The 107,831-nt window shown below is 34.7% G+C and overlaps 3 protein-coding genes across 4 annotated transcripts in view; all 3 read left to right on the top strand.

The window, feature by feature from the left end:
- The first annotated feature begins 22,106 nt into the window (after positions 1-22,106).
- Positions 22,107-77,009, top strand: LOC145611403 (small ribosomal subunit protein eS1-like). The gene is made up of 8 exons (XM_081666731.1): positions 22,107-22,113; positions 74,828-74,859; positions 74,950-74,997; positions 75,103-75,208; positions 75,923-76,060; positions 76,181-76,366; positions 76,456-76,656; positions 76,766-77,009. Exons 2-8 carry the CDS (start codon positions 74,849-74,851, stop codon positions 76,862-76,864), a joined length of 789 nt encoding a protein of 262 aa, XP_081522857.1. The 5' UTR covers positions 22,107-22,113; positions 74,828-74,848; the 3' UTR covers positions 76,865-77,009.
- Positions 54,238-66,468, top strand: LOC145611134 (uncharacterized). Of its 2 annotated transcripts, none has more exons than XM_081666376.1 (7): positions 54,238-54,330; positions 54,591-54,816; positions 57,640-57,879; positions 63,101-63,212; positions 63,334-63,508; positions 64,414-64,654; positions 65,946-66,468. In XM_081666376.1, the coding sequence occupies exons 2-7, from the start codon at positions 54,633-54,635 to the stop codon at positions 66,233-66,235; spliced, it is 1,242 nt and encodes a 413-aa protein (XP_081522502.1). In that variant the 5' UTR covers positions 54,238-54,330; positions 54,591-54,632; the 3' UTR covers positions 66,236-66,468. The 2 variants fall into 2 exon arrangements, with proteins under 2 accessions (XP_081522502.1, XP_081522503.1); XM_081666377.1 differs by lacking the exon at positions 54,238-54,330 and adding an exon at positions 54,337-54,484.
- Positions 77,010-93,137: 16,128 nt separating the features above from the next.
- Positions 93,138-107,831, top strand: part of LOC145610567 (uncharacterized) — a 21,462-nt gene continuing 6,768 nt past the window's right edge. The window contains exons 1-9 of the mRNA XM_081665881.1: positions 93,138-93,302; positions 93,855-94,109; positions 99,816-99,940; positions 103,478-103,522; positions 103,613-103,694; positions 103,795-103,863; positions 104,840-105,010; positions 105,185-105,250; positions 106,328-106,396. Coding sequence (XP_081522007.1) covers positions 93,138-93,302; positions 93,855-94,109; positions 99,816-99,940; positions 103,478-103,522; positions 103,613-103,694; positions 103,795-103,863; positions 104,840-105,010; positions 105,185-105,250; positions 106,328-106,396 — 1,047 coding nt within the window. The remainder of the gene's footprint in view (positions 93,303-93,854; positions 94,110-99,815; positions 99,941-103,477; positions 103,523-103,612; positions 103,695-103,794; positions 103,864-104,839; positions 105,011-105,184; positions 105,251-106,327; positions 106,397-107,831) is intronic.

The raw sequence follows: 107,831 nt of genomic DNA, 5'->3' as shown, positions 1-107,831 counted from the left end.
TGTGGGGAGTGAGGTGGCCGGTTATGGGAGAGGGAGTGGGGAGCAAGTTTGGTCCCCCCCTTCTCCAAATGGTCCTCACCTAACCACTCACATGAGCTTGCCACTTGTTGATTTATTACTAGCTTGATTATTGATTTTATTTTAGCTTTAAAATAAAATGAAAAAATCATACTATCCCACATTGATGGGAGAGTAAATGATACTCCCATCATTTCCTATAAATACCCAAGTATGGGCATTGGGAAAGATGCTTGAGTAAGAGTTGCAAAAGGCATCACAATTAGTGAAAACCTTTGAACTCAATATTATTACTCGGGTTTTTGTTGGTCGGGTCTTGCTAACTCCAAGACATTGGACCTAGTCGGTTTTGTTGGTGCGGGTGGACTTCGTTGGAGGTCTCCGTGCGAGCGGGACTTGAAGCTTTCAAGTAAGAGCTCATTTGGAGCGAAGCACGCATCAAAGGTAATTAGCTTATCTTAATCTTGTGATTAATTTAATTATGTTTATGGTTTTATTTATTGCGAGTGCGGTCTTGGTTTTGGGTTTGTTTCCGCGGTGAGTCGGACTCACCAAACCCCAACAGCGGTATCGGAGCCTCGCTCGTTTATTTTAAAATCATAATATTTTCAAGGTGTCATTATGGCTTATTTTTTCTGGTTTTAAGTTGCTAATTATATTAGTAACTCGTTTTTCAAATTTTACTTCGTATTAGAGCTATCTTCAGCCCCGAACCCAGATTTCGACCCAAAAATAGTGAATTTTGGGTGGAAAAGGTGTTCTGGAAATGGTTTTACCCTTTAGGGCTCGGTTTTTAGCCAGAAAACGACCAGAAATGCATTTTTCGAGGGATTTTTCGTTTTGACAAAAAATTTTAAGTCTTTCTAACCTTGAAAATTGATTGCATATTTATGGTGGTTATGTAAATGGTTCTTTCCTTATTTTATATGCAATTTTAGACCACTTTAAGCATGATTACTTGGTAGTAATTGGTGCTTGAAAGTTTGGTTTTATTTTTCACATAATTGCAAATTAATTGCATTGAGTGTGAAATAGTTGTTCTTTGATGCTTCCAAGTATTAAAGATTCAATCTTTACTTATGATAAGTGATTGAAACTTTGAGTTACTAAATTCCATGAATTTTGGTTAAACTTTGTTGATTTAATAATTTTTTAGTTAATTGGAATCATAAAGTTTAAAACTTGTGATAGAAATTGGTTTATCTTCATATTGGAAGATATAATTTTTCATGAAGTCACAAGTATTAAAGTTGGAGTCTTTATTGAACTTATGTTCATTTTTCCAACTCCCTTTTATTTTGTCAAAATCTCAAGATTAATTTAAAGTGATTAAATTAATAGTGAGAAATGCCCTAATTTATTTTGTTACACCAAGTTAAACCAATTTTATTAAAGAATGATTCTTGGTAATAAATTTGGTTAATTGCTTTGGATGAATTATTTAAGTTGGACTTGTTATTTTTCATTTTTCCTCAAAATTGATTCTAAAATTAATTTAGAATTGATTTATAATGTCACACACAAAATTCGATAATTTTCGAAGCATTAGCACGCAACACGAGGCCTAAGAGCCCCGAGCTAGCTCTCGGCCAGCTGGGCTGCTCACGCAACCCATATGTGGCTGCCGAGGCTGCTGGGTGTTTCGTTCTTAGGTGCGTGGTGCTGTGCGTCTGTGTGTGCGAGGAAGGGCGTGGGCTGCTGCTCGCTGCCAGCCACATAGCGCACCAGCCAGCAGCAAGCAGCAGCATGGCGCAGCAGCAGCATAGTGTTGTGCGCGCTGTGCGTGCTGCTACGCTTGGCTTGGCTGGGCGTGGCGTGTGCGAGCACAAGCAGCCCATGGGCATGCTTGGTGTTGCGGGGGTGCGAATGGGTATGTTACGAGCTTGTTGTACGGTACGTACGATCCCATAATTGGCACAATAACCCCGGGTTATTAAGGCGATGCTATTTTAAAGTTAATTTTAGCATTGCTTAATATGTAAATAAGGGTAATTTTGGGTTCCAAGTTTTAGTGCTAGGCACTTAGACATTATGGAATACGTAATTTTGCTTAGATTGTCATTTTAATTATTTTAATTATTTTGTTTATTTAATTAAAATTTTGGAGGCTAGGCCTCGGGTTTTTTGAGCGACATTTGCAAAATTAATTTTGACAAATATTTGGGTTCACCGACTTAATTAATTGGATTAGTTAAGATTGGATGCGGAATTTAGTGGGAGCGTCTCTTAGTTATTACCATAACCGGTTAAAACAACTTTGACTAGTTTAATTAGGCGTGTTAATTGGATTAACCACCTAGATTAATTACTAGTTCTCGCGCGGTTTTATGCATTGTTACTTGTTTGATCGTTGTAAAATGCATGGGCCATTCACAGATAGTGAATGGATGAATGGAATGTAAAATTCTCTCACAGGTTTTATGAAATGGCAACTAGTGGGGCCCGATTAGGATAGAAAATACGGACTGTGATCCGTGATGTATTTTTGTAAATCTAAATACGGTCTGCGAACTGTTGAGTATTTTTTTGTACCTTAATATTTAGATTAGTCCTAATCGTAGATACTAGCAATTATATTATTTGGTCAAGTCTTGAAGACGGGGTTCTTAGAAGACGAAGCCATGAAGTTGCAAAAGAAGACCTTTTGAAGACTTGAAGATCTCAAGGGGTCATGCTAGTTGCCAAGTGCATCTCTATTTATGTTTTCGATATATATTTATGTTTATATATTTGAATTATATGTTAGATGCATGGTTAGGATTTCGAATGTTGAGATGATTAATTAAGTTCACTTAAATCAACCAACATAGAAACCCTAGGTCCCTTAAAATTGAGTAAAACTTGCCATTCCAAAACACACTTACCAACCGAACTAGGGTAGTGGTGGGCTACGCCAAAGCGAGGCATCACTACTTCTCCAAGGAACGTAAGGCATACTGGGTATGCAAGTGGTTTTGGTTATACTCAACGATATGAGTGATGGAGTCCTAACATGTCGTGGCAAAGTGAATAAATTGTTTAGAGAGCATTGGATGCGACGATTTATTCAACCAAGAGTGGCTTGGAGCCATTAGCAAAGCGTTGCTTACCTTAGGAGATTGAGTGTTAAGACAAGCCAAAGCATGCTTAACCACTCTTTGTTTCTTTGGATCTTGGAATCGACTTATTCTCACCAAAATTGGGGACAATCTTTAATGTGTGAATAAGACGTTTTAAATAAGTTTGATTAAAATGCTTGATTTCAATCTTATTTAAGTATAATGAATGGTTTTTCATTTCAAATTCTTTCAATTGTAGAATCATGTCTTCAAATAACTCAAACAACCAATTCTCGTTACGCTCAATTCTCGACAAGGAGAAACTGAGTGGGCCAAATTTTCTTGATTGGCAAAGGAATTTGCGAATTGTTCTCATGCAAGAGCAAAAGGAATATGTCCTTGATGAGGAAATGCCCGAGACTCCCAATGAGGAGGTGACTCAAGCTGCCCTAAATCGATGGCAAAGTGCCAATCGAGATGTCAAATGTATCATGTTGGCCACAATGTCTCCTGAGCTTCAAAAGACTTTCTTTGAAAAGGAGACGACTTTTGAGATCATTTCTGAATTGCAGAATATGTTCCAAGAGCAGGCCCGAACTGAAAGGTTTGAAACCCACAGGCAGATCCTTGAGAGCAAGCTCAAGAAAGGAGAGCCAGTCAGCCCACATGTACTCAAAATGATTGGATTGTTTGAAAACATGGGAAGGCTTGATGCGGGGTATTCAACCGAGATGGCAATTGACATCATTCTCCACTCGCTGCACAAAGGCTATGATCAGTTCAAGATGAACTATAATATGCACAGCATGGAGAAAACCCTCACCGAGCTTCATGGTATGTTGAAGCAAGCTGAGCAAACGCTCAAGGATGAGGGAAAGCATGATATGCTCATGATTTAAAAGGGCAAGCCGTTCAAATTTTCGGGCAAGAAGAAGAAAGGCTTTAAGGGGAAAGGTAAGAAGAAAACTTTTCCGCCTAAGTCTAAAGCTACCAAGGATAAGAGGGTAGCGTCTTCTAAATCTGATTCCGAATGTTTCTACTGTAAGAAGAAGGGACATTGGAAGAGAGATTGCCTCAAGTTCAAGGAAGATAAGAAGAACGGAACCGTTGCTTCTGAATCAGGTATATTCGTTATAGACTTTAACTTCACTAGCTTAACATCATGGGTATTAGATACCGGATGTGGCTCACACCTTTGTTCCAATTCTCCCTGAAAAAAGGAACGCTAGAAGGCTAGAGAAGGGAGAGATTGAACTCCGGGTCGGCAATGGAGCCAGAATTGGTGCCGTATCCGTAGGAACTCTCAGTTTGTCTTTGCCCACCGGGCTAGTTTTGGAACTCGATAATGTTTATTATGTTCCTAACATTACCAAAAACATTATTTCAATTTCGGCGTTGGACGCCAAAGGTTTTGAATTTCGAGTAAAGAACAAAGAATGTTCATTTTATCTCGATAATGTTTTATATGGTATTGCACATTCTGAAAATGGTCTTTATGTGCTTTCATTAGACAAACAAGTTTATAATGTGAATAATGATACCAAAAGAGCTAGGACCATGGAGTCAAATCAGACTTACTTGTGGCATTGTCGTCTTGGCCACATTAACATCAAACGCATCAAGAAACTTCTACAAGAAGGTGTTCTTGACTCTTTCGATTTAGAATCGTTTGAGAATTGCGAAGGATGTCTATTAGGCAAGATGATTAAACAGCCATTCTCCAAGTTGGGAGAAAGGGCAAGTGACTTATTGGGTCTTATACATACCGATGTATGTGGACCAATGAGCTCAACCACAAGAAATGGACATCGATACTTCATCACTTTCACAGACGACTATAGTAGATATGGCTATGTCTACCTCATGTCGCACAAATCTGAATCATTTGAAAAGTTCAAAGAATTTCAGAGTGAAGTTGAAAATCAGCTTGGCAAGAAAATCAAAGCCCTTCGATCGGATCGAGGTGGTGAATACTTGAGCCAAGAATTCGATGATCATCTGAAAGAAAAGGGTATACTTTCAGAATTGACACCTCCAGGAACTCCACAATGGAACGGAGTATCCGAAAGGAGAAATCGGACCTTGTTAGACATGGTACGATCAACAATGGGTCTTAGTGATCTTCCTATCTCTTTCTGGGGACACGCACTTCTAACTGCGGCACTAACACTGAACCGTGCTCCATCAAAAGCTGTAGAAAAGACTCCATATGAATTATGGACGAAGAAACCTCCTAGGTTATCTTTTCTAAAGATATGGGGATGCGAAGCATATGTCAAGAAATTGATCTTTGACAAACTTCATCCCAAATCTGACAAGGTTTACTTTGTGGGCTACCCAAAAGAAACCAAAGGGTATTACTTCTACAACAAATCGGAGAACAAAGTGTTTGTTGCTCGCGATGGTGTCTTTTTGGAGAAGGAGCACCTTTCCAAAATGACAAGTGGGAGGAAAATCGAACTCGACGAAGTTCGTGAGGATGAGCAACAAAATCATAATGACAGTCAAAATGCTCAAACAGCATCTGTTGACGCAGGTCAAAATGATCAAAATGTGCAAAGTTGAACCGACAATGCAAATGCTCAATCCATTACCCTACGTAGGTCTCTGAGGCCGAGATCTCAACCTGATAGATATCTTGGTTTAGTATTAACCGAGAATCAGGACATCCTGATTATGGATGGAGATGAACCAGCAACCTACAAGCAAGCGATGGCAAGCACCGACTCTGCTAAATGGCAAGAGGCCATGAGATCTGAAATGGATTCCATGTTTGAAAATCAAGTCTGGGACTTGGTTGACTTACCCGAAGGTTATACACCGATCGGATGTAAGTGGATTTTCAAGTTGAAAACCGACAAAGATGGAAATGTATTCATTTACAAAGCTAGATTGGTGGCAAAAGGTTACAGACAAGTTCATGGTATTGATTACGATGAAACCTTTTCACCAGTTGCAATGCTTAAATCCGTTCGGATCCTCCTAGCGATTGCTGCATATTACGACTATGAAATATGGCAGATGGACGTCAAAACCGCCTTCCTTAATGGTTATTTGGAAGAAACTGTGTATATGACACAGCCTGAAGGTTTTGTCGACCAAAACAATGCTGGGAAAGTTTGTAAGCTTAAGAAGTCCATTTATGGATTAAAGCAAGCAAGCAGAAGTTGGAATCTGCGTTTCGATGAAGCCATCAGTAAGTTTGGTTTTATCAAGAATCCAGATGAATCTTGTGTTTACAAGAAGGTCAGTGGGAGTGACATCGCCTTCCTAGTCTTATATGTCGATGACATATTGCTCATTGGAAACAGCATTCCGTTGTTAGAGTCTGTAAAGGCCTGGCTTGGAAAGTGCTTCTCAATGAAAGACTTGGGAGAGGCTCAGTACATACTAGGCATCAAGATCTATAGGGATAGATCGAAAAGGATGATTGGATTGAGTCAAAGTACTTATATTGATAAGGTACTTGCTCGATTTGGCATGGAGGAGGCCAAAAGAGGTCACCTGCCAATGTCACATGGCATAACCCTAAGCAAGAAGCAGTGTCCAAAGACACCTGATGAGCGGGTAAGAATGAATCAGATTCCATATGCTTCGCTTATTGGATCTATCATGTATGCCATGATATGTACTAGGCCAGATGTGTCGTATGCCTTGAGTGCTACGAGCCGTTACCAATCAGACCCAGGAGAGGCGCATTGGACTGCGGCCAAAAATATCCTAAAGTACCTGAAAAGGAACAAGGATAAATTCCTGGTGTATGGTGGTACAAAGGATTTAGTTGTGGAAGGTTATACCGACGCAAGCTTCCAGACAGACAGAGACGATTTCAAATCGCAATCTGGATATGTGTTCTGTCTAAATGGAGGGGCGTTTAGTTGGAAGAGCGCAAAGCAGAGTACAACTGCAGATTCTACAACTGAAGCCGAATACTTGGCAGCTGCTGAGGCAGCTAAGGAGGCTGTTTGGATTCGTAAGTTCGTTGGCGAACTTGATGTTGTACCCTCTATAAAGGGTCCAATAGCCCTCTATTGTGACAACAATGGAGCTATTGCTCAGGCCAGAGAGCCTAGGGAACATCAGAAGGTCAAACATGTCAAGCGGCGATTTCACATGATTCGAGAATGGAAATCAGAGGGTGAAATCAGAATTTGCAAAGTTGGAACGGATGACAATGTAGCCGATCCACTTACTAAACCTTTGCCTCAAGTGAAGCACAACAAGCACGTTGAGGCAATGGGAATCAAGCATGTAGGAGACTGGCTTTGATTTCCTTGTTTAGTGTTTTAGTTAATTTTGAGAAAAGTTAATGTAAGACACTAAGGAAAACCATTCATGTTTTGGAGTAATATAAAATTTCATGCAACATTTTATTACTCCGTTATGCTATTTAATTGTGGTTTAGGATTAAATAATGAGTCCATTCGATTATGAGAATATTCAAAATAGGGTATCAAGACCAGTCTTGGTAAGGAAACACCTATTAAGTGGACATTGAATATTATAATCGAAAATTATCCCTAATCAAGGTCATTTAAACGATGGACGATTAATGACCAATTGAGATTAGTGTGTAGTCTGATTTATAGCACCGTTTCATGTGCTACGAGGACATGATTGTCGTAAATCATTTGCACAGGTATTGGTTTAGAACCATACAGGATCGACCTATGAGAATACTTTAAGAAATTAAAAATTTGTCATAAGTATACTTCTCATTATGGCTATCGGAACCTATTTCCTCGACCATGAGTACTGTGAGTTCTCTTGTTTGAGTACTAGTTCGCTTTGATGTTGTCAAACGTCTGCCGTAATAGGGGATTATAACGGCAACACTCGGGCGGCTAGGTCCTCTCAGTAAGAGGAGCTACATTACAAGACTGGGAATGTCCCCCTAGTAAAATAGGGAAGATGTCTTTGTTGTATACAAGGCCTCTCATAGAGCGGGACTGTAAAATGCATGGCCGTGCTCGGATGGATTTTAGAAATCATCTGTTTATTGACAGTCGGACTCGGAATCGGGAAACACTTCTGGACGTAATAAGGATGACAAAAATAAATCTTACCTTATAGTTCATGAAGAGACATTAAGCGACATAGGAAAAGGCTGTACACAAAATGAGCACTTGTCCGGAAGGACAAGTGGGAGATTGAAAGGAATGGTGTCCTTCGAACAACTGTACTATTCCGTTAGCGGGTTCAGAATTATTAGAAAGCTAATATATTCAGTAAGGTCAAGTGATCGGAATGCCTGGGTGGAGGCCACTTCCGATCAGTAATATTAATGGATAATTAATGTTACAGCTTAATCTTGACTGAACCCTTCGGGTCACACCCAAGCATTCAACAAACCGAAACGACGAATTAATTCGGAAGGAAATAATGAGTCGACCGAGTAATATTTATTTAGACGTCGGAAATTCGAGCTTAGAGCGTCGAAACCGAGCGTCGGAAGTCGAGTCGAAAAATAGTGAAAGACGAGACGAGAAATAGTAATAAATCAACAAAAGACCAAAATACCCCTAGCATCGGAATGCCCAAGCAAACCGAGTGCTAAGGGCGTATAGCCTAGCATGGTGGCTAGCATGCGCACCAAGCCGAGCCTAGGCTGGCTGGTGCGTGCTAGCGCACTCATGCTAGCATCGCAAGGCTAGGGGCTGCCTAGTGCGTGCTAGCATGCTAGGCGCAGCCTTGTGCGCGCAATGGCTAGCAAGCCATGCCGCAACAAGCTGCTGGAGCTAGCACGCTAGGCGCGCCAGCTCGCAACAGCTAGCAGCAGCATGGCTAGGCCATTGCTTGCTGCCTAGCAGCGCTGGCCAAGGCACAAGGCCAGCAGCAGCAGCCCGCACAAGCATGTTGGGCGTGCTGGCCAGCAGCGGCTGGCAGCCCGCATGCGAGTGCTGGGCTTGCTGGGCGTGGCTGCCACGGACAGCAGCACATGGCAGCCCACCTTGGCTGCCTTGGTGCCCAAGGGTAGGTGCCATGTGGCTTGTGGTCCTTGAGTGTGTGGGGAGTGAGGTGGCCGGTTATGGGAGAGGGAGTGGGGAGCAAGTTTGGTCCCCCCCTTCTCCAAATGGTCCTCACCTAACCACTCACATGAGCTTGCCACTTGTTGATTTATTACTAGCTTGATTATTGATTTTATTTTAGCTTTAAAATAAAATGGAAAAATCATACTATCCCACATTGATGGGAGAGTAAATGATACTCCCATCATTTCCTATAAATACCCAAGTATGGGCATTGGGAAAGATGCTTGAGTAAGAGTTGGAAAAGGCATCACAATTAGTGAAAACCTTTGAACTCAATATTATTACTCGGGTTTTTGTTGGTCGGGTCTTGCTAACTCCAAGACATTGGACCTAGTCGGTTTTGTTGGTGCGGGTGGACTTCGTTGGAGGTCTCCGTGCGAGCGGGACTTGAAGCTTTCAAGTAAGAGCTCATTTGGAGCGAAGCACGCATCAAAGGTAATTAGCTTATCTTAATCTTGTGATTAATTTAACTATGTTTATGGTTTTATTTATTGCGAGTGCGGTCTTGGTTTTGGGTTTGTTTCCGCGGTGAGTCGGACTCACCAAACCCCAATAGTTATGCCACGTATCAACTTTTAATTGGTTTTTCTAATAATTAAAATAACAATTAAAAAAAAATATCCCCCTCCCGCTCCTCTTCCCTCTTCCCCACCTGGAACTAGCCCCATTCCCCTATTCTCGTCCCCGTTCCCATTCGTCGAAGCCATCCCCACCATCGTTCCTGCTGAAAAGTCACATCCGATCCCCGCCCCTTCCTTAAATTATCTTTCTCTTACTTCCATTGACACCGACATCGAGGTTTTTATAAAACTTGGCCTGCAAATTCTATGGTGGGGGTGGGGTTTAGGTGGATTTTGGTGGGGGTGGGTTTTAGATGGGGATGGAGGTTTGATTCAGAGGTGGGGCTATGACTAACTCCCCAAGAACTCGCTTCCATATCATGCACCTGCCACACCCTGTCCCAACTCTCCAAACGCATAACCATCGTCCGATCCTCCGATGCTTACGGATCATTCGAACCTCTTCTCATTCCTTTTATCAACAATGTCGATTCTCGCCGTACACTTTCTTCCTCTACACCCCCACCTACCTTACCTCTTCCCCCCAATTTTGCTCATCAAATTTGGGGCTAATTCTAATACCCAATTCAATTTTGATTCTTTCTTGGGATTAAAGCTGGGCGATATATTGACAGCTTTCTTTTAGCTTTTAATTTATTTCATTAGTTTTAGTTTGTTCTTATACGAAGCATTCTATTTTGATAGTTTAATATTTGCGAGTCTAACTTATTAACTTTATTTTACTGTTCTTATTTAAGCTTTCAGTATTTTCGTTTTCGTATTAGTTTTATAATTATTGTTTTCATCATGTTTAATTGCTTTGATTAGTTTAGGTTTAATTATGCACGACTAGTTTAATTCTAGAGTTGTGGGGAAATGAATAATATGAAGGGATGATTTATTGTTGTTGATTGTTAATGTTTTGAGTTAATTTCCTATTGATTGTTATAATGTTATGCAATTAGATTTGCGCAGGTTTAATTGTATGAGTTGCGCAATATTGATTCGAGATTTGAGATATAAGAATTGATGTTTAGGCTTAGTTTCAATAGGCAGGTTAATTTATCAATGGTTAAGTCAAGATTCGAGAGATGCGATTTAATACCGATAGATTAATTATGTGATTATAATACGTAGCGAAGGCCCTTTATTCTGGTTAATTTACGCATTGATAATTGATTGTTGTCTTTTATCCCAGAATATTATTTGTTGGTGAACCTATGTCCTAGGCTTTTATTTATTGTTTTCTCCCTACTTTGATTCTCCTTAGTTTAATTCTTTTCATAACAATTTGGTTGCTTAATAATTTAGATTATAATAATTTATAAGAAATAAAATAACATTGTTTCCCTGTGGATTCGACCCTACTTCCCAGTCTATTTTAGTTAGTGGTTTTAGGAATTACTTTTGATTGGGTGATCCGACTTTAGCCTATCACCGGAATAAGGACTTTTTTTTGGGTGGTGGTTATGGTGTGTGTGGTGGTGGGCATAATATAGAAGGTGGTGGTTATGGTGTGCGTGGTGGTTGTGTTGTTTTTGAAAAAAAAAAAATTTATCTAGCTAAACAAGTTTTAGGTAAACGAGACTGTTTTGGGAAGATGCATGAAAGTTAAAGGTGACATTATTTCTAGATTATTTAAATGTGGGATTATTTTGAACAAAAGCGACAAAGATGGGATTTCGTTTCAATTTTCCGGGTAATAAAATTTAAACTTGAAAAAACATAAGGTAATTAGAGATGCTGTTGTGGTACCTGGTTTTTTAGTGGACAAAGATTAGTCTATAAAGGTTCCACTTAGGTGTCTGATAAGACTTATAAACAAAAATTAGAGTCGCCACCTTATTTTTATCCGAATAAGGACGGATTTTAAAACAGTCAATTTTAAGAAATAAAATTAAATAAATAAATAAAATCAACTGCTAACTCCATAAAAAAAGGGCACAGGGTTCGGGGTTTAGGTTAAGAGAATCAAACGTCTGGAACTCGTCTTCTCTTCTGTTCTAAGGAACGAGCTCTTACTATTGCGTTGTTAGAAAAAATCGAGTTTTAAGACATATCAACCACAAAAGAAAAAATAAATAAATAATTAATACAAGGTAGGTTTGAGCACCAAAGTTGCACTACGTACCGATCATAGTGAGATTTTGAATTCACTCACGGATCAAAACCTTTGTAGTTCAGACAGATGCTATGTTTTAAATAACCAATTCCATTGGGTTTTTAATATAGGTAGTTGACATAAACGTCATTTTTGTAAGTGGGATTTTAGTGATCTTTGACGGATTCACTCATAAAAGTAAAATGAACCACCTTGGTTGAGGAAAATCACCCCGATTAGTGATCACCAAAAATGTCTTTTGAATAAGACAATTCAACAAATGCGTCCCTATTGACGATTTTGTAGTGGGTCAAGGTATTTTTTGGAGCGAAGTTGTAAGGGTTCACTATATAATCTCACTTTGGGTTTAAATTCACTCAAGGGTGATTTTTGTAAGGTTTTAAGGGTTATGTGTTTAGGCTTTATGGAGTTGGCCAAGTAAAACACGACACCTGTCAAGGCCTTACTTCCAAATAAAAGGGAACAATAAACTATTTAATCATATCTGATTGTCAATTGATCCATCGGGTAATTATAATGGGATATAAGTTTATTTTTGTGGAAATGGATAATTGTTACAATCTTATATGACTAAATAATTAATCTTAATCTCATGTTTGGAAATGAGCCATAACCTCATATTAACTATTATTACTTATTAAAAACAAACAATCAAAGTTATGATTCATTCTTGTTCACAAAAGGGTTTGAAATAAGAAGGTTCACAAAATTATAAAAGAAAAATAAAATTTGTTAAAATTTTTATTTCTAAAGTCTTAAAAGAAAATTAAAATCCTTAAGACATCATTTATTTCAAAAGTCATCTTATAATAAATTAAAGATTTTAAAACAACAACATTTAGAATTAAAGACTCTTATTTCTGAAGTCATCTTTAAAATAAGATTAAAGTTTATTAAAATAACACTTAGAATTTAGGCTTGTTAAAACTCTTATTTCTAGAATCATTTTGAAAATAAGATTAAAGACATTTTCATTAAAACTTCATAAGTTAAGAAGTATATATATAATATAGTGTAATATAGGTTTTATGCCACCATTAATGAAAATTTTAAAAAGCAATTAAGAGAAAAACGTGCATATTTCATCTTTTTGATAGTTTAAACTAAATAAAAAAATCATTAAAAATCATAGAAAAATCAAAAAAATTATTGTGAGATATGGTTGGAAAGCTCTTGAAAAGTTCTATCACTTGAGCTAAAGAACTGGAACTGATTCTGGTCGTAAAGGTTCTTTCATAGGCCATCTTTGGGTCGTGGTAAGTAACTCACTACTCTTGAACAACCTTTACATAAACTCTTAATTCATTAGGTCTTTAAACTCATTTTCAGAAATAAATCATTCTTAAAAAATATGCTTTAGGAAGACACATGAATGTATTAACCTTCCATATTTAAAAATGCATTAGAAAGAGATGCAATGCAAGATGCAATTACCCCCTCTTTATAACCTATCACCTCACCAATAGGCTTGGCTTTCTAATGTGGAGTAATGAAAGATTTAGGGCTAATTTAGCACCTAATATCATCATTACCCCTATTGGTAGAATCACATGGAAATAAACATATTGGTTAGCATAATAATACTAATTAAGGAAATTAAGAAAAGATTGAAGATAATGCCTTGAGCTAGATGTAGCAATTTTTGGATAACCTCTTTGGTTTAACAAGGATAAAAAGATGATCACTCCTTAGTTAAAATGAAATTAAAGAGTCTCCGTTAATTTTTTGGAGTTTTGATATATTAAAGAAACTAAAGCAAAATGAAGCTAATGAACTCTTTGTTTTTGATTATTTTTTATTAGAGAAAATAAACTTGAAAAATAAAGCTAAACATAAGAGATAAATTTTTTTTTTTTTTGGTTTTAAGATAGAATAGGAATACTTAAGCAATTAAACTAATATTTTTAACAAAGATAATAACAACAATACTTGAACTTAAAATATTTTTGTGTTTTTTTTAATAGGAATTAAAGATAGTAACAATACTAAAATAGCAACTTAATTATAAGATGCTTTTTAATAAGCTAATAACTTAATAATAAAGCTAATTTAGAGAGATTTTTGACTAAAACAAAGATTAGAGGAGAATTTTTAGAGAGAAAAGTTGTAAGAATTTTTGGTGTACTGTCTTTAAAACTTGAGAATTAGGGGGGTATTTATAGGAAAATAAAGGGGTTAATTTGTAAATAAAAAAAAAGTAAATAAGTTAAAATTCAAGGATTACTTTGGTAAATATCAAGATTTTGGTAATAATGAGAATCTTGATATTAAATTATCTTGTTTTACACGTAACAAACTTGCTAATCTGTTTTGCAACGCTTAAACTGATAAAATAAAGAAAACCGTAATAAAATCAACTCTAATATTCACATAATAAAAAGGTTCTAAAATGCCATGGTATATATATAAAAAAAATATGTATGACCAAGTCGTGTCATAACTCAAAAAAAAAAAAAAATAGTAATACTCACATGGTATACAATCAAAGAGTGCCTAAATTTAACTAGTCACTATTATACTCACCAAGGTGTTAAAACAACACTTATATAATAATAAAAAAAAAGTTAGCTCTGAGATGTCAGCTCTAAAAGATACACAAAGACATTAGGTTACAATACTAAAAGGGTTGGACAAAATATCTCAGAGTTAGTAAAAAAAAAGTAAAAGAGAAATAACCCCTACCCTTATTAGATAGTACACATAAATTTACCCAAGAACATCTGAACATACGACAAAACCTTATACATACGACCATTTTAAATAATAACCCTTACTTAAAAAAGTGGATCATATAAAACCATAAGATTGACATGGTCAACGTGAAAATACATCATACAATATTAAGTCACACAACATAAATTTAAGGTGGTCAAGAGTAAAATATATTCCCTTAACCGAATGACCTTTAAAAAAAAAGTGAACTCTTATCTTACTTTACTCTACTAAAACACAAATTTATATTTATCATAGTCGTAAAAAACAAAGACAAAAGATACAAAACTAGATCAAAACAACAGGAAAACAAATGAAACAGAAGCCAAATATATGTCGGTAAAGTAAATTTTCTTAACAGAAATTACTATTTGGAATAGTGCCAAATAGTGTTTGCATAGTGTCAAATAGTGTTTCGAATAGTAAAATACAATACATGACGCGTATGAAATCCTGCTGTCCCAATTAGCGTCGGATAAATCTTGATACAATTGATCCAAATTGAAATTTATTGGATACCACATTAACCGCGGGGGATAAAAAAAAGGTAACGTTAATTCACTATTGACAATTGCTTATCAAAATTGAAGAAGGAATACACAAATTAGATTGAAATATACAACATAAATAATAATAATAAGAAAAATAAATAAATAAATAAATAAAATAATAAGAAGGATGTCAGACGTTCCATGCAATAATGCATGAACTTCCAACAACAACAACACACAAAAAACAAAAAAAAAGAAAAAGAAAAGAAAGTAAAGGCTACCATGCAATGAAATGTAAATGCCAAAGAAAGTGTCAGAACAACATCTTTTAATCAGTTAAGATGGACGTAATGAAATGAAAACATGATCCGATATTATCGCTGAAAAAAAACTATTCATCTGAAGCTCAACGTAACAAACATACACAATTATACATACCTATCCCTCGTTTACTCTCGTCCATACAACACCTAGATAAATATGGACAGGTTAGATCCGAACTTGTATTTATCGGATCAATTATTAACTGCGGAATAAAAAGATAACAAAGATATTAGAACAAGCGTACATAAAAAGAAGGTCCCTTTAGCACTACAACATATAGTACCCATTTAGGTGTGGGAATGTTTGTCATTTCCCTATATTGGTTGGACATGAGTCTTTAGAGTAATGGACTTTATAGCTTAGGTAAATTGGTCATATAATAGGGTAGTGCACAAATCACAAAAAAAAAAAATTACTAGATTTACTAAAAAAAAAAAGTACTCTAACAGTCTAAGTGAACATATTAATATACTTACTATACTCTAAAGGGTTAAACGATACTTGTTTATAAGGAAAATGACATATTCCCCTAGCGAGACAAAAAATATTGTACTTTATACTATACGATTATTATACATATATGTACAAAAATACGGTCTAAAATACTTACTTTTTACTATAAAAAGAAATTACCCTTATCCAAAATCTCCACTCACCACTTAATTCTTATCTTCTTCCATCTTCCTCCTTACTCGAAAAAATCAAACAAAAACCACCATTAAACTCAACCACCATGTTTCAAGAAAACCAAGAAGATCAGCCTATCTTTACATTTGAGGAATACATGAGGATGATAACGGTGTATTTCATGTACATTGTGAGGCTGGTTGTCCTCCTAATGGCCATATTAATTTACTTGTTAATCCACAAGTAAAAACCCGAAAATTACTTCGGTGGAGCAGGGTAATAATGCATGTAGTGTGAGCTGTACTTCAATTTTTTGTAATTTAGTAATTTAAAAATACAAATTGTAACATGTATTTTGGAAATTATTAATAAAAAATCATTATTATTACTCGTTTCCTTCGTTTTATTAATAAAACAAACATCATTAAGTTTATAAAAATAATTAGCAAAATAATAATTATTATTTGCAAAAAACAATAATTATAGTAATAGAAAAATAATTAATAGTGATAATTAAAAAGGTAGGATCAAAATTTGGTGTCTACAGATTGCCCCACATTGATTGAGTTTAAATAAAACGATAATCAATGTTTGAGAAAAGACACAAAAATTTGATGTACGTACGTTTCTAAAAAAAAAAAAAAGAGGAAAATCCTAATTGACTTTCATTTAAACATTAGCTTGAGTGCAGTTGAAAAACTGGCTGAAAAATAAAGTGAAATTCTCACTCAATTGCAACACAAATGTTGGCTTGGGTGCAGTTGAAAAACTGGCTGAAAAATAGAGTGAAATCCTCACTCAGTTGCAACACAAATGTTGGCTTGGGTGCAATAGAAAAACTGGCTGAAAAATAGAGTGAAATCCTCACTGAGTTGCAACACAAATGTTGGCTTGGGTGCAGTAGAAAAACTGGCTTAACCTTGCAGAAGATCAAAACTCCAATTTGTACGAGCTTGAAGAAAAATAACAATCATTCTTGAAAAACAATTTATGGATTTCGGATGCAAAAATAGCAGATGGTTTGTACTGAGTTTTCGGAAAAGTAAACTCCTTCGGCCTTTTCTTCCTGGCTCCATTACTAACACTAACCCTATAAAAGGAGGTGGTACTCATTCTTTTCTACACCAAATCAAACTTCCTTCTTCTTCTTTCAAGCTTCTTGGGTCTTATTTCTTCTCTCCTCAAATTTCTAAGAAAAAATGAATGCCATATTTCAAGAATTAAATGAAATCAGTGGAGCCAGAAAGCTCCAGCTAAAAAGGGTGGTAGAAAATATTTCTCCACCTCGCCTTTCCCCTTACACAAGTGTCTTCACCAGAAGCATCACCCCTCTCCTAGTTATTCAACCTCAATATGATATGATTCATGCTGCTGTTGAATTTTGGGATGAAGAACGCCATGTCTTTCGTTTTGGAGAGACAGAAATGACTCCTCTTCTAGAAGAAATGGAGGGTTTGCTAGGTCTTTATAAAAAAGGTCGTGTGATTACACCTGCTGACCCTAGGGCAACCAATGCGGCCATGAGGGATTTGCTAGGCATACCATTAAATATGGAAAGCAATTATCGCCTGCTTGACAGTTTAATGTTAGAGAATTTCCTTGAAACCTTTTCTTTATCTCATTGGGAATCTGTCAACAATGAGGATTTCAAAAGGTGCCAAGAAAGAGCTTGCATCCTTTTATTGCTCAGCCTTGTTTTGCTCAAAGAATCATTATTTTCCTGTCATGTTCGTTGCCTTTCTTTGCTGTCACAGATTGAGTCAGAGAACCGTTTAGGGCCTCTTATCCTAGGGAAACTTATGATGGGGCTTGACCATCTGAAACAAAATCCAGGTGGTTTCGTTAAAGGGTTTCCAATTGTGCTTCAACTTTGGTTATGCGAGAAATTCAAGCTGTCTAGACCACCTTTTCGAACTCCTTACCAAACCCGACATATTCGAGAGATAGGCTTTTTTCCTATATTCCATCAATGTTGCAACCAAGGTGGATGGAATTTCTGGGAGTGTTACTGGTACCCCTCCCCGACGTTGATTTCAATTTTCCCCATCACCGCCCTCCCCACCTCCTGTCTTTCCCAGTTCCTCCACCACCGTCCGTCGAGCCCTAATCGCACCCAAACCACCGCGAAAACCAGCACCCATCCCCGACGAACCCTCTCCTTTGTGAGCCTACCACAGAAACCCTTAAATCTACCCAAAACCACCAGAAAACCGAAACCCATTTCCTGGGTTTGGTTTCAAAACCCTAAATGGGTTTGGGTATTTTCTAGTGTATTGGGTTGTTTTTAGGGTTTTTGGCCAGCGAACAAGGGAGGGGGGGCTGTCAGGGAAGGGCACCGATTTTTTGTGTTGGTTAGAGTGGTCGTCGGTGGGGTGTTGGGTGGGGAAAATAGGTGTAATACCCCTACTATTTTATTACTCTATCTGTATATTTTATACTTCTTAATTACAAGTTTCGGGACGAAACTTGTTTTAAGGAGGGTAGATTGTAATACCCGAATATTTTACGATTTTATATAATGTATTTTATAGAAGAAAAAAAGTAATTTTTGATTCCTATTTTATGTCTAAGTAGAACTATTGTTTACGAACTATAAATTATCTTAAACCCTAATAAAGTTATTGTATTTTATATAAAAAAGGGGGAGCAGCCGTCTTTGTTCCTTGTGCGTGGGATTTGTAAACCAAACCCAAAATTGATTTTTGTAAAAAGTTTCCATTTGATTCTTCTTCACTAATTTTTATTTTATTCTCTAATATCCATCATCATATGTATTGTTTGTATTATAAGATTAAAAGAGAAGGTGCACAATATATTTGGGGAATTCAAAGCCGTGAACTGCAAAATTGCCAATATTTCGTCCCTTATATCGTATTTCGTATTTGATAGTTCTATTGCAGTTCATTGAAAGGTAATCACGCTCGTCCCTTTGGAGTTGTTTGATCATATTAATTATTATATGTAATCACACTATCAATCTTTTGGAGTTGCTTGATTATAATGTGATTGTATTAAATTATTAGAATTGTTTGGTTATAATTTGTATTTTTTTTATTGTACTCTGTATTATTTTTATGTGTAAATTTTATAATTGTAGTTCATGTGATCAAATTTGTATATGTATTTGATTGATTATTGATATTATATGACTTGATTGGATATGAGTATCGTATTATTTTTATTGTTTATGATTAATTATTTCTAGGGTTTTAATGTTGTTGCTGCAGGGAGTATTGTTTTATCGAGGTTTAAGGTTATTAATGCAGATTATTATTTTTGGGTTGAGATTTGATGATATTTGGGTTATTAGTATTTCGTTTGTAAAAGTTGAGATATTATGAATCGAATTGTCGTGTAATTTGGGAACTCGTGCCATTATTGAGATACTATGTATTAATTTGTGAACGGTTATTTGATTAATGTATGAGATCAAAAGGTTGAGAGTGATTATTTTGTTATTGGTATGAGGCTCGACGTTATAGACCTTAGTCCTTGGCATGTTGGTAATGAGATAATGATCATGAGTTAAGAATAAGGTACAATCTTTATTATTTATTTTTCTATGGTCCCCTACAGTGGGAATTGACCCGTATGTGGTCTGGTTCAAGGTGTTTTCTAGTTATTGGGAGTATTCAAGTTTTTATACTTGTTGGTTTGTTATTCGAATTACCCTTGTCCAAGGCTAGGTATAAAACAAAGAGCGTGGCACACTTTTTAGTTATGAGTTATTTGAGTGAAGGGTTGTCTTATATTATTCGAGGTTGATCGAGTTGATAAAGATTATTTTTCAGAGTACAATGTGTAATGTAGTTTCGAACTACATTATTTAATTGAGCTAGTAATATAGATTATTCAATTATTCTTTGTATTTTGATATGTGGTGATTACTCAGCTTTTTTGCTGATGTGTGTGTTATTTTTTTGTGCTACTTGTGTCTGCGGCCATGTCTTTTTCTTATGGTGGCCCTGCGACGATCTATTTTGGAATTTGTCCTTAATGGTGAGCAGACAAGATTGTTTTAGCAGGTTGATCAGGTGATCGTAGCTAAAGGAGCTCAAGTGTTTCGATTAGCTTGTTATAACAAGATTGTAAAGTTGTATAAATAGCTCACGTAGATTTATAGGATTGTAATTATTGGGATTTTTGTAAGCCTTGGCACTTGACAGGTTGTCGAGTGTGGCAGTAATACCTCCGATTTAGGTGTATGCTTCCGCAATTTTATTTAAAGGTCGTTAATTTTTCTTTAATTTTTGTTTATTATTAGCTAGTAAATCGGGGGTGTTACAATAGGAAGGGTCGAAAAGGGGAGAGAGAGAGGAGGTGGGGGCGGGGGAGGCGGGGCGTCACTTGCGGGGTTGAGGGAGGTCGTGTTGCTAGGGGAGGCCGGCGCACCAGCGAAGGTAGAGCTGGGCGCCGGTGTTGGTGGGGGTGGGGGAGAGGTGGCTGGGGTTTATTGGAAATGGGTTAATTTTTTTTTTAATTAAATAAAAAAAAACTAACTATAGTTAAGGATTTATAATAAAATAACCCTTATCAATGGTAATCAATCATTTAGGTTTACCATTGATAATAAAATTTAAGAATGTTTACCACTTAGAAAATTGAAAAGTTGGAGTTCACCAAAGAGAATTTCCCTAAATAATTTTAGTTTGAAAACATTTTATACATGATACAATTTCATAGACATTATAATACTCAACCAAATTCAAATTGTCACATAACATATTATTACTTTAGTTAAGAAAGGGAAAGAGAACGCCAGTAAGTCGGAACTAGTCCCTGTAACCACCTACTTTACAGAGGGTCGCGCGTAACCTTAAATGGCCATAAAATAAATCAGAATAGTCCTAGTGTGCAAACCCCTCAATAATACCCAGTGCTTAGGAGGAAGACTAACAACAATATACAATAATTTAAACCAACTAGTAACAACCATAACTACTAGTAGGCAACCTAGTATTCACCCTTTCGGGTTTCATTTCCCTTCTTAGATTTAATTTCACAGCACATTTTATTAGATTAAATCATCCAATCACATTGCACACAAGTACTACAAAAATCAATTTAATCCCAAGTAAACAAAATTTCAATACCAATATTATTAAATGACACATTAATTACAACTCGTTTCCTAATAGGCCTTAGAGACCATCAACCACATGTAATTAATCATCCAATTCCCAAGATTTTAATTATATTAAAAACTCATACGATATCAAATAATCAAATTTTCAAAAATACATATACTAGTACACAAAATAGAAAACTAGTATATAATATAATTTCATACGATAACACACTCATCACATATAATTACATAAGCACGTAGTTGACACACAATATTTCAAAACAATTTCCTAACTGTAGGCGTCATTTGAAGTGCGCCTACGTAAGAGCATGTGGTGAATATGCTTGGCACTCAAAGGAAGTGGGAATCGACATTACGATTAGGGACAACAATTAGGGACAAGGAAAGTAGGGAGCCGCCAACAAGTTTTTTAGGAACTTGTAAATCGTTCACGGATCATTTAAGGCAACCACGATTAAGGGACAACGAAAGGCAACAACGATTGACCCGTGAAGGTTACACCCCATTCATAATCCATGATATTACTAACTCCATATGGTTCGGAACCACGAAAGGAGGATCGGGGATGATGGTACAAAGTGAGTCATGGAGTCACATTCGCCCGTATTGGCCTCTACTCGATTCTTATATTGAAAAGCATTCATGTGATCTCAAAGGCATACAAACAAAATATTCAATTCGCTCCAAACTATTATTTAGCTAAATTGGTTGAATTTTAATGCACATGTAATTCTAAAATATTAGTGATCACTTGATTAAACAACAAGATTAAAAGGAACCTAAACCGGTTGTCCAAATTATCTTATTAGGCGTTATATTCAATTACATATTCCCTTTAAATATGCAATATGATGATCATAATAAATAATAAAATAAGTAAACATTAATATTGGAAGCAATCATAGCAATAAATCCAACAATATAAAATGGTTAGAAAAATAATAGAAATAAAAGGAACATGATTCCTTACTTTGATTTTATTTGCTTGCTACTATAAAAACAATAAACGCGTTAGTAATTTCAAGAAAAATTAATAAAACAATAACTAAAATGAAATTAATTAAATTAAATAGAATTGATTTGGGGCCAAACCCTCAAACTGTTCTACCTTTCACGCCGTGGTTTAAGGATAGAACCTCGGGTAAAGTACAGACTCCTGGGAGTGCTTAGGGAAGGTATTTTAAGAGAGAACGGTAGGCTAGTGTTTAGGCTAGAGCATAGAAGAGAGAATGAGAGAATTCGTTGATGCCCCGTGATTCAGAAATGAGGGGGTATTTATAGAAAAAATGTGCTGAGGGAACACACGGAACCCTAAAAAGATAGAAACCCTAAAAAAGTATACCGCGACACGGCAAAGTGTACCGTGACACGGGAGATTCCACGGTCAAACGGGAAATATTCCCGTGACACGGTGCACTTTTGTGTGACGTGGGAAATATTTAGTGAACGGGGGAGAAAGCGCGTTAAGGGTTTACGCGGAAAGGACACGGAAACCCCCGTGTCACAGCAGGTGTCCCGTGTCACGGGGAACCCCACCGTCAGACAGGAAAGTTTCCCGTGACACGGTGGATTATTGCCGTGACGCGGGAGTTTTCAGTCCGCTTTTTTGTCTAAATTCATTTTTTAACCATAATTTCGTTCAGCATTTTAAGTGCCAATTGATAATTTCGGGCCATTTTCTGATTTATTATTATTTGGGCTAAAATAAGAAAATAAGTAAATAAAAATAAATAAAAAGTTTGGGCCAAAAATAAATAATAAAACAATAAAGATAAAAAGGTTTGGGCCAAAATAAAAAGAACTATGCTTTGACTAAACATCAAGACTGATCCGTGGGTTATTTTATGATCTGAATTTGATCGAATATGAATTTTAAGCACTCCCAGGATTAAATACTCAACCCAACCAACTAATGGCGGTGAAAGGTTGTTCATCATCGGGTTTGGTTTTGGGGAGACATTTTTAGGTGTCTACACTAATGGGATTTTAAAGATGATGGACATTGAAAATTGCCTTGATCATGTATAAAAACTCAAGGTAACTAACCTCTGAAATGTTCACCTAATAGCCTCCGTCTACAAATAAACAAATAAATGGGTCTAAATTAGTAATATCGTATACTTCTCCTCAAAATATACTTGTACGTAAGGTACTATCAAGAGCCAAAACATAGTACTATTTTTTTTTAAAAGTCAAATTTATAGTCTAAAATAACAAGTTGCTTCAAAAGTAGAATTACCCCTGCCATTCCTCCAAAACCGACCTTCCAGCTTTCTTTCTTTTTTTTTTTTTAATAATTCAATGCTTTTTATGAAAAGATTTCGGTAGTATATCAAGGATAGATTATAAAATTTGATAGTAAAAGGCAAGGTGGGCTTTTTTTTAGAAAGGTAGCTTACCTGAGAAGAGATGATGCGTTCTTTGGGAGTCAAAGTACGGTAATAACGTTTGAGGTTAAGGGGGTTTACATAATTTGAGTTGTTTAGCTTTGGCTTTAGAAATTTTACAAGATAAGGGTCAATCTTATTTTGAGTTTGTTACACAATCTCGGTAAACAAATTTTCAAAATTTCCTTTTTATCAGCTTTCAAACCAGTTTCCGTAATTATCAAAAATCAGTTTTTTTTTTTTTTATATTAAATCCGAAAATAATAAATATATATATTTGAAAATAAATTATATATTTAAAAGTTTATACTAGAAAATCATGGACTAAATATGCTCAAAATTTGGGGTTGTGCAAAATAATTGCAATTGCATGGTTAACATTATTTACATGCATCTTCTCAGCCCCCCACCCCCATACTTTTGGGCCATTTTAGGGGACACAAGCTGACCATGTGCTAAGCTAGTCAAGAATAAAATAGACATTGCAATTGTATAATTAACATTATCTACCTGTCCCCCTCCCTGTTGGGCCCGTATTACCAAGCAACCCAATACATTTAGGGCACCAATCTATGATAAAAAGATACGTTAAATCAAGCAAAACGACCTGATTGGAGCAAGTATGGCAAGCAAGATCAGAATATCAATCATGAAGATACTTGCCAAGAAAACACCTGCTGAACAGGGAAGTAGAATAAAATCAAAATGATCTCCTATGTTTGGAATATATTCGATAACTTTGTAACCTTAGTGGCTCCTAGGTATAAATAGCAAAGCTATACATTGTAACACTTATGTACGCACACATATACATTAATATAAACTGATTATTCTACTTATGCTCTTGGAATTGTGTCTTTGCTGAACAAGGAAGCTTGTCCTTACTCAGTATTGTATCTCTAAACTTAGTCTCCTTTGGTTTAATTGCTACTTATTGCTTTATTTTTGCTCTTGGTTATTATATTTGATATTTGTCTTTGGTTGTTATTACCCCTAAATCCCCAAGCAAATTCTTAGATGCCCTTACTAAGATTTGCCTGAACAATTTGGCGCCCACCGTGGGGCTCATAATCAATTAATCTACCAAATCCACCAATAACCTAGATGTAAGGAGGGTGTTCTCATCGTAGGGGATCTTCTCCTTAAATGCCCATTGGCCCTTTAGAAGCCTAGGACTTTACACTTGTTAGGGTGTATTTAGCATTTGAATTCCTGACTGTTTGGGGGACCTTGAATTAGAATTGTTCTATCATCGCGCTTTTTTATAAGAAACACGTATGAGTCGCCAATGAGTTTTAGGAAAATTCATAAACCTCATTCATGCCTTTCTTCCATGTGAAGTTCATGGAATAATTAGCACGAATCGTAAGTTTACCCATAACCAAATTGGTCTACATAAACCAGAAATGAGTTCGGGAGCGAGGGTACTAAAATAACATTCCCTTTAAGGGGAAATCGCTATCCTAGCACTAGTGCGACCTCTACTAGCTCTTCCTTTTTCACAATTTCATCACCAAACAATATATGCAATGCAACGTGATACCTAAAACTAAGTTAGTTGATTTTATTTACACACATCAATTCACGTAGGAATTACATTGTAAAGTTGTTATTCTTTATTTAATCGAATTCGTGAATAGGACAAGAAATAAACAATATTAGCCTTGGCTTAAGGTGATCAACCACTACAAGAATTCAAGAAAATAACCTTTTCGTAGCGATTATTTTAACCTTTAGTATCGATTGTATTTGCAACAAAAAGCTTTCCCAACGAATGGTCATTCGATACATCCCCTGTTGCCTTAGCCTTTAGTAGTGGTTTTCAATATCGCTGGGGTTGGCCTCAATAATCGATATGAAAAACTACATCCAATCGTGGTGATTATCGTTGCGATTACAATAGCTATAAATGTTGAACTCATTTTCTTCAAAAAAAAAAAAATAAACATTGTAGGGAATATTTCAAGCATTATGATAACCCCAAACTTGAACCCCACTGTGATCATACACTAAAGTATGGTGGCGTTCCAAAGGGAAAGACAAAGAGCAAAAAGAGTTGCCAACAAGTTTTAGGAACTTGTAAACCCAAAAGACAATCCAAAAGGACCATCAACTACTCCATAAGGTCTTGAACCAAACAGGGTCCGGGGATGAGGGTACGAATCCAATCTACAAAAGAAAGGACCCGCCCTATAAAATAGGCCTCTACTTTGTTCTGCTCGTATTCATGCGCGCTTTTCGAATAACATACAAACATTATATTAAACCTACCCTGTTTATCTATGTTGGTTGAATATTAATGCACAAATAAAACTATTATTGGCGATCACTTGAGTTAAAATCACATTAGCCTAAACCAAAATTAATAATTATCTTATTAAACGTGATTTCAAGTACAAATTCCCTTTAACAATCATAAAAGGTGTGATCAAGCAATAACAATAAAATAAATCAAGCAACATAATAATAAACAATAAATAATAACGATAATAGCATGATAAGGCATAATAAAGCTTAATAATAATAGCAAGATCCTAGGCATGATACTAATAAGATTAATAACAAATCCTAGCATGTCACTAAACAACAAAGATCAAAGCTTTAAACCTAACATGGTACTAACATGATATTATGATATTAGAAAGCATAAAATAACATCCTAACATGATACTAGGAAATAAACATTAATAAACATGCTTTCTACATTGAAAGAGAGTAATAAGATTACATACTTTGAAGCCTCGTACCTCTTTCTAATAACAAAATACACAAGTTAGTAAACTTCAATGAAAATAATAAAGAATAATTAAAGAACTAAATTGAAATCAAATTAAATAAAGTTTTGACTAGTTTTGGACCAAACCCTCAGAAAATATCAACCTTGCACGTCTAGGGCGAAGGCAACTTCGAACTTGGATAGGTGACTCTAAGTCTTGTGAATGCAGAATATTGTATGTAAAAAGCTAGTTTAGAAAGAGAGGGAGAAAGAAAGCAAATATTGCTCAAGAGAGAATAGAGAGAATTGATGAAGAATTGATGAGAATTGATGAGAGTTGATTGAGAGAATTGATGAATAAAAACAGAGGTTCGGACCCTATTTATAAGAAAACAGTCCGGAAAATCATAGAATTTGATAAGGAATAAAACTCCACTCTGTCGCTAATCAAACCGACCTTGTCGCCAAGAATTTATCTTGTCGCCAGGCGACAGAGTCTGTCGCGAGGCGACAATCCTGTCGTTTCGCGACAAGACAGTTTTTTGCGGATTTTGTTTTTATCATATCTTTTGATCTAGAAGTCCAAATAAGTCATATAATATGTCGTTGGAAAGCTCTTGAAGTCTACTTTCTAATGAAATTAAAATCAGATTAAAATATTTTGTAGATAAAAAGATATGGCCGAAATAGTGAAAGGGTGTCAGTTTTGGATAGAGTTTCGTATATCTTTAATATCTTTTTCGTTATAGCTCGGATTTATTATTATAATATATCATTGGAAAGATAATTTCAAGATCTATCCAATCATATAAAATTTGGATAAAAAATATGAGGCACGAAAATAATATCTGACTATCTTTGAACATCTTTAAATCCGAATAGAATTAGGAAAGTTTTAAAAAAGGAAAGTTTATATTCAAATCAAATTCCATGATCTTATCTTTTCAAAAAAGGATAATTAAGATATTTTAGAAACTTATAGAAGATTCTAATCAATAATAATTAGTTTAGGAATAGGATTTAACCTTTGGACCCTCCTCATGATCATTAGGTCGTAGGTAAAATCCGGTTTGGCCCCAGTTTAGTATTTTGGCCATAACTTCCTCATTATTCATCGGAATTGGGCTTATAATATATCGTTGGAAAGGTCTTTTAAAGCCCCATCCAACTACACTATTATTGGACCCTTATCATGGACCAAAATAAACTGAATTGGACGTTTTCATAAAATAGAAATGGTTTTCGAAAACAGAAAGAAAGATTTTTAATAAAAACTAACCGCAACACTTGACTTTTCACACTTTCACCTCATTCGATTATGGTTCGACGTGACAGGTATTCATCACTGGGTTTGGTTTTGGGGAGACACAAATGGGTGTCTACAAACATGCATTTGATCTTTACAAGATTCGAACCTACAACCTCAAACTCTTATATTAAATGCTTCACCAATAAGCTATGACATATTTTATGTATTCTTTGTCAAACAATATTTATATATCTAGTGAAGAAAGGGCTTTTCGTATTGATTTTTGGGATTTAATGGCGATTGTAAATGATATGATTTCTCAAAATTATATAAATGTGTAAAAATAGTGTGGATATGTATTATTATATTTTCCGTATCGATTTTATATGGGAATACCATGGCGATTGAAAAATGACACGACTTCCTTAATTATTTCACAAACATACTTGCATATTGTAGCGAATGTACAATCACTACAAAATAATCGCTACGAAAAGACATTTTTCTTGTAGTGAACCAACAATTAATTATTCAATTCTAATCTTATTTAACGCAATATACTATGTGGAATTGATTAATTAATCTTTTTAATGTGATCAAGCAACACTTATTAATTAATTAAAGTTCTTTTAAAAATAAAGTAAAAGTGATTTATCTAAGTGCTCGGGAATTTACCACTTCTCTTTGCTAGATCTCCGTTTAGAACACTTATAGACTCCTTGTTCGGGAACCTCCACCATAGTAACAAAATATCAAAAGGGGTGAGTGTTTAGGACAAGAGGGGTTAGGTAGCACAAGTTCACAAGCTTCCTCCCATAGTTTAAGGTTAATTTCTGTGTCTTTAAACCTCGGATTAAGTGTAGGGAATATTTCAAGCATCAACCCTAAGCTTGAACCCCACTGTGATCATACACTTAAGCATGGTGGCGTCCAAAGGGAAGGAAAAGAGATCAAAAGAGTTGCCAACAAGTTTTAGGAACTTGTAAACCGTTCACGAGGTGAAGGTTACACCCCTTAACGATCCATGAGATCGTCAACTCCAAAAGGTCTTGAACCAATAGGGTTCGGGGATGAGGGTACGAATCCAATCTACAAAAGAAAGGACCCACCCTATAAAATAGGCCTCTACTTTATTCTACTCGTATTCATGTGGGCTTTTTTATTAACATGCAATCATTAGATTTAGCCCTAAACATGTTTATCTATGTTGGTCGAATATTAATGCACAAATAAAACTATTATTGGCGTTCATTTGAATTAAAATCATATTAGCCTTAATCAAATTATTAATTATCTTATTTAGCGTGATTTCAAGTACAAATTCCCTTTAAACATGCATAAAAGGCGTGATCAAGCAATAGCAATAAATAACATCAAACAACATAATAATAATAATCATAATAATAATCAAAATCATGTTAATAATAAAGCTTAATAATAGCAAGATCCTAGGCATGATACTAACAAGATTAATAACAAATCCTAGCACGTCACTAAGCAATAAAGATCAAAGCTTTAAACCTAACATGGTACTAACATGCTATTAGAAACAATAAAAAACACCCTAAACATGATACTAGAAAGCATAAAATATACCATGGTAGTAGGAATTAATCAAATCTAAGCATGCTTTCTACATTGAAACAAATAGGGAGCAAGCTAATTTACTTACTTGGAAGCCTCGTACCTCTTTCTAATAACAAAATACACGCATTATTAAACTTCAATGAAAATAATAAAATTAAAGAATTAAATTAAAGAATTGAAAAGAAAGAGTTAAAAAGTTTAGATTGGATTTGGGACCAAACCCTCAGAAAAGTATAAACCTTTCACGTCTAGGGCGAAGGCAACTTCGAACTTGGCTAGGTGTTTCAAGATCTTGTGAATGCGGTATTGTGTTTGTAAAAAGCTAGTTTAGAAAGAGAGAGAAAAGAAAGCATGTATTGCTCAAGAGAGAATAGAGAGAATTAGATGATTGTGAATTGTAGATGGATTAAAAAACAGAGGTTTAGGACCCTATTTATAAGAAAAATAGTCCGGAAATAAGTAGAATTTGAAAAGGAATAAATCTCCACTCTATCGCCAGAAACTACCTTGTCGCCAGACGACAGGGCTGTCGCCAGGCGACAAGACTGTCGTTTTGCGACAAAGTCAGTTTTTTGCGGATTTTGTTTTTATCATATCTTTTGATCCAAAAGTCCAAATAAGTCATAAAATATGTCGTTGGAAAGCTCTTGAAGTCTAATTTTTAACCCAATTAGAATCAGATTAAAATATTTTGTAGATAAAAAGATATGACCGAAATAGTGAAGGGTGTCAATTTTGGATAGAGTTTCGTATTCCTTTTATATCTTTTTTGTTATAGCTCGGAATTAATATTATAATATATCATTGGAAAGATAATTACAAGATCTATCCAACCATATAAAATTTAGTTTAAAAAATATGAGGCACAAAATTAAAATCTGACTATCTTTGAACATGTTTAAATTCGAATAGAATTAGCACTTTAAAAAAGGAAAGTTATATTCAAATTCAAACTCTATGATCTTATCTTTTCAAAAAAGGATAATTAAGATATTTTAGAATCTTATGGAAGATTCGAATCAATCCTAATTAGTTTAGGAATAGGATTAAACCTTTGGACCCTTCTCATGATTATTTGGTCGTAGGTAAAATCAAACCGGACCCAGTTTAGTATTTTGGCCATAACTTCCTCATTATTCATCGGAATTGGGCTTATAATATATCGTTGGAAAGGTCTTTGCGAGCCCCATCCAACTACACTATTATCAGACCCTTTTCACGGACCAAAATAAACTGGACTGGACGTTTTCATAAAATAGAGTAGGTTTTTGAAAACAGAAAGAAAGAATTTTAAATAAAAACTAACCGCAACTCTTGACTCTTCACACTTTCACCTCATCCGATTATGGTTCGACGCGAAAGGTATTCATCACTGGGTTTGATTTTGGGGAGACACAAATGGGTGTCTACATTAAGCCTTTATTTATAGAGAATGGGTAGGATTAGGGTTTTGAACATTCTGCCGCAGCAGGTATCGCGCGCAACTGGATGAGTTGCGCGCATCATCCCAGCGCAAGTGATAGGCAGCACTGCTAATTGTCTTGCGCACGGCCTGATGGCAAGATTCGTTTTTCAAATTTTTGAAACTCTGAATCTTTCTCGAGCGCAACTCTGGCAGTTGCGCTGAGTGTCGCGCGCACAGCCCAGTGCGACTCTTTGAGATGCGTGTGGTATTTTCTGCGGCAGCGTTTATTTTAACCTAGGCGCTTCTAAATCCGTCATTATTGGGTTTTAAGCACGGGCTAAAACCTAATTATGATCGGATTTAGGTAATTGGACCTTGTTTGGCTTTGTTTCTTGGTTTTGGCTAGTCTTTTGTGTTTTGTGGTTAACCAGTTATCCATAAGCATTCTTCACTTCGATCCAACATGAAGATGGCTTTATTTATTGTCATTGCACTTCCTGTCGGGACAGGAGGCCAAAAGTAGATGTCTACAGTTAGCCCCCACTTTGATTGAGTCAAGGAAATAAATCCGAGACTCATTCTGCGAAGTTCTCAAAGAGTAGAGAATCTTTCAGAAATGTTAAGGATGTAGAAACGATCCTTGATTTGCTAAGTATATGAAACAAGTAGCTATTAAGACCAGAAAAAGTTATTTCCAGTCTTAACTCGCTAAAGAATCTAGATTGATCCTTTGCTTTTGTAGAACGCTTTTACAAGTAAAGGCGTTTTGGGTGATGTCAAATCATGAGAAGAGATCGATTTAAAAAAGGAGTAAAGGGGATGATTTCCTCTCAATCATGTCATCGTTGGTCTAAAGTCCCTCGATATGTCATTGAAACTTTAGCCTGACTTTTAAAAAGTAAAAAGATAAAAAATGTGTTTTTGGCTAAACGTTTCGGCATTCGAGCCTAAATGTTTCAGCATTCGAGCCGGATGTCCACAAGATAGAAATACATGTCTCAGGACTGGAGGCACATATCCAAATCCAGTGAGAGAGAAGAAAGTCAGCAACTCTCTCAGCAGTTTTGTCCAAAAGATGAGTACACGTGTCTCAGGATTGGGGGCACGTGACTACATAGGTGTGACATCGTCTCGTCGCTCTTTATACAGGGGGTGGACAGACACCCTAATTGTCTGGTAAGCCCGTAAGCTCACTAACTACCGTATTTGCTTCCAATCAAGAAGTGTCTGTTCCTGATGGTTCGGCGCGCCTACCATAGAAAGCACGGAAACCTTCATCGTCGCCTTGCTTAAGCATTTCGAGTTCACGTAGAGTGAACTTGAACTCTACGTTACTCTCATATTGGGTAATGAAAGCCGAAACTACATCTTCCCATGTTGCTTTGAATTTTGGATCTAGCCCATAGTACCACTCTCTTGCGGTTGGGTCTAGAGATAAAGGGAAAGTCAAAGCGTAAAGCTTAGGATCAACTCCCTTTAGTGCCATGGTGCCCACATTAAATGATTTTGTGGATTATTGGTCACCTTGAATATTGGCAAGTCCGTAGCTACGAACTTTTTCGGTAAAGGAAGTCCTGCGGGAGGAACAAACTTTTCTACGTCAAAGTACTTGTTCCCCATTGTAGAACAAAGAACTAGCTTCTCTAACGACTTTTCTTTGATGGATAGTTGTTCCACTTTTCTTGCAAGGCTAAGGCTTCAGCATTTTTCTTATTAGCCTTTTCGATTTTCTTAATCCTTTTTTCCTCGGCTTCTTGAGCCTTTTCCTCTCTCAAACGAAGAATCTCCTCTTGAAGTTCTTGAATGGTTGACATCATTATTGGACTAGGACTAGTTGTCGAAGAAGAATGGTTTGAAAGGGTTTGATCTTTAGGTGGTAAACGTAGAAGGCAAGCGCCCGGGAGTCCTCTTTCCCAAGATTGGAAACCGGCCCTAAAAGAAGTACGAAAGGATAAGTAAACCGATATACTTGCTTAGAAGGGGAAGAAGGAAAAGAAAGAAAAAAGAAAATGACATAAGGTATATTCGAACGGATAACATTGCCCTCAACAATTCTTGAATAAAGATATCGTTTTGACGAATCAATTTATTTTTTTTAAAAATCAAACCGATTCGTACAGTGGGCGCGCGCAAGTAATAGAGTTGCGCGCGGCTGTCGCGCGCAACGAATTTTCTTACGCTGGGAGTGGTCGCGCAACCGCTGCTCGTATAACTTTTATTTATTCGAGCGTTTTTTTATTTTCCCCCTTTTTTTACATCGTTCTTTTTGGGTTTTTTTTATGTTACCCGTTGAATATGACTCTAAATTACGAAGACACGACTTCGTAATTGAGAACCTAGACCAAACTAAAAGGAAGAAAAGAAAGAAAATTATCCTAACACGTTGCATATAGTCACATAATCACATAAGCATGCCACAAGTTACAATTCACGTATTGCCACTCTAAGGTCGAAAAAGGTTTGGGTGTCCAAGGTACCATATCTTAAGAAACGACGCACAAATCAATCACTCAACGAGTTGACTCATGACATTGCTCTCCCAACATTTTGTTGGCGACATGGGTGGGATGATTTTTATTGATTTCGGTATAGAAGCCTAGTGTTGGCAACCCCTAGTCAATGAGCCAATCCCCATGGTTTAAGTGTGCTATACTTATGCATGATGCAATGTTGCTTGTTTGGTTTTTACTTTTGTGCAAAAGGAAGATATTATGCGTTCAAGTCTCGCTCTCTAACTAGAAATTATCCAAGTTAGCTCTTGTTACAAACCATAGGCAACCTAGCGTTGGAAACCTTGGACCATAACTACGAACTAATCATGTAACCTCTAAGTCCCTAGTGGAGTTGCCACTGTAAGGAGGGTGTCCCATCGTAGGGGATCCTTCTCCTTAGATACCCATGACCCTTTAAAGTGTAGGACTTCACACTTGTTAGGGTGTATTAGGATTTGAATTCCTAACTGTTTGGGAGACCTTGAATTAGAGATGATTCTATCATACACGCTTTTTTGTAAGAAACAAGTATGAGTCGCCAAAGAGTTTTAGAAAAACCCATAAACCTCATTCATGCCTTACTTCCAAGTAGAGTTCAAGGGATATTTAGCATGAATCATAAGTTTACCCATGCCCAAATTGGTCTAGAAACCAGAAATGAGTTCGGGAGCGAGGGTACTAAGATAACGTTCCCTTTAGAGGGGAATCGCAATCCTAGCCCTAGTGCGGCCTCTACTAGCTCTTCCTTTGCACAATTTCATTACCAAACAATATATGCAACGTGATACCTAAAACTATGTTAGTTGATTTTATTTACACACATTAATTCATGTAGGAATTACATCGTAAGGTCGTTATTCTTATTTAATCAAATTCGTGAAAAGAACAAAAAATAAACAATATTCGCCTTGACTTAAGTGAACAACCAACAATTATTTTATTCAAATTTAATCTTTATTTAACGAAAGATACTATGTGGAATTGATTAATTAATTATTTTAAAGTGAACAAACAACACTAATTAATTAATTAAAGTTCTTTTAAACAAGAAAAATAAAGGTGATTTAACTAAGTGCTTGGGAATTTACCACTTCTCTTTGCTAGATCTCCGTTTAGAACACTAATGGACTCCTTCTTTGTTGGGGAACCTCCATCGTAGTAACAAAGTATCGAAAAGGGTGAGTGTTAAGGACAAGAGGGTTTTGGATGCACAAGTTCACAAGTATTCTGCCAGAACTTAGATTATTTTTTAGTGTCTTGAAGCCTCAGATTAGGGTCTTATTTATAAGGAATGATTAGGTTTAGGGTTTAGAGCATTCTGCCGCAGCAGATAAGTTGCGCGTGGCTGTTGCGCGCAAGTGAATAGGTCGCGCGCGGCATACGCGCGCAACTATTTGTCTTGCGTGTAGCTCTATGGTAAGATTCGATTTTTCAATATTTTGATATTCTGAATATTTTGATATTCATCAGTTGCGCGCGACTGCTGAGCGCGACTTTGTGAGATGCGCGCGACATTTTCCGCGGCAACTTTAATTTTAACCTAGACGCTCCTAAATCCGTCATTATTGGGTTTTAAGCATGGGCTTAAGCCTAATTATGATCGGGTTTAGTTAATTGGACCTTGTGTTGGCCTTGTTCTTTAATTTGGGCTTGTCTTTTGTGTTTTGTGGCTTAACCAGTTATCCATAAGTATTCTTCACTTCGATCCAACACGAAGATGGTTTTATTTATCGTCATTGCACTTCTTGTCGGGACAGGAGGCCAAAAGTAGATTTCTACATCGCACAACTCATTGAGTTGCGCGTGCAACCCATTGAGTTGCGCGCGCCACCTGCTTGTAAGAATTTTTTTTTTAATTCGAGCGCTCTTTTTTTTTTATCGCTTTTTTTTTATGTTACCCTTCGAATACGACTCAAAATTACGAAGAGACAGCTTCTAAATTGGGAACCTAGAACAAACTAAAAAAAAAGAAGACAATCATACCACGTTGCATATAGTCACATAGTGGTATATGTGAGAAGTCCCAATGCTAATGATGTCCAACGATTGCTTAAAATGCATGAGAAAATACCATGGCTTTCCGGGCATGTTTGGAAGTCTGGATTGTATGCATTGGGCATGGAAAAATTTCCCTACTAGATGGAAAGGACAATACACTCGAGGTAATTAAGGTAATTATGGATATCCAACAATAATGCTTGAAGTTGTGGCCTCAATAGATCTATGGATTTGGCATGCATATTTCAGTGTTGCTGGATCAAACATGTAACACCCCAATAATTCTCTCTTTAAACCTGTGAGGACCCTGAACAATATTCAAGAGAATTACTGGCGTGCTACCGCCACGTGTTCAAACGTTAAGGCTCACTAGTAGAAAAAACAAATTGGCAAGCGGTTCAAACCCCCCAATGGCAAGCGGTTTTGAACCGCTCCCTAATGGGGGGCTTGCCAATGACCATTTAAATGGCAAGCGGTTCAGAACTGCTTGCCTTTTGATGAGAATGGCAAGCGGTTTGGCGCCAAAACCGCTTGCCATTACACATGACATACTCTTATGTCAATTGTAATGGCAAGCGGTTTTGGCGCCAAACCGCTTGCCATTATCTTCAAATGGGAAGCGGTTCTGAACCTAAACCGCTTGCCATTCTTTTTTTTTTTTTCCAAAAATTATTATTAATTTGTAAATAATATAATTAGTGACCTGTTTTAATATAAATAGTCATGTCTTAATTATAATAGGAACCTGTCACAATAATATTAATATTATTAATAATAATAATAATATTATTATTATTATTATTAATATTAATATTAATATTATTAATAATAATACAATATAATATAACATGAAATAAAAATTACATATATATATATATATATATATATATATATATATATATATATATATATATATATATATATATATATATATATATATATATATATATATATATATATATATATATATATATCATATCAAAAGTAACATCATTGTAATATTGAATTAACAATAATATGTAAGTACAACAAAATGTGTAAAGATATATAACACCATCAATAGCTACGTACTAATCATAATTAATGTTAATATAAAAAAAAAAACATATACTAACTAAAATAATGTTCATCATACTAATAACTAATAAACTCAAGCTCACTAATTAATTTGGTGTGTGTGCACCCACTCCGACAATACTAATAGATGCCATCAAATGTCACGAAATAAGCCCACATGTCGCGAATTTCATCGATTTCTTTGCTTGTTAACGGGCCTTCCCTTTGAATCGCGCAAACCTTTAGGAAAAAAAAACAAACATTATATATATAACACTTGACTATTATAAAAAAAAATTAAAATAATTAGCTAGCTAGGACTAATTGATGCCATTTACAAATCACATCAAAAGAGCATTATGCCATTTACAAATCACATCAAAAGAGCATTACGCATTTTACCCATTGATGCCCCACATAAGTCCTATATGACTTGTACTTTTCCCATTTTCTACATTTCATATCATATGCACTAATTCTCTATCAAAACAAGTCAATATTACCTAGTCTTAGGTGTCTAAGGCTTGAAATCACATCAAAAGAACATTTTACTAAGTTTTAGGACGCATTTTATACAAGATGCCCCAAATAAGGCCTATATGACTTCTACTTTGCCCATTTTCTACATTTTTTATCAAATGCACTATTTCTTTATCATAACATGTCAATATTACCTAGGATTTGGTGTCTAAGACTTGAAATCACATCAAAAGAACATTTTACTAAGTTTTAGGACACATTTTATCCATGGATGCCCCAAATAAGGCCTATATGACTTCTACTTTGCCCATTTTCTACATTTTTTATCAAATGCACTAATTCTTTATCATAACATGTCAATATTACCTAGTACTTGGTGTCTAAGACTTGAAATCACATCAAAAAAACATTTTACTAAGTTTTAGGGCCTATTTTATCCAAGGATGCCCCAAATAAGGCCTATTGTACTTCTACTTTGCCCATTTTCTACTATTCTAGTCAAATGCACTAATTCTCTATCAAAACATGTCAATATTACCTAGTCTTAGGTGTCTCAGATTTGAAATCACATCAAAAGAACATTTTACTAAGTTTTAGGACGCATTTTATACAAGATGCCCCAAATAAGGCCTATATGACTTCTACTTTGCCCATTTTCTACATTTTTTATCAAATGCACTAATTCTTTATCATAAAATGTCAATATTACCTAGTTTTTGGTGTCTAAGACTTGAAATCACATCAAAAGAACATTTTCCTAAGTTTTAGGACACATTTTATACATGGATGCCCCAAATAAGGCCTATATGACTTCCACTTTGCCCATTTTCTACATTTCTTATAAAATGAATTAATTCTTTCTCATAACATGTCAATATTACCTAGTCTTAGGATTTTAAGGCTTGAAATCCCATCAAAATGCATTTTACTAAGTTTTAGGACGGATTTCATCCAAAATGGCCCAAATAAGGCATATGTGACTACTACTTTGCCCAATTTCTACATTTTTTATCAAATGGACTATTTCTTTCTCATAACATGTCACTATTACCTAGTCTTAGGTGTATAAGGTTTGAAATCACATCAAAATAACAATTTACTTAGTTTTAGGACGCAATTTACCCAAAATGGCCCAAATATGACATGTATGACTTCATTACCAAATTCACTATCAATTATGCAACAAGTTCAAAAAATTTTACCACAATGGCCAAATTCACTTTCATTTACGCACCAAGTTCATAAAATACTACCACATTCCCCGGGCTGCTACCAACGCTGCTGCCATATGGCTGCTGCAGCTAGCTGGGCTGCTGCCGTGGCTGCTGCAGCAAGCTGGGCTGCTGCCGTGGCTGCTGCAGCTGCCTGGGCTGCTGCCGTGGCTGCTGCAGCGGCCTGGGCACCTTCCTAGGCTGCTGCTGCGGCTTCCAAGGCTACTGTCGTGGCTGCTGCAGCTGCCTGGGCTGTTGCCGTGGCTGCTGCAGCGGCCTGGGCTGCTGCCGTGGCTGCTGCAGCTGCCTGGGCACCTGCCGTGGCTGCTGCAGCTGCCTGGGCACCTGCCGTGGCTGCTGCAGCTGCCTGGGCACCTGCCTAGGCTGCTGCTGCTGCTGCCGTGGCTGCTGCAGCTGCCTGGTCTGCTGCCATGGCTGCAGCAGCTGCCTGGGCACCTGCCTGGGCTGCTGCTGCTGCCGTGACTGCTGCAGCTGCCATGGAAGCAATTATTGATCTGGAGAATAAAAAAAAAAAAAAAAAACCCATACCTCCTCAACGTGTTGAACTTCCGTGCAACAATTGATTATGGCAAACATAAACCTCATCACGTATAGGGCACAATCAACTCCGTTGTCTTGTTGCGCACACTTACATGACACAAAGGTAATCTAGTCATGCATAGCCATAATCGAAGCCAAGTTTACTAAACAAAGCACTGTTCAAAGCATTACCTTTGCATACTTCCACGTTGGACCCGCAACAGAACGACAATTTAGCTTCTTCATAACACTTTAGGAAAATAAGTTCAAAGTAAGAAACATAAATACTCAATAACTTAGGTGAGGATATTCAACAACAGGAATCAATATTTACCTATTCAGTAGGTTCTGCACTAGCAACTTCCGTGGTGGCCAAGTACTAGCTGAATCAAAGTAGTAGATTGTGTTATTAGCAACACATACCACCATAAGGCTCCAATGAGAACTGCATATATATTTTCACCAAATAACAATCCATCAGTGTTAGACGTCAACATATATACTTAACAAAGAACTAAATTATGACATATTTAAACGTACTCCTCAAAGCATGGGGCTAATATGAACTTGTCTCCCGCATGCGTTGATTCTTTCAAACTCCGCGCAAGGTAATCTACCACCTCACGAGGGTTATGTAAGCATCTGGTTTCGGAGGTCTGCTCGGGGCATAACCACCCAATTGCAGCCTGAGAATTGGGTTTACTAAGAATGAGCACCTGTAGTGACCTTCATAAGAGTAATGTGGGAAAATTATTAGTATTTGCATTGTTTTCATTCAGAAATATCAAGAAAACAATATCATTAGGAATGGTAGCATTGCATTACCTCATGAACGCTTGAATAATGGAAATGTTAAGCTCTGAACCGGTGAGAAATTCCTTCACATCGACTCTTGAAATAAATGCGATCGCATCCTCATCATAGTGGAACAATGCCTTAGGTAAAAACACTTGAATTTGTTTGTCCATGGGTAACTCACTAACACGGTTGTGAAGAAAATAACAAGCTTTTGAGAACGACTTAAGGACATCGGCTTCTACGAGTGGAGTCGAAGGAGCTCTCGAACTCTTATTCGACAAGTGTTCACCCTTTGACCCTTGTCCTTGTTCCATGATCTTTGGAGGTTGGACATCCTTGGATTTTGGCTTCTCCACCTTCTTCCTTTTAGCGGGCTGATTTTCCTTTGTCACCTAGTAACATAAAAACACACGGTCATATTAGAAGTTATTGTTTATGTAGACATGTTTTAATTAAAAACAAGTAGTGTATACTTACCACTCCTAACAACCTCACCCGATCACGTGGCCATTGCACAAAGCTACCTTTCGCATCAATCAAGTTAAAGAAATCATATTCCTCTCTAGGCACCGGTAGTGGTAAGTCCTCAAACCCGACTACTATAGAATTGATCCCGACCGAGATATAGCGGGTACTAGTATTAGACTTGAAATGGACCTTGTCAAACGGTTGTGCGCTACCATACCCCACCAAAGGCAACTCTCCATCCTTGTTTTCCCCGGGGTGAAGAAGCTCACAAGGCGTCTCTTCCTACACAGTTGATAAGGACATTAGTTATGAACTAACCGACGAAAGTTTAATAGAAGCACATATGATTAGCTACTGAAGTTTACCTTAACATCAGGGAAAGGTTCTGGTGTTGGATTTGCAATCTTCATTAACTCTGCATGCGGAGGACTATGAATCTGCAATGGTAATAGTTACACCAAGTTCTTAAAGAGACCAATTAAGTTCATATTTTATATTTTGATTGTAATGAAATTACCTCGCTCTCAACAACTAGATCGTCCACGACGTGGTCTGGGTGAGTACTACATGAGTCCACCGGGGTAATCGAGGGTAACGGCAAGTTTGGCAAGTTCATGTGCTTCAAAATGGCATTGAATTGACTTTGCATTTGTTCTTGCATCTCCGCGCGTATCTCCGCCTTAAGTGATTCCTTTTCCTTGTCATCCAAATGATATGGTGAATTAACACTTGATCTACTTCTTCCCGATCTAGTGTATTCTGAACCCATCACCTTTTCCCACCCTAGTTGTTTCCCTCCTGAACCAATAACTCGCCCAGGGTGGTATGGTTTTCCCAAAGCCAAGGTAAAAGGATCATTCTCGATGCTTGGAGTGAGCTTGCCTTCAATTACTTCCGATGTATGATCAAGCTGTAACAAAACAAGAAGTTACAAATTCCAAGTAAGAAGTAGTTTATATGAAAATATTTAATAATAAGGGTGTAATAATAGCAAAAGTAGCTTAGGTTGCTTACAAGTGCATCTGCTACTGCTTTTGTATCCGGATGCATGACATACTTGCCTGTGTTCTTGTCAATCCCATGCATAGCACACCACCAGTCAATTGCACGACATACCAAAGTGGAGACCGTGGAAGAAAGCGGTTTATCAGATTTTGAAAATTTGTCTATGGGGTATAGACCCTCTTTGATCCACTTTGGTCTAGATTCCGCAAATGTCTTACAACCCATATGATGGCTATACAATTTCTTCTGAGCATTGGTTCTAGCTTTTTCACTTTTTTCCTACATATCAAGAAATGTTAGCATCCATATTTGTAGTAAACCAAAATCACATCAAACAACTACTTAAACTGATATATATATAAACAAAACATACAAGTGCAGCCGCGGTAACTGATTTCGCCACAAACTTGTTCCAGTCATCCGGAAGTATTTGTGGATATAGCTCCCACGGTTTGATATCAGGTTTCTCCTCTCCTTCAGTAGCTTGTTTATTTTTCTTCGGTCTTTTCCTTTTTTTCTTATGGATCCATCTAGTTCTCAAGTAACTTTTGAAATTTTTGAATCTCTCTTGTACAAAAGCTTCAAATGATTTTCTCTTGGCTGGCTCATCAGGAATGTTAAACACACTCTGTAAGAATGACAACTGTCAACATTAATAGTTTTTTATAAAAAAAAAAAAAAAAAAAGCAAAAAAAAAAAAGGAGAAGCAGGCCCAGCAGGCCCAGGCAACTGCCGCAGCCCAGGCAACTGCCAAGGCAGCAGCAGCAGCCCAGGCAGCAGCAGCAGCCCTGGCAGGCCCAGGCAGCTGCAGCAGGCCCAGGCAACTGCCCAGGCAGCTGCAGCAGGCCTAGGCAGCTGCAGCAGGCCCAGGCCAGGCACCTTCCCAGGCAGCTGCAGCAGGCCCAGGCAGCTGCAGCAGGCTCAGGCAACTGCCCAGGCAGCTGCAGCAGCCCTGGCAGCAGCCCTGGCAGCAGCCAGGCAGCAGCAGCAGCCCTGGCAGGCCCAGGCAGCTGCAGTAGGCCCAGGCAACTGCCCAGGCAGCTGCAGCAGGCCCAGGCAACTGCCCAGGCAGCTGCAGCAGCCCTGGCAGGCCCAGGCAGCTGCAGCAGGCCCATGCAACTACCCAGGCAGCTGCAGCAGGCCCAGGCAACTGCCCAGGCACCTGCCCAGGCAGCTGCAGCAGCCCTGGCAGCAGCAGCAGCCCTGGCAGGCCCAGGCAGCTGCAGCAGGCCCAGGCAACTGCCCAGGCAGCTGCAGCAGGCCCAGGCAACTGCCCAGGCAGCTGCAGCAGCCCTGGCAGCAGCAGCAGCCCTAGCAGGCCCAGGCAACTGCCCAGGCAGCTGCAGCAGGCCCAGGCAACTGCCCAGGCAGCTGTAGCAGGCCTAGGCAGCTGCAGCAGCCCTGGCAGCAGCCCTGGCAGGCCCAAGCCGAGAGGAATTGCGGGTTTTGCCTCTTTCATGTACTACATGATTTGTAAGCCAAAATAAAACAGCAAATTCAAAACACTTACCATTGTATCGTCCCAAGCCGTTTGAAGCAACCCGGGTGGTACCTCGGCCCAATCAAGTGTAATGGGTATTTTACGAGTTAGTATGCCAACGTGTTGGGAATATTTGTCGCGCCATTGGCCAGCAGGTTGACCGAACTCGTCATACTCAAGAACCATGGGTACCCCGGGTTTCTTAAAAGCTTTTGTTGCACCCCTAGCTTTTCTCTTCACCGGTTCCTTTACCCGCCCTCCACCACCGGTGGTTTTCACTTGACTTTGCATGTGACTTTGTCCTTGTGAATCACATACAAACTCGGATACAACATTATCATTAATAGGGGGGGCACATTCAGCTGATATCTCATACTCCACAAGCCTACGTTGCAACTCGTCATGAGCTTGGTCTTCCTCTTCACCTAAATCTGTCTCCTTATTAACATCATACTCCGGGTCATCAGAGTGAGAACTTCTACGGTCTTCATCATCCACATCCTCATCCAAATGAAGGTTCTCATCACTACCCATGATGTATACACACCTACGATCACAAGCAAAGCAAATTGTTAGTCATAACTAAAAGTAATCAAAGGTGCTTCACCAAAATATCAAACACTTACCCAACTTCTTTGTTTTCACAACAAATTCACATGTTATCCTCTTTACAATTCATATTTAGTGTATATTACATGTATATAAGTTGAAAATGCTTAAAATTCAAATATTTCATGCAAAAACTAGGCGCTAAGAGCGAAAGATATTTGTTATATATAACATGTTCTAACTTTCCCAACTTCTTTCTTATCATTCCACCTTTACATCTAATCTTTCTAACTATATATATTTGGTGTACATAACATGTTTATAAGTAGAAAATGCTTAAAAGTCATTGATTTGATGCAAAAACAAGGTTTTAGGAGCGATATAAGCTCAAAATGACATAAATGAGGTTCTAATTTTCCCAACATCTTTATATTCATGAATTTATAGTTCACATCTAATCAAGCTACAGATTTTTATAATCATGCATCAATAAAAGTACCTCATTCGAGTATTCCCTCGTTGTGGTCTGATCGAATATAAGTAGTGTCATTGTCTACATCATTTGCTACATCAAGTCTAGGAGCAGTGAAAGGGGGTGAATCATCAAATGCATCATATTCTTCCTCGTCTTCAACATCTCCAACCCCTAAAATTCTTCTTTTGCCAGCAAGGACAATGGACCATTTAGGATCGGCTGGGTCAGTTACATAGAACACTTGCTTAGCTTGAGATGCAAGGATGAATGGTTCCAAACTATCCCGCAAGTGGCCAAGGTCTACAAGAGTGAAGTCGTCATGTCTGACGTTGCGCCTGTTATTATCGACCCATTTACACTTGAATAGACCTACCTTGAACTCACGGTAATCTAGTTCCCATATTTCCTGAATTCGTCCATAGTAGGATAATAGTGCCTCAACTGGTGATGTATCCTTTGCACTTGCAAATTCTGTTGATGAAGCCACAAGAGTGACACCACTGTTTTGAGTCGATGAGGATTTCTGATCCCGACGCTCAGTCCAGAATGTGTATCCATTTATGTCATATCCCTCAAATGAATGAACATCTTCCTTTGGACCATAAGCTAGCCATTTTATTGTACTAGAGACACCCTCATCCAATTCCAATTGATGCATCACACGATCATGGAACCACTTCACAAACATCTTATTATGCAACTGCATTAGTGCCCTTTCCCCTTTAGATGGAAATTCGACACGCAAACTATCCATATGCTCTTCTAAGTAAGGGTGAACCTCAACAACATGATGAAGCACAAATAGGTGAGCTTGCAAGAACTGATCTCGAGTAGGTGAGATCCGTTTTGACCCGATTGTGCCATGACCATCAAGTCTCCCTTCATGTCGGGAAGTGGGAAGCCCAATAGGTTCGGCAACGGCAACATACTCTGCCACGAAATTACCAATCTCCTCAGCCACTATTCCTTGTACCATACTACCTTCCGGATGGGCTGGATTTCTGACTTTATCTTGCAATGTACCCATGTGTCTTTCAAAAGGATAGCACCACCTCATAAAGACTGGACCACACAACTTAATCTCTCGAACCAAATGAAGAATCAAATGCACCATTATGTCAAAAAGTGACGGTGGAAAATACATCTCAAATTTGCACATAGTTACAACAACATTCGCCTGGAGCGCATCAAGTGTAAAGGGATCAAGCACTTTGCTGCATATAGTATTGAAAAACGAACAAAGGCTTGTAATAACTTCTCTCACGTGCTTCGGTAAAATACCACGAATTGCAATCGGTAGGAATACTTGCATCATCATGTGACAATCATGGGATTTCATACTTGTCAACTTCAATTCTCCATTTAAGGACACAAATCTTTTCATGTTTGACGAGAACCCAGATGGAACTTTAATGTCATACAAACAAGCACAAAACTTTCGTTTTTCTTCCTTTGACAATGTGTAGCAAGCTGGAGGTAAATAAACCTTTTTATTCTTTCCTTTTCCATCAACTTTCTTCTTTGAGCTACCCGTGGCCTTGTCCTTACGCTTCCCCTTACGTTTTTGTCCACCATCTTCGCTTCCCTTTTCCTTTACCATTGCCTTCACTACCTTTGTGTTAACCCACAATTCCGGACGAACCCCCCAAGCTTGCAAGTCTAATCGTGCACTCTTTCCATCCTTTGTTTTTCCAGAAATGTTCATAATTGTCCCAACAATTGCATCACAAACATTCTTCTCTATATGCATCACATCGAGACAATGTCTAACATCGTGTTCTTTCCAGTACTCAAGCTTCCAAAAGATTGATTCCTTTTTAAAAAGAGCATGTGGGTCTACTGGTTTCGTTGTTTTACCAAAAACACATGGTATACCCTTCACTCTAGCATAAACCTCTTTTCCACTCAATGCCCTAGGTGCAACCCCCTCTTCCACTTTCCCATTGAAGGCCTTTTTCTGCCTACGATATGGGTGATCGCGCCTAAGCAATCTTCGGGTCCTCACGTACACATCTTTGCCCCAGTTGTGAAGGTACACGCTTGGTGTGTCATCGATACATATGGGACATGCTTTCTTCCCTTTGTTCTTGTACCCGGACAAGTTGCCATATGCGGGAAAATCATTGATGGTCCACATAAGGGCAGCACGCAATATGAACATCTCGTTCTTATGGGCATCAAAAATGGAAACTCCTTCATCCCACATCTTTCTCAAATCATCAACAAGGGGCTCAAGGTAAACATCTATGTCGTTTCCAGGTTGCCTTGGCCCCGTTATCAAAAGTGAAAGCATTATGTACTTCCGTTTCATGCACAACCACGGAGGCAAGTTGTACATCACTAAAAGTACCGGCTATGTGCTATGTTTGGTACTAAGAGTGCCAAATGGATTCATACCGTCCGTGCACAACCCAAGCCTTAAATTTCTAACTTCATCACCAAATTCCCTAAACTTCATATCGATGTTCTTCCATTGTGGAGAATCAGCCGGATGCTTCAACAAACCATTTTTCTTTCTCCCCTCTGCATGCCATCTCAAGTTCTTAGCATCTTTTGGTATTGAGAATAGACGCTTTAACCTTGGAATAATGGGAAGATACCACAACACCTTGGTAGGAGGTCCATTCATACCAACATTGCATCTTGTTTGCTTGTAGCGCGACTCACCGCAACGTGGACACTCCTCCAATTCTTCATATTCATTTCGATACAGAACACAATCATTAGGACATGCATGTATCTTCTTATATTCCAAACCAAATGGACACATGAGTTTCTTTGCATAATAGTAGGAATTAGGAAGTTCATTCCCATCAGGCAACATGTCACATAACGCAGTCAACAAAGAAGTAAAACTAGTGTCACTCCAGTTATGCTTCGACTTAATATTAAAAAGTGTTAGCACGGCTGAGAGTTTTGTGTATTTTTTGGACCCAGGATACAAAGGCTTTTTGGCAGCCTCTGATAATGAGTCAAATACATCAGATCGGTCACCAAATTCACCTTCAACATCACGCATCATCTCATCCAAGTGATCATAACCAACATCTTCGATCTCATCCCCATCCTCATCCTCATCCCCATCTCCATCATCATCACTCCCATATTCCTCTTCCACACGAATCTCGGCACTTTTACAATGCGTCTCATTCCCAACAACATTCTCTCTATACGATCCCTTTTCACCGTGCCAAACCCACACATGATATTGAGGCCTAAACCCATGACATTGTACATGAGCCATGATGGTATCAACACTATCGACCCTTGTGACATTATTACAATTGACACAAGGACAATAAAGGTAATTTTCACCCGTACTGAGCTGATACTGTGAAGCACTCTTGCAAAACTTTTGAATCCCATTAAAGAATTCGAATGTATCACGTCTACCATACATCCAACCGCGATCCATTGTCGTTTTAAATTGCCTTTAAATATACCGACACATTTCAAATAATGTATAAATGTAACATGAATTATGTTAATCAAAGTACATATATCATATAATTCATCCATATCGCGTAAAAATGAATGCTCCCAAAAGGTCCTTATCACTCCAACCTAACCCATCCTTGAACGTCTAATCTCACTAGTGAAGGTATGTCAACTTTTCAATTTTAAGGAAAATCCGGCAGCATTTCCCCCCAGTTCTCCAAGTACACAATGTAGGTAATTACTTACCTACATATGCACCCAGAGAACATGGTGAGAAAATGATAAGCCGAGATTTCCTTAAAATCGAAAAAGAGACATACATTCACTACCTAAGTGAGATTAAACGTCCAAGAACAGTCCCAACCGGGGACTATTCAAGACTTTCTCCTAATGAGAAAGACTCGAACGGGTATCTAGGCAAATGATGATGCAAGCATTCAATAATTTGCATTTATATGACATTCAACTAACAATACACAAGTTCATTCATTCATATATTGCTAATTAAATTACCTAAAATCAAACTAAGGTTTACATTCCATTTATTCATTCATAGCAATCCATTCAAACATTATAATTTACTAACCAAATTTAACAAACTAATTAACATGTTAACTAAATGTGTTCACTAAATTTAAACAATTAAAGTAACAATTAACATACTTTATGGAAAAAAATCACAATTAATAAAACAATTAAGATAAATGTGTTCACTAAATTTGAAACCCTAACTTTAAAGTTTGGAATAAACAAACAATTAATACATATTAAAGTAAAGTTTAGCAAGAGCTCACCCTAATTTGAGAGTGAGAGTTAATTGTTGTGCCTTTGAAAGAGGTAGTAGCTTCAATTAGGGCAGAGAGAGAGAGGTGTGGTGGTGGGGCAAAAAATCAGAACGCACACCACCAGGCACCAGCCACTGCACCCACGAACTGATGACACCCACACCCACGAAAACACCAGCAACCACCAGCAACACCTCCCCACGAGCGCAGCAACCCACACGAACGCAGCAACCCTCAGCTCGCACAGTCCATTTGCAGCTACTTACATACAAACCCGCGAAAATAAAAAAAAAATAAGATAAGGGAGTGAAAGGAGTGGTGGTGGTGGAGGAGTATGGCTGAGAAAGAGAGGGGAGTGAAAGAGAGGAGAGAGCAGCTACTGCATGTATGTTTCAATTGGGGGGATTGAAATTTTGCCGAAAATTTCGACTAAGGAATTGAGCCCAATCTTTCCCGCATTTTTTTTTTTTGAATTGGCAAGCGGTTCGGGGGTGAACCGCTTACCATTATAACAAATGGGAAGCGGTTCAACCCCGAACCGCTTGCCAATACTTGTAATGGGAAGCGGTTCACGCCAAAATCGCTTGCCATTCTAAACAAGAGTTTTTTTTTTAAAAAAATTGGGTCTTTCGAAGCGGATTTGAAAAACCGCTTGCCAATTGGGGCTTCCCATTTAGTTTTTTCTACTAGTGGCTTTATCAGAAAATAGCAGCGGAAAAACTAAATCAGTTATGAATAAGTTTCAAAACCAACGAATGAAACCAAATTAAGTCATACAACTTGGAACCATTAAGGCCCTTATTCAAAACCCAATAAAAGTAGTAAGTGATTAAATTCAGTGTTCAAATAAATTCAAACCCAAAAGAAATAGTGTCGAATAAAATCGAATTAAAATAAATTCAAACTTGCAAAAGAAATAAATGCAAACAACCAACTCTCTACTCAAGATCCCACAACCCTGATGAATGCTGCATGTGTAAGAACCTATGGTAATTCTGCTCCCCAATATTACAAGTGTAAAAATTGAATCGTCACAGGGTCATTGAAAGGCGAAGGCCATGACCAAAGAAAGACACACAAAGCACGCAATCAGCAAAGCTGAGTACATACAAGCTGCAAAATAAATTAAGAAATCCATAACCTGCTACTAATAATCAATCATCACGCATCATTAAATTATAGACTCAACACACGACGCAACTATTTATATTACTGTAGACACCTAAAAATGTCTCCCCAAAACCAAACCCGATGATGAATAACCTTTCACCGCCATTATTGGTCGGGTTGAGTATGTAATCTTTAGAGTGCTTAAATCCGTGTTCCATTCAATACATTTCATAAACCAACCCAATTTCTAGCCCATTTCTCCAAACCATAACTTTATTTTCACTTTTCGTGCCTTTAAACCCAAAATAATTCATTTCGTGTCCATTAAAATCACTCATTTCGTGTCCATTTTATAAATACTTTTAGATCAGTTTATTTTGGTCCATAATCTGGGTCCAATTGTTAAATGGTTGGATGGGGCTTGAAAAGAGCTTTCCAACGATATATTATAAGCCCAAATCCGAGTTATAACGAATAAGTTATGGCTAAAATACTAAACTGAGTCCAAACCGAACCTAAACCCACCTTACCTACGACCCAATGATCATGTGGAGGGTCCAAAGGCTTAAATCCCACTCCTAATCCAATTAGGATTAATTAGAAGCTTCTATAAGCTTCTAAAAGATCTTAATTATCCTTTTTGTAAAGATAAGATTAAAGAGTTTGAAATTGAATAAAACTTTTCTTTTTGAAAATCCTAATTCGATTCGAATTGAAAGACATTCAAAGATAGTCAAAAATTATATTTGTGCCTCACTATGTTTATCTAATTCTTATATGGTTGGATAGCTCTTGAAATTATCTTTCCAATGACATATTATAATATTAATTCCGAGCTATAACGAAAAAGATATGATTGAAATATGAAACTCTATCCAAAACTAACACCGTCCCACTATTTCGGCCATATCTTTTATTCTACAGAATATTTTAATCTGATTTCAATTGGTTTAGAAATTAGAATTCAAGGGCTTTCCAACGATATCTTATTCATCTTATTCCGATTTCTGGATCAAAAGATATGATAAAAACAAAAAACCGCAAAAACTGCTGTCTATCGCAAGAGTTTTATCCGATTCGAATTCTTATCTTTTCTTGATTCGACCCCTCTTTTTTCCCTATAAACAGAGGTCATATCTCCCCTTTTTCAATCATCAACAAGCTTGATCACCAAATCATTCTCTCTTCTTCTCTTCTACACCAAAAATCATCCTCTCTCTCTACACCAAAATATTCTTTCCTCTTTCTCTTACCTAAATTCTAGCCACCCTATTCTCTCATTTTATATTCCTTAAGCACTCTAAGGAGTCCATACGATACCCGAAGTTCTATACTTAAACCAAGGCGTGAAAGGTAGAATTAACTGAGGGTTTGGACCAAATCAACTCTACTTTTTAGTTAATTTAATTTCAATTTGATTTATTTTTTATTGAAGTTACTAACAATTTATTCATGATGTAGCAATTTAAAGGAACGCGTGGAATGTGAGTAATTAATTAATTTAATTACTTATTTTATTTTCTTATTGCTAGTATCATGAGTAGGATTATTTTTATTTGATTTGGACTAACACTATTATTGTTGAATTGCTTCCAATATCAATGTTGATTCTATTATTATTATTATTTATGATCACCATATTGCATGTTAAAGGGAACATGTAATTGAAAATCACGACTAATAAGATAATTTGGACAACCGGTTTAGGTTCCTTTAATCTTGTTATTTAATCAAGTGATCACCAATATTTTAGAATTATATGTTGCATTAATATTCAACCAATTTAGCTTAATAATAGTTTGGAGCAAATTGAATATTTTGTTTGTATGCCTTTAAGATCACAGGAATACTTTTCAATATAAGAATCGAGTAGAGGCCAATACGGGCGAATGTGACTCCATGACTCACTTCGTACCATCATCCCCGATCCTCCTTTCGTGGTTCCGAACCATATGAAGTTAGTAATCTCATGGATTATGAATGGGGTGTAACCTTCATGGGTCAATCGTTGTTGCCTTTCGTTGTCCCTTTTCGTGGTTGCCTTTTATGATCCGTGAACGGTTTACAAGTTCCTTAAACTTGTTGGCGGCTCCCTACTTTCCTTGTCCCTAATCGTATATGTCAATTCCCACTTCCTATGAGTGCCAAGCATATTCACAACATGCTTACGTAGGTGCACTTCAAACGACGCCTACAATTATTAAGACTCCATTAATTAATAATAGGTAAATCATTATTTTTATTCATTGGATTATGCAATAGACAAGGTTGTCCAACCCATGCTCCATTTGGAACATCAATAAAAGAAAAACCCCATGCCTCCTTTCGGAAACATCAATAAACATCCAACGACCACGGGCGCGACTCCGTGACCGTAGTTAGTATGAGATCTCACCTAACTCCTAGTTTTGAAAAATATTTGAAATAAGAGACTCGTAGATCAGACGACCTCGAGAAAAGTACACGGCTAATACCCCATGTACCCCAACCCCTGATTGTCATTACTCCAGAAGTGCACCAATCCAGAGTTTTATTGCTCATCCATCTCGCACTTTACGTGATTTACAGGTTTAGACTTGGTGATGACTCATATGCATAACAATACAATCAATCCAATATCAATTCAATCAAGTAAAACAACTTTTCAATTTCAATTCTTGATTTATTAGTGGCAAGCAACATTTATTATTTATTCCTTTACTACCTCGGTGTATAAACACCTTGAGTGCATAAGGCACCCCAAAACCTCAACCTCGTCTTAGAAGACTTAAATTCTTCCTTTACTCATCCTGCTTGCATAATCATGAATGAGTAATAAATTAATCATTACACCAGTCATATACCTTTGCCTCTAAGCACACCTTGCATAATTAGAGCACAAATAATACTTGCAATATAAAATAGTGCACGTCATACGAAATTCACAATGTATAACCAAACAATTTAACTCAGTCATCCCTATACATGATACTAAGTTCTCGATCCGTCGTCCTTAAACATGCACCTAAAAGAAAGGTTTCGTAACTTGTACGTACCTTGAGCAAACGAATTAGTACGCCACTTTACTAACTAGAAATCATCTTCAATAAACTCCTCTCCTAAGCCAAATAATAACATCTCAATCAATACCCAATCAATCAAATTTACAGCAATACTAACTTACTTAAAAACCTTCAAAATCCAAATCAAACAACACTTTAAAACCTTCCCTTTAGTTAAAATTAAAGGCTTATATATAGTTCTTTAAATTTTTCTTCATAAAAACCTTAAAATACACTCTTATACATGAAATTACAGCAAGTTCAAAGTCTAATAAAAATCTGAAAATTATATAAAAACCCCTAAAAATCTCCCTTTTTAATGGGTGATTAAACCCTCTTTATAAAACATCAAAGTAGTACTTAGAAACTATTTCCAACACTTAAAACGTTGTTTCCACATGGAAAACACTACTTTTTCATCAAAATCGGATGAGTTTAGAATCTGATCGGGATTAAAACGGGATTAATATTAACGAACGAAAATCTAAAAATTAAAACACGAATCTATGTGTTCAAAATAATCTGGAATTAAGTTAAACTAATCAGTAGTTATAATCACCAAAATTTCAAAACATCATTACTATAAAAGCCCTAAATCAATTGTTCATAAAAACCCTAAAATCATGATTTTCAATAAATTGAAACCCTAGGTTTATAATTCATAAAATATGAAATTTATAACATAAATATAATCTGAAATTTATAATCTTTATACCATTAAAATATAATTTGATACTAAAAATATAATCTTTATACTAAAATCAAAACCCAAAACAATTAAATTAACATTAAGCAAAATAATGAAACAAAAGAGGATGAAAATAAGACTAACCTTTTTGTGTGGGAAATTTTTGGAGATTCATGAGGTATTTATAGGAGAGAATTATTGTAGGGTAAAAAGAAAGATTGGGCCTCATAAAAATAATGGGTCGATTTAGTTAACAAATGGGTTAGGCTTGTGTGATTGGACATAAATTGTAGAATAAAGGTGCATAAATTAATTTGTTCAAATAATTTTCGACCCAGATTAATAATTTGAAACTTTTGAAATTAAATTATGAAAAATAACAAATAAATGTTATAAATAAAATAAATTTTCATTTATAAAATATTTTAAAATACGGGGGATTACAAAACAACAACCTTAATTAATTCCCAACCAAGCACGCTTAACTGTGCAGTATCTCAGCATATGAGCTCTCTAAAAGAAGATGCATCTTGTTGATATGAATAGTATATCATATCCTTTTAAAGCAATCATGAGGGGTATTACAGATTTTGCAAGGACGAGATCCGGAGGTTAATTTACCATTGATGGCACCGATTATAAACGGGATATTATCTAGTTGATTGTGTATATGCTGAGTGAGCTGCATTAATTAAAAAAGATTCACATCCTTAGTGCAAGGAAAGATGTTGAGAGGGCATTTGGGGTACTCCAATCTCGTTTTGCTATATTTCGTGAGCTTGCACGTTGTTGGCATAAACGTAATATCCACGATATTATGGATGCGTGTATAATATTACATAATGTGATTGTTGAAGACGAGCGTCACACTTATAACAAATACTTTTCTAACGATGAATTTTTACGAAGTGTTGTTGATGATGTGCATCAAGGACATGAAGAGAATTTCGAGTCACATCTTGAAAGAGATTCAATAATCTGAGATAGACAAATGCATCACCAGCTAAAGGCTGATTTAGTGGAGCATATTTGGTCACATTTTGATAGTTGTAACTTGAATTGATCATAATTTGTTACGTTTGATATTTTTTTAAAAAAAAAAAGGGAATGTTGTTTTGTTAATTAGTTTTATTTAGTGTATTGTCAAATGTTGATTACAAAATATGCAAATAAATTTGGGAGAAAGGTTATCAATACTCTTGATGGAAACATTTAATACTTCATATAAGCTCAAATAATCAAATCGCAAGCAAGTCATTTCATGGTACGAGTACAATACAACTTATATGAAGTTATATTATTGGAGTAAATTTTAATATTGATAGCGGACACAACTTATGAGATTAATTATTGGAATTTTATTTTGGTAAAAGTAAGCAAATTATATAATGTAGTAAATAAAGTATTAGATGCAAGCTACAAAATTTAATAGCTACCATTAGAGTACTTTGTAGCTTAAAATATTGATATGGTAAATCAAGCTACAACTTCTTGTAACTTACCATTGGAGTACATTGTAGCTTTAATAGGTTGTAACTTTAAAAGTTGACGTGGCAAAGCAAGATACACGCCTTTGTAGCTTACCATTGGAGATACTCTTAGTTGAGTCCTCAAGGCCTCAACTTAGGCCTTATATAGTTCAACTTATTTTTAGTTCAACTTATTCTTACTTATTTTATATCAGAAGAGATAAATTCAGATCATATCACCATTTTATGTGCGGTTTTTTTTATCGCTGAATATCTTTAATTACGTAATGAAAAAATATAAAAATTACGTATTAATAAAATACACATTAATACGAATCTAAGAAGACCCGACTTGAAATATTTCTTCTTTAGAGATTATTGTACACATAAGGTTAAAGTTTGGTCAAATTAGACAATCAGAACAGATAAGCAAAAATAAGGTGAACTAAATAAGCCCTTATTAGGTTTCAAAAAAAAAAAAAAACCCCTTATTAGAGATTAAGAAATCCTCATAATTGTCTAATGTTGTCCTGACGATTAGGCTAATTGTTTATTAGTTTTGTAAATTACAAGCAAGTCCTAAATTTATACCGTTGTCCGTTGGAGTAGAGCTAATTATATATAGCCCGGCCCGAAAGCTCGCGTGGCCCGGCAATTTTGGACGCGAATCTTTTGTCTTAAAGTTTGATCCGGCCCGAGAAATGGGAAGAAAGTTTAGGCCATGGCCCGGCCCGAATCTGACCGCGCCCGCCCAATGATTACCTCTACGTTGGAGTTGCTAAAATAATGTTCATGAAGTCATCTTGATTCGGTAATAATTCCACTCGCCCGCCAGAAGCCTCAACCAACTTTATTGTTGAAGCTTGATCGTTCCGTCATTCATATCCAAGGTTACTCTATTTCTCCTCTTTTTCCATTTTTAAACCCTTCGATCTTTTCCCAAAACTTGTTTCAAACTCCAAATTAAATTCTAAAACTAGTTCAATCCCCAAAAAAACCCAAAAAATTAGGGTTCTATTTCTATTACTTGATCAAAATTTCTAGGTTTTGCTTTGTAAAATTCCCTATTTATTTATCTCAATTCAAGCAATTTGATCAATTTATAGATGTTGTGTTGTATTCTGAATTACATGATTATATGAATTTTCAGGTTTTTGCAGTAATTGTGTGGTGACGGAAGAATTCTGCGAGGATGTGGGCAGCTTCGTGTTTAGCGTCATGCTGCGCAGCTTGCGCTTGTGATGCTTGTCGTACAGTGGTTTCCGGGATCAGCCGCCGTTCAGCTCGTATCGCATACTGCGGTGTCTTTGCGCTGTCCTTGATTGTTGCCTATATTCTTCGTGAGGTTGCGGCTCCTCTTATGGAGAAGATGCCTTGTAAGCTATTGATTTTGTCTTTTTACGCGTCTTTCTGTATTTAGCTTTTTGGATTTGTTGCGAATTTGTCGAATAATGATGGTAGTTTGGTAGTTTAGTAGAGGAGTTTCATGATATAGAAGATCAATTTAGCAACTTAGAGTTATTGGTTTGAAATTGATGAAGCTAAACATTAAACATTATATATGTTTGGGGTTTGAAAGATTGCTGAAGGATTTCTAAAGATTTGATGATCCTCTAGCTTCCAGCAGCTCTACACATAGCTATCCCAAAAGTGTGTATAGGTGATTAGGCGTGCTTCACTGCTTCGCATACTAACCTCCTATGAAGTTAAAGTCAGATGTCAGTGCACCTCAGGCTTCTTCTTATTGTACAAATTAGAGTTGGGAAGGAGTCGAAGGACTGAGTTGGAAATGGTTAACTGATCAATATTTTCTTAACCCTCTCTAAATCTTATTGCATGATGTAGCTTAATTTGAACCCATGATGGATGGCCCAACCATGCATAAATGATGAATCCTAATTTGCGAATATTATACTGATGAATCCTAATTTGCGAATATTATACTAAGGCTATATGTATATATGTATATATATATTAATTTTTCTTATAGAAGATATACCACATTTTTACTTCTTAGTTTCTATTTTCTCTCCTTTTCTTCCCCTCCTTTTACTTCTATATTTAAACAAAAGAAAGCCCTTTTCACAATTATATTTTTCATTGATAAATGTGTTCTTGAGAAATTGATTTTTCGTGAAAAATAATTTCCATCAATTGGAGCCTTAGTCAAAACACAAGGCTTCTTCTTCATTCTACTCCAATCAGATATCATTGAAAGACATAATTGGCGAGAGTTCTTGGATTCTTGTTTTCCGTTGCACAGAATTCTAAGTAGCGATATTTTGTTAAAAATAATATAGGTGGTTCATTTCTCTTATCCAGATAGAGATTGTTGGCAAGAGCTCCCTAGTGATCCCTGTCTCTCATGGGCTGCTGGTAGATGTCAATGTGTCACCAGTCTTCCTTTTTCATCTTCCCTATCCCTCCTCTTCCTCCTCCCCAATTTTTTCTATCTCTTGCTTGTGTTTCTTTCTCAAGCTGCTTGAGATTGTTGATTTTACTGTAAAGTCAATCAATTGATCTCTTGTGCTCTCTTTTCAGTTGATAGCTGAATTGTTACATGACTGAGGCCTTTAAGGTTAAGGTTTTAGGGTAATTTAGGACAACTGACATTTTTAAGGGGATGTAAGATCAACCAATTGTTATGCTTTGTCACTTAGAGGTCGTCAGACTGGTCACTACATTAGCTGTGTAAGACTTACTTTTTTTGCTGGTGGTTGAGGGTGGGGGAGGGAAGAGATGAGGAAGATAATAAAAAAAATAAAAGGATCTTATTTTGCTGCTATCTGTTTATTTGGAGTCTGAAGACAGAGGTGACCTTTAGTAGATGAATAACAGAAGAAGATACCAGAAATGAACTAGATTTTGTAGAAATTCACTCTTGTCCTTGCTGAGTTTTTGTATTCTTTGACTAGAATCATGGTATTTTAAACCTAGAATTGGATACTTGTCACATTGTGGCTCCCTCCAAACGTTTAATGCTCCTTTATTGCTCTCTTATACTTTTTCTTGAAGTATTCAGGCCACAATTTGTTATTTTATACATCCCTGTTGCTCCTCTCCTGTTGTCATATGTTAGGCACACTTGTCAAGATAAGTTCTGTTCTCATTTTTCTATCCCTTGTCACTCTCTACTTTGTCTCCTAGTTGTATAGGATTGGCTACATTAGTTCAAGGTCATTCATTTATGTGAACTATCTTTATGATTGAACCCTCAAATTAAATGATTCATTGCTTGGCTTGTTTGGTTTGTTAAGCATGTCTTAGGTAAAGTTGCCAACACATTAGGCTCAGTCACACCTAGCCTTAAGCGCACTAGAGGCATGCCAAAGGCACATTGGATGAATTTCATTTTACTCAATCTTTTAAAATTATGTCTCACTTCAACAAGGCCTGTAATAGAACCTAGACTTTGGGACCCTTATTGCTTTATTGTGCCTTAAGTCTTCTAAAACACTGATTACCTTAACCTGGCTCACATGGCTGGCACTTGGAACCCCTATTGCCTTAAGCTTTTGGGACTCCTTGCTGTAGTGTGCCTTAAGTCTTTTTAAACACTGTGGTATCTCAACCCAATTAAAATGGTCCACTTGATCTCCTTATGATTTTAAATTTTTATCCAGCTTCTCTAATATTCTGCTATTTAATTATTATTCATTTTTTTGTTGCTTCTTTATGAATTTTTTTTTTAATTGTAAATATTTTTAAATCTGAATCCAGTGATGAAATGGTTTCAACGGTACTCCTATTATTTACCTGTCATACAAGCAAGAATATATAATATATTGATTATATTCTATTAGTCGTGAACTGTGACTAAAGCTTTATAAAGGCTAAAGGAATGAGGGAAATCTTTGAGCAATTTCTCAATGTCGATGAAGTGGGGTTTAATTTGCATTTCTTGATTTTGACCTCTTATAGTTAATTCAGGTCTGAAATAATATGGCTCAGAAATGCTCTCAGGATCCAAAGACTGAGCGTGTTTATTTCTGAAACATCTTGAGAAAGCGCTCAAAATGTTTATAGAAAGCATGGATTTAACAAAAAAGGATTTGGCTGTGTTGATTGATCACTTGGAATGTTATTATCTTAATGTATCCTTGTCATGCTCTTATCTTAGCTGCATTAGTCCTGTAGTTCCTACCGGCATTGTGTTAAATACATAAACGTGGAAATTGATATCTTCATTGTTTCTGCAGGGATCAATTATTTTCACCAAACACCTGACAAGGAATGGTTTCAAACAGATGCTGTGCTGCGAGTTAGTCTGGGAAATTTTCTATTTTTCACCATTTTAGCTCTTCTAATGATTGGTGTGAAGAACCAAAAGGATCCTCGTGATAGCTTGCATCATGGTGGATGGATGATGAAAATAATCTGTTGGTGTCTCCTTGTACTCTTGATGTTTTTCCTTCCCAATGGAATCATCAGCCTCTATGGTATGAGCCTATTTATTTTTCTTTGATTTCCCCAATCAACTGCATGTATGTTTTTGTTTCTTTCTTATAATTCTTCCCTCCCCCTTCCTTTCTTGTTTAAGCTCTTCAGTTTTTGTTTTTGCCTCCCCGCTCCCCCTAAAACACGCCCTCTTTTGTTTTGATGAAGTGTTGTATTTACAATTTAAATAGGATTTGAAAATTGGTGACACAATAATAAAGTGTTAATTTGAGGAATCGTACTACTTAAGTTTAGAGAGAGCATTTGTTTGTCCTTTCATAAGCCTTTTATCTTTGTATGAATAAATTATATTCAGCAGTCTTAATTTATTTAGGGGGGGTTTGGTTGGGGGTAATAATCAAAGGGAAAGGGAATGAACAAGGCTCATTCCCTTTGTTGTTGTTTGTTTGTCACGTTCTATCATTCCCTTTACCCACTTTTATTTTTGAGTTTACCCAAATATGTTCCACACCCATTGCCCACCCCCCCCCCCCCCCCCCCCGACTTTTGCATTCCCATTCCCCACTTCATTACCCATCACTCTCTCTCCTCTCAAACCCTAAAAAACCCAATAGCCGTCACCGTCACTGAAGCTCCGGCCACCACGGCAGCCACCGGACTACGTGCACCGGCGATGATCTCTGTCGAGGTACTACCACCGGCGACAATATTCGACCATCGTTCTTCATGTTCTTGTTCTTTAGAATTCATGTTTTATACCTTAATCAACCCCTTTTCTTTTTTTTTTCTTTTTTCATGAATTGTTAAGGAAACCACACTTTATTCCTATTTTTGTTGAATTATTGTGTGTAATTGATAGTCATTGGCCTCATTGCTGTACGTTTGTTCAAGGGTTTGGTTTAATTTTTTATTTTATTTATTTATTTTTTTTTTTTTTTGGGAGGAAGGACGAAAAGTTCATGATTTATCTTTTTTTTTATTATTATTTTTTCTGTAATGTTGGCACCTTGGCAGACTATCAATTACCAAAAAAATTACCAATGTTCAATTTTTTCCAATTTTATACAGTATATACCAATGTTCAATCTTTTTGGGAAACTTGATTTCTGTTGGAAAAAATAAAAAATAATGTTAAAAACTCATTATTTGATTCCCTGTTGAACCAAACAGCCACAAAGGGAATCAATGAGTAGTTGATTCTGTTCGCTACACACAACCAAACAATCAAGCTAAATCAGGGTCAATCCATTCCTTTCTCCTTCATTCCCTTTGTTCATTCCATTCCGATTCCCTTGGGCAAACCAAACGGCCCCTTAGTGTTTTGATGATGTTTATTGATTTCTTATCATCTATGAAGTATGAAAATTGGTGACACAATAACAAAGTGTAAATCTGAGGAATCGTACTACTTAAGTTTAGAGAGAGCATTTGTTTGTCCTTTCATAAGCTTTTCATCTTCGTATGAATAGATTATATTGAGCAGTCTTAATTTATTTTTATTTTGCTGATGTTTATTGATTTCTTATCATCTACGAAGTATAAGTGATGATTTGGCACCGTGTAGAATGTGTCAGATTGAGTGATTTGCTCTGATTTTTTAGTGTCTAGTGTTGGAGTCCAAATTTTCTACCCCATAAGATTTTTCTACAACTTGTGCCACTCTCTCATGAATCACATCATCATTTGTTTTATTTCATTAATACTTTTTCTCAAGAAAAAAGTTATTTTTATCCGTCTTTCTTGTGTCTCCCTGCCATGAAATCCAGCAAACTATTGCTACTTCAACTGGCGAGTCGAATATTTGCTCCCCATACCCAACCTCACCTCCAATTGTTGGTAATTTGCATTAGCAATACTCTCATCTGGAAGTCTCCAAAAGCATCACCAAAAACTAAACGATTGCCGTCGTGCTGGTTATCAATCAATTGGAAACACTTGAAAACCTACCCTATTTTCCAAACAGAATCTAATTTTACCCCCTACAATGACCATCTTCATGAACGATGGAAACCTACCCTATTTTCCAAAAAGAATCTAATTTACCCCCTACAATGACCATCTGTATGAACGACGGGAAAGAAGGGTGTGGTCTGTGTTGTAAAATCTAGATTTCAGATCTATTATTGCTATCAATTACCAACTATGGTAGTGAAATGGGTTGCTGAAAAAAAAAAGAAAATATTTGGTCAAATTTTGAATTGGTATTGGGTATAGCTCACCACTGGTGTTGACTGTGAGTCTTGCTGCTAAATGTATAAGTTCGGAAGAGCAATAAAATGAAAAAATGGGCCAATGGGGTTGGCTACATGATCCAAGATTTTATCTTTTGTACTCACCAACCATGTTCCTCTCTTTCATTTCCTTCTTTTCGATTTAATGCTCCTGCAAGGCCAACTTCTTTATGTCCTAACTCCTATTTTTTTTTCTTCTGTGATTTTTTTAAATAAAAGTTTAAATAGAATGCTGTATAATAAAACCTTGCTTATATGGATCAAAGAAAAGCGGAACATAGAGTGGTAATTTTGCTGTGAGATCGAAAATTTTCTCCCCTTTAATGGTTTAGTTATTGCATCCCTTGTTTTATGACCTATTATTGAAGCTTATGCTTAGTTTTATAAAGCTAGGTGAAAGGCACCTCTCCCCTACCTAGGTGTAACGCATTCAGAAAGTGTTAAGACTTAAGAGGGTCAGAGGAGCATGCTTATTCAAGGTCCAATGCCCTGTGCTTTGTGCACTATTTGTTGAAAAGCAAGAGTGAGGACTTGCGGGGGGAAATCTGAGTTTAAACCTAAAAATTACCAAAAATTCCAAATCAACTCTTACCCTCTAGTAGACTAATTTGAGCAAAAGCCCTTTATTAATTGCATGGATTTACTTGATTTTAACCCCCAAATTGAAAGCCCTAATTATTGAAAATCCTAATTCGCGGTTGGGATGCAATTGGCTTATCGGTGTCTGCTGTTAACCGACATTTCCGGTGAGACTCACATGGTTATTGGCACCATATCTACCAGTGGTCATTGTTGGCCAAGGAATCCCAGGTCTTTCTCACTCTTTGAGCTGCACTTGTTTCTTCATTCTCTCCCTTTGTTCTTCTATTCTCCTCTCTTTTTCTGTCTTCATTGTCCTCTTCAATTTTCACTCTTCTGCTTTTCAATCTCAAAGCTTCTTCTCTGAATTCTTTCTCCTCTGATCTGCTGCTAATTTTTACTTGGTAGGATACTGACAGGTATCCCCACTCTGATTTTACTAGTTACGTAATACCTTCTCCCCCTTCTGATTATTTTAAAATGTTATTTTAAAAATTTAGAAAACTTTTTATTTGTTCAAGCCTGAATGGAAATAAAATAAAATTTTAAATTTAAAAATAAAGTTGCCTTGCACCTTGGCTCTGGGAACCCTTTGTGCCTTGCGCCTTGGCTTCAGGGACTCTTTGCTCCTTGAGTTTTTTAGCACTGATTCTATTTCGATAAATGGCTACAACAGTAAAAGTTGTGATACCAGGAAAAACCAAAGGTTGGATGAATTAAGATTTTCTACGTAGTCCCTTGTATCATGTCCCATAACAAGCGTTAACAAAATATCCAAATGTAATTGTGTTGGATCTAATATACTTGTATCAATGTAATGTTAAGTGATATCAAGATGGGAAAATTGGAATTATAACTAATAGTGACCTATTTGTTGATTAAATCAACTTGACACATTTATCTTAGTATCCCTGGAGTTCATGGTTCTTGCTATTTAGTTCTTTATTCTAGTTATTCAGAGTTTTCACTTTGAGATGTGATACTTGTTATAGAACTTGGTACCCTTGTAGATTGTCATAGTATTCTTATATCAGCAAATCACTAAATTCAATATAAGCTCATGCAAAGTTATTGATTTGTTTCGTTAGGTCTTTTGTTGAATATACTTTCTTCTTTCTATGACAAAATTATATTGAAAACTTTAAAGGCCCAGGTTGTTTAGGGGAATATAAAAAGGCAAAAAGGCTAGATTTAAACAAGTGAAGGAATTCCTTAATTTATTTGTAGCCATTGTATTAAATCTCTTTCAACCTCCACTAAACTTCCTCTTCACTGTTTCCACTACCCCTCCTGCCTCCTCCATTCTCTCTCTCATGTATTGACCTTGCTGGGCACACCTTATTGTGTCGCGTTGACCCTACTACTATTCTTTGAACCAAGTTGAACTCTCTTTCATCTAGTGCACTCTTCCTCTACATATGCAATTTTCAGATGTGGACGGGCCATTGCATACCATGGCTTGATCAAGTTAGCTCATTCCTTGGCTGATGTTTTTTGGGTGATGTCAATTATCTAAAATCTTTATTTTTCCGGCGAGCTTCTCTATCTCTCTTGAAGTGACAAGTGTTTTTTGATGGTGGTGGTTGGTGTGTGGTTGTAGAGGTGGTGGTGGTTATCTAGAGGAGAGATGATTGCAATTATGGTACTTATGTGAGAATAGCAATTGGTAGCAGACGTGCGAGATGTGGCTGCGGAATGAATGTGGTGGTGGGTATGGTGGTGTTGTTGACTTTGGGCTTATGCATTTACTGCAAGCAATGTGATCTGCAATTTTGGAAAGGGTAGGGTAACAAATTAAGCGATTGTGATTAGGTCCTCCATTGAAAATATTAATTTATTATTTGAACCAAAATAGTTGGTATACTCTAGTCTTTTTCTTCTAGGAAGTTTGATTTAGATTAAAAGTAAGCATAGATATCAAGAGGGGAGCAAACTTGAACCTTAAGTGATTGCTAAACTAGTATTAATGAATTTTATTTTATTGTAATATTGTCTTGAACTTTAGGTAAAGATCTTTGGATTTGGTTGTTTATCGTTGCTAGTTTTTGTTCATTATTCAGATTCCCAATACCTTGCTATACCTAAGTCTGACATGAATTCAATACCTTTGTAGTGATCCTTGAAAAAGATGAAATCAGGGTTAGCTTTTCATGTCCATATGCCTTTATTTTAATTCCAGCACTTGCAAAAAGTCCTAGTAACAAATTGTTGCTGAGTTGCTGGTGTGTTTTTGTCAACCCTTTGTATTCCCAATTTTGGGAGAGGTTATTTTGGATTCTGTAAGACTAATACAACTTGAAACTTGCTGCGGCCATTTCTTGATATATTTGTCTAGAGCATCAATCATTGATATTGACAATCGTGTATATTGATGCTAGCTTTGCCTGTCTTTTCATTTATATTGTTTAAAAATTTTTAGTTAATGTTCATTCATGTAAATCTGTTTTGGCAGAGGCAACTTCAAAGTTTGGGGCAGGATTATTTCTTTTTGTTCAAGTTGTGTTGTTGCTAGATTTTGTTCATGGGTGGAATGACAAGTGGGTTGGATACAATGAGCAATTCTGGTAGTGTGCCTTTACTCTTTTATTGAACACCGTTAAATTAATGAAAAGTAGCGTTTCTTGATAAATTTTGTAATTTATGAAATTCCTGACTCTTATGCTGTGAATCTCCGTGAAATCTTAGGTACACTGCTCTGTTTGTTGTTTCACTGATTTGTTACTTGGCAACCTTTTCCTTTTCGGCTGTACTCTTCCATTGGTTTACTCCATCTGGACAAGATTGTGGGCTGAACACCTTTTTTATCGTGACAACCCTTATGTTTGCCTTCATTTTTGCAATAGTAGCTCTACACCCAGCGGTTAGTTACTTTTATTTCAAATTTTCTGTTTACTGCTAAATACTGTCCATTTTTTCATTTATTAAATCAGTAGTTGCAGTGTATGTTACACTTTTAAGTATATTTAGTGTCACACTTGCATATCGTACATCAAGACTAAAGCAGTTTAGATATTTCTTTCTAGTGCTGTACTTCAAAATTCTAGTATAAAGGGTAGACCTCTTAGCGGGTCTTAGGACAATTATTTGTTGTGGCTTTACATCTATCTTCTCCTTTTTGTGATTTTTCTTTTGGGTTTGTTGTTTTGGGTTCCTTTGTCAACAAATTATTATGTACATCAACTTGTTTTATATGCTGCTGAATGAGCTGAACAAATCAATATTCCTTTTGTTTAAGATTAGTTTCTAAACTTTTGTTTTAAGGAAACACCCCACTATATTAGTATGAAGTATATCTTTCTATACTTAACCAAAACTTAGAGCCAGATACTCTCACATTCAATAGAAATATACCCACTATCATCTATCACATCTACTATTTCAGTAAACTAATACTCCAATCATCTCCTTTCGCATCTACTTTTCCTAAAAATTAATGGTTTATAAACAAACAGTTGCATATCTAAAACTATGTGTCATGATAAGTGTTAGATTTAATGTAGGACATACGGAATATTTCACAATCGATTGCTCCGAACCCCCCTCTTTTTTTTCCCGAGGGGGGAGAGGGGGGGGGGGGGGAAGGGATTTTGGGAGGGTTGAGTGATTAATGCGTAAAAGATAGTTACGTACAATTGTACCAAATCATTTCACTCAATATTTAGCTTACAAAATTGCTTTATAGTATATCCGAAATATCCAAGATTACATTTCTATGTTGTCAACTGTATGAATTTGATCAAATTTACAATCTGAACTTTGTTGCAGGTCAATGGTAGCATTTTGCCAGCGTCTGTAATATCACTATATTGCATGTACCTCTGTTATAATGGACTTGCCAGTGAGCCTCGGGATTATCAGTGCAATGGTCTTCACAAGCATTCTCAAGCTGTTTCAACAACTTCACTTACCATTGGGCTGCTTACTACTGTGCTATCGGTTGTCTACTCTGCTGTTCGTGCTGGTTCTTCAACAACTCTTCTTTCCCCTCCTAGTTCACCTCGTGCTGGTAAACTTGTTTGCTGTTTTGGTTTGGCAATTATAGGATCCAATTGCTGCTTTCTTTGCCAAATTTAATCTGTTACAATCCAAAGTATAATTTGGTTTGGATCCAGTTGCTGCTTTCTTTGCCGAACAATGTTATCTGAAAATCCAAAAATTCATTTGATCTGCTTTTTTGGGTTTTCGACCAAAAATTTGATTTTGGTTTAGATATTTGATCAGAATTTTCAAATATCGGATACCATGGATATCATTGGAATAATATCCAAAACATCAAAGTCTTTGGATCTATTATGAAAGCGCTTAGCCCTTCAATTTACCAAGTTAACCCCTTTGATTAAAGTGTTTACCAATCACACAGCTCAAAACTCATGCTTATTTATATATTATTCCTTTTCTTCTTCTAGTCCCCCTATTAATGAGACAAATTTTCGAAATTCAAGATCCATTAGCATACCCATGTTTTTTCTCCTGATCTCCTCTCCTGTAATTGACCTCTTTCATTATCCCACAATAAAATAACTCCTCCAACAGCCCATCATAAATTTTGGATATGAATATATTTGAAATGTAATATTGGATCATATATCCGATCAGTGCTTGGCCCTACTTTTTAATAGTTCTAATGGCCTGTGATCCATATATTAAAAAATTGTGATAAAAAATAAATTACTATTGGCCTAGTATTTAGAAGGGTGTGTGTGTTTTATCTCTCTCCGTAAAAATTAAGAAAATATTTTCAAATCCTGTTTTTGTATGTTGGTTTTGGGTTCAAAAACGAATGAAGTAGGAAATTATGATTATTTGGATTTTTTGTTGCCATGCGAGTGATACGACTTGAGAGAAGGCCTTCTCACCATGTGACTTAAAAGTAGAGATCATGTGAGGATTAATGTTAGCCAACCCAATAATCATTTGGAGACAAAGGCTTTGTTGCTGTTGCTGTTGCTGTTGCTGTTGCTGCTGCTGTTGTAACCTTTGCTCAACTCTAAGATTGCTGTCTAATTCCAAATTCCAATGGAGCTAGAGATTTACCATTGTTTGGTTCTGCATACAGCTGACTAAATTGGACTGGCTTGTTGTTAAGTTATTGCACCATTTATATAAATGATGTAATGGGCTTAGCACTAAATCTACTCTTGATATGTTTGCTGGTGTTCTTCAACTGTTGGATCTTTGTTCTTTAGCATTTTGTTTATTATGGTTTTGTTAAGCTCGCATGCAAAACATATGACTTGTTCTAGGGATTATAGTATATCAGTTTTTTTTAATTGACGTGTGTTTTGGTTTTTGTGAAGGTGCTGGAAGGCCCTTACTTCCTCTCGACAAAGCTGCTGAGGAAGAAGAAAAAGAAAAGGCTAAGCCAGTCACTTACTCCTACACTTTCTTTCATATCATCTTCTCTCTCGCTAGCATGTATTCGGCCATGCTTCTGACTGGGTGGTCAGCATCTGTTGGGGAAAGTGGTAAGCTGATAGATGTGGGGTGGTCATCTGTTTGGGTCCGCATTGTCACTGGATGGGCAACTGCAGCTTTGTACATATGGTCCTTGGTCGCGCCAGTTCTTTTCCCTGATCGAGAGTTCTAATTGGCAAACTTGTATGATGTTATCCGCAGAGTTATGTCTATAGATGTTGTGCTGAAGTCCTATTGCTAATGCTTTGTTACAGCTTTGTGAAGAATGTTAAATTTGGTTATGCCACTTATGCATGAGTATCACCACTCGTCGAATGCTCTTGTAAATAAGAATGTAAAATTTGTCATTTTCTGACCAGATACTCTTTCTTGAATGTGAAATGACACTACTTAAAAGTTGACATTGCTTGAGCTCCATTAATTTGGTTCAAAAACAAAATCGAACTGGAATGATCCTGAATAAGCTCAAGCCAAAACCACAAGCAAGATGGACCAAAACTTTATGAAATGATGCTAGCCGAACTATTTATTCAGGGCTAATCATTTAAATCTCATTAGGAAAGGGCAGTTGTTGAACCCATTTCTTTGGGGTTGGAGGTAGGGCTGTCAAACGGGTTGTGTCGGGTTCGTGTTCGTGTCGATGTTAAACGGGTTGAAAAACCCTTGACCCAAACCTAACCCATTTATTAAACGGGTTGAAAATCCCTGACCCAAACCTAACGTGCTTATTAAACGGGTTACCCGTGTAACCTTTTACCCATATAGTATGTAATAAACTATAATATTCAATATAAAAATTAAAAAGACATATATCATTAATTCATTAATGATACTACAAGAGTTTAAACTTGGTAATTATAGCAAAAGTACTACAAGAATTTAAAGTTGGTTGCTTTAGCAGAACAACCATACATAAGAATTGTCCCAAATTAACAGCCAAATTTTAATTTACAAAAGTTTAAATTTATTTTATCCGCCAAATTAACAGCAAAATATTACCTAAATGTATACATGGTGCCAAGACAATTTACAAAATTACAAGTTTAGAACAAAATTTTTGGTTTTAGTTACTACTTTATTAATAAGTTAAGCGTGTCGGGTTCGGGTTAGCGGGTTGTCGTTCAACCCATTTATATAATTGGGTTATGCGTGTCGGTTTCGGGTTGAAAATTTCAACCCAAACCTAACCCGTTTAATTTCGTGTCGGGTTCGTGTCGACCCAATTATGTAAACGGGTCGAGAATACTAGACCCAAACCCGCTTATTTCGTGTCGGGTTTTCGTGTCGTGTCAGCTTTTGACAGCCCTAGTTAGAGGGTTGTGGTGAACACCTAACAAAATTGTTTGATTTTTATACTGTACTATATAGCTATTGTTCAAACTCAAATAATTGTTTAGGGTTTGTTTGGAATTACTGTGGTTTTCTATTTTTTTGGTTTTTTGTTTTTTAAATCATATGATATATATCGTGTGATGAATAAAAAATTAGTCAAACATTTAAGTCACTATAATTTTAAAAACCTGACAACAGAAAAATGAAAATACTTTTTTCTTATTTCTTGTTTTTGGGTTTTTTATTTTAAAAAAAAAACTAAAGACAAAAAACAATGTCAATCTGCAACCTGGTTGAAGATTAATAGTCCTTTTACAAAAAAAAAAATAAAAAGTGCAACAATTTAACTATTACAATTTGCAAGTTTATAATGTGTATCTTTGACCATTAATATTTTATGTTATCAATTGATAAAAACTATCAAAAGTTTTATGTGTATATACGAGTACTCCCTTTAATGATCATAACACTAGACAAAACACAAAGTTTTAGACAAATGTTGTAGACAAGTTATAGGGTGTGACCAATTGAGGAATTTTATTAGATAATTAGTGGAGACGTATTTAATTATTAGAGAAATAGTTATTAAAAAAAAAAAGAAAAAAGAAAGAAAGAAAGTTGCATATGCAAGGTTAAGTAGTGTTTGAGGATTTTAGGAATACCCGGATGGGGGGTATGGATTTCCTCGGAAGTCATATTCGGAATGCAGCACTTTTATGGCCTGGATACCTGCAAAAACAACGAATCTCTGGTTTATCGGAGATCTGCCTCCGACGATCAAGTTAATGCCTGACAACGGAATTTTAGAGAGAAAAAGAAGAGAGAAGTGAGAGCATTTTTTGGGCATTGTGCCTTTGGTAATTGTGAAGTCTTGTATTTCCTCATAAGATTATGGGGTATATGTAGGGAAGTGGGAGATCATGCTTCTAGGATTCATAACCTAGGAAGACCGACTGCTCTATACGTGGTAGACACGTGTCTTAGGGTATGCTTTATGGTAGGTATTCTTCCTTTAATGGGATTGAGCCCTTCAATATCTTATGTAGCTCCACAATAGCTAGCTAGCATATAAGATATAGCTTTTAATTATTTAAAAATTGCAAGCAGAACCTTTAATTTTTATGCAACTATTGTAAATGCTCTTAGTCACTCAACTAACAGCTAATACCACAACTGACAACTACCTTGTTATCCACGTTTTGTTGAACAAGGCCTAAAGGCTAGTGTAGACTATCTTCGATCCTATTTGGCTTATAAACGAATTTATTTACTACATAGATACTTGTAAACCATTTCTTTTTTATAATTCTATTTGGAGATTTTAGAGATTTTAATGCTTATGCAAGGGAACTTAATACTTTGTTAATAAATACATATAGATATTTCAAATATAGTCATGTAAAATTTTGTTAGATTTGTTAGAATTTTTAGTCTCCAAAGAAGCAATGCTAAATATATTTTTGTACATGTAACATAAAATCTAACTACAAATTGAATTAAAAAACTTTAAAAAAAAAATATCCCTCCATTATTAAGTAAATAAATTACTTTGATTATAGATATGCAAATGTATAGCTTTGACCTTCAATATCTTTTATTTTATATTAAAAAAAAATTTAAAAAAAATGTTGATTTATGAAGATATGCATTATAATTGATCCAATAGCATATTATAGGAAAGTAGCATTTACATTCATATAAGATAATAATTGTGGCTGAAAATAGTATGTAAACTAGTGTGTGGTCCGGGCGATGCCCCGGGTTGCTAGTTTGTATACTTGTTGGTTTTGAGTTTAAGTCTTGCTATAAATATTTTTTAGTTGCCAAACTCAATCATTACATAATGGAAACAAATAGTATAATAAAACACCAATTAACTTATTTAAGTTAACTATAATTTTGTTGGATAAAAAAACACAATTAATAAATGGCTTAGATGGTAAGACTTGTAACTTAACACTTGTTGGTCTTGAATTCAAATCTTGTTATAAGCATTTTTTAGATGCAAACCTAATACATGTTATGAAGTTGACATGTCATGTTTGATATGTCTAGTTTATGTAGTATTTTACCCCCGTCCCTTGGTCATTATTAGTAGTGTTTTTGGCTCTTTAGAGCCATTTTTATTACTAATATGTGTTTTCTAGTGTTTTCGTAGTTTTGGTTGAGTTTTGTAGGGAATTGCACCTTTGGAGTACTTTTCCGGGATTTTATGGAGCAACTACGAGCATTGGAGGAGCACGACCATCTTTCGTAGCCCAAGATCGGTTAGAGTAATCAAACCGGTGAATAAGGGCTCGACTTGTGTGAAGATGAGGCATTTGGACCGAATGATTAAAGCCCCAAAGAGGATATTTGGTTTGGGCCAAGTTACGAGCCTAAACGAGGAGTCCAAGCGACCCAAGGGTGTCCGCCCGGTGGTCCGCCCGATGGTCCGCCCGATGGCGCGCCCGATCGGGCAAAGAAGACTTATATCGCAACAGCCCTTCGCCCGATCAAAAAGGCGCGCCCGGTCGGGCGGTGTGGCGCCCGGTCGGGCGCGTGTCTCTGATAGATCTTTTAAGCATCGTTTAGTTTGTTTTAGTTTAGGATTCTTGCTTATTATAAATATATTTTTGTTAAGCAAGTTTAGGATCCCTTTTACACTTCGTTATTCTTCCTTTACTTTTGTAATTCTTTCTCTTAGATTTTCTCTCTCTACTTAAGCTTATTTTCTCTCTCTACACTATATGCTTTGTTCTTTACTCAACTCTTTATTCTGATTACTTTGGTAACGATTTCTTTTCTCTTAATCTCAGTTATTTATTTTATTCCTTCTATCATGTTTTATTTTGTTGCTTTGATTAGTTTAGATTTAATTATGTGTGAGTAGTTCTTTTTCTAGGGTTTATGGGGATCCATAAATAATATGAAGGGGTAATTTATTGTTGTTAATTATCAATGCTATATTAATTTCCTATTGATTGATTTAATGCTCTGTGACTAGATTAAGCCTGATCTTTTATGCATGAGTTTGACAATATTGATTCGAGATTCGAGAGATGAGAATTGATGTTTAGGTCTAGTTTCAATAGGCAGGTTAATCTATAAATGGTTAAGTCGAGATTCGAGAGATGAGATTTAATACCGGTAGATTAATTCTGTGATTGTAATACGTAGCGAAAGCCCTTTATTATCTGGTTAATTTATGCATTAATGATTGGTTATTATGTTTTACCCTGGAATATTATTTATTGGTGAACCTATGCCCTAGGTCCTTAATTCATTGATTCCTCTTATTTTATTTTCCCTACTTATATTCTTCGTAGTATAATCTTTAAATCACAACAAATTGTTACTAATAATTTAGATTGCTATTAATTAGTTAGAAATAGAAAGACTAGTTTCCCTGTGGATTCGACCCTACTTCCCTATCTACTTTAGTTAGAGGACTTAGGTAATTACTTTTGATTAGGTGATACGACTTTAGCCTGTCAATGTTTATAGTGACATGTTGCACTAGGGGTGCTAATTGAGTTGATCAGCTCGCGAGCAACTCGAGATCGACTCGGTCAACGCTCGGTCAAAACTCGACTCGAGTTGACTCGACTCGAACTCGACTCGACTCGAAACCTTAACGAGCACGAGTCGAGCAAGGTCTTGCTCGACTCGATAAGCTCGCGAGCAGCTCGATAATATTTTATTATTAAAATATTTTTAAAAAAATGTCCCTATATATATACATATATATACATGTATATACATATATATATGTATATACATATATATATAATAAAAATAATTATGATATTCACCTTTCCATTAAACAAAAAAAGGAAAAAATAATACTACCTCCGTTAATTGTTTTGTGCAACTTTTGCCATTTTTGTCCGCTAAGTATTATGTACAACAAAAAAATTTCTTTCCTCCTTTAGTAAAAAAAACTAGTCAAATATCAATTTTACCCTCATTTAAAATAATAAAACACAATTTCTTACTATAATCAGATTTAATTAATTACTAATTTTCACCCCAACCAACCTAATCTAATTAATCAACTCTTTATCTTCAATTCAAGAAACCCAAAACCATCTTCATTCAACTTCAACTTCATCTTCATCTTTTTCATCATCATCATCTTCTTCATCTTCTTTCCCCATATTTTCTCTCTCCTCTTTCAATCAAATTATCTCTTTAAATTTTTACAGATCTTCTTTCTCTTTCATCAACTTCAATAGTTTCTTAGGATTTCTGGGATTTTGGGGGTGGTTTTTGTTTGGGATTTTGTTAGGCTTTCGCGGTGGGATTTCATCGGATTTCGTGAGAATGGCGGTTTCGTATGGTTGGTAGTGGTGGTGGTTTCGTGGGTTTGGTGGTGGTGGGTTTCTCTCTCCTCTTTCAATCTCATTATCTCACTACATCTTGTTTAGATCTTCTTTCTCTCTCTTCAACTTTCAAAAAATTAAATTTGTGATGGGTTTGTCGAATTGGTGGTGATGATTTTGTGGGTTTTGTTTTTCGTGGGGGTGGGTTTTGTATAGGTGGGTTTCGTGGGAAGTGGTGGTGGTGGGTTTCGTGGGGTTGATGGTGGTGGGTTTCGTGAGAAGTGGTGGTGGTGGGTTTCGTGGGGGTGGTAATGGTGGTGGTTTCGTGGGGGTGGTAGTGGTAGTGGTGACGCCGGCGTTGTAGGCGGCGGTGGTGTTGATGAAGGCGGTATGGGTGGTGTTGGCTGGTCTTGGTGGTGGCAGTGGGTATTTGATTATTATCTAAACATTCTCTCTCTACCTTAATTACATACCCTTAAAAAACATTAATCATCATTATCAAGTTTTGCGTTGGCGACCATGTCAAGCCCCAAAGTTGCACAAAACTATTAACAGAGGTAGTAATAATAATAATACACCTCCGTAGTTTCTAGAAATCTAAACTTTCTAACTTCCACTAGCCACTTACTACTCATTCAGTCATTCCAAAGAAAACAAAACCCTAGTCCTCTTCTAGCCGCTACTATTCCGCACTCACCCCTCCCCTCCCCCCCCCCCCCCCCCAATTTTATCTCAATTTTTTCTCAAATCTGAAAGTAAAGCTCGCAGAGGATATAAATTATCGAGGAAGGAAGAAGAGATCAACATCAATTTGAAGGCAATTTTGACAAAGAACAAGCTTTGATATGGCAGGTGTGTTTTAATACTCTCTTTTCTTGTAGATCTGTACTCGTTCACTTGTTTTTGTAGTTTTATTAGATTATTGATAAATTTATTCAAATAGTTGGACAATTTTGCATGTTCTTGAGAAATTAGATGATTAATTTGGGCGATTTTTAGCCAAAATATACAATTAATTCGGCGTTTCATATCGAGTGGAAATTGAATTTGTTTACCCATAATATACAATTTATTGGGCGTTTGATTTAGTGTTTTGTATGTACCAGTTTATAATTTGTAGAATGTAACTTTTTTTATATATATATAATTTATAATTTGTATCTACTACAAGTATCATTTTAACTTAATACATTATTTTGATTGTAGAATAACTTTAGAGAAGAAGAACCAAAAGACATCATTCTTCCAATTTCCTAATACTGAGGTATGGACTTAATTTATAAGTTTTTACATCGTATATATAAGTTATTATTTATTAATTTGAAATATATTATTTTTTGTAGGATATTGGAGAAGATTGAAGGAAGAATTTGCAGCCAAAGACAAATTGAAGAAAAAAAAAATTATTCCCTGTATTCATTTTCCTTGGTCATGTAATAAATTTGATAATGATTAAAATACTTAGTTTGATGTCCTACTTGTTTGTTGTGTAAGAATTTGAATTTGTAAAACATTTTTCTGTTAGATTTTATTTGGTATGTTAAAAAAACTTATGTATGTAAAATAAGTAGTTTACATTAGTTGAAAATATTAAATAGTCAAGTTACAATAAAAAAAACAGAAAAATTAAATTAGATGAGCTGATGATGTGTCAAGCTATCGAGCTTAGCGAGTTAAGAGCCGAGCAATCGAGCTCTTGAGTTAATGAGCTGATTTGAGCCATTGCAACTTAACGAGTAACGAGCATTTTCGAGATCGAGTCGAGCTGCTAAAAAAATTAACGATCACGAGTCGAGCACTAACTAAACGAGCTTAATGAGTAACGATCACGAGTCGAGCACGAGCTCTAGTTTTCGATCACGAGTCGAGCACCCCCTAGCTCGTGATCTACTCGCTCGATTAGCACCCCTATGTAGCACATATTGCTGACATATCGAACTTAAAAAAGGCGGTGACATGTAAAACATATTATGTTTTTGGAACGCTTTTCAATATAGAAGTATAGATAGGGTAAAAGTCAAAGTGGTGCAATCATTAAAAAACATACTACGTATGGAGCAAGACCTTGTAATTTACATCTTATTCAAATAGTATCTAGTTAAAATTATTAAAGTTTAGTAAAAACAATTTCATTTTAGCAAAAAAGTTCGAATGTAAGTTTACCAAATATAAGTTCAATTGTTAAAAAAAAAAATTTTAATCAGTAAGAAAGAAGTAAGAACAATTTTTGTTTAGTAAAAAATAATTTAATTTTAATAATTCTACTGCATCTGTTTAATAATAATTGACACTCTTTAACCATTTTTTTTTGTGCTATTATATAAAAGTTGTTAATAAGTAAGTCTATTGTTTGAGCTATCTATGGAATATCAAGTTTTTATGAACTTCATCCCAGAATAACTGACACATTGGAATTTTTTTCACTATAAATTTTATTATCATCGACTATAGTTTTTTTTAATTATTGTAATAAAAATGCATTTTTATCATAATATATGCTGTTAATAGGTATTAATATAGAGTTTAATTATATAAAAATAAGTTCAAAGTAGTGCATTGATATATATGCATAGTTTAACTATATAAGTCATTTTAGGACGAAGGTAGTATAATAAAAAATACTTCCTCCGTTTTTTTTACTTGCAACACTTCCCTAAAAATGAAATGTCACAATACTTGCAACACACTATAAAAGGAGAGTTACTTTAGGGGAAAACTATACTATTTCTCTTATTTAAAGCACATGACCCACTAAATTACACTCCTAACAACCACTCATCTCATTATAAAGTGTATTATATCATGTGAACCCCACATTTCTTAAATACCGTGGAAAAGTGTATGTTGCATCTAAAAGAAAACGGAAGAAGTACTTTATATAAAAATGAGCAAACTTGAAAAAACAAAAGGCCCACATTTAGAATGTTAGAAATCTAGGGTTTCATTTGCAATTCCAAACAAAGCCCAGAAAAAAGAAAAGCCCGATAAAACGAAACCCCTTAATTCAACAAACTGCATATAAAAACCAGCCACTTTGTCATTAGGGTTTTTCTCTAACCTTTTAAGCAGCAGGAGAGAGATAGAGAGAGAGAGCGCAGCAGCTGCTAAGCAGAAGAAACCCTCATTCCCCCCTCTCTCATTCATCAACCATGGCCGTCGGGTACTCCTGCTTTCTCTCTCCTCCTCCATTTCTCCTCCATTGTTGCAGCTTCTAATACCTTCATTCTGCTGTTTGTTGTCTTTTTTGCAGGAAGAACAAGAGGATTTCCAAGGGTAAGAAGGGAGGCAAGAAGAAAGCGTATGTTCGACGAACCCTAATTTTATTTCAATTTCTGTTTTTTTGAGATTGATTTTTTGATGTGATTGTTTTTGATGTTGATGTTGTTGTTGTTGTTTGATGCAGCTCTGATCCATTTGCTAAGAAGGATTGGTATGATATCAAGGCTCCTTCAATCTTCAACATTAGGAATGTTGGCAAAACCCTAGTTACCCGTACTCAGGGTACCAAGGTCAGTCTATCTCTCAATTTGGGGATTTATTTATCGATTTATTCTGTTTGAATTATTGTTATTTAGTTTTTGTGTTATGGAGTATAATCAGAAATATAGTGGTTTATTAAATGATATTGTTTGATGAAATTCAATTTTTTTGAATGTTATAACTAATTGTCTTTTAGCGTTGTTTGTGTTTTTGATCCTATGATATAATGTAGGTTGAATACTTATTATCCTACGCTAGGTTCTTTGTTAAATTGCGTAGTTTTTCTAAATTTATGAGCTTGATGTTTAATTTTGACTTGTTTTTGTATAGACTATGGAATTACATGTGGAAATGTCATTCAGTTCTTCATGAACTGTGTTGGTGCTTTGAACCTTTTTAAGTTAGATTGATTTTGCAATTAGGCGAATAACCGATTTTAAGAAATGATTTAAGTAGTGTAATGAAATGAAGAGGTAAATAATTTTTGCAAATGACCAAGTAATGTTATCAATTAATCAATGCCTTCTTAATCCCATAAGTGGGGTCTTTAAGCAATGTTATGTGTTTAAGTTTTGGTTTAAAAAATGACTATTGAATTGTCTTTTTTTTGGTTTTAGTTTTAAATATTTTTGTGTATGAGCTTAGTGTAACTGACCTATTATGCATTCCTACATTTTTTGGTTGTTGAGATTTGTTATGCTTTTGTCATATGACTTATTGAATTGTCATTTGTTGAATTTTAGATCGCTTCTGAGGGTCTCAAGCACAGAGTTTTTGAAATTTCATTGGCTGATCTTCAAAATGATGAGGATCAATTCTTCAGGAAGATCCGTCTCAGGGCTGAGGATGTTCAGGGCCGTAATGTCCTCACTAACTTCTGGGTATGTATCTACCATTTTAAATTGTGTATTTTTTTTGTGCTTACCTCTGTTTCTATTAGAAAAGTAGAGGATGCTAATATAGAGAATGCTAATGATTGATGATTGTTTCTAATTATCTAGGGTATGGACTTCACCACAGACAAGTTGAGGTCCCTTGTTCGCAAGTGGCAGACATTGATCGAGGCTCATGTTGATGTCAAGACCACTGACAACTTCACCCTGCGTATGTTCTGTATTGCCTTCACAAAGAGGCGTCCTAACCAGGTCAAGAGGACCACCTATGCTCAGTCTAGCCAGATCCGCCAGGTTGGTTATTGCCATGATCGGTTTCTCCTATTACATATTCTTGCTTAACTAGATATTTACAAGTAATGAATGTGGCAATCTTTGTGCAGATCCGTCGCAAGATGCGTGAGATCATGGTCAACCAGGCTAGCTCTTGTGATCTTAAGGATCTTGTTGCTAAGTTCATCCCCGAGTCTATTGGCAAGGAGATTGAAAAGGCTACAACTGGCATCTACCCATTGCAAAACGTGTACATCAGGAAGGTTAAAATCCTCAAGGCCCCCAAATTTGATCTTGGAAAGTTGATGGAGGTAAGTCATTTCTCTGAATTATTGTTGAAGCATATGATCATGTATCTTTCATTCAATAGTGACTAGAATTCTGATTCTATAATTGATCGTCTGTTTGGCTTGATTGTAGGTTCACGGTGACTACTCCGAGGATGTAGGTGTAAAGCTAGACCGACCAGCTGAGGAAACTGTTGCCGAGGGTGAGGCCACAGAAGTTGTTGGTGCTTAGACAAAATCTGCTTCATGTTTTAGTAATATAGACGCGGTTAGCAAACTTTTTTAACGATGAAATTGATTAGAAGTTTTGGTGTTTTATCTTTTTGTTGAAGAGAGTTGTAAGATGATTTTTCTTGGGAAAATTTATTGTGTTTGAACGCCTGTGTTTCCTACTTTGTTATCACAACTCCATCTCATATATATTTACAATTTTGCTTGGGAGTTATGTCTCCCACATTGCTAATTTAGTGTGGCCTAATGTGACATTTGATATTGATAACGAGTCCAAGCTAATAAGTACTCTAGCACTCTGCTGTTATTGGTTTTGGGGCAGGTCTTCTCTGTAAACCAGTAGCTTCGCGTATCAACATGCCATATCAAGTTCTATTTTAGGAGATATTTATATTGTATAAATGAGACTGTGACCTTTAATTATGTTGGTAAGCCAAATCATCTGTATGTAAATGATGTTGACTTGTTGAGCTTCAAACATTAACTCTCTACTTGCTCAGAAGATTATACTGTTGTGTTTCTTTTAATGTCAATGATGTGCGCAATTAGAATTAAAAAACGGAGTAGGTTCTTATAAACTGCTGTTAAGCTTTTCTGTTTGTATAATGTCTTGCTTTTAGTCTAATAAACATTGTATCATTGTATGACATAGGCTATGTCAGTAAGGGTCAAATCAAACACAAACTCTTAATAACACCCAGTTTACACTAAATTAGTGTAAATCAGAATGGGTAACTTCATCACCGAGAAAAACACCCACCACCAACCCTGTCGGATTCTAGCGCCGCTGACCTCCCCCATCCCCCGATTCCGGCGTCGCTGACCTCCTCCATCCCCTGATTTGTGTCGAACTTCGATCCTTGCCCCAATTTCGCGTCGAACCCAGTGTCGGGTTTGGTGGGTTTTCACACTTTCTTTCTCTGTCTTCCTTCAAAGCAATCCACTAACAACTACAACACTATCTTTCCCCCAAATTCCAATATCGCTTCCTATGTACACAACTACACAAAATCCGAATCAACATCCAACTAAAAAAAAAAAACAATCAAATTCATTCATTAAATCCCAAAAATGATCCAAAAATTGAAACAAAAACAAGCTCAAATCAAAAAATATTAATGGGGTTAATGGGGTTTTGGGTTGGCTGGGTGGGTGGGATTCCGGTTGGTGGTTTGGTGGTGGGTGTTTTTGATTTTGTGTTTTGTGAAATCAAGTTGGCTTATGGACTTATGTAGTTGTATTGCACTGAAATTGCAATTTCAAGAACACAAGGTTTAGTAGACTTCGAAACTGAGAGGTGATGACTGATATAGAACAAAAACTTTTGCATTTTGTGTTTATTTTTTTGATTTTGATACTCTGTTTTTGTGAAAAAAAAGGGTAACTTTTGTAAAAAAAGGAGTCACTTTTGTGAAAAAAAGGGTAACTTTTGTGAAAATATAGGTCACTTTTTTTTTTTTTTTAAAAAAAGGGTCACTTTTGTGAAAAAAGGGTAACTTTTGTGAAAAAAAGGGTAACTTTGGTGAAAAAAGGGTCACTTTTATAAAAATATGGATCACTTTTGTAAAAAAAAAGGGTCACTTTTCGCAAAATGTTCGATGTACAATAAAATTATTGTAAACCGGGTACATGCAAAAGGTTTTGCAAATCAAACTAGTAAGGGGCTGTTTGGTTCGCATGGGGTAATTGAAATGGAATGAACAAAAAGAATGGAATGAAAATACGTTATTTTTGTTTTGTTGTTTGTTTTATAAACAAAGGGAAACAATCCCACCACAACCACCACATATTTCATTAATTCCACCTTTTCCAGCCAAGAAACTGATCGCCCCCTTTCGTCAGCCCTCCCACGCCCCTTGCCACCCTTCGCTGGCCTCACCACGGCTCATCCTCCCTCGAAAAACCTCCCTTAGGCAAGAAAAACCCTAAAAACTCCCCTCCCTTTTTGTAAAACCGCCATACTACCCTCCCACCACCCTCGAAACCCTAGCGCCTAGGGTTGGCGCTAGGGTTTCGAGGGTGGTGGGAGGCTCGTCTGGCGGTTTTTAGGGGGGGGGGAGTTTTTAGTGTTTTTTGGTTGGGCTGGCTGAGTTTTTAGTGTTTTACGAGGGACGTGAAGGCGGTGGAGGTGCGGCAAACGGCCTAAGGAGGTGAGTGGTGGTGGTATGGTTGTGAGATAGTGGCCAAGGAATGGGAATGGAAAAATCTAGGGGGGGGGGGTGGGGAATGAACTTAGAGAGATTTGGGGGAATGAATAGGGTAAAGGGAATGGGAAAAATGGTCTAACAAACAACAACAAAGGGAATGAGGGGATTTCCATTCCCTTTGATGATTAACCCCAACTAATTGGCCCCTAAAGGTAATACTATAATGTATAGTGTTACCCATACTAATTGTTTGGCATCACCAATGAAACGTAAATGATTACAACTACTTCGGGCTTATTCTCATACGTTTATTTTCAGTTCAGTTTAGCTCTAATAAGTTCAGTTCAGTTCAGCTCCTAATATCCTTCTCTTATAAAATATTTTATTTCATTTCAGTTGAGTTCAGCTCTAATAATTTCAGTTCAGTTCAGTTGAGTTCAGTCAATGAGAACATGCCCTTCGTTACCGCTTGTTTATCATGGATAACTTGGAACCAAGTTGTTTTGCTTTTTTTTTTTTTTTTTTTTTTTTTGGTTGTTGTTGTTGTATTTGCTAAGTTTTGCTATACATTATGCAATGTAGATTGTAGATCAACGCTAAGGGGGTGTTTGGTATAAACATTGTTAATGAAACAGAAAGGATTCAAATAAATAGGGGAAAGGGTAATGATTGAAACAAGTTGAGTAGATTATGATTGAGTAAGGAAACGTATTTTGTTTCCACTAGTTTGTCAAGGGTAACAAATAAGGGGATTTTGTTACCCTTAAGAAACGGTATTTGTTATTTTTAACCCATACCAAACAACTAGAAATGAAAACACTTAATTGAATTCGTTTCCTAAATCTAAAATCATTACCAAACACCCCCTAATTACTATATAATTCATATATATATGCTATATATAAGTCACATAAGTTATTGATTACAAAAGCATTGAAATTCTTACATTCCAAATAAAAAAATCAAAATCTATTGAAACATTAACTCCAACAACTTACGACAAAATTTTCACTTCTTCTTAAGAAGATTAATTGCATATTGTTTATTCATATTAATTGGCGCTTGATAGAAGATGTGGAGCTTGTTTTTTACGCTATGAGAATTGTAGCAACCTCTAAAGCTTTGGATGCAGAATTACCTTCTAAATTCACCACCTTGTCCAAAACCTTGCCACTTTTTCTTTCACTTTAGAGTATGCAATAGACATAGGCCCGAGATTAAAATTGACATTTTCAAATATCTTACTAAAATTGTTGGAATCATCATGGAGGGAGGCCACCCAATCATCATCGTTATTCCTACACAAGCTCTTCAAATTTACCTTGTTTTTTCCTTTTTACCTTAGCCTCCTTCGCCTTTATAGAGCGTTATCTGGATTAAGCAGTAGAATCACTTGCGGAAGAATGAATCGCAGAAGCCTTCACTTTTGCCATTTTTGAAAGAGTTGAGTGATCATCCAATATCTTCATGGGGCCTTTTTCAGATTGACTTGTAGAAGAATAAGAGCCCGAATGAGTAGAATTAACATCATCTTCTTCATCACTCTCGACATTCAATGGTTTCTTATCAATCTCTTAATCCATGGGTTCTATAGCATCAACGAATGCCTCACTTGCATCTCCGGTAGCTTTGTCTTTTGCGTATATTCATGCAAGAGTTTCATAATGAATGAATGGAACTTTAAACAACCACTTAGCTTTCTTATGCGTTTGCCATATGTAAGAAAATGCAACAAGTCAAAACATGTAAAAGTAGGACAGAGCGAAAGGAAATCAAATATTATGGCGAATGATGTTGATGATACAAACAGAACAACACAAAATAGAAAAGGTAATCGAGAAATTGAGAATATCAGAAATAGGACATCGGATATCAGCCATTTTTTTTACTAATAAACTTATGAACTGGAACATTTGAGCAAAAAATGATCTATGTAACTTATCATCTTACATTAGTCCATAATTCCCTATAAGTTGATCTACTAAACTATTTTCCTGATTATAATGATGCATTTCACTTATGATTTATAAACATTCATGACACGACACAGCTGATACTATCAATTGAACCTAGATACAAAACAATATGAAAAGAATTCCCATAGCATTAACATTCAGATCATCAAACAGTTATACTACCCCCGTTTCATATTAGTTGCAACTTTGGAATATTTTATATCTCACAAATAATACCCCAAAATTGCAATTAATATGAAACACGGAAGTAGTAGTATCCTTGTTGAGTACTTACTAGTTTCTAGCTTCTAATTTTAATAAGCATAGATGATCAGAGAAGCTTGATTACTATCACTCATAGTTAAGGACCCATTTACAGCTAAGTACTAACTACCAGCACTAACAACCATTGAAGTTGTTGTAGACTTGTAGTTAGGGACTTGTAGTGGGAACTGATTTCAAGCCGCAATTAGGAAGTACTCTATTAATCATCTCTTCCAATCTATTTAGGTGACCATTCTTAAAACCTTTCGCGCAATTCTACTTTGGGTTGCAACTCAACTCATGTAAATATCTTATTAGAACTGCATCTTCTTCATAAGTCTAATACCTTTTTTATCAAGCAAATTAGCTTGGGCGAACTAATTTGCTTGGTAAGCTAATTGTATTTTTTAGCTCCAATGATCAAGCTAGTAGCTAGAGACTTTTGAAAATTACAAGCAAGTCCCTAGCTACAACCATTGGAGTTGCTGTTATAGTAATGAAATATTTAGAGATGGTTGCAAGATCATTGGACATTTATTTAACCAATTTGTTTATTCGTATAATATTGAATTCAAAGTTATCTATCTTTAATTATCAATCATTAATCAATAACTATATACTAAAAGACACACTAGCAATGACACGTTTCATAACCTGGTGTGTCCTTTTTTTTTTTTTTTTGAAAAACACTAATTAAGTAAAGTTTTAACGAGTTAAAAATAATTTTGACTAATAATTCAATTGCCTTAATTATTAAAAATTAATATTGTCTAAATCTTTACTTTTAGAAAGAAAAAAAAAAATGAAGCACAACATACACTAGGAATAATATCATAGAATATAACACAATCCATAGTAATAATAAAAGATTGTTGTAAATTATTTTGCCAAGCTAATTACCTTAATAATTAACCAACAACTTCATAATGATATATTGATTGAGTACTAATATTTTTTTTTCATATTTGTATTAAGATTGTAATACCCGAATATTTTATAGTTTTATATTATATATTTTATAAAAAGATAGTTATTTTTATTTATTATATCACTTTCCTAATCTTATATTTTTATTTGAAAGTTCGGAAAGTTTTAAACGTAATTTTTTTTAGCTTAAGTAGGCTCTCTGTTTTCGGACTTTGTGTAACCTATATTATGAACCCTTATAATATTTGTTACTCTATGTCAATCCTTTTAATATTTTTGCCTCTTTATATCCTTCGTTTGTCATTCCGTATATTATGCAAAAACCCTTATTAGCTTGCCCTTTAATTCTTTTCTCTAATATTATTCTTTCATCATGAGACCCTTTTATTATAATCAACTAGATATTTTACGAGACCATCATCATTACATTTGGTGATTGTTGTCAATCTTGGCACAATTAATTTTATCAGCCCACTCGACTTGAATTTTTAGAGTAGTAGTTAATTCTTTTTCGGTTATTAGTGGTGTCTCAATGTTTAGATATTTTTTTCGGAAAGGTAATCACACGAAACTTTGGAGATGTTTGTATTATATTTCATATTATTATGTGTAATATGATTTATTATTCGTACTCTGTATTATTATTATGTGTATTTTATAATTGTAGTTCATGTGATCAAGTTTGTATATATATATGATTGATTATTGGTATTATATGATTTGATTGGGTATGAGTATCGTATTACTTTTATCATTTATGATTGATTTTTTATTTCTAGGGTTTTGATGTTGTTGCTATAGGGAGTATTGTTCTTGAGGTTTTAGGGTTATTAATGCAGTGTATAATTCTTGGGTTGTGAGTTAATTATATTTGGGTATTAGTTTTATTATCCTATAAGAGTTGAGGTATTTTATTAATCGAATATGTCGTCATATATAATTTGGGAACATGTGCCATTATTGAGATATTATCTATTAGCTGTGAATGATTATTTGATCGTTGTATGAGATCAAAGGTTGATAATTATATTTTGTTCTTGGTTTGAGGCTTGGAGTTATATACCTTAGTCCTTGGCATGTTGGTAAGAGGATGATAATCATGAGTTAAGAATGAGGTACAATCTTTATTATTTATTTTTCTATGGTCCCTTATAGTGGGAATTGGCCCGTATGTGGTCTGGTTCAAGGTGTTTTTCCGGTTATTGAGAGTATTCAAGTTTTTATACTTGTTGGTTTGTTATTCAAATTACTCATGTCCAAGGCTAGGTATAAAACAAAGAGCGTGGCACACTTATTGGTTAGAGGAGTTAATTGAGTAAAAGTTCGTATTAATATTCGAGGTTGAGATTGACAAAGGTTATTTTTAGAGTAGGGAGTTATTTTACTCATCTTGAGGTGTATATGTGTAATGTAGTTTTGAACTACTTTGTTTACTTGAGTTGATTATTACTCTTTGTATTTTGATTGGTGGTGATTACTCAGCTTTTTGCTGACGCGTGTGTGTTGTTTTGTTGTGCTACTTGTGTTTGCGACCATGTCTTTTTCTTATGGTGGCCCTGCGACGATCTATTTTGGAATTTGTCCTTAATGGTGAGCAGTCAAGATTGTCTAAGCAGGTTGATCAAGTGATCGTAGCTAAAGGAGCTCAAGTGTTTCGATTAGTGTTTTTATATCGAGTTTGTAAAGTTGTATAAATAGCTCACCTAGATTTGTTGGGTTGTAATTATTGAGATTTTGTAAGCCTTAACACTTGACAGGTTGTCGAGTGTGGCGGTAATACCTCCGATTTAGGTGTATGCTTCCGCAATTTTATTTAAAGGTCGTTTATTTTCTTTTAATTATTGTTTATTATTAGCTAGTAAATTGGGGGTGTTACAAAGATATTGCCAAACATATTTTAAAAAATATCGATAACAAGAGAAAGGTTGGATAAAGAAATAATAATATATTATTCGGAAGATATAATACTGTAAATAGATTGATTTGAGAAAATTATAGCGTGATTTTAATAGTGAGTACGAAGGGAATTGAATTATTTCTCGAGGTAGATATATAGCTTTAAAAATTTATTTAATTTTCAAGAAACTAACTGAATTACATAAATATAATTATATGATCACATGCATAAAAGCTAATTAGTTATTATGTTATTATTTCAATAGATATTTTGGTAGTTTATTTCACAAAAATATTATTAGACAATTTTCTTACATAAAATAAAATAGTGTAGAATAACTGAATTGATAATAATACTAAAAAATTCCGTGAACCTAGTTATAATGTTAATGTGATGTTGTGGGAAATGGGCAACGCACAGTCGCACATACTTCGAGTTATTGTTTAAGGTAATAAAGTTCTCAATTATCATATGTGATCGTTAATAAGTAATATGGGAAAATCTGCAAAAGTATTAAAGTCTTAATACAAACAAAATCTGGTTTTTCTAATTATCAAGATTTACGCAATTACCCAACAATTGAATTATTCACGCATTTTGCATCATAAGTTTATGGTGACAAAGTAATTCCTTACGAGGATAACAAGTGATGAGGCAATATCGTATAACAATTGTACAACAATTTAGACAGAGAAGCCACGATTGTAATTATCGTCAAACATGTACAAGATGTAGCTATGCCAATAACAACAATAATAACCCAATGCTTGCATAAGTGCATACTTGCCTTGTATTCTTTTGATTAGATGGTTTTGAACTTCGATTGAGCCTCTTAGACATATATGCAAGAAGAGTTACCCATAAGGCACGATTATAAAGGACACATTAGAACATGTTTGTCCTAGTTTTTCTGTCGATGATGAGCGCATTATATCTCTCTTACATCAACTTGTTTGCTTAATCAATCATAAAGTTGTAATTGGTATTCAAATACAAGTGATGTAGTCGTCCTTTCAAGTCAAGGTGCTTTATTCGGATTAATGTCCATGTAACTCTTTTCCCCTGTATGCATGCTTTTTCCTAGAATTCCTTTAGTTTATGGAACACCTTGTATACAGAAAACAAAACAAAATCAGTTGTTTTATGTAACAATTTTATCTACCATTTTTTTTATTACGAGCTTAAAAAATGTAGGTTATTCGAGAAACCTACCTTCCAACAAGTGATTCCACAAAAGGGGATGGTGTGCGGTTGAGACCTTGAGACTTGAGAGTATGCTATCAAACATAGCATAACCAAAGATCTATATAGTAATGTATCATATTAACTAATATGTTTAATACAACATTAGGTAAAATATTAGTTAATATGATAAGTTTTATAACATATTGAAAGAATGGAAAACAACGCCATTTGTATGAGTTTTTATTATTCAGGATTGAAAAATTACTAAATGATAAAGGCCTAGCTAAGTGCTTTAAAAAAAAAGTCCATACATGGTTGGATATTCCTATAAACTTGTGTATCGTAAGAAGGTTGATAGGATTATTCATCTAATTATTAATTAATCAATGTATAAACTTGGTAACATTTATATTTGAAGTTTATTTATTAATTTTCTTATATTGGATTTCATTTTTAATAGACAATTTAACAATTAACATTGGAATTATAGTACACGTAAGGAAAATTGTGCTATGGTAAGGAAAAATGCACCATTTAATACATGAATTTTTCCAGATTTGAAGATCACCTTTTGACCTATTTATTACTCCGTATTAGCTATCAAAATAAAGACTAATGTGTAAGACTTTTTTAAGTTCATATGATTGTCAAACTATATAACTTTTTTCAAGATCTAAAACATAAAATCCAAAAAAAACCTACTAACACTAATATTTTTTTTAAGATACTCCTTGTTCCCTCTGTAACTAAAAGAAATGTTTTAATAATTATAAAGAACCCATTTTTTGATTTCTCCTCCATATATGATGATATAGGATTTTTTTACTTCATAACATCAAAATTAAGTTATTATTCGAATAGCGCTCTACAATTATATAATTTTTTAAACCAACATATATCATTATTGCAACTGATTACTCCTTTAACGACTATGTAAATTGAATATAATGATAGATTATTCAAAGTAACATAATATCTATAATAACAAAACAATTATATCACACTTATTGAGACAAGGTTCATATATTAATCAAATGAAGTTAAAATGCACAAGAATCAGTAAAGAAAATTTCACCATAAAAATAAAATAAAATGTAAAGAAATAAATAATAAACCAATCTAATTTGTGTACCTGTGACAATTAGACAAAGAAACCATGGTCGAATTTGCCCCTACATCCTCGCGATCAATTTCGAAGATAGAGTAACAATAAGTAATAAATACCAAAAGAAAACGCTCCATTCTTGCAAAATATATATAACAAATAATTGTTTTTTAAACAATTATAAAATTCCCTCAACAATTACAAATATTCTCATATCTTTTTGTTGGAAGGAGTGACTAATAAAATGAGATGAAACTGGAGTGTGAATTTATAATGACTATTTCAACTATGGAAGATAGTTTTAAGACCGGACAGATGAATCACTGATGAGTCATCAAAGTGAATTGGAAAGTGTATTAATAAGGGATTGGATCAAATGAATGTAACCTCATTATTACATATAGTGAAAACTAGGTTAAATTCTATGCATTCATGATAATTTAAATTTATTGTTTAAGAATCACAATTATTTAAGTCTTAGTATGGCATGTTTTATTATTGTTTTAATAAATTTATTAAAGGTCATATATTTTTCAATGATTTTTTTAAATTTTCTTTATGTCAGTGATCAATTTAATTCAATTTTTTTTTTTTAAATTTGTACGAGTCATGAAAGTGGATAGAAAAGTGTATTAATAAGGGATTGGATCAAATGAATGTAACCTCATTATTACATATATTGAAAACTAGGTTAAATTCTATGCATTCATGATTATTTAAATTAATTGTGAAATAATCACAATTATTTAAGTCTTAGTATGTCATGTTTTACTATTTTTGTTATAAATTTATCAAGAGTCAAATATTTTTTCAATGATTTTTTCTATTTTCTTTATGTGAATAGAGTGATCAATTTAATTCAATTTTTTTTAAAAAAAAATTTGTATGAATCATCAAAGTGGATAGGAAAGTGTATTAAAAGATTAGATCAAATGAATTTAACCCCATCAATATACTGAAGGCAAAACCTGAAATGACACTTGTCATTTCCAGTTAAAAATTTTTCCTCCTTTTTTATTTTTTTTAATTTTTTTTTAATTTCTCTCTCTCTTTTTTTTTAATTTGGTCATATTTTAATGACTTTAATTTTATAATATACCCTACAATAATAGTTATTTCCTTTTTGACAACATATTTAATCCAATTATACTTAATTTTTTTAACATATATTTTATATACTACGAAACTTTTACTTACAAAAATACTAACATAGATTAAAGAAAAGGTATTGTAATATATTATCACTCTAAATTTTTTCCACCAACTTTTATCGTTTGGCAATAAAATTATTTTTAAGAAAAATTATTTTGGTAGCATACTTTGTATAAATCTCAAATTTACATAAACTTTACAAGAACAAAATCAATTTGTTATAGTATACATAATATATATTGAGAAATTAAATGTAATTACTCTAAATATTTATGTGAGTATTTTTTTTTTAAAAAAAAAACTCCTACTGCTCACTAAAAAAATATCTTAAAAAGTTGATTACGTAATACTAATTATTCTAAAGTAAAATAAAATAAATTAAATTTTCATATTCTGCCGGTTAAACTGCGTCAACAATTTAAGGATAAATATATGTGGGTAATAACCGAAGCTAATATTTTAGTTTTCTTATATAAAACTTTATAGCTTCTAAATTTCTATTACTATATTATTTTTTTACACAATCCAATACGAATTTGGTAATGGAAAAAATAAAAATTCAATTGATATTTTTACAAATAATTTTTTTGGATAAATTAGATATTATTAAAATAAAACCACTATTTATAATTTATTTGTTGTAAATTTTAATTATGACCGTGCATGTTACACCCCCACATCTCCCTCTACGGAAATACCAGAATAATACGTATAATTATATCGTAGAGATAGACTTTCGCATATTACCGTCGCGTGATTACGCAAGGCTACCAAGACTTACTAAATAAAACCAATACTTTGCAGCGGAAAACTTCAATACTCTTTCTTTATTAATAATAAACCATAAATAGTAACCATTGTTAAGAGTACTCAAAATAAAATACAAAGACCAACATTCCTAATCTAAGTGAAGACATTTCCGAGACTCCATATGCTCAATTATTGACTCCACCTGAAATTAGTCAACACTGCTTACCATTACGGTAAACCGGGCGAACCAAAACAAATAAGAAATACGGGTTAGCAAAATATGCTAAGTACGATAAGTGCAAGATAATGTAAACTCAATTTATTCGCAAACATGCTTTTAAAACCAATTTCATTAAATAATCCAATAATTCCAAACCCATGATTCAAAACCAATTGTAATGATTCAATATTCAAAATAATAGTTAATAATATAAAACCAATTCCTTTATCAAGAACCAATTTTTTTATAATCCAATTCCTCACTCAAGTGCGCACACCCCCTAAGCTAGTCTCATTATATTACAAGGCTATTCTTGAGGAAAGACCCGGTCATACAAAGTCCAAGGCCTTATCAATACACCAATTCCGCAGAGTGGGATTACCAACATGCTTATAAAGCATTAATAAAAATAATTCAATGGTTCAATAAATCCTTTTAATATCCAATAAATTTCAATATAATTCAAACTCCTTTTTAAAAATTCCACATACTTTTAAAATTAAAACCTTTTAAATAATTACTTGAGAATAAAATCTCATGTTAATAACTTTTCAAAATCAATAACTCTTCCTTGAAAAACCTTTTATTTAATTCAACAAACCTTTTAAAATCAAATCCTTTATTTAAACATGATAAGTAGTTCAAACCATTCAAAACATGATAAAAAAATCAATCATTCAAAACACTTTTATTAAAATAAATACCTTCAAACATTATTTATTTCAAAATCATAATTCAATTCAATTTAATTCAATCACCAATCAAATTATGTAAAACATGTTATTCAATTAAACCAATCACTTTCAAAGGTATCTAGCCACCTAAAACTTACCTTGATCCTTGCTAGCAAAACCACACAAAAAGAACCTCAAGAACCTTGATTCCGAATATCAATCAACACTTCGCACTTTCAAAGTTCAATCACTAATACACCTTGCAAATAACATAACCATAAGGTTATCACAACATAAACTCAAATCCAATGTGCATGGAAATGAGGTAGAGCTGTCAATTTGGGTAAATGGGTCAGATTTGAGTCGGGTTTGTGTGGGTCGGGTCATCTCGGGTCGGGTCAATACGGGTTATTGTCAGAACCTATGTGGGTCGGGTTCGGGTTGGGTCATGCTTGAGTCGGGTCACGTCGGGTCATACATCTTTTCGGGTTCGGGTCGGGTTTAGGTCGGGTCAATAAAAGGTCGGGTTACATTCGGGTCAGGTGAAAAACAAGTCGGGTTAAATTCGGGTTTTTATGGGTTTAAATGAGTTAGGGTCATGTTCGGGTTCGAGTCGGGTTCGGTTCAAGTCAATTATTTTCGGGTTATACCCAGGTCGGGTCATTATCGGGTTCGATTCGGGTTCGGTTCAAGTCAATAATTTGCGGGTTATAATCAAGTCGGGTCATTATCGGGTTTGAGTCGGGTTCGATTCAAGTCAATATATTGCGGGTTATAATTAAGTCGGGTCATTCTCGGGTTCGGGTCGGTTCGGTTCAAGAAATGACACTTGTAGAATTGAGTCACTATTAGTGGCTGCTTCTAAAAAGGATGATCCAAAACTCAAAGAAATGGAAGATCTTATGCGTTCCAAGTTTGATAAATATTGGTCCGATTACTCTGTGCTATTATGTTTTGCTGCAATTTTTGTTCCGGTCTTCTATCACTACTGCTTAGGGAAAGATATGAACATGAATATGCATGAAAATTACAATAATTTCCTAAGACCAATAATTCACATGCAATTAGTTCAAGAAACCAACAACTTAAAGAGAAAAATATAGTTGGACATGAGTATGCATGATAATGACTACAATCTCCAAAGAGGCAAAGACCAATAATTCACTTGCAAGCAATACACCACGAAGCTCATATGCAAGGAATCCATGTTAATAATTAATAAATTGAAAAAAAGCCTGAAACTCAATATTCAATACGGAGTACTTTTTTTATCCTGAAAACTCCTAAATCCTGAAATTCGAGTTAGTAATAGGTCGAGTTAAAATCGGGTCGGGTCAATAACAAGTCGGGTTGAATTTGGATCGGGTCAATAACAAGTCGGGTTGGTTTCGGGTCGGGTTTGTAACAGGTCGGGTTTAAATTCGGGTCGGGTTAGGAACGGGTCGGGTTGACCTCAGGTCGGGTTAGTAACAGGTCGGGTTGAATTTGGGTTTTGACGGGTTAAATCGGGTTTGGGTCATTCTCGGGTTTGAGTCGGGTTCGGTTCAGGTCAATAATTAACGGGTCACATTCGGGTCGGGTCCTCTCTAGGTCGGTTCATGGTCGGGTTCGGGTCTCAAATACTCGGGTCAACACGGGTCTAGGGTTGGTTTCAGGTCGGGTTAGGTCGGGTTCGGGTCACTATTTTTTTCGGGTTCAGACGGGTTAGGGTTAGGGTCGGTATTTCGGGTCGGGTCGGGTCAGCTTTTGACAGCTCTAAAATGAGGAGCAGGTTTCGGGGTGGGGGAGGTGGTATTCAGGTAGATTAGGGGTGGGGGAAAGGCGGGAATGATGTTTTGGGTTGGGGTTAGGTTTTGCGGCGGAGGAAATGGGAGCGGCTGGAGTTTTTCAATGGGGGACGGGGGAAGGTTTGGGGGGACTAGGAAGGGTTTTGATTTTTTTTTGTTCATTTTGATTTTTAAAAGTTTTTTGACGGATTAAATTGCACCACGTGACACTTAACTAAAAAAAGTAACCTTTTTTTTTTTATTTTGACACCGATCATACACGAGTATTGTATTCATGTAGAGTACAAGTTACAATGCTTGAAAAAACATATAACAATTTGATAAATTTGTTTGCACCTTTGATAAGGAGTTAACATATAAGTATATTTGTCAAATATTTGAAAAACAAAAAAGAAAGGAAAAATTGTCAAAAATAATACAACCTTTTAGCGGTCCGCCAAAAACAAGTCAACCTTTTGATTATCTCTAAATAATACAACTTTTGATTGGTATCTGCTTTAAACAAGTTATTTTACCTACAACCTAGAGGTGACCGGTTATCAGATTTTTATTTTTAAAAACATTTATCTAATTATAATTAACTCCTAATTAACTAATACTACATATTATTAACGTTTCTTACAAAAAAAGTAACACAAATTAATAAAAAAAAAAGGAATTCCCTTAAAAAAAAAAAAACTTATTTTTTTTCCCTTATCCCTCCATTGATGTCGGCTTCCCCAACCAGCAAGCTAGTCGCCCGCCGCCAAATAGATCGAAGCCCCACCGACCACCATAGACCAGCACCTTCCCTTCCTCTGGTCACCTTTGACCAAGTCCTCCCTGCCCCCGTCGATCCCCCAACCCCGACGCTTTCTCTCTCCCCAAACCCCGACCCCAATTCATCTCCTTTCGCAAACGTCGACCAACGACCAAGCGTCCTGGTGTCCCTCCCCATCACTGAACCATTTTTTCTCCCTCCTTGAATTGTCGTTCAGGTTGAAACAAGCGGCAAACGTGATCGATTTCAATGGGTTTGGGTTGGTTCATATGGGTTTTGGGATTTCTATAAGGTTTTGGGTGGTCTCAACCGACGTTAGGGAGGGGGAAGAGAAAGGGGTCGGTGAGAAAGAGGGGATCAACGCCGTTACTCGAGTAGGGAAAGGGGTCAGGGGTGATGGAGGTGGCGTGTGTGGTGGTGTTGGTGGTCGGCAGGGGATAGGGGTGGATGCGTTAGCTGGTTTTTTTTTAATAAATATAAATAAATAATATAAAATAATAATAATAATAATAATAAGTTGAAACATTAAAAAAAATTAAAAATTAAATTTTCAAACCAATAAAATGATGACACGTGATAATAATAATAATAATAATAATAATAATAATAAGTTGAATCATTAAAACAATTAAAAATTATATTTTCAAACCAATAAAATGATGACACGTGTCCATATAACCTATTAATCAAGTTGCCAACAGGTTACAACTTGTTTAAAGCGGATACTAATTAAAGGTTATATTATTTAAAGATAATCAAAAGGTTGACTTGTTTTTGGCAGACAGCTCAAAGGTTGTATTATTTTTGACAATTTTTCCAAAAAGAAATTACTATTCTCTCCATTTCCCATTGATTAACCTATTTAAAATTTTTTAAATGAAATTGCTTATAATGATTACCTTAATAACTATAATGTTATTGTTTTACTATATATATATTTAAACATGAGTATCATTATTGTGTATAGCAAATTTTATAAAAAGTTGAATTGATAATATTACAACTAAAATAAATCTAACATGATCTTGTATGCCTAGCTATGTTTTTTTGTGTACATTAATTAGTAATTTTGTACCAAAGATTAAAATTTTAACCATAAAAATTAAGTATTAGATTATGAGACGGATGAAGTAATTACACTATATAATTACAATACAAAACACTTATAAATGAGGTCACTGCTTAAAAATAGAAGTTGAACTTGCTAACTCCTAAAATTCCTCATTTTGTGGCTATTTCAATGGCTTGTTTTTATGTGTGTGGAGAAGCATTATGAGAGAAAGAGAGTCATTGGCATCCATTTTTTTCTCCTATTTTTTTCATGTGAAGTTAAAATGACATATATTTTTAATTATTTTTACTATATATTTAAGATGTAGTTACCTTTTTCTCTCTTTTTTCTTCATTTATTATGTATTTACCTAAATGATTTTATGTTATATACCTAAATAATGGATAAAGAGAAGAAAAAGTTTCCAATTGGACCAGAGCACTACACCTTGTTAGAGGAGATAGGTGAAGGTGTTAGTGCATTGGTTTATCGTGCTCTATGTATACTTAACAATGAGATTGTTGCCATCAAGATTATTGACTTTGAACGTTGCAATAGCGATTTGGTAAATTTGATTGCTTTAACTCACAAATAATTGATGTTACTTTCATATATTGTACTTTTGTAATTTATGTTGTACCTTTTTCTTTCATAATTAATCTACCTGTTAGGTTTAGACAGAAAAATATATTATACTCCCTACATCCCATAATACAAAGCCTCTTTTGGTTTTTGCGCTGGAATTAAGAAAGTTGTCAATTTTTTAAAACTAATGATTACAAGTACATATATGCATGTGGGGTTAGAGAAAGATAAAGAGAAAGAGATAGAGAGAGAAAGTGTTGGAAATTGATGTTAAAAATTCAAAAAAAAATGATGGGAAAAAGATGACAACTCATTAAAAAGAGGGTAATAATGTCAAAAAAAATATAACCTTTAAATAGAAAGAGGCATTATATTTTGGTTTAGCCAAAAAGGAAATGAGGCTTTGTATAAAGGGATAGAGGGAGTAGAATTTAGTAGGATAACGAGAGATTATGAGATAAATAGTTAATGGAAAGGTCCATATAAGAGTACTTTGCAACATATCTTTAAATGTGTTTATTGGATTTTGCAGAAAAATATATCTCGTGAATCGCATACAATGTTCTTGGTTGATCATGCAAATGTTCTTAAATCACATTGTTCATTTGTTAATGACCACAATTTGTGGGTGGTCATGCCATACATGGCTGGTGGTTCATGTCTTCATATATTAAAGGCTGCCCATCCAGACGGATTTGAGGAAGTGGTCATAGCCACAATATTACGTGAGGTTTTGAAGGGTTTGGAATATCTCCACAGTCATGGTCACATACATCGAGATGTTAAAGTAAGTAGTTTAGCCTTTTAATAATTGTTAAATCATATTGAAGTGACATTAAATATTTCGGAAATTTCACCAAATGCCCCTGAGTTATATTTTTATTCACCATATACCCATGAAAATTTTCAAATTCACCGTATACCCTTGAGTTTAACAAAAATGTCACCAAAGACCCTTAATGACTAACTAACGACAGTTAAGTCCGTTTGTCATTAGGGTTAATTATGCCACGTGGAAGCATGTTATTGGTTATTATTGAAATTATTTAAATAATAATTATAAAAAAATAAAAAAAAAAATTAAAAAAAAAACACCACCTCTAACCTTTACCACCACCAGCCACCTTAACCTAGCCACCGCCACCATACCCCTCCCTCTTGTTGAACCTCAAAAACTCCTTTCTACCTTAGCCTAACATCACGCAACCACCCTGATTCGCCAGCAACCCAAGTCCCTTCCCCACGTCGTTGTCACCCACCTTACCCAAAAATCGACACGTTGAAACCCTAAAACCCCAAAATCGAAACCTTAAAAATCAAAATCAAGGGTTTCAGTTTTGGTTTTTTTTTTATTTTTTTTATTTTTACTTTGGGGTTCGGCGTTGTGTTTTAGGGGGTAGAGACAGCAAGGGGAGGGGCGGGTTGGGTTTGCCGGTTCGGGATGGCGTTGGCGCTGGATCAGGAGAAATCTGCACCCACCATCTTCGCGACACCTTAATTAAACCCAAAAATCGAAACCCTAGATTTCGATTTTAGGGTTTTCGATTTTGAGGTTTTGGCGTGGTGGTTTAGGAAGGGGGAGGGGCGATTTGGGTTCACCGGTGCGGGGAGGGGTTCTTGGACGCCGGCGGTGGGGTGGATTTTTTAGGGAGAATGGAGAGGGTTTTTCGATTGGGGGTTTTTGGTGTTTGTTGCGGTGGGGAATAGAGGAGGGAGGGGGTTATGGAGGGAGGAGTCACGCCGACACTGGTGCGGGGGAGGGGGTGGACGCCAGCGGTCGGCTGGCAGGGGGCTGGGTTGATGGGGAAGGGAGGTGGCTGAGGTTTTTTATTTTTATGTTTTTAGTTTTTTTATTATGAATTATAATTATATTATATTAATTAATAAAATTCAAAAATTAAAAGAAAACCAATCCCAGCATGCCACGTGGCATATTTACTCTTAATGACTAACGGAGGTTAGCGCCATTACTTATTAAGGGCATTTGGTGACAATTTTGTTAAACTCAAGTGTATACGGCGCATTTGAAAATTGTTATGGGTATTTCGTGAATAAAAAAATAACTCAGGGGCATTTGGTGAAATTTCCGTAAATATTTGACGTTGGTTGAAATGTATAGAGTATACTAAAGTAGACACTTCTTAATAATAGGGTGTATAAGTTAACTTGTGATGCAACAATATTCGCCACAACATTATTTAATGTATTCTTAGAATATATTAAACGCTATTTTTTTTGAAGGAATATATTAAACCCCGTTTTATTTAACGTAATCCCACTAAAGGATAATGTGTATTTCTAGTATTTAACAATAATTATTTTTGCTTCTTACATACACTTATATTGGAACTAGATTAAAATCCCGTGCAATACACGGTTGTTAATAAATATTTTTGACAATAGTAGTATAAAATAATACTCCTTATAATGTTATGAAAGATATGCAAAAATATTTCATTTATATATATATAGAATATGATTGTTGCTATTGTCCAAAAAAAAAAAAAAAAAAAGAATGTGATTGTTAAAGTGGAAAGAAAGTATCATGATGTACAATTAGTTTACTTAAAGATTTTGCAAAAAAAAAAAAAAAAAAAAAAAAAAAAAAAAAAAAAAAAACGAAAGTGGCGGGAAATTTTTTTACCAAGTAATGACAAGTGTCATTGGTTATTCGCTTTTAGTATAAGTTAATAGATTAGTCAAATGCCTACACGCTATCAAGAATATATATAATTTTTTTATCTAGATATTGTATTATTAAAGTAAAATGTACCACTTCATTTGTATTGAATTTGAAAAGAGCTCATTATGACTTTGATTATGAATAAAATATTTTACCTCGCTCTATAACCATATACATAGTATTTATTAGTATATCTTAAATGTAACAAATCTATAACATTATACTAAAGGCGAAACCAGGAATGACACATGTCATCTCCTGGTTAAAAATTTTCCCTCCAAAAGCTTTTTTTTATTTATTTATTTTTTGGCCAAAGCTTCTTAGAGAAGTTTTTAATACAAACTATTCAATAATATTTCACTTCCTATTTTATAAATATATTCCATTTGTACACAATCAAACAAAAATATAATTTTTTTTTATACAATATTATGCAATAATTGTTTTCTATCTATAACTTTATGATGTAATCCACAGTTACTTTTATTAGTCGTGTATATATTATTATTATTATTATTTTTTTTTTTGGTGTTAAGAGAGCAACAAGGGTGGGGGTAAGAATCGATCCCAAGATCTCCTGGAACCGGGAGGGAGCTCTAACCACTTGAGCTATCCCTCACTCGAATTCTCTCTGTTTTCTTTAGTGTGATCAATTTTTTAAAATTTTTTTGTAATTACAGAAATTTTATCCTATTTTGCAATTAGGTTTAATTTTTTATAATTAAATAATAATGCTAAACTAATGATAAGTATTAAGTTTTAAAAATTACCGTGCATGGCACGGGATTTAACCTAGTTATTGACTAATAATCAATAGTGACATGTGGAAAAATTGTGTAGTTAATAGCTCAAAATAACTCATATAATTATAAATGCTTCATATTTTAAATGAGTACACATTGGAAAGTAAATATTCTTTTAACCTGAATCTTTAGATAGTCTTTTTATTTTTTTTTTATTTTTTTATAAACCAAATGACACGTTTTGAATCGGGGATAGTAATCTTATACAAGCAAATTTAATTTATACAAAAGTGAAACAAACTTATCAACACTATTTCAGATTTCAAATTTAACAACAGTATTTCGGATTTAGCTCGGGTAAAAAACCCGTACAACCTATAATATTCTAAATTGTAACACATAGATGTAAAACACTTTCACAAGTTTTTTTTGTTAAATTATGATTCTTACAATTTAAAGTAACATGTAGCTTTGTAGAGTTAAGTATAAAACAAGGGGCTCAATTCTTGTAAAATGTGGGGAAAGGGGACTCTATTTATTTTATAGAGAGAAAAGGGACTGGGCTAGAATGGATTTGGGTTTTCGGTGGGTTCTAATTAAATAAGGGAAAGAATTGAGTCCCCTTGGTTAAACAATTGAGTCACTTTGGTCAACTAAAAAAAAGGAGTATGTTTTTTTTTTTTTTTTTTTTTTTTGGTAAACATTTTAATTTAAGACCAATAAAAAAAAAAAACATTTCCTTCCTCTTTTTGGAACAAAAATAAAGCATAAAATTACATTACTTTGAATGTTTATTTTCTTCATCATCTTCATTACATCATCGACCTTCTAACTCCACATTTCTCTTTAATTAAAATCATGACCATCTCATAAACTAACTCTGACTCACGTGGACTGTCAACCAACCTACCACCTAATATAATCACACCCATCCACTTGTTTATAGTTTGGGCATATTAGAAATCTCATAAAAGGATGCTTGACTTTCTTAGAAACTCTCCTTAATGACCTTCTTTTGCAATATACACTAGGCTTATCGATAAAAAAAATTTAGGGCCCTACAAGCCTTCACTAAAATTACGATGTGTGCTTCTACTACAAATGCAAGACAAATAAGCTACAAACCAGAGAGATGAAGAACATTAAAAAATTGTTGAAAGCTTTTTTTTTTTTTTGGATAACAAACATTAAAAAAAATTTCAAAAACAAAGCTTTTGTATTGTTGTTGTACTTTCTTAATTTCAAACAGCTATATTTTCAAAACAATCAGCAGAAATGATTAATGAAGGGATTGAATTTGTCTGGTTTAATTAAGGCAATAATTAGGGGACTTAATTCTTCTTGGGTTAAAGGTGAGTTAAGTCACCTGAAAAATACCCCCTAACACCAGAAATTTAACCCTAGTCCCCTTTTCCTCTATTAAATAAATAGAGTCCTCTTTTCCCACATTTTGCAAGAATTGAGTCCCCTATATTGTACTTAACTCTAGCTTTGTATATCAACCTACGTTAATTATGAAATATAAAGTTGTATAAATGTTTGTTTCCTATTTTGGTAAGATAAGCTATATTAATTTTAATTTTTATAATTGAAATAAATAAACATAATCTTAATATCTAAATATTATAACCCTTAGAAGGAGTTAAATAGAAATTATGCATAAGAGAAAACAACATAAAATGGGAGACAACCCTTCTTGGAAAAACTAAGACCATAATATTTCAAATGACTTCCTAAATCACCCTCATTACTCCTAGTTAATTCCTAACTCAACCCAATTAATATAATTAAACCAAGTCCACTAATCGAATTTAATCCCCCACACATAACACCAACAACCTAAGAAAAAAAAAGTTTAGAGAAATAAATTTGGCAGAATATTTTGAGAATATAATTTTTTTATGCTGTTCTCGAGAATTTATATCTAAATCAATTAAGGGTATGCCAAAATCAATTTTCATCATTTTTTGAAAGAAAATTTTCACCATTAAATTCTCTTTAAACCCAAACTATTTTGATTAATATAATATTATCTTTATTTATTTGATTTGTTCGAAGTTAGAATTTCTATACATTATTTAATCAATTAATATAATCTTCTCTTTTCATAGTTTATAAAAAAAAACGAGTAAAAATAAACTCAAAAACTCTTCTTTAATTTTTTTTCTCACCAAGACATATCAAATAAGAATTTTTTTTTTTTTTAAAAAAAGAATGAATTCAGTAATTTGAATGACATATTTTGGTGTGTCAAAAAAAATATGACATATTTTGAAAGTTATAATTGCATTTAATTTCTATTCTTAACCTCCTTATTTATTTTTATTTTTGTAACTTTTGTGTAGATAAATGGATGATATACTACTACTCCCTCCGTCCCTAAATTACATTCCTCTTTGGAAATTTACACGGGAATTAAGGAGGGAAGAATAAGACAAATAACAATTATTAGATAATGCAATGGGAAATACAAAGATAGAGTAGTTATTACTCATGACATGTCATCAATCCTTTGCAAAAAAAAAGGACCAATCACATGCTCTAATTGAAAATTTTTAACCAATCATATTCATTATAATTTGGCCCAAGAATTATGAGTGAGATTAGTTAAGTTAGAGTGAGAAAGCATTAAATATAAAACAGAAAAAGAGAGTTGATTTACTAAAAAAAACTTATCAAAAATAGAAAGGAGGAATGTAATTTTGGAATAACAAAAATAGAAAGGAGGAATGTAATTTAGGGACGGAGGGAGTAGTATAATTTTATTTTATTGATAAATTTATGCTTCTAGGTTTATTAGGCTTTCCATTCAAATTCGCTCACTTCCATCCCGTGTAGATCAGGTTATAAAAATTTGTATCAATAAGCAAATAGAAGCAAAATGTTATAGTTGACTTTAAAACAATATTACTCCGTAACTAATAAGAAAGCTCACAAGAATATCTGAATTATTGATAGCTCTATTTGAAAGGTATTTACATAGTTCACGAGAATAAAGTACAAATATATTAACTTGTCGTTCCTTTTTTTTTCAATAATATCAAATAACCTACATTTTATTTAATAGGCGGGTAATATTCTCATCGGTTCACGTGGTGCTGTTAAGTTGGGAGATTTAGGTGTTTCAACATGCTTATTTGACTCAGGAGACAGGCAACGAACGAGAAATACATTTGTTGGGACTCCTTGTTGGTATAAGTTTTTCCACTAAAAGTACTACTACCTCCAGTTCAATTTACTCGCAACAAAGGGGAATTATTTATGAGACATAAAATATTTATTTATTGCGAGTAAATTGAACCGGAGGTAGTATTTTGTATCTTAAATTATTTATCATATTGGCGTTCTCAAACATCATGATTTGGTTACACATCTTAAATATTGAATATAGCCTTGAAAGTTAAAATAGACACCAAGACATACCTTTTCACTATTTGATATTGAAATTGGCTAAACAAACTTATTTGATCTTATAGAGAAAATCAATTGCAATTTATATTATTTCAATGATTTTTGGCATTTATAATAAGTATTATGACATTATCAACCTTGCATTTGTGTTTAGATTAATTATACTTCCTCTCTACTTCGAATATTTCTTATTATTAACTATAATCGTTACTTAGCATCACTCATCATACTTTTGTTTTATTCACTATTAGAAAATAATGTAACTTTTCCTTTTTTGTTCCCTCTTGTGGAGCTTATTTAATTTCGTGCTCCTTCATTGTTATGAATTAAATTAGGTAGTGTAATGTTAGGTATTTATGATATAATACCTCAATTCTTCTTTTTGTTCTATCCTCTTGTCATTCATTGGTTCAAACAAAAAAAAGTTTGATCGTCCATTGATACATATGTATAAATATAAAATTATTACATGTGATCTGTTTTAAAATTGTTTCAATGTGTAACTTCTAAATATTAAATTTTCATAAATTACCTTAATACATAATTAAAGATCCAGTTAGTTAAACATGCGCACGTACTAGCTTAGTTATCACACAAAAAATACAAATGAAAGAGTAATAAAGTAGATAGACAAATTAAAAGCCACAAGGAATTAGATCAAAGAGATTTGGTCAACAAGTAGGGAATTAATTTTTTTTTTAATTTCTTAACTTTAAATGGTGGAAGAAACAATAGAATTACAAGCGATCTTCTTTTAAAAGCCTAATTTATTGATCAACCTATGTTTTTTTTTTTAAATACCATAATGATCCTTATCTCTATTATATAATTTAATGGGTGACGTATGTCTCCTTAAAAATAATATAATACCTCTTTGACCTTATTTTAATAATGAAAAAAAAATCAAAATTTATACAAAGAGAAATTTATAAAATTATAGATATTTGTAACAGTAGACATAATTCCTTATTATTAATATAGAAGCAAATAAATAACATCCTTAAATTTGATACTCCCTCCGTCCCTAAATTACATTCCTCTTTGGAAATTTACACGGGAATTAAAGAGGGAAGAATAAGACAAATAACAATAATTAAATAATGTAATGGGATGTACAAAGATAGATTATTTATTACTCATAACAAGTCATCAATCCTTTGCAAAACAAAAGGACTAATCACATGCTCCTAATTAAAAATTTTTAACCAATCATATTCATTGTAATTTGACACAAGGATTATGAGTGAGATTAGGTAAGGATGAGTGAGAAAGCATTAAATATAAAACAGAAAAAGATAGTTGATTTACTAAAAAAAAACTTACCAAAAATAGAAAGGAGGAATGTAATTTTAAAATACCAAAAATAGAAAGGAGGAATGTAATTTAGGGACGGAGGGAGTACTAGTTCTCCGTAAATGACTAAAACGCATGTCAAATTTGTAAAAGAAAATGTATGTGGCATGTTAATTTCTATTCATATTTTATTTAAAATGGTGTTAATTTATTTAAGGTGAACATATATTCATCCATGTCTCTCGATTATTTATTTTGAACTTTTAAATTTGTTAAGTCTTTTAATCATTTACATAATTTAGTTGTGTCTATCATTTTTTTAATGACTAAGGTATTTTAATAAATAATTCAATAATCAATTAATAACATAATTCTTGCATAAAAAAACGCATTTTGTGCATAATGAACTACTAGCACTCTATTTTATTCCTATGGAAAGATATATTAGTCTTAATGAGAAGCTAATATGATCTTTAAAATAATTGAAGATGCCAACTTTTCGTGTTCCATATGGGACGCACGAGTATGAATGTGACTTGTCAAAAGAAAAACAAGCAAAAATAAAATTAATTTCAATTAACAAGATGATTTAAGACATCAAACAATCAATCAAACTAATTTGTACTACTAAATACAAAAAAAAAAAATATGGCAAGTAAAGGTATCGATCCACAAGGAAGAGTTATACAAGATTGCTATGATTCAAGGCTTAAAGCTCAAGCTAATTTGAAGACTAGTTGGACGAATTAATCTAAATTCTAATAAAAAGAAGTCATCAAAAACCTAGTAAAAAGAAATCAAATCAAGTAAGCACTAGGAAAACATGATCCATTTAACCTAATTATCAAGGATTTGGGATTCAATTCATTTGGTCGAGTGATCATGTAAATAAAGAATGCAAAGGGAAATTATAATTATATTCGAGAGCAAATTTTCAAATTAATAAACCTAGATTTCGCCATACATGGTTAGTTCATAAGAAAAATTAGAAGAAAAATGCAATTAAGTACATTGCTTTTAATTCATTGTTCACATGTCAAATTAAAATCAATATGCTATCATGCTCAATACAGTGGGTGTACAATCCACTTACAACAACAACATGCTACCTTGATGGAAATATGTGCACCCTCAATGAGAAGGGTGTGACTTGTAAGGACAGGATAGCGCGTCCAATCACAAGAATTGTGCACCTGCGCTTAAATGTTGTGTGCCCATTTGAAAGTTGCAATAAGACCACACAAAACCGTTCATGTGCACGTCTTAGTGATCATGCAAAACTTCTTCCTCATTAAGCATAAGAGGCTTTAGACCTCTCTCCCTAGTCTCTCTATAGTTTGTCTTCATTACTCATGGTAGAACACATGCCCTTAACACAAATTAGACCTAAAAAATCATAACGTATAAGAAATCAAAATTAAATAAAGATACAACACAAAAGAGAAAAACATATCAATAAGAGAGAATACAATAGAAAAATTGTAAAAATGAAGAGAAACTAGTGACAAAGAAGAGTAAAAACCAAACAATTGGAATTACAATCGTGGCATAAATGTCATTCATTACGAGGTTGTACAAATTTATGTATCACTTTGGCACATATGTGCTGCTATAGAGCCTGCTTGGATAATTCTTTGTGACATGGTCATAACTCTCTTATTTCGTTCTTATTAACAACGAAAGCTAATGAAACATGGTTTCACTCCCAACCTTTATAAATTTCTAAATCATATGAAAATTTTGAAGATACTTTGAAGTAATCCATTTCCCATTTATATTTGATGTCAAGGCATAATGAACACTAACGTTTACATAATCTTTCAATTGCTAATAGTAGTGGAAATAACGTTTGAAAAACCTAACGTGTGTTGATGTATTTTTCATGACTCATTTTACAAACATAACTACATATAAGATGAAAATAGAGTTAACAAAAGTAACACTCATGACCATATTTCACAATGTTATTAGAAAAGGAAAGTAATTTTAAGGGATTAAGAAAGTATTGATGTTATTTGTCTCTAGGATGGCACCAGAGGTCATGGAACAACATAATGGATATGATTTCAAGTAAGTATTTTTTTCTATAGTTTTTGTAATTTTACTAAAACTTTGCTACGCAATGAAATTATCATTAGAATCAATTATCATATTTTATAGAGCTGATATATGGTCCTTCGGCATAACTGCTCTAGAGCTAGCTCATGGACATGCTCCCTTCTCAAAGTATCCTCCAATGAAGGTAGTATAAACGTGAAATAATGAAATTAATGTGTATTTTTATCCATAACTTGATGAACATGTTATTTTTATATTAGACTAAGCTAACAATTGTTTTTTAGGTCTTACTTATGACCATACAATATGCACCTCCTACTCTTAATTATGAAAGGGATAAGAAGTTCTCTAAGGTATATGATCCTCATTAAATTTTGATGCAACTAATTAAACCTTCCTTCATTACTATTTAAATGAAACATGTATATCTTTAATCTTGGAAATTTTTTCAAGAACTACCCCAAAGATAGATAACTTTGTGAACAATTACCCCTAGATGCCTAAAGTTTGTCTAGCACTTCCCACTAACGAATTCTATCCAATTGAGCCATTTGTAGATCCTACACCTTGTTTTCTAACCTAATTATATGTTTCCATTTATTTAAAGTCTTATTGTTGTTCTTTTCTCCCAAACTTATCTACTATACAAAAATTCGAGCAATTGAACACAATTTCTTACTAAATTAGGTAATGTTTTAAGCTATTGTTGTAATAGTGACCTATTTAATTGGTTTAAGGATTTTAATTACCTTCAATTGTTACAATTAGGGAATTACTTTAGGGTTTATGGCTTAGATTCAGTTTAGGAATTATAATATAGGGTTTAGGATTTAAATTGAATCATAGGTTTTGCTTTTATGGGATTCTAGGGTTCGAATTCAATTGTATTTTAAGTAATAAGTAGGAAGAAAGAGAGAGATTGCACATGAGAGGAAGAAAAGAGTTTTTGCTGAAAAGGGAAAAGAATTTCTTTCTTTAATTTAAGATCTGCTTAATTAGGTCAAATAATAAAAATGGTGAAAGGTTAAAAGAGGTAGTTGGGAAGGGTGTTAATTAGGTGAGAAAATGCAGGTGTGGGCCCTATAAATGGCTCAATCGAATGGAATCTATTAGTGGGTAGTGCTAGACAAATGTTAGGTATTTTAGGGGTAGTTGTTCAAAAAAAAAAAAAAAAACGTGTTGTTCACAAAATTGTCCATCTTGAGGGGTAGTTTCGACAAAATTTCCTTTAATATTTAATAATCAATAGTACATATATTTAAAAAAAAAAAAGTGATTTTTAAAAGTACTCTTTTGTGCATCATTAACATGATTACTTTATATATTCAGTCATTTAAGCAAATGATTGCCAGTTGTTTGGTTAAAGATCCTGCAAAGAGACCTGCGGTTAAAAAGTTGATAAAGCATACATTCTTTAAACAAGCTAGATCAAATGAGTATATCACACGAACACTTTTGGATGGCTTGCCATCTCTTGGAGATCGAATAAAAGCACTGAAGGTTCACTACTTAACATTTACTTTTTATGTTTATTGCTATATATAGTTTATATATTAATTGTGTTTCTTACTTAACGGTGATTTTCTCACCTAAAAAAAGGATCAACTACAAAACAATTGGCGGAGGGAGTAATTAATTATTTATCATTGATTGATATTATTTACATTTTAACAGAGGAAAGAAGAAGATATGCTTGCCGAAAAGAAAATGGCTTATGGTGAGAAAGAGGAGCTCTCTCAGGTATAATGTATATATGTGATTTATATAACTGATGTTAATTAAGATAATAAGAGACACTTGGACAAATTTATTTACAAACTTGTTTCATACAAGGTCTTCGAACATTATACTTAAAATCAGAAGGAACTAGAAACAACAGTTTGTGAAAATTGTAACACAAGAATAATCTTGAAATTTATTTAACATTATACTTAACATTGGAAGGAATTAGAAACAACAATTTGTGAAAATTGAAACTACAAGAGTAATCAAGAAATTTACACATACACACGCATACACACATGCACAACACACCCACTATATGGTTTGAATTTTGAATCAGTGAAGAACATTTTTAACTTGAAGTTAAAAAAACAAAATATTAATGAATTTTGGTGTAGGCTCAAGTTAATACTAATTTAATTAATTAGTGTTATTGGGGTAGCTAACGCGTGCGCCATAGCTGGCTATGTCCATTGAGCTCTTTTGGTTTGACCTTATGCCACTAATTTAGTCGTTAACAATTTTAATGAGGGAATATATGTAACAATTATTTTTACCAACAATAAATGTCTGCACACTATTCATAAGTGTTTAGAGAAATAGGCAACTAACATCAGTGAGAGCAAATAAGTGAATAAACATGTTAAAGGGTATAAAGGTCCAAGTACTACTCATAAGAGTTATTTCAAATTTTAAAAGGTAGGGATTGATAAGTAAGTTATCATAATTATTTTATGTAAAGTAATCCATTAAAGATGGTATTTCTATCAAATTTTACCAAGTGTACTTGGTCTTATGATAAGGATTGTATTTCACAACTCGAGGTTATAAGGTTATAAGATCAATCCCCAGTCACTTTAAGATGAGGATTCCCATACCTCCCTCAACTCCCAACTATCAGAGGGCCTTACCCATTAACCCAAACTCGGTTGATCAGTGCCAAAATCTTGTCTTATAGGACGTCTTCGCCTTACCTATGAGAAAAATAAAACTTATCATTTACAGTTAATTATTTCAGTATAACTAATACTCACCTAACACTAATATAGATATACTTTATAATATTAGGCTTATATGTGGCTCTTTCATTTGCAGAGTGAATACAAACGAGGCATCAGCACTTGGAATTTCAATTTAGAAGATGTGAAAGCTCAAGCAGCCCTGGTACCTCTTTATACTCAACGCTAGAATATAGCTTCATTTTTAGAATTTTTCATGCATCTTTAAAAAATAAAATAAAAAAATAATTGCATACGCATATATGTATTAATATATGTATTAATGTAACCTTGTACGTACCCCCTGTATATATTTTTAATGTTCAAGTTTAGGATCTTTTAACCATTCAAAACATGGTATAATATCTACATAATTTTTTATGAAAATTTGATAATTACAGCCTACTATAATTTTTTTTAGTAATTACCACCTATAATAATTTTTTTTTATTTTTTTATTTTACCACCAACAATTTTAAAAAAATCAAATTAATTAACTTTTTGCTTAAAGCCTCTTGCATGAAGTCACTTATGGCCCTACTCCATACTTTTTTCTCTTCTTTTTCCTTCTAATGATTTTCCCTTCTCTATTCATTAATCTATATCAAATTTAGGCATTAAAAAAAAAAAAACTTAAAGTCGAAAAGTTAAAATGAACTATAATTATGGTTTCAAAAATCATTCTCTTTGCTTCGATACTCAAATGCAATCGAACAAAAAAGTATGTATTGTTGTTTAATGCTTTTGAATACTTAAATTGGGGTTTTTGGAAGGACATTAGGGTTTTGAAATCGAATTGGAGATTTGATTATAGTGAGGCATTTGGGGGAATTAACTCAAACAAATTTCGTGAATTTTACATTATGATTAACAAAGTTATGGTTGTCATGAGTGATTAATTTACCATAATCAATAAAAAAAAATTCCTAATTTACCTTTCTTTTTTTCTGTTATGCGTGAGTTTGAAAGCAACAGGTTTCCAAAGCATGGTATCCCTCCAATGCTGTCTTTGTTGTTCATCTTTGGACCCCCTCTGTTTTTTGACATAATTGTATATTGAATTGTGATTTTTGAAAGAATTTACGCAAAATCAATTAAAAAGGAAAGAGAAGAAAGATAGAGATAGAAATTGCTGGGAAAATTTTTGTGTATTAGTATCACTACATGGAATTAAAGAAGAAGACATAGATAGTGAAAGAACACAAAAGGGAAATCGAGAGAGAAAGCAAAAAAAAAGTGCAAAAATTGAAGGGAATGACGTATTGAAAGGGCATTTAGGCAAACTAGTAATTAAATATTAGGTCTAGAACAACTATTGGTGGTAAAATTAAAAAATAATAATGTTGGTGGTGATTACTAAAACTTGAATTAGTTGGTGGTAAATATCAAATTTTCCTTACCTTTATGTAATACAAAAAAAAAAAACATAATTATGCAGGATCTTGTATCACTCTTTTTAATGAATGCTTTAAGAATATCACAATTTTATATTTTTTTGTGTTATGTAATTAGAAATACTAATTATAAAATATTTGCATTGGAATATGCTTATGGCTAAAATTAGAAAAAAAATTAAAAGAAACAAAAAAAGTAGTACTTAT

This window comes from Chenopodium album, chromosome 24, assembly GCF_948465745.1.
Source record: "Chenopodium album chromosome 24, dcCheAlbu1.1, whole genome shotgun sequence".
Classification (NCBI taxonomy): Eukaryota; Viridiplantae; Streptophyta; class Magnoliopsida; order Caryophyllales; family Amaranthaceae; genus Chenopodium; species Chenopodium album.
Note: the sequence above shows the minus strand (reverse complement) of the source record. Positions and strands in the feature narration are given on the sequence as shown.

Coding starts and splice junctions, on each gene's coding strand:
- LOC145611134 (XM_081666376.1), top strand. CDS start 54,633: ATGTGGGCAGCTTCGTGTTTAGCGTCATGCTGCGCAGCTTGCGCTTGT. Junction 63,213..63,333: donor GGATACAATGAGCAATTCTG/GTAGTGTGCCTT, acceptor GTGAAATCTTAG/GTACACTGCTCTGTTTGTTG. Junction 63,509..64,413: donor TAGTAGCTCTACACCCAGCG/GTTAGTTACTTT, acceptor ACTTTGTTGCAG/GTCAATGGTAGCATTTTGCC.
- LOC145611403 (XM_081666731.1), top strand. Junction 74,998..75,102: donor AAGGGAGGCAAGAAGAAAGC/GTATGTTCGACG, acceptor TGTTTGATGCAG/CTCTGATCCATTTGCTAAGA. Junction 76,657..76,765: donor ATCTTGGAAAGTTGATGGAG/GTAAGTCATTTC, acceptor GCTTGATTGTAG/GTTCACGGTGACTACTCCGA.